Source organism: Podarcis vaucheri (genome assembly GCF_965113315.1).
Source record: "Podarcis vaucheri genome assembly, chromosome: 7".
Taxonomy (NCBI): Eukaryota; Metazoa; Chordata; class Lepidosauria; order Squamata; family Lacertidae; genus Podarcis; species Podarcis vaucheri.
The window spans coordinates 39,174,476-39,315,654 of NC_138765.1; the positions used below are offsets into that span (position 1 = coordinate 39,174,476).

A 141,179-nucleotide genomic window follows, 5' to 3' on the forward strand; every position below is an offset into this window, starting at 1 on the left:
TGGTCTGGTGGGGCTGGCTAGCTCTGGGAGGAGGTGTGTGATTCCTCAGCTGGAGTAGGCTCAGAACAGGTGAGGGTCACCTGCCTCATCAAGCCCATCAATATAAAAGGGCAGCAGAGCTGAGGTGCTATGTCTGCTCAGCTTTCCACATTAGTTGGGCCATGGTTTGGATGTTGCAGGGAGCTCTTCGGGACTGTGCTTGTGCAGGACTGACTCGCAGGTGTGCTGACCCCCCTGGAACAGCTGCAGAGGTGGGAACCTGGTCTGACTGGACTTTAGACCTGTTGGGGTGCATGCTAGCATCTGGTGTGGGACTGGAGAACTGCATTGCAAAAATGAGGAAAATGCACATTTGAAGGGTATTTGTGTTTCGATTTGCATGTTGTTTTGGAAGGTATAAATTTGGTAAGTGCACCTTTAATTGCGAACTTTCTCCATCCCTAGCAAATAAGGCAGGTACTTCCCTGTGAAAGATACAGGAATGCAACAACAAACTGCCTCACACTAACAACACAGCAGGCCCACAGTCAAACTGCCAAAGCTAGTTCACCTCTCGGAAAGCTGCCCAGGGGGGCTGGACTCCATAAATTTGCCCCTGGGGGAGGCAGGGGGCTAGGAAGGGGCTCAAGGTAGAAGTTTGTACAATTTTGCAGGTTGCAGAAAAAGTGGGCATGGAATTCTGCTCCCTGCCAGTAACAAATAGCAGCCTTTGCCAACTTGACGCAATCCAGACATTCTATACTACATTCCCTATCAGCCTTAGTCAGTATAGCAGTGCTGGTGGGGGCTGATGGGAACTGTAGTCCAAAATGTCTGGAGGGCAGCTACTCTGTCCTTCAGCTCTACAGTTGGCAACAACCCAATTGTTCATCTGGAGAAAGGCACTTGTGTTATCTTTTTGGCAGGTGAAAGCACTCAAGGTTTCCTAACAGCAGAAACCAATCAGCAGAACACTCCTGGAGCCCACAAGCACCATTTTGAACATGGCAAAGAGCCCCTCTTGTCAACCCCCCAGGTGACAAAGCAATCCTCTTTAAGTAAACCAGAGGGGAGCAGGAGGCAAGATTCGGTCATTTTTGCACATGTGAAGCAGAGGTTATCTTGGCAAATGCATGTTCCCAAACTCACATATGCCAAAGTAGTTGTTCTGGAGTTTGGGTTCAAAACCACGATGGATGCTCTGGACATTTCTAGTGGGCAGGAGGTCCCCTGAGATCTAAAACTTATCTCTGTCTTTGCTGAGCAATTAATCTTTAAACCTGAATGTGGAATATCAAAATACTACTCTTAAATGGAACAATCTACAGGTATTTTGGCAAGAAGCTGCATTATTTGTGTTTGGCCTTAGGGACAGCCGTGCTCATTTAGTTTTCTTCATTTGTTCTTGGGATATTTTTCCAATATATGGAAACTGAAATAGGAGCAAAGGTTATGTGCCCCTGTCCAGTGAGAGACATCTGTGGATGCCTGCAGTCTTCTGCTCCCATTGCCAACGCAGATGTGAATCAGGACACACACCTCCTTTACAAGATGAGTATCCAAGCCTATTTTGCTGGTTGGATGCATCTTTTGATTGTGATGGAGATGCCCAACCAAATTCAAAGCCACCAGTTGTTACTCATCACTATTTACCTGAATTGAGTCTATGCTTTTATTCATTTTTAATCCACATGATCCTGTGGCTCTGGAAATTTCATTCCACCAAGTATTTATGAATGGATGGATGAGCTGTCTTTGCTGGCAATTAGTTTGCATTTCAGAAAAAAAGTGAAATTGGAAATCTGTTATCAAATCTGGCACTTTGTCCTGGATTTTGTTTCTCCTGGATAACATATGTTTCCTCCTGCAATAGTATTTTCTCTCCAGTTCTATTTCTTGATTAGTGTTTTCTGTTTTGAATTTTGGAGACATTTTTTTGCCATGTTGTAATTGCACAAAATGACCTTCCCTTTGGGTTTTTGCATACTGGCTCTTGCTGCATGGTCTTTGATGACCAATGGCTACAAATTAGAATTCTTCTTTTTTTGGTGATCACTCATAGCCAAGTAAGATTGTCTTCCATAAACAGTTTTAACAGTGAGTCCATAAGTGACTGTGGAGGCCAATTCTGGATCCACACATCCTTCCACACTGGGGACATAGGTGTCTGGGTGGCAGTTGATTATGGTGAGGATCTGCCAAGGGTTCCTTCCTCTTAGCACATTTCTCCCTTTCATCCGGAGTTTGAGTGTCTTCAAAGCCCATGACACGTTTGAAAAAAGCTGTTCTCCAATTGGAGTGCTCTCAGGCCAGTGTTTCCCAATTGTCGGTGTTTATAATATATACCATATTTTTAGATTTGCCTTGAGAGAGTCTTTAAACCTCTTTTGTTGACCACCAGCATTACGCTTTCCATTTTTAAATTTGGAATAGAGTAGTTGCTTTGGAAGACTATAATAAGGCATCCAAACAACATGACCAGTCCAATGAAGTTGATGTTGAAGAATCATTCCTTCGACACTGGTGATCTTTGCTTCTTCCAGTACACTGGCATTAGTTCGCCTATAGACTCATAGAATCATAGAGTTGGAAGAGACCACAAGGGCCATCGAGTCCAACCCCCTGTCAAGCAGGAAACACCATCAGAGCACTCCTGACGTATGGTTGTCAAGCCTCTGCTTAAAGACCTCCAAAACAGGAGACTCCACCACACTCCTTGGCAGCAAATTCCACTGTCGAACAGCTCTTACTGTCAGGAAGTTCTTCCTAATGTTTAGGTGGAATCTTCTTTCTTGTAGTTTGGATCCATTGCTCCGTGTCCGCTTCTCTGGAGCAGCAGAAAACAACCTTTCTCCCTCCTCTATGTGACATCCTTTTATATATTTGAACATGGCTATCATATCACCCCTTAACCTCCTTTTCTCCAGGCTAAACATGCCCAGCTCCCTTAGCCGTTCCTCATAATGCATCGTTTCCAGGTCTTTGACCATTTTGGTTCCCCTCCTCTGGACACGCTCCAGTTTGTCAGTGTCCTTCTTGAACTGTGGTGCCCAGAACTGGACACAGTACTCCAGGTGAGGTCTGACCAGAGAAGAATACAGTGGCACTATTACTTCCCTTGATCTAGATGCTATACGCCTATTGATGCAGCCCAGAATTGCATTGGCTTTTTTAGCTGCCGCTGTCTTCCCAAGTGATGTGTAAAAAATTTCAGAGACACCATTGATGGAATCTTTTGAGGTGTTGGAGATGGCATTTATAAGTGGTCCATGTTTCACAAGCATAGTAAGGTTGGTAGTAGAATAGCTTTGCAAACAAGCATTTTGGTTTCACTGCGAAAGGATGGGATTTTGAAACTCTGTGCAACCCATACACGTGGGAACCTGAAAGGATAAATTGCAATTAATATAACCTCTCCCACCCATTAAAAACCATCCCACACTAGGAAAATAAGAAGATGCCTTATACCATTGGTCCATTTAGCTGAGCATTGTCAACACTGACTGGCAGTGGCTCTCCAGGGTTTCACAGAGGGGACAATTCCCAGCCCTACCTGAAAATGCCACCAGGGATTGAACTCTGTGTTACAGACCAGCGCTTGCCGCAGCAGATGGTGTAAAGGCTGCATGACCGATGCACTTAAGAATTCGTGGCCATGTGCTGGTGAGTAGTGGGCCAACCATGGTTTCCAGAGCAGCACTTAAGGAAGTGTAGCTGAGGCAAGAAGAGCCCTCTCTTGGCTCAATTTAAATAGAAGTAGGCTTAAAATAAGAACATAACTTAGCACTGCTGGACTGGAGGTGGCATTTCAGGCAGCTCAATGAAGTGTGAGTAGAGTACACTTGTGACAGTTGAAGGTCATGGGGGGGGGAGCTGGCATGAAAGAATTCCCTCCATAGACTTCTCAGGGGGGGAGGGGGAATGATGCAAAAGATTCCAAAATCAGCATTTTACCCAGACTGGCTGCTGGGAGGCTGCCTAATCGCAGGCTTCCCTTCCCAGCTTTAGGCGAGGAGAACTCAGGAAGCAGAAGCATGTCAGATAACATCAGGAGGCCAGTCTGTCAGATGGTCCAGTGCGGGGGTGCCTTGTGGTGCCTGCCCTCTGCTGCCTCCTGGGCATCGTACAGCTTGGGGAGGCTTCCGTTGACGCTTTGTCTGGCTGCTCTGCCCCAGCTTTCCTTCCAGGCCAGGCTTGTGTTCTGCTGACTCCAGCAAGGGCGTCAGGAAACACCTTTTGCCAACTGAGCTGCTGCAGAACAGGATGAACCCAGAGAAGCCCATCCTAAGTGCCCACGGCCAGAGAGGAAACTCGGGGGAGGCCGGCCGGAGGATTCGGTGGGAATGAATTGGAATCTGTTCCTTACCCCGTCACTGTGGGCTCAGTGTGGGCTGCGGAAAACAGTCTGTTACCAGCAAACAGACACGGGGGGAAGGAGGCAACGCCTCTGCCTAGGGGTGCCTTTAGTGTGCCTGGGGGCAGACAGGCTTTGGCTTCCAAGCCACCTCCTTCTCAGGGGCCCCAATGGAAAGACTAAAATCTCCAAGTTTGGGGCTAAAATCAAGGGGGGGTATAATAAGTTTGGGTTCAGTATCAAGGCATACAGGGGCAGGCCCAAGATCAACTTTACATACTATCTTACCAACAGAGGCCATTTCATGGTGATGGTAAAAGAGCCCCAGCTGGGCCAACCATTGACTCAGTCTCCACCGCACCCTGCCCTGTAAAATGGCAATGGGCTGCCATTTTAATTTCCCACAATGCCCATGACACAGTGGCGTAGCGTGGGGGTGCAGGGGGGGCCCGGGCGCACCGGGCGCAACATCTGGGGGGGGCGCACTCGCAGCTCTCTGCCCCTACCTGGCTCACTCACTCTCTCTCACTGCAGTGCTGGCTGTGCGAATCCGATCCGAGCCACTGGGTCGCCGCCCACTGTGGAGGGGGTGGGTGCCAGGCGTGCGGTGTGGAGAGAGAGCGAGGGACTATCTGGGGGAGGGACAGTGCAGCGGCCGCCCAGTGCAGCGCTGAGCGCGGGAGAGAGCCACACCAGACCAGACCAGGCAGCAGCAAGAAGAAGCTGGCAGCTGCGGCAGGTTAGGGGTCGCAAATTACTTGCCTTGCCCCGGGTTAGGGGGTGCAAATTACTTGCCTTGCCCCGGGTGCTGACAAGCCACGCTACGCCGCTGCCATGACATAGCATCACTTCAAGGCATTGTGGGGAATTCAGAAGGCAGCTCCCAAGCCAGTACTGGCACCCATTGGGACATTCAGGCCACCACCCACTGTTGCCATTGGTCATGCCAACACATGAAACTAACCTGTACAGAGTTAGCTCAAAAGTCCATCTAGTTCAGTATTGCCTCTGCTTTAAAAACTACCTTCTGAGGCAGGCTATTCCACTGTTGGACAGCTCTTACCAGCAGAAAGTCCTTCCTAATGTTTTAGTCAGAAACTCCTTTCTTGTCATTTGAACTTCTTGGTTCTGGAGAAGCAGAAAACAAGTTTGCTTGTGTTATGTATCCGCAGATGAAAGGGACTGAGATTTACTTTCTTTGAAGGAAAATAAACAAGAAACATAGAAAGTTGACAATTTGGGAAATTGCCTGTTAGATAAGACAGCCAGCCTCCACAGATCATTTCGATCAATAGGAATGGGCAAAATGTTATTCCGGGTAGCTAGGGAGCAGGGCAGCATTACTGATTTTCTCATTAAGTCTTGAAAAGTTTTGGGAAAGTGTGTCTTAATCACTGGAATTATACAAAGGCTAAAGTGCATATTTGGGAAAAACTTTACCAAAAGGACCTAAAAGTGGAAACTTTATAAATATTTCCATTTCTAAAATAATTTCCTTGTTCACTTTTCCAATCCAGTGATGATTACTCTTGTTCATTAAATTTTTAAAAATCTGTCTGTGATTGAAATTCTAATTCTTCTCCACGAAAAAAGAAATTCTGCAATCATTATATTTTAGCAAACCAACAGACAGGTGCAAATGCCTAAATTTGCTAATAATCTCAACCCACATGATTTACTCTAAACTTCTGGTTTGAATTTTTGTGGAATCTGGAATACTGTAACAGGAGCAGCAAGTTAAGAGATGTATAGGATTATGTGGCACAGTTAGTACAGTCTTTGAAGGCAAGGAAGCACTGGATGTGATGCAGTTTCATCATATAACACACCCTCCTTTAATCAAGCATTATTTCTGGGGAGATGTAGATGGCAATGGCCATACATTTCTTGTAATATGTATGAGTTTGGGTATCAGAGAGGGACAGGTAAACTATGCAAGCCATAGAGACACATCTCCATGAATCTTGAAGTCTTTGGCAAATGTTGCATCCATGATTCCAACCGTACACAATGAGAGCTAGAACCTTGTTTTTTTCCCTTAAATGAAGAGAATTAAGGTCAGCATTTCCAGGAATCTGGAGTTGCTGCCAAGTGCTGGATGCCACATGGGATTTGGTTTGGTTGCCTGGTTTCCAGCTCTGCCTTAGTTTATAACCTTTCTATCCTCTTAATATGGCCACCTTCCATATCCCTAATAATTATTCTCACTTTTCTCCTACTAGCAGGGACAACCCAAACATGTTGGCACCGGAAGCCAACCACAAAATGGGACTCCCCTCCCGCCAGGGAAAAGGGGTTAATGAAAAGCTCCATCAGGAACAAGGGGGTGGGGGAATAAATATCTACATTAGGATCTGCAGCCCCTGTGGATCAGGTGGATTTTGCCACCTGAGGTGGATGCCTCACCTTGCCTCATGGGTGAGCCGGCCCTGCCTAACATACCGCCTCACTTCTTTTGCTTTCCTCTAGAACCAGATCTTCACCTGCTGCAGGAGATTCATCCACACTCCTCTTGCTTCCAGGTTTCTAGAAGCTTCACTGGTGCCCCTCCAAGTATTTTTGCCCCCAGCCAAGTGCCTGGGTTCCCTATGCAATGGAGTCAGTCCAGTAAGAAACAAGGTCACGTTAGAGATCTGTGTGGGACTCTGCCATTTTGGTCTTCCTTTTTGCTTGTAACTCATCCTGTGCCTTTTATCCTGCATATTTGTACTGCACAAATCTAAGGCAAGACTTGTTGACCTGTTCTTCCTTCCAGTGCCTTTCTGCAAGATTTCTCTTTTGGTTTTTCAGATCATTAAGAGGGCTTCCTCCTGGATTACTGTAGGTATGGCCTGGAGGCTGCTAGAGAGCTGCAGTGCTAAGTCATCAAATACATTTCATTTCTCTTCACTGATGGGGTCATAGTGAGTGAGACAGACTGACAGAGAGAAGCATTTGTGCTCTTCTTCATAATTTCTGCCCTGTCTACCTCATTTTTACCTTCAAATTCAGGGAAAAGAGAGAATGTTTCTCCATCAGAAAAAAAAAAATCTGCATAGAAAACTAAGGGTTCCTCTATTTTTCAGAAGAGCTTCAAACACATATGGAAATTTAGGTTTGCACAATTTAAAATAATCAAAGCTTTCTCTGGTCCCAGCACAACAAATCCACTACACACACAGACACACACTGAAGTTTTGTGGTTTGGAAAGTGAGGATGGAATGCATTGAAAAGTGTGGGATGAATAAATGATTAATCGAAAGACTTGTAAAGCAAATCACGATGAATGTAGCATGAATGCTCATTGGAATATAACTCTGTAAACAAATCAGAATGAGAGTTCAATGAAGACTAACCACCGCATAATCTTTGTACAAGCAAATCAGGGTGAATGCTGAATAAACAGGTTGTCTAGAAGAGCCCTAGGTGTCAGAGAAACGTATTCTAGCCTTGCCTTCTCTGTGATATACAGTGACAGGGATTTTTTCCTATTGGATAGAAGAGCATTCAGTCATGTGAGCCTCCACCTGCTCTCTGAAGTGGTACAGACCAGCCATCTGTGCCTTAGACCCAACATGTTATCCGCGTGTGCTGGGAAGGCAGATGATTCAAGGGCACCACATTTCTCTAAGCGTATTTATTTCTATTTGGATCCCGAACGCCTTGCGAGGCGAATGTTTTGGCTCCTGAATGCCGCAAACCTGGAGGTGAGTGTTTCAGCGTGCGAACGTTCTTTGGAACCTGAACATTCGACACGGCTTCTGCGGTTTCCAACTGGCAGCAGGAGCTTCCTGCAGCCAATTGGAAGCCACACCTTGGTTTCCAAACGTTTTGGAAGTCAAACAGACTTCCGGGATGGATTCCATTTGACTTCCTTTTTTTTTTAAAAAAAGTTTTTTTTATTCAAAATTAAAACAAGACATATTATCCAAAAACATATCATCCTTATTCCCCCCCATTTTTCCTCCCTCCCCCCACCCTCCCACACAAAACCCCCACCCCCTGACTTCCCTCAGTTCCAGTCTTTGGTTTCTCTGAGACTGCTGTTTTCTGCATGTTACAAAGTTGTATAGATTCTCAGACTATTTAGCTGATTATTATCATAGAATCATAGAGTTGGAAGAGACCACAAGGGCCATCGAGTCCAACCCCCTGCCAAGCAGGAAACACCATCAGAGCACTCCTGACATATGGTTGTCAAGCCTCTGCTTAAAGACCTCCAAAGTAGGAGACTCCACCACACTCCTTGGCAGCAAATTCCACTGTCGAACAGCTCTCACTGTCAGGAAGTTCTTCCTAATGTTTAGGTGGAATCTTCTTTCTTGTAGTTTGGATCCATTGCTCCGTGTCCGCTTCTCTGGAGCAGCAGAAAACAACCTTTCTCCCTCCTCCATGTGACATCCTTTTATATATTTGAACATGGCTATCATATCACCCCTTAACCTCCTCTTCTCCAGGCTAAACATGCCCAGCTCCCTTAGCCGTTCCTCATAAGGCATCGTTTCCAGGCCTTTGACCATTTTGGTTGCCCTCCTCTGGACACGTTCCAGTTTGTCAGTGTCCTTCTTGAATTGTGGTGCCCAGAACTGGACACAGTACTCCAGGTGTGGTCTGACCAGAGCAGAATACAGTGGCACTATTACTTCCCTTGATCTAGATGCTATACTCCTATTGATGCAGCCCAGAATTGCATTGGCTTTTTTAGCTGCCGCGTCACACTGTTGGCTCATGTCAAGTTTGTGGTCAACCAAGACTCCTAGATCCTTTTCACATGTACTGCTCTCAAGCCAGGTGTCACCCATCTTGTATTTGTGCCTCTCATTTTTTTTGCCCAAGTGCAATACTTTACATTTCTCCCTGTTAAAATTCATCTTGTTTATTTTTGCCCAGTTCTCTAATCTGTCAAGGTCGTTTTGAAGTGTGATCCTGTCCTCTGGGGTGTTAGCCACCCCTCCCAGTTTGGTGTCATCTGCAAATTTGATCAGGATGCCCTTGAGTCCATCATCCAAGTCGTTGATAAAGATGTTGAATAAGACCGGGCCCAAGACAGAACCCTGTGGCACCCCACTAGTCACTCTTCTCCAGGATGAAGAGGAACCATTGATGAGCACCCTTTGGGTTCGGTCAGTCAGCCAGTTACAAATCCACTGAGTGGTAGCATAGTCAAGACCACATTTTACCAGCTTCTTTACAAGAATATCATGGGGCACCTTGTCAAATGCCTTGCTGAAATCAAGGTAGGCTACATCCACTGCGTTCCCTTCATCTACCAGGCTTGTAATTCTAAGGCTTGTAATTATCAATAAAAAGTTTGTGAATGTTTATTCAAAACCTGCCAAGGAGTCCAGTTCACTTTGTTGCATCTTCAGATACTTTGCAAAGGGTTCCCATTCATCTTTAAAGTCACAGTTATCCTTGTCCCGTAGCTTATATGTCGGTTTTGCCAGTTCTGCATAGTCCGTCAATTTTTCTTCCCTTGATTCTTTAGTTGGGGTTTCTTCAGTCTTCCATCCTTTTGCTACCAGAACTCTCACGGCCATTGTCGCTAACATGAAGATGTTTTTCAGCTTTTGGGGCAGGTCTTTCCCTACAATCCCCAACAAAAATGCCTTGGTTTTTTTTAACAAATGTTAAATGGAACATTTTCTTCAATTCATTGTATATCATTTCCCAAAATTTTTTAATTACATTCCAATCCCACCACATATGATAAAATGCCCTTTTCCTTAAACTTCCAACATATATTTGAACTAGTTTTGTACATTTTCCCTAACTGCACTGGTGTTGTGTACCATCTATACATCATCTTCATGTAATTCTCCTTCAATAGGGAACAATCTGTAAATTTTTATTCCATTTGACTTCCGACGTGCAAACCTTGTGAGTCTGCATCACTACCATGAATAGCTGTCCTGAGGACAAAAATGGCTGTGCAGAGGAATACAAAGGAATATGTTCTCCAAGATAACCTGGTCCCAAGTAGCTTAGGGCTTTATATGGCAAAAGGAGCTAGTGTAACTCTTTTGGTACAAGTGTTGTGTGCTGGCACCTGTCAGTGGTTGGGCAGCTGCTTCAGTAGCCTTGCTACTGCATTTGGCACTAGTTGCAGCTTCCACACCAACCTGTAGGGGAAGCCCGAGGTCAACCACATTGCAGTAACCCAATCTGGAGTTTCTCAGTGCCTAGACTACAGCACCTAAGCTATCCTAGAAGTCACAGAATCATAAAGTTGGGTCATCTAGTCCAACCTCCTGCAATGCAAGAATCCTGCCCACAGCTGTCCAGGAATAGCTGGAGCTGTTGTGTCATTTGAAACTGACAGAAGGCTTTTGTAGATCCAGAAGCCACTTGGGTCTCCAGTGATGGATGTTTCCAGGAGCACCCTCAAACTCATAGAATTATAGGACTGTAGAGTTGGAAGGGATGCCAAAGGTCATTTTGTCCAAACCCCTGTCGTGCAGGAATCGCAGCTAAAGCATCCCTGACAGATGACCATCCAACCTCTGTATAAAAACCTGCAATGTGTCTACTCCTTCAGAAGAAATACAACCCCACCCAGAACAAGCAACTGATGTCTTTAACGGACCTGGGAAGAACTGCTAGATCAGGGGTAAGCAACATAAGGTCCGTGGGCCGGATGTGGCCCAATTGCCTTCTCAATCCGGCCTGTGGACGGTTCGGGAATCAGCGTGTTTTTACATGAGTAGAATGTGTCCTTTTATTTAAAATGCATCTCTGGATTATTTGTGGGGCATAGGAATTGGTTCATATTTTTTTCCAAAATATAGTCTGGCCCACCACATGGTCTGAGAGACAGTGGGCCAGCTCCCTGCTGAAAAAGGTTGCTGACCCCTGTGCTAGATCCTATCCACGAGTTGCATAGAAAAGAGAATTTTGATAGGTGCAACTTCTTCCTGTATATCCTGCTGAAACTATCCTTTTTGCTGAGCCTCTGTTAGATCAGGGCAGCGACCTAATTGCAGAGAGAGTCCCTTAAGACAGACCCATAAAACATCTCCTTCCAAGAGACAAAGGCTCTCTCGGAGGACAACAGTGGACTCATCACTGTGATTGTCAACTTCACCATGGGATGCCTTCTATGGCAACAGTTGCCAGGGCAACCTATAGGCAGAGCTTCGCTCCCTGAAACAGTCCACCTATATAGATGCTAACAGAGGGCCAAATGGCTGTAGCCTTTCTGCAGTGTAGATGTGGCTTCAAATGAAACAGAGAAAGGACTAGCAGTGACTTTGTGAGCTCCTTCCCTGTCCCTTGGGGCTGCTGCTTGCATACTGCCATGGCAGTTTGCGTGTTTGCAAGATACTTGCAGAGCAAAGGCGATATTCAGGGATGCCTTTATTCCTCATGCCTGTGATGGCCTACTAAACAAGCACAGAATAAAGAACTGGGTGCTGATAGATTCTTAAGGCAAGCTTCTATCTGTGGTGCTAAATATAACCTCAAACATTTCCTGGTAAAACATCAGAAGCCACAGTGGAGTTGGGCGGTCCAATAGTGGTCAGGGTGGGGAGGGTGTTCACTACTCAGAGCTAATGTGGTCTAGTAGTTAAAGTGTTGGACCAGGACTTGGGAGAACAGAGTTCAATTCCCCACTTGGCCACAGAGCTCCTTCCGTGACCTTGGGCCAGTCACTGTCTCTTAGCCTCACCTATCTAGCCTGCATCCTTGAAGAGGGCCATATATATATATATATATATATATATATATATATATACACATACATTTTCAAAAATAATACAAAAGCACAAATACTTCTAATGTAAATCCCCCATATATGCTATGTGTGTACATTTTTAGATTGAGAGTGGAGAAATACATCAGACTTTTACCTTAACATCTCATTTAATAAGGCCCTGCATAATGCAATTTAATAAAAATTGACCTATATGATATGTGTTTCACAAGGCATCACTAAGCCAATTGATTATCTCTGTACGTGGGGGATGTTTTTGATGTCTATTAAAAAAACGAACTCATGGCTGACACCTTCCCACCAAATTTGATTTTATTTGGTACCGATTACATGAGAATACTTATTACTATTAGCTCTTTTTTGCCTTCACAAAATTAATATTTCCATTGTCTTGATTGATCTTGGTTAGCCTGGACTGACCTTTCTATGATTAACCTTTCTATTCCTGCACTGCAGGGGGCTGGACTAGATGAACCTTGGGGTTCCTTCCAACTCTACATTTCTATGATTCTCTGTTTCGAAGTAATGTCTAAGTCTGCATCATGGATCTGTAATGGTATGTTGCCTCTTAGCTCTTTGCTTTGTTGCATTGTATTAGGTTTTGATTACTCAATAAAGTCTTTTTAAAAAAGAAAAGAGAAAAGGTAAGCAATAGTGAGGTTCATGTGTTGGATTTTGGATAGTTGTGATGGTTGAGCATTGTTGTCTATTCCTATCTTAGCAAGTTGCTCCAGAGAGAACTCCGAGTTGCTGGTGGTTTTGTCACTGTACTGCCCCTTCTCATGTACTGAATAAACATATCCCATATTCTGCCAAAAATCCTATTTGTCTCTCATGCTTTGTAGAGCTCATGTAGGTAAGTATCAATAGGTGTGCTTGCCTTATATGTCCCTGCGCATGTCATAAGAACTTAAGGAGAGCCTGCTGGATCAGGCCAATGGCCCATCTCGCCAGCATCCTGTTCTCACAGTGGCTGACCAGATGCCAGTGGGCAACGCATCAGCAGGACCCAAGTGCCCGAGCACTCACCCCTCCCCCTTGTGGCTCCCCGCAACTGGTATTCAGAAGTATTGCTTCCTCTGACCAGGCAAAAAATCCCTTGATTTATGCTGCGCTCAAGTGGCACAATGGCCAGGCCATCTGGGTCAAACTGTTTCCTTTTGTGCAGCGAGTGCATGCCCTCCCTTTCAGCTCTCCATAGGGCAAATCTCTCTCCCATTAAGGTTTGCCAACCATGACTGATCTCCTCATTCAGGAACCTCCTAGCCGGCCTCTGACAAATGTTCCGTCACCCTCTGTGCGTGGATGGGCACATGTGACCATGCATGCTTGCTCCAGAGTCCAGGGTGTGGGTGCAGCAGGAGGCTGGGAGGATCAGGGCTGGGGCAGACTTGGCCTCGGTTTCCTGCATATGCTGCGACCCAGCAGAAGCCACTTGCCGGTGACAGCAGCCTCTGTGAGCAATGATTGGTGGGCAACAGATGGTCCATGAAACCATCCTCTGATTGTCCACAAATGAGGCTGGTTGCCATGTGGGAAGGGGTGGAGGAAAGGAAAGGCGAACAGATGGCTGAGCCAAGGGAGAGTGGGGGCAGAAGGCCATGTCCGTCATTCCATCAGTGTCGTGGCTTTCAGTGCGCTGCCCCCCCCCATTCCAGGGGAGAGGGCAGGAGAGGGAAGCAGGAATACTTTTGCTTGCAGGCAGATGGGCTGCGGTGGTCATGTGCCCTACTTTTCAGAGGACAATCCTCTACATGAGGAGGAAGGCAGTTCTGCCTGGGCTGCCTGGTTCAGCTCATAGATTTAAAGCATCATCAGACCACTTTAAACTGTCATGGCTTCCCCCAAAGAATTCTGGGAGCTGTCATTTGTTAAGGGTGCTACAAGTTGCTAGGAGACCCATATTCCTCTGAGTCGCAGACCATATCCTAGAATTCTATGATGAACATAGTGGCAGAGGAACAGGGTCAGAGGGGAAGGTGACAACTTTTTTCTGAAGTAATAGCTTCCAATGATGAGTGCAGCTTGACCTCATAATTGATTAAAGACCATGTTCACTGCCTAGACAGTGGCAAGCCCATCTACTGCATCCTCCAACATTGCTTGTGGCCTTCTTGAAAAGACCAAGCCATAACTCATAGTTTGCTTGGGAGACAATTCCCATCAGCCCCAGCCAGCGCAGCTAGAGGGCACCAAGCTGGGGATGTCTGGTCTACTGTTTCGCAGTTTAACAGGCGCACATGTACACGTGCATGCACACCCACCCTGCTTCCCATCCTGGTCTATTGCTCATTTCCTTTCAACATTCTTTACCGCTAGAATGAGGCTGACCAATGCCTAGTAACGAAATAATGTGATTTCCCAAATCTCGGGCACACGCGCTCCTGTTAGGACAACCTAAAATGGCCTTGGCTGTTTGTGCTACGCTGTCATGCTCCAGGCTCATGTTCTGCTTGTTGGCCTCGTTAAGCCTTAAATCCTGTTCAGGAATGCTACTGCCTAGTCATACATTTCCTGCATCATTGTATTGGAGCGCCTGCAACACTATTTACAGCTGCATTTTTGGGGGGTGAATCTAATTTGATGAATGTTATTTTTGTCATTGTTTGTTGGCGATACTGATGCGGTTGGAAACCACCATGATCACAACCACACCATACAATTAAAGCACCCTAATACTACTTAAACACCAGGTGCTATGGCACCTGCAAAGACCTTACTTGGTGCACACAGGCAAAGGCTCCACATTCTTTCTTCCCTTTTTTAAAGTAAATCTCTAGCCCTCCTGGAAAAATCTTATGAAGCAAATGTGTGGTTAACTGACCTGACTGCTCCTGCCTATCATGTGTGTTTAGCCAATGAGTGAATTCTGAGCTATGATTGATAAGTGAGTTGTTTGGACACCAGACAATCCCTGGGATCTTCAAGACTTATGTTTTCCTCTTCCTTTTAGTGCACTTTTCCTGCTTCTGTCATATTTTCTAGTTTTTTGATCCACCCATTTGCCACTTCATTTTGTTTTGTTTTGCTGCCTGCCTGCTAACTGGGGCAGTTGGCAGCCAGCTACTTGAGATTAAAAAAATATGTGGGCTGAAGTAGTCATGGCTTCCTCCAAAGAAACTTGGGAGTTGTAGTTTGTTAAGGGTGCTGAGACTTGTTTGGGAGACCCCCTATTCCCCTCCCAGAGCTATAATTTCCAGTGTTATCTAACCATCAATCCCTCTTTCCAAGGAACTCTGGGAATTGTAGCTCTGTGGAGAGTAATAGGGATATCCTAAGGAGTCTCAGCACCCATAACAAACTAAAGCTCCCAGGATTCTTTGGGGGAAGCCACAACGGTGTAAAGTGGTGTGATACTGCTTTAAATTGATAGTTCAAGATGGAGTTTGTGGGCATCTGGGGCAGGGTTCCTGTGGTGGTCCTCCCCTGCTCCAAGATATTCCACCACCCTCTCCACAAGTGGCAATATGTAGCCAGCCAGCCCTGCCACTACCACTATCTTCTGGCAAATCCATTGTCTAGATGTGCAGGACAAGTTTCCTGCATGCTTTTCCACAGTACTTGGTCTAGGCCTGCAAAGTGCATCTTTCAGGCCAGAAATGCTGAGAATATCTAAGGGAGAAAAGTGACCTTTGCTCTGTGAGGCAGCTCCTGCTAGAAAATGTCAGGGCTGCGCTTGTGAGCCAACAGTTCCCGCTCTGTCCTCGTACACGGGAAAACCAGAGGCCTGTTGACAGCTGTTCTCTATTAGAGCAGCAGAAGAGAAGTCAAAGGGATGGCAAACCTAGCCTGGCCCCAGAGAGGAATCCCCCCTGTCTGATGGTCAAGGGGTGGGGAGGTCAAGAGATCCTCACCTCCCTCAATCCGGCGCAAGTGACCAGTATTACAGTTGCAGTTTCTGGACACTCTTCAAATGCAGCTCCACATACAATGTGTCACAGCAGTCTAACCTCTAAGAGCATGGATCGTCGTGGCAAAGCTGTAGCTCTCTGAATGAGCTTTGTGCAAAATGTGTGGGTTGGGGCAGGTCCAGTAAGCTTGATCCTGAACCCCTCCTCTCAGTGTGTTCATTCTACACAACGTGTTTGCAGAGGGCTTCTGATTCTCCTGATAGAAAGCCAAGCTGGATGTGGCATTAGAGACATGTCTTTGGGTTGCCCCACCTTCTGAGACAAGGTGGGAACACCTCAACTGTGGAAATCCCTCCCTATGGCTATTCCTTTGGCACCTACTCTGCTAACCTTAGATACCAGGTAAAGCCCCTTCTTCTGTTCCAGACTTTGAGCAGGTCTTAATGTGACCAGCCTGGTCTTATATTTGATTGCCATCTTCAAAAGCCGCCTTGTGAATTGCATTTGAAATGTGGGATATAAATATTTCAAAGTAAACAAACAGCTGGTGTGAGCATATATGCACAGGGGCACCATGTATTTTGGAGGAGAAAAATCCATCAGAGGCTGCTGCAAGGACCGTAACACACACACCCCACCTGCTATATTTCACAGCTGAAGCAGACTTTTCTTCAGGGTTGCTTTCCACCACTCACAAATTCAAGGACTGAAATTTTGAAAGTGGATGATGGAAAAATGCAACCCTATTTTATAACTTCAGGACTGGCTGCACAGTGTGCAGGCACAAGTGTGGAGGGCTGTAGAGAGCATCCACTGCTGAGGAGCTGATTTTGGCATTCAGCATTGCAGAGCATTGGACTAGATGACCCTCGGAATCCTTTCCAACTCTACAATTCTATGATTATTGAACTTAATTTAAACAATTAGAATTGTAATCATAATTGCCAGTGCTTTATTTCCAAAATCCTGGCTACATTGTGACTTCATCCTATTCAATAACAGTTGAGATGGTATTTGAACTGATTTCTCCCAGGTTCAATATGCTCTCAAAATGATGACTTTTGAGTCATAATCCATTTTGTGCGTGTGCTTGCATGCTCTATCAATCTATCTCTTTTTATGAATCCTGTCCAAGCTGGGCCAACTATGCTGACCATACCTCTTGTTAGGCATATTGCTTGCTAATGGCCCAGGATGTTCAAAGAATGTCTCTTCATGGGAACTAATTGTCTGAAGATTCTTTGGAATGTGAAAACTTCCTCCCAGATGAAGGGAGGAGGAGGAGGCGGGGTGGGGAACAAGCTGTGTGTGTAAAAAGCAGCAATGGGGGAAACTGGCAGGATACAGAAAGAGAAGCAGACACACAGAGAGAGCGAGAGCGCTGAGGTGGGAACCTTTATGCTAAAACAGACCTCACCAATGTGTTGTCTTGTGGGTGTCTGCAACTCCAACTCCCATCATCACAAGCCAGGAGTTGTAGTTCAAAACATCTGGAAGGCACCAGGTTGACAAAGGCTGCACCAAATGCAGCTGAGCTGTGAATGTGCTGCCTTTGGAAGTGTTTAAACTTCTCAAATTGTAAATAAATCCAGCTCCTAATAAGCACCACCCCTGAAGCTTCAGACTGCTCAAGGAAGTGGGGATTGCACATGGCAACACACAAGCCTGCCCCCGCCCCAATGCTAATCTCCTCTGTGTTAAAAAGCTGTCCCATGTCTCTCTTCCAAGTGGTGAGATCCTCAAAGAACTTCTCTTGCAGACCTTTGACAGTTGGAGAATTTACAGCAGGGGTTTGAAAAGCTATTCCAGCCTGGCGGTCACATTCCCATCAGGGCAACCTTCTGTGGGCCACATGTCGGCTGGCTGGGGTAGGTGGGATATCGGGAGGCCATCAGGCTGGGAAAGGCTGGTTTGTGCACAGTACATGCGGAATGCGTACATGTCTTGCAACATCATCACCCATTCCACATAAGCTGGCAACGTCTACACAACCTAAGTCTCCGGGGAACTAGGCAAACAGCCAACTAGATGAATGCCAATGAGGACAGCAGCCTTCTCCATGTAGGGGACCCTCCTAATGTTTTGGACTACAAATCCCAGCAGCCCCGGTGCTGGTTGAGGCTGATGGGAACTGTAGTCCAAAGAACATGGAGGGCACCCCACATGGAGAAGCCTGCTGCAGAGAGACTGTTTAGCCTCCAGAGGAAGCCTTTCCTCTCAAGGAGGTAAGAAATGTCACACCAGGGTGGCAGGGACCAGCCTCAGTGGCGAGACTGTGTGGCTCGCTCTGCGCAGAAGTCTTTTGCTGAGGGAGAAAACAATACAGGGTTTGTTGGGGCCTGGGGCACTGCTGGAATTTTCTTGCTCCTCCCTCAGAAGGATGGGGCTCAGGAAACTGTGCAGGCCTGTATGTGCCATTGGGTTCCACTGAAGAGGCATTGTGCTCTCTGGAGAGGCGACGAAGGGGCAACACTTTAGAGGGACTGAGAGACTTTGCTGACAGTTGATGTAGCAACAGCAGACAAGCTACAGTAGATCAAAGCGGGGTGAGGCGAGAGCAGGACTCCCGGAAGAAGAGCTGGCGCAGGTGGCTGGAGCCCGGTCCCTTCCCAGTTTGCTCTCCACACCTGCTCCAGCCTCACCTGGGAAAAGTGCTGCAGCTGATTCAAATATATACTCCATCCCAAATCAAGGGCAGACACAGCTGTAATGTTTTAAACATGATGACAGCACAAAAAGCGCCATCGTAGCCCTAAACGCAAACATATTTTTAAAAAAAATTCTGGAGAAAGCTGCAGAACATGCCTTGAAATTTTACATTATTGTCTGAGCAGGACTGGTCCTGTGTTTGCAGCTTGCCAGAAGAAATTCAGCTGAAGCCTATTGGCTAGTACCTGTGCTATCAAGAACACCCGCTCCTCTTGAAGGCTGGAACAGTTTCGCAACAATCTGTAAGCGCTCACTGGTTTAAAAAAAGGCAAAGGATCAATGTATGCTTATCTAAGCCAGGGGTTGGGAACCTCAGGCTTGGGTCCAGATGTAGGCCTCCGGACCAAGCTGGCTGTCCAGGCCATATGCCTAACTGGCCTTGTTTCATACCCTCCCTGAGTGTTTCTGCCTGGCTGGGATATGCCCTTGAACTCTGATTGTGCCTCCTGCTTGTCTGGCTGGAGGATGTATGTATGTATGTATGTATGTATGTATGTATGTGTAGAAATTATCCCGATGTACAAAGGTGAAACTCACATACATTGCTCTGCTCACTTTTGCCTCAGGTCCTGCCTCCCACTGGCATGTGGCCCTCGGAACACTGCCCAGAAAGGATTGCGGCCCTTGGGCTTAAAAGCCCTGCTCTAAGACCTATGTTGTAGCTATTTTGAAATGTAATTGAAGCAAAATGGACAGCCTGCCTGAAACACAAAAAGGAGGGAGATTCAGCTTTGTAGGGAAAAGGGCAAGACTTCCTGGTGAAAAACCCATCACGGCCACTGTTACGAATATGACATTTGTCTTCCCTCTGACTGAAAGTGGATCCAGCCTCACTGTTGGGGAGGAGAAGCTATCATGGTTTGTTGGTTGGTTTGTTGTGGTGATCATGAATGTGATGCAGTTGTGGCTGAGCACCTGCTGGTTCAAGCCAGGGTTCATCCTTTCTCTAGATGTTCACAGAATCATAAAACTGTAGAGCTGGGGTGGGGGAACCTCAGGTCCTTGGGGCCAAATGTGCCCCTCTAAATCTCTCCATCTGGCCCTCAGGAGTCTCCCCATGTCATATCCCGCCCCAGCCATGCCCATTTTTCCCAGGACCATGCCATTTACCAATCCTACTTTGCATCTTTCTTGAGTGTTTTTGCCTCTCTTGAATTCTGATCATGCCTTATGCTTGCCTGGAGGACTAAGAATAGATAGAAACTAGCCTACCGTACAAAGGTAGAATTTGCATTAATTGCTCCGCCTAGTTTTGTATTTAGCTCCACCTACCACTGGCATGTGCTCCTCCCCCCCAAGGCTTCCCAGAATGCAATGCAGCCCTTGGGTTGAAAAAGGGCTCCCTGCATCTGGTGCAGAATGCAATGTCAACAGAAATTGTGATGAACAGTCAGCAGACCTTGATGTAAGGGGCATGAGAGGAGCTCAGAGAGGCTATTTAAGTCTCATGTGCAGAAACAACCTGCTCTGTGTGCCATTATCAGTTGCGGAGAAGTCAAGAATGTCCTGCCCTTCCTGAGTGGAGGCAGATATGCCCATGTTTTCTAGGCATTTGGGTTTACGAGACAAGGAAATGGCCGTGGCAGAACTGGGAGGACCTTCTGAGGTGCAGATGATAAAATGAGAGATTCTCACCCTGATGATGCTGGTACTGGAAAATGAAATCATGGAGCAAAATAAGCATAGGGACTTTTAAGAGGAAAGAAAAGAAAACCACCCTAACGGCGTTTCTACATGTGACATTAGGAGGGATTTCCCCCTCCCCATTTTCCAGGCCTGTAATTGCAATGTAAATCTTAGACTGGCTAAAATGTACAATCGAATTAGATGTGATACTCTTTCCACCTTTCTGTCCTGCATTGCCAGCATTCATGTCTGAACAAGTGTAAAAGATGCCCATGTCAGGGGATCAAATGCCGCTAAAGTCAAGAAGCTGAGGAGCTTTAAGCCAGGAGAGCTACTGGCCACACTGGCTGAGGCTGCTGGGAAAAGCAGTTTTAGAGCTTTGGTCCGTTATTGCTGGAAAAAACAATGTGTGGTATGAGAGGTGTTTGTGCCTGATGGGTTTTGGGCCGATTCCTCTCATGCACAACCTTCAACTACAGGTCCCAGAAGATGTTGGGAAGGGTCTCTAGGTGGGCTCCATAATCCTATACAGTGGAGCCCCGCAAAAAGAATGCCTCGCAAGACGAAAAACTCGCTAGACGAAAGGGTTTTTCGTTTTTTGAGCTGCTTCGCAAGACAATTTTCCCTATGGGCTTGCTTCGCAAGACGTAAACGTCTTGCAAGTTTGTTTCCTTTTTCTTAACACCGTTAATACAGTTGCGACTTGACTTCGAGGAGCAACTCATAGAACGTGGTGTGGTAGCCTTTTTTGAGGTTTTTAAAGACTTTGGTGATTTTTGAAGCTTTTCCAAAACTTTCCCGACACCGTGCTTCGCAAGACGAAAAAAATCGCAAGACAACAAAATTAATTTCGTCTTGCGAGGCACCACTGTGGCCTTTCAGATCTTGCTGGACTCCTATTCCTATCAGCACCAACCAACCCGGCCAATGGGCAGCGGCGATGGGACCTGCAGGCCACAGAATCCCAATCCCGCTGCTATAATGCACTGCGTCTGTCTGTCTTGAATTTCGCATACTCCATGATGCCAACATTCACTGCCCAGTGACACTGCGTTAATACATATAATTGATAACACAGAGTACACATGCTTAAGACTACACCATTTCACAGAAATGGGGAAATGCAAGCTCAGTCACCAGATCATGTGTCAAACTACCAGGGCTGGAATCCTAATGGACATATTACCAGCTTAAAACACAGGAAGTGTCTCCCCAGCCCTCAGTACACTTCACATCACATTTGCACCTCATGCAATTGGATGTCTTTCCAGGTCGCCACTGTTTGTCTTCTGAGGGTGGGAGTTGAAATTTTTTAATGGTTTTGTTTTCAATGCTATTTTTAATAGGGTTAACCATTTAATTACATTTTAAACATATTTATATTTTTTTAAGTGTGTATTTTTAGTTGTATTTGTTTTAATATATGCTGTGGGAGCCCTTGGGTCCTGCACTGGGAGAAAAGCAGGACATAAAATAAACGAAACTTATAATAAAACACAGTATTTCTCAAGAAACTACAGGACAGATGCGAGTTATGGATAATGTCACGAACCAGCGGCAGGAGTGAACTGGATGCAGAATAAACGGGAGTTGTGCACCCATGGATTTCAGGGGCAATACCTGGAATTATTATTTTTAAAAAGTCATTTCTCATGTTATATGATTCAGTAATTATTATTTTTTACTGCCTAAAGGTGTTGTTGGCTAATTAATAGCAGAAGTGCATTTGCCAACCTCGTTCCCTCCGGTTGCTTTGGCTGGCGATCCCCATCACAGTGGTGTCTGGAGTTGATGGGAGTTGCAGTCCAAAACATCTGGACAGCAACAGGTTGTCAAAGGCACAGCACATTTTAAGTGTCCCATAGTGCCTCACCTAATATGACATCACTAATCCTCACAACAACCCTGCTGGGTGGGCTATTAATCTCATCTCTGCTCTGCATCTGGGAGGGCTGAGCTTGAGAGACTGTCAGTTTATGTCTTGAGGTGAGATTTGAACCAGGGACTTCCTACCTCACAATTCCTCCTTTTAAGCGCTCTGCACGCAGCGCAGGGAAACGGGAATCGCTGCAAGGTTCCCGCCTGATTTCAGACGAAGGGGCCTAGAGCCCCGGGTCCCTCTGCGTATGCTCAGAGGCACGCTCGTTCTTCCTTTCCCCACACCTGCCCCTCCTTCCTTCTTCGGGCCGAGCGCCGGCATTTGGCGAACCCCAAGCCTCGCTCCGGCCTCCAGCTGCTGGGCCTGCCCGACCAAGGCGGGCGAGCGGCAAATCTGGGCACGCAGCGCCCCTTCCCTGGCGCGGCGGCGAGCTCAATGGAGCCGCTGTGCTCCGGGCGAGCGAGGGGAGGCGGCGGCGGCGGAGGCCCATCTGGAGTCAGACAATCCGCCTCTTTTTCTCCGCCCGCCGTCCCTGCGGACGGGGCCGCCGCCGCCGCCGTGCGTCCAGCCCCCTTTCGGTGCCAGGCGGAGGCAGCCTGGCCGTCCCGTTCCTGGCTCGGCAGCGCCGCCTCCTTTTCTCCCGGGCAACCAATGAAGGCGGCTTAGGGCGGCGGCAGGAACGGGAGGGGGGATCCGTCTTCCTCGCCCTCCCTCCTCCTTCCCAGGAGCTGGCTCTCTCGCTTCGCTTCTGCTCGCGCTCCGTCTCTGCTTAGCCGTCGGCCCGGCTGCGGGAGCGGGAAGCAGACGCCGCCAGTGCCGCAGCCAGCCAGCCGGCGGGATCATGCGTTAAGGCGCACGACCAGGGGGCACTGCGGCCGCGCCGGGAAGATGAACTACCTGGTAAGTGGGCGCCGTCGGGAGAGGCCGAGCGAGCCCTCAAGTCTGGCAGAGGGAGAGGAGAGACCCGGGGAGGGAACGAGGCTGGGCGGCGGGAGGGTGGGGGACCGACGGCTGACTTTCTCCGCCTGGGAGCAGGAGGCTGAGAGAGAGCCCCCTACTCGGAAAGCCACTTGGAGGCGAGTCTTGGCCGCGTCCGTGGTCGGCTGGGGGGACGCGCTTCCGACTCGAGCGCCGGGCTTTCGGCTGGCCGGCCCCTGTGGGAAGCGAGGCTCGGCTTGCGGCGGCCCCGGGACGGACGTGCCTTCCCGCCGGGGCTGCAGCCGGGAGCGCCCTGACGTGGCCGCCGAGCCCCGGCGCAGAAGCGCCTCTCCAGGCAACAGGCGGAGCGGGAGGAGCAGGAGGGCGCGGGCTGCCCCCTTTCCCTTCCCGCTTTTGGGGAGGGGGCAGAGAGAGAAAGAAAAGGCGGGAGTCCGGAGGGGGGGTGTCAGTGCTGCCCAACCCCCATGTTAGGAACCCAACCGGACACGAGAGGGCACTTGGTTTCTCTCCCCCGGTCCGGGAAAACCAAAGGCTGTTCTTACCCCCGCTCCCAAGGTCGGGGTCGGGATCAGGAAGGAAAGAGCAACATCTTTGGTATCCCCCGTCTTCTTCCCGGGGAAGTGAGGTGGGCGGGACGTTGCGGGGCCGTGGGCTCGGGGAGAGTAGCTTGCCCGAAGCCAGCCTCCCCCTGTCCGGTCCTTTCCGCCTTGGGCCTGCTGCGGCAGGTTTTCCAGCGGCCGGTGGGAACCGAGGATGACTTTGGACCGGGGGTCTAGTTTGAGACTAAAACTGAGCGCGGCTTCTCCCGGCTGAAGGGGACGCAGCGACGAAGAGCTCTGTGGCACCCGAAAGGCTGAAAATATCCCACCCCCAGCCTCTTCAGGGCAGCACCACGGACATGGCAAGGTTCCACTCTGCAGTGTATATTGACCCCCAGGTAATAACTATTCCCGGGGCCCCTTCATTTACTTACCCCAAGTGTGCAATGAATGGAAGGTAACCACTCACTCCTGAGCACCCCAAGAGCAGCAGACTGGTTCTAGAGCCAAGCCCCATGAAATGTGTGTTGTGGCAAATGCTGTTTAGGCCTGGCCTTGGGACAGGTAGGGTATTAGTGTACGCTGGCACTCCCAAAATGTCCCTGAATCCCATTGGTCTGGATCCAAACCAACATTTTGGGAAAAGTGGATTATTATCATTTAGAGAGAGTTGCAGTGATAACTGAAAGTAAATCTTGCTAGTTTCAAGGTGAGAGTTGGATAAACTTAGGAAGTGTGTGAAGCATGAATTTGTGGACTCTCCCTCCCCCAATGATTCTGGATGTTTCTGATTATATATATTCTGATTATATCCTCACAACAACCTGTGAGGTAGATTAAGTTGAAAGATAGGGACTGCCCCAAGGTCAGAGAATGAACCTCATGGCAGTGTAGGGATTTGAACTGAGATCTTTACAGTCCTAGCTAAATACTCTTAAGCACTACACCATGTTGGCTCCTTTGTCTTTAGGCATTATGATTCCCCAACTCCCTGACCTATAAAGGTAAAGGTACCCCTGCCCGAACGGGCCAGTCTTGACAGACTCTGGGGTTTGTGCGCCCATCTCACATCTATTGGCCGGGGGCCAGCGCTGTCCGGAGACACTTCCGGGTCACGTGGCCAGCGTGACAACGCTGCTCTGGCGAGCCAGAGCCGCACACGGAACGCCGTTTACCTTCCCGCTGGTAAGCGGTACCTATTTATCTACTTGCCCCCGGGGGTGCTTTCGAGCTGCTAGGTTGGCAGGCGCTGGGACCGAGCAGCGGGAGCGCACCCCGCCGCGGGGATTCGAACCGCCGACCTTTCGATCGGCAAGCCCTAGGCGCTGAGGCTTTAACCCGCAGCGCCACCCGCGTCCCTTCCCTGACCTATACATGTAGACATATCTGCCAATTGAGGGTAATGTTTCAAGCATCCAGTGAAAGAGACTATTGCCTGGGGAAGCCTTAATTATGCTGCAATGCTAAACATGCTTACTAGGGAATAAGCCCCATTAAAACACATGTAGGATAGTACTGTTAGTCTTGAAAGTGTGCAATTGTGTGTGTGTGCTGAATTTTTGCTCTAATACTCAAATGTGGTGAACCCTCCTGGAATTTACCATAACAGGTCAGGTGGGGTGAAATGACTCCTGAATAACATTTCCTGATGAGTGTTTTTTTGCTGTTGCTCAGAATCTGAGGTGTGTGTGTTCCCTCTTCTTCCTACTCACATTGGTCATTTGTAGCCTTCAGTTTTATTTTGCCATCCTCTGTAGAGCCTAGTTTGACTTGCTTTCTTGGCCCATCTCGCTGTGCAGGCACTTGCACTTGTTCTTTTGTTGGAATGCCAAGAGACTGCGGACTGGTGTGGGGTGAAAAGAGGTGATGGAGAGATGCTGGCTTCCCCTAGCCTGGTGCCTTCTAGATGTTTTGGACTACAACTCCCATCAGCCCCAGCATGGTCATCCCCAGCATGGTCAGGGATGATGGGAGTCCAGCAACCTCTGGAGGTCTACAGTTTGCCCACAGCCAGCCCCAATGGGAAAGATAGAAATGTGTGTAGAAACCTCCCACTGAACTAAATGAGATTTTTAAGTGCTTAAGTTCAGCTGCTTTGTTTATATGTTCTGACATCAGAGATGCCTGCAATGTTTTGTTCATGAATAAGAAGAGAGAAATCCTGTTCAAATGAGCCGTGATAATTGGCAATGCCAGGAAACAGCTCTGTTTTGACAGATTTCACTAGAGCCAAATCCTGGCGCTGGTCTGTGGCCGCTCGAATGCTACGAGCTGTAAAATTTCACAGTCCCTGATCCGTTGTAGGTTCACAGCCTGTATACTCTGGAGCAATCCCTACTGTGCTCATCTGGGTGTGTATTCTGGTACACATATGAAGCTTTCATTCGCCCTCTTCCTTGCTGGAGCTCCTGGTTATCTATATTTGGTGGGTGTCCAGACCTCCCGGCTGTTGTGCAAGATTTGCTGGAGGGGAGAAATGCTGTGATTTGTGCATTTGAAAAGCTCTGTCTTATGGAGGCAGCCAGTTGGAGATGGGAAGGCCTCCCCATGAGCTACGCATGTTTACATCTCTCTGCCTCTTGTGCCAGTTGTTGGTCCTGGCAAGGATTACACCCAAGGAGTCCCACGGCTGGCTGTTTCATCTCCAGCTCTGGGAGCCGTTGATCCCGCAAAGTAATAGAAATGGAGTGTGACTTTGTTCCAGGCAGAGCCTGATGGAGCCAGACCATGGGAATGCTTGAGGCCTGGTTAGCTGGCAGAACAGAATAAAGTTATGCCTGGTCAGAATGGAAACTTGGCGAGGCCTGAAATTAGGTGGTCAGCAGGAGGAAGCACAACTGCTGAAAATGTGTGCCTGTGTTTGATGCCCTGTGGCCAAACCATCCCTGAAATCATTTCTGTACTTTTCTGTGTGATTCAAAGCTTTGCTTGTTCTCTCTCTGTCACACACACACACCAGCTGAAGGTGGATATACGAAATCCTCCATCCTGTTTGATTCTTGTCACTAACTGAGACTGGGACTGATGGGAGTTGTAGTCCAGAACATCTGGATGTCACCAATTTGGTAAAGGCTGCTGTATGAGCAGCAGGCTGTGGACTGTGAGCGCTGCCTCTGGTGTCAGAGGCAGTGATGCTTCTGAATATCAGTTACTGGGAATCACAAGTGGGGAGAGCTCTGTGGCACTCAGCTCCTACTTGTGGGTTTCCCATTGGGGGCATCCAATTGGCCACTATGAGAACAGGATGATGGACCAAACAGGTCTTTGGCCTGATCCAGCAGCCAAGCTCTTCTTAGGTTGTCATGAAGACTGCCTTCTGGCTGCTTAGGAGTCCTTGTGAAATGAGTTTCAGGCTTGCCAATAACTCCCTTTTTGTTACCTGGAAGGCCTAGGAGCGCTCTGGTGGATACATCTTCCAGGTGCCGTTCTATAATCCTGAATGTGGTTGCCAGTATTCTCTGCTGAGTGCTCTGAATGGGGAGGGAATATTTGATGCCTCTGCTTCCCCCACCCCCATTTGTCCCACTTGCCCTTCCCCATCTGTTGTGCTGACCCACAAGGCTAGGAGAGTCCTTTACACCCAGATACAGAGTCTGGGTCTTTGTTCCATGTTTTCTGGCTTGGAAGTTGAATTCCTGAGTGGATGCCTGTGTCAAGAAAAGGCAGCTGGCCTTACCTTTGGCGAAGTGTAACCTGATGATGCCTGTGGGACAAGTGTGTTTGTGAGAGAAAGATGTTGGTTCTGGGGTGTCTCTGCAACTCCCCCCGCATCTGTGTGTCAGTCTGAACAGCCACCTTAAAAGACTGAAGTGCCCTCCCACTTGGACTCCTTTGTAGTGACTGGAAGGGACCCTGAAAGAATTTGTCATAGGGGATTCCCCTGTCTTGCTGTCTCCTGACTTTTGCACCGTTTCCATCCTTCAGTCTGCATTATTCACAACCTTATCCTTGCCTACTAGGAGTAGAGGCAGTATAACTCTGAGTATTGGTTGCTGGAGAGAGTGCTGCTGCTCTTGGGTCCTGCTTTTGGCTTTCCCATAATGGGCACCTGGTTGGCCACTGTGAGAACAGGATCCAGGGCTAGATGGACTTTGAGTCTGACCCAGCAGGCCTCTTCTCAACAGCCTTGGGAGGCAGGACACACTGTCGCTCCATTTTGTTACTTCAAAATGTTATTGCCTTGTCTAAAGGAGTCCCTCTGACACTCCAAAGGCTTGGGCAGGATTGTCAGCTTGGAGACAGGGTCCTTTAAGAGAGAGAAGGGGGGGCACTTCCTAATGTCTAATGGATGTCATAAGGGCTACCTTGATGGGATCACTCCAAGACCCTAGCGTCTCTGAGGCCAGCCAGCCGGCAGCAGATGCCTCTGGAAAGTTCATGGCCATCCCTTGCTTTTAAAAGCTCTAGCACATCTGATATTACAGTGGTACCTCGGATGAAGAACTTGATTCGTTCTGGAGGTCCGTTCTTAACCTGAGGAACCACTTTAGCTAATAAGGCCTCTCACTGCTGCCGTGCCACTGGTCAACGATTTCTGTTCTCATCCTGAACCCGAGGTACTATTTCTGGGTTAGCGGAGTCTGTAACCTAAAGCGTCTGTAACCCGAGGTACCAGTGTACGTGTCTGGTTGGGTAGGTCACTGCTTGGAATTGGGGGTGATGAAGCTGAGATTTGGGCTCCAAACTTCAGCAACACTTTAGTGGCTTGAGGCTCCATGTAAATGGGGAGTTGCCTGTACTTGATAGAAGGTGCTCCTGTGTAGGAGGAGTAAAGAGCATTTCCCTTGCTACAGAATCCTTGTGCTGGGAGGGGTTTGGGCTGTGGGGGCTTCCACGTCTGGAGGACCACATGTTTGCAGACTCCATGGAATTAAGTACAGAGGAGGAGCCTGGCCAGCTGTGTGTATGTGCGTGTGTCCATCTCCCTCCACCCCCCCCCCAGCCATCCTTATGGACTCCTTTGCCATTGGCTCTTCTGTCTCCCCTCCCCTCTCTTGGCACCAGCAGGCTGCGCTGGGTGAGTAATTGACTGGGCAGAGCCTGCCTTCTGGCAGCTGAACTCTGTGTGTGTGTGGCAGCTGCTGAACCCTGAGTTAATGATTCACCAACAAGTTGGAGGCAGTTAACTCCACTGACCAGGCTGGGGTGGTGGTGGCTTGGGCTGGGAGGCGCTCTCTACCTTTCTGCGAGCACCACGGTCGAAGAGGGATCCGTGTCAGGAAGCACCTGTCTGGCATGGGCCAAATGTTGCCCTGTGTGCAGAAAGAACTTGCTGGTTCTCTTTCCCACCTCTGCTAGAGCGTAATTTCTAAAGAGAAAAAGTAGGGCTTGAAATATCCGCATCCTCTTAAGCTGCGAAGACTCCCACATCCTAAACAAGGAGGTGTGGGATTGCTGGCTGCAGTCAGTGGTGAAGAATGGGTGTGCACTCTGCACATGCCCTAGTGTACACTTGTTTATTGCTGCTTTGCATGCTAGGCAATGAAAACAAGCCTGGTGGGCAGCTCAAGGGAGACCAGCTTGGGAGACTCCCCCCCCCCACTGCACTGGGGAATGGGTGAGGGCTAGATTTGCACCCTTTTCCCTCTCAAAGGAGACTTTCTGCATCTGGCAAACATTTTTTGGGGAGGGGAGTTGCACAGGTTCAGAGACCTGCCTAACTAACTTGACTGGGAGTGGCATTGGGACAAAATAAAAATGGGTGCACACTAGTCTTCCACAGCCTGGCACCCTCTGGATATTTCGGACTACAAATCCCATTAGGCTGTGCTTACTGGAGCTGATGGGAGTTGTAGTCTGAAGTATCCAGAGGACACCAGGTTGAAGATGGCTGAGATACACCGAGGGCAACAATGCCTCTCTCTAAACATTTTGAACCCCATTAGTAAGAACGCCTCCAACCAGTGATGTGGCATGGAAAATTTCCCAATGCTTTTATCTTTTATAATTTTCCATTGGCAAATACAGTATTAGGCCAGCTTGGCTCTTTTAAAGTTTTCAGCTTTGTTCAGCTAAATACAAGTAAGATAAACCTGGCAAATTAAACCAATCCCTTTGACATTGGAAAAGTATCTAATGCAAACAGAACATTTTCTGCTGAAAGTTAGCCTGACTTGCAAAGGAACATTTCCCAATTCCAAATTTTCTGGAAAGCCCACCTCACTCCAACCCCCAGTGGCTTTTTCCTTCTGCAGTCTGCAGATGCAAGATGCTTATGATGCAAGGACCCAAAAGGAGCCTGTTTGGGGCCAAGTGGTGGCCACTTTTGCTGCTTGAGTTGTTGTGGTTTCAGGCACCTGGGGCTCTCTGAAGGGGTGCGCTGGGTTTGGGAATCCCCAATTTTGCAAAGGAGGGTGCTGTGCAGAAGATTCACAGAAGCATCAAGAGAGGTTGTAGACATAACTCCTCCAAATTCCTGCCTCCCCACACTTTTCTGGCCCTTAATATGGATTTTTGTCAGGTCGTCTTTTCGGAGTATCACTGGAATAAGAAAATCCAGGCTGAGGTAGAGGGAAGGCAGCGATTTGAAGGAGAACAGTCATATGGACGATGGAGAATTTCTGGAGCTCGCTGTCCGCTTGGAACAACAATATGGGTGAACCCACAAAATTGCAGGATTCAGGCCAGATGTCCCTTTGGTGCCCTTCCAACTCTACCGTTCTATGAATCTGTCATTTCTGAGCATTCAAGGCTGCAAATTTCACTGGGGTCCTCTTGTTCCTTCTGTCTCCCTGCCCCACTTCCCCAAAATGCTTTGCTCTTCTGCCCATTGGTTGTATAAATGCTAAGTCAGGGAAGGTGTGAAGCAATGGCAGAATTGGGGCAGGGGAGGGGAGGAGACGGAGGGAGGAGGCAGTGCCTGAGGCTCACCAGGGACTGATGTCTGCGGCTGGTGCCTGCAGTTTTCATGACTACAGGCACAAAACACACAAGAAAAGTCTGTGTTAGTCTCCCAAGCAAGTCTTGACAGGAATAGAGCAGCACCAGCAGCAGGCGCTGGTTATAGATGGCGGTCATGTGCAGTGCAGGGCTGACTTGACCCCCATGCAAAGTACTACACGCAGCAAGTGCCCTTGACCAAAGCGGCAGGGGCCTCTCTGTGGTCTTATTAGCCGGCATTGCATGGAGTCCTGGCAATTGCAGGCCAAACTGGTAGCGTGCTGAGCCCTTGCTTGGAACAAACGTAGTTTCAGGGAGGGAGACCCATGCAGTGTTGCAGAACACCCTTGGCAGAATGCATTCAGACTGTGCACCACTGAGCACAGTTGGAAGGCCGCATCCTGGCATTCTCTGTGACCTCTTAGTGAATCACGGAGTGCAGGACTCTCAAAGTGACAGACACCCAGTGAAGCTGAATGTTGGGAGATTCAGGACAGATAAAAGGAAGCACTTCTTATTGCAGCACCCGTTAAACTATGGAACTCGCTGCTGCAGGAGGTGAGTGGTGGCCACTCACCTGGATGGCTTTAAAAGAGGATAAGGCAAATTCATGGAGGAGAAGGCTATCAATTGCTACTAGCAACGATGGCTATGCTTTGCCTCCACAGCTGGAGACCACAATGCTTCTGAATACCAGTTGCTGGAAATCACAGGATGGGAGAGGGCTCTTGTGATCAGGTCCTGCTTGCAGGTTCCCCATTAGGGCATCTGGTTGACTATTGTGAGGACCAGATACTGGCCTAGATGGGCCACTGGCCTGATCCAGAAGGCTGTCTTTGTGTTCATCTCTCTGGTTGCATAGGGCAGGTGAAACGTTATGGTTCATTGCTGCCAAAGTTTCCTTGGGGATGCTGTGAGCGTGGCCTGCCACCATCAGAGAGAGGAGCTGTTTGGGTCTGGCAAGCAGAATGGACCCAGCTGAATCCCACCCGCTTCCCTCTGGGGATCTGCTGCCCTCCCTTCCCCAAGCAGGAGCAGAATGAGTGCAGGCATGCCGCCCGGTGCAGTATTGCTAGCCTCCAGCTACAGGCTGGGCCTCAGGAATGGCTTACACAGCACGGCAGTCGTGTTTGGACAGGGTGTTGGGAAGTGAGTGGAGGAGGTTTTGATCAGCTGCCTTCCCAGCAGCTTTCCCATCACAGCGTCAGGCTCAGAATGGCCTTTGGAGCAAATGGTCACTTCTGGAATCGGGGCACGGCAGCCTCTCAAGGGTCTGCAGCCTTCAAGCAAGCTTCATACGTGTGGGAAGGGATGTGTGTTTGTGTGCTTGCTGTGTAAAAGGAGAGCAAGAGGGTGACCACAAGAGCCACAGTATATTTTTGTGCAGCCGCCACGTTTGCTGCTGCAGCACTAATGTTGCAGTGGTTACTCCTGTCCGAAGCATCTGGGGCCCTCTATATGCTCTGGGCTCAAGTTTTTATCAGTCCTAGCCAGCACATCCCCTACAGCACGTGCCTCATTCTTTGTTGAGGGATGCACCTCTGTCCATTGTTCCTTATGTAGAGTGCAAAGTGGTTCTGAGCGGGTCTCTATCTCTACCCCTCTGTCAATTCAATCCTGTCAAAGTCCTTTCCCATTGCTATTCTTGTACTGCTCCTTTCCACAAGTCCTGCACTCCTCTGTGTTACCAGTCTGTTTCCAGGCTTAATTCAAAGTGCTGGTTTTATACATTCAAAGCTGTAAGCCCTCTGGGTCTAAAAGCAGCTGCCGGTGGCCCTCCAGATGTTGCTTGGACTCCCAGCTTCCATCAGCCCCAGGGATGATGGGCATTTTGCACCAGCAACATCTGGAGGGCTCCAGATTTGCCTCCTTTATAGGAACCTGCCCGGTCTCTACGATCCACTTCTAAGGCCCTTCTCTGGACCCCACCCCCACCTCATTGGCTGAATAGTTGGTAGGTGCAAAAGACAGGGCCTTTGAGTGGTGGCACCTGGAACTTGGAAAAACAAGGCCAGGCTGTTTCTGTTGCATTAGATGCTTTCATTAAAGTTGTATATTTGTATATTTATTTATTCTGCTTTTTAAAAACCTGCCTTGATTTACCTTTCTTTTCAGTAGAAAAGTGGGGTGTAAATATTGGAAATAAGAATGGACATCTAAGCTTCTGGTCCTTAGTGTTCTTAAAGCTCTCGGTTCCTGTACTTCTGAGTGTATGCCTTTCTGCACATCGTCATCTAGTTCATATGATGCTGACATTAAAGCCTTAACACGGCTGCTTTCTGTGTGCACGAGGCATTGTCTTGCAAGCATGGCACGTACTTGAGCCATGGATTCTGTCCTGGCGGTCGAAGACTGCTGGTGTCAAAACCGGTGACCCAGTTTAAACGTGATGTAAACGAGAGTAACCCAGCACACACATATATATAGTTTACACCCCCAGCATTGCCTTCAAATAGGGCCTAGCCTGAGTAAAAATCCATTTCCAAATCGTGTGGGAGTGAGAAGTTAATTTCATTTTGCACTCTGGGTAGGAGCACTGCTTTTTGGCAATAGATTCAAGAAAGACGGCCGTCTTCATTTGATCCCACACAGCCCTAGCCCAGTTCTAGGTTGATATGAGAGGGAGGGGGGATTCTTCTGAATATTCTTCTTGGTGGCATTGCCTGGTCCTGCAGTTACTGTAGGGCAGCCTTTGCAAACCTAGTGCCCTCCAGATGTTTTGGAAGGCAACTCCAGCCAGCTCCGGCTGGGCCCTTTGGGAGTTGTAGCACCAGCCTGATGGGAGTTGTAGTGCTGACCCAGCAGGAGCTGTGCTCCGAAACATCTGAAGGCTGCCCCAGACCCAGGTTCTTCTCCTTCCCACCTCCCTCTGGGCGCCAGGTAGCTCTGTCTGATTTCTCTGGGAGGTGAGGGAATGCCCTGGTTTGCTGGCTCATTTTCTGGGTCACTGAGGCACAAGGGGGCGGGTGGGAGGTCTCTGCTTCAGGCTGCTTCCTGACTTCATTGTCAAGCGCTTGCCAAAACAGTTCACACCAATTGTTGGGCTCATCACATGGGAGAGAAGAGGAAATGAGTGGTCTTTCCTAGTTTTGGAGAAGAACCCAACTACCTTTGTGCAGCTGGCTATGCTCGACCAGGGGAAGGAGGGGGCAGAGTTCTGAGGTGGGAAAATGGACTGGGCCACTTCAGATATCCTGAACAGAATGACAATTTTGAATGCTCTCCCATGCCTAAAAAATAAGAAGCAAAAAATGCCTTGCATATACAGTATAGCATCAGTACTGCACCAAAGGGATGACAGAACCTTTCTCTGTGGCATGCTATCCCTCCCACTTTTGCAGATTTTTTTTTTGTTCCTCCATGAGGAACATTTTATTTACCATCCCCTAACCAGGGTTTTTTGCTTCTCTGGAATAAAGGCAGTCTGGGCAGAGATTTACTGGGATTCATGAGGTTTGGAACTCATAGAACCCATAGAACTGGGTTTGGGCAATCTGCCTTGGACACCTTGTGTGTTTTGGGGGGCAAACTGCTATCTCAAAAGCCTCATTCTGCTGTCAGTAAAAGAGAAACTTCCAGGGATGTTGTGGACTGAGAACTCAATGGGCCATTGCAAAAAGCAGTGGGATCTCCAAAATGAAGGAAGCCAAGTGCATTCTGGGAGAATCTCTGGCCAGGACATGCTTCATTTTATCAGAAGGACTCACAAAAATGTCTTCTTCTCTGCTGGATTTTAAGCTTGGCCTTGAAATTCACAGTAGATTTTTTTTTTAAAGGAATAATGTTGAGGATCTTGTTTTAATTAAAAACAAAGCAAGAATAGCACAGCAGTGCTGTAGGATTGGTAAGTCCTGGCACACACAAGCAGCTGACAGGCACACGACAACAGAGTTGCTATTGTCTGAGTGATGCCCTAATGATTTGTTGGTTTTCTTAAATGAGCATTTTGGAGAGCAGAATGCAAGCCGCAGCTCCAGGCCACAAGCTTGTCCGCAAAGCAAGTGCACCATCCTCCCTGAGGGAAGCATGGAAATCAGTTTAGACAATTAGCAGTGCTTTGGTGGCTAGTGGCCAATTTTCCACCACTCTAGAGCTGATGGGGACGGATCTGTGTGCGCGGGCAGAGTGGGGGAAGCTGTAATGTTTTAAACAGGGGCTGTAGAGCTGGGGTCTCCAACATAACCCGCGGGTGGGAGTCATGGTGCCCTCAGAGAGACACCCTGGTGCCTGGAAAGGTCCAAAAACTGAAGGGAACTAAGACCCAGGGGCCGGATTCGGCCCAATCGCCTTCTAAATCCGGCCCGCGGAAGGTCCGGGAATCAGTGTGTTTTTGCATGAGTAGAATGTTTCTTTTTATTTAAAATGCATCTCTGGGTTATTGTGGGGCCTGCCTGGTGTTTATAAATCAGTAGAATGTGTGCTTTTATTTAAAATGCATTTTTTGAGTTATTTGTGGGGCATAGGAATTCGTTCATTTTTTCCCCTTCAAAATATAGTCCGGACCCCCACAAGGTCTGAGGGACAGTGGACCAGCCCCCTGCTGAAAAAGTTTGCTGACCCCTGGGGTTATTGTTTTTGTTTGTGACTTTGTTATGTATTTTTCTGTTTTTTTATATTGTAAACCACAATGTGATCTTTGAATGAAGGGTGGTATAGAAATATTATAACAACAACAACAACACTGGCCTGCTTTTTTTGTCTGTACTGTATTTTATTTGTATGGGGGTACTGTGGCAGTTTTGCCTGCTCTTTTGGTGTGGGTGGGAAGATTCTGAGCATTGCCCATTTTTATTTTGTGAAATGATTGTTTTCCATTTTTAATGGTGCCTGTGGGTTTCTTTATTGCCCCAGATATGCCCCCAGGCCCAAAAAGGTTGGAAATCCCTGGTTTAGTAGGGCATTCTGCAAATGACATGAACAACCTAGTTGCCCTTGCAGTGGAATGCAGGACTTTAAGGAGACTTCATTCACTCATTTTCCCTCCTAGTTTCCTGTCTCCATCTTAGCCAAGGAATTAGCTAATGCACCATGGAGAGCCCTGGCTAACTGGATGGAGGGGTGTGTGTGTGTGTGTTAGAAACCCATGGACAAGTGGGGGTGTGTGTGCACAGATTTTGGCAAGAATGGGAGGGTGTCTTTGGCTAGACCCCAGATAAATTGTTCTTCAGTGTGCTGCTCTTCCACAACGGGGCTATTGAAGTAGGCATTGACTAGGTTTGATATTAAATTTGTGTGTCTTCCGGGGGGTGGTGCTTATTGTGGCTTGTGTTGTGCTTGGCAGACTCCTGGGTTTGTGGAGAAGCCATAACAGGAGTGCCAGCAACATGAACTTTGGGACTGCTGGGAACAGGCTTCCATATTTGAGAGCTGGAGCCCTGCATCAGCTTTGTGTACATAGGAAATTCTCTCAGTGAGTCAGAGCCATCTTATCAATGGCCCACCTGGCCTACTATTGCAGAGGGAACAGAAGTATCCAGGGACTTAGGCTGAGGTTCATCTCTCCCTGGAGATGCTTGGGGTTGTACCTGGGACCTTGGATGGGACACAAAGCTCATGGTCCACCACTGCACACACACCCCAGCATGAAACACATGCATGTGCAGCTGCCTTACCCAAAGCCTGGCTGTTGCTGCATTTCCGTGGCACCTGCCTAACAGTGCACCAGAGGTAGTTTACAGCCACAAACTTTACATCACCCTTCCTCAAATTGGTGCCCCCCAAATGTTTTTGACTGCAACTTGCATCATTCCCAGCCAGCACATCAGTCAGTTTTGAGAATTCTTGTGCAATTGCATATTCACAGGTATTTCGACATCTCCCTCTCCCTGCAGCGCCTTGTCCCTTGTATGGCTGGCTTCCTGGGACGATCCCATTGCAGCTTCGCATGCACAAAACCACTCATTGTTGCTCAGGTTCCCCTTGCAAGCTGGTGGGTGGATTGACTGCACCGCTGTCCGTGAGCAGCATTTGACTGGGGCTGAGTAACCACAGCTCTGTTCTAGCTTGCTGAGGAATGTGTGGTTGCGGGAGACAAAAGCAGCCTGTGGCTCCTACAGGAGGGCTGTTTTGACTTGGCTGCTCTGCTCAGATTTTGCATGGTGTTCTTTAAACTTCTGAGTCACGCCTTTTTTTGTTTTCTGCGACTGGAGGCGCACACCTCAGTCTCCCATGCCCAGCAAAGAGCTCCTCTGGGTAGTGCCTCCTCCCCACTTCTGGTGAGTCAATCTTCTGGGTGTGTTACCTGATTGGAAGGTGTTCAAAAATGCCTCTGAGGCTGAGGGTGTTCTGCTAGGTGCCTGCGTCCAATCCCAGAGGATGCAAATGCACTGGGAATTACTTTCCAGCAGCAACTCATCTGGAGGGATGCTTGGGGAAGTGCTCCAGCTCACTAGCAGCGCAGCCCCTGTTGTGCACCCAGAAGGTTCCAGCTAGGAAGAACAGTGTCTTGGCTTGGGATAGACCACTCTTTATGCCACTGCTCAACATCCTTTGAAGATGAGCACTCCAGGCAATTTGTGATTCGAGATTGGCTTCTGAAGTTTTCAAGGCTGATAAGGAATTTGAATCTGGCCCTCCTGTTCTCAAGTCCACCCATTTCTATCTCCTGCCCTACATGGACTCCCATTCCAGAATCCTTGGGTTGCCTAGAAGCTGAGGTTAGTGAGCAGCTCAGTAAGAGTGTTATAGAAGTGCAGCAAATAAATCAAGTGTGTCTAAAGTGGTGTCACAGGTGTGCATTTCACTGGGGGGAGCGCAGACTTCCTACAGCCAGTTCAAGGCCCTGTAGATTCACCTATACCTCCTGCCAGTGGTTCTCCAGGGTTTCAGAAAGTGTCTTTCTCAGCTCTGCCTCGGAATTGAACCTGGGACCTTCTGTGCAAGGCAGATACTCTCCCAGTGGACTAAGGCTGTCCACTGTAAATGGTTAAACAATTGCCTATCTACTTGGCATCCTCCTGTGATCTGCCAGTAGAACCCAGACTGCTTTTGGCCCACTCCTTTGCTGGAATGCTTCCAAAATCTTCTGCAACTCCCAAGGGTGCTGTGGCAGACGATGGGTGTGTGGGTGTTCTTAACAGAGAGGTTGATTTAGAAAGAGTTCCCTGAAGCAGGAAAAAAAGTTTGCAAACCTTGCCTTTTCCCATACCTTCCCTGCCTTTCCCCTCACTCTTGGTGCCCAGCTTGAAAAGGGTAAAATGTAGGTATTATCATGGTGCAACTGTTGCCCAGTTGGCATCACAGGTCATGGCTTCAACTTGGTTGAGTTGCAAGCATCTTCTCCCAGGCAAGCTGTGCTGCTCGTCATCATGGGCTGAGTTCCCCCAACACCCTCCACACTCCTCGGGGGTTTATGAGGTCAAGGGATGGGAACTGGAGTGGGGCCAAGTGCAACAATGACTCCCTGAAGTGCTCGTATCAATATTTGCAGCTTTTATCTCTGATGTACCCGAGTGGGCGGATTCCACAGCTACACAGCGACTCAACAGTAGCCTTTGAATCACTTGTGCTAGAGTCAGTGAGCGGTTGTGGTTGGCACGCCTCTGAAATTCCCAGTCTGTGCCAACAGGATTGGCTGTTTTCAAATAGCTGCCCTGAGGGTGGAACAGTGTCCTCTGCCTCTAGTTGGCCACAGAGGGTCACCAGTGGGTGGCCTGGGAGCCACAGGTGACCCTCTGACATCTTCACTGTGGCCTTCTCCAGGCCAGAATGAGAGGGGGGGAGGAAGGAAGGGGTACTCTCTCTCTCTCTCTCTCTGTGCATGTGTGTGTGTGTGTTTGCTGTAATCTGTGGGTCCGTGACCCATAGAAATGTGTTCCCATCCCATAACTCTGAAAAAGCTACCCCACTTCCTGCCCAAGCTTCTGCTTCTCTAGTGTAAAGTTTCAGGGGGTTGGGGGTTGACTTGCAGGGGGAAAATGGAAGGAACCCAGCTTTATCCTTTCTGCTGCAAGCTGCCCCCTTTCTTTGCTAGGGCTCTGGCCTAGCTGCAAACGTGGATCTGGGTCACTATCTGAGAGATGAGTGGCTATAAAGGAGAGTTGCTGGGCAGGGAAGGGGTTAACCCACCCCATGACCTCTGCAAGTTTCACCCTGCTCTGGGTGCTGTTTGCACAGGAAAAGCAGTGCCTGATATTTCAAAACACAACAGTAGTGGCTAGGTATATGGTTGGGTTTCTTGCAAAATGCAAGGCTCCCTAAGCAAGCTCTGATATGCCTCCTTAGCTGAAGGACCATCTATCCTGGGACCTCGGATGAAAGGATTTAAAAATGAAATGGCCTAGAAGTAGAATTTTTCATAGAATTGTAGAACCTGCACCCCAAGGGTCATCTAGTCCAACCCCTGCTGTGTGGGAATCTCAGCTAAAATATCCATGACGGATTCCCACCCAACCTCTGCTTAAAAACCTCCAGTGGAGGAGAGTCCACCACCTTCTTCTCCACTGTTGAACAGCTCTTACTGTCAGAAAGTTCTTCCTGATATTTAGTTAGAATCTCCTTTTTTGTAATTTGAATCTATTGGTGCAGGTTTTAGGGTCTCTTCAGAAAGGTGTTTGGCATTAGTGACAAACATCTTCACGTAGGATATCAATACACACACATTCGGGAACATCTGCCTCACTAATTGGTCCAGATATCAATGCCTCCTGGGGCCCTCCATATGCTTTGGTCTACAACTCCCACCAGTCATAGCCAGCATGGCCATATGGTGCTGGGGTGACAGAAGTGTGGCCACTGTGCTGACTGGGACTGATGGGAATTGTAGTCCAAAGCATCTGGAGGACCCAAGGTTAGAGAAGTCCACTCTAGGGAGTGGACATGCCTTCCCACCTGCCCTTTCTATTTGCCTCCTGGAACAGCACTTTAAACTATAGAGACAGTGTGGTGTAGTGCTTACAGTGTTAGACTGGGAGACCAGGATTCAAATCTCCACCTGGTCATGAAGCTCACCGGGTCACATTGGACCAGTCACTACCTTTCAGCCTAACCTGTCTCATGTGATTGTTGTGGGAGTAAATGAGGAGGCAGGGAACCATCCACCTTGAACTCATTGGAATAAAAGGTGAGATATACCGTATTTTTTGCTCTATAAGACTCACTTTTTCCCTCCTAAAAAGTATGGGGAAATGTGTGTGTGTCTTATGGAGCGAATGCAAGCTGTGCAGCTATCCCAGAAGCCAGAACAGCAAGAGGGATTGCTGCTTTCACTGCACAGCGATCCCTCTTGCTGTTCTGGCTTCTGAGATTCAGAATATTTTTTTTCTTGTTTTCCTCCTCCAAAAACTAGGTGCGTCTTGTGGTCTGGTGCGTCTTATAGAGCAAAAAATACGGTAGATACTCGAATCTTGCTTGTGGGTTTCCCACAGGCATCTGGTTGGCCGCTGTGAGAACAGGATGCCAGACTAGATGGGACATTTCCTCCACAAATCTGTGTAAAGCCACCCAAGCTGGTGGCCATTTTTGCATGAAGTAATGAGTTCATAGCCTTTGGGACGTTTGAACCAGGGACTGCATGCTCCATAACTTATCCTCTTTAAGACTTTGCAAAACACCAGCTTTTCAATTGTTTGCCTTTGCAGAGCGACTGGCACACATTTATTTGGCTGCTCGTGTGGTACAGTGCTTTATTGTCTGCTGTATGCATACTTCTGTTTTGCAATGGCCTGCAGCCAAGACAATAAACTGTCAACGACAATGTTGCAAGGACCAAGCGTTATTGCGTTGACGCTGTACCTGGAGCAGTCAGCTTTTGCCTGGAGAAGCAGCTGTCCTGAGCAAGTTTTAGTGGCCTGGGTGGAATGTGCATTTTGGCCCTTGGAGCAGAAGATAAATAATCCTTATCCTTTGTTCCTCTTTGGTTGGGAAGAGCTTGTGCATCCTAGTTTCTGCCTGCTATTTGTGGTGAATGGAGCTTTTTGGAGAGCCCACTTTACTTAATGCCAATTTCACTAGTTTCCTCGAAGATTATGTCGCGAGAACCACATTGTAAGTCCTGAAGGAAGGAAGATCCCAACATAAGGAGTAGAAACTGGCCTGTCATTAGCATCACCTTTCTTCCTGGGTCCTTTTGATTATAATATTGGGACTATGAATTTTCACTCTTAAAAGCCAACTGCTATTGTTGCATTAGTTTAGACTTCATGGGTAATTCTTAGGCAACCCACTCTCTCTAGCTTCCTTCTGCAAAGCAGACCTACCCTACAGCGCTGTTGTGGGGATTTCTGAGATGTTTGTGAAGGGCTTTTAACTTTGTCTGTGAAACAGTATTTTCTCAGTCTCATTAGAGCTGCAACCCCATGTTCACTTACTTTGGAGTAAATCCCACTGTATTGAATGGTTTAATTACAAGTAAAGATCCAGAGAGTCGTGTTGTAACGCTGCTGTTAGTTTTCTACCTTGCATTTGTAGTTTCAGTTTGGGCAGTCCTTTGTCTCTCTGTTTCTGAAAAGTTATCTGGGTGCTGGTTGGAAGGGGCAGATTGTTTCCCATCAAGATTGGACTAAGAATTGCCTGTGGCGCAGAGGGAGGGGAAACCTTTTTTTGACTGAGGGCTGTGTTTGATCATAGGGAACCTTCCTGGGGCCGCATGACAGTAGTTGGTGGGGCCAGATATGAAAGTGGGTGGAATATATAAATATACATTTAAAGTAGTATCATACCACTTTAAACAGTCATGGCTTTTACTTTTATGTGGCTGGAATGTAGCCTAGACCCTGTCTGCACTGTCTATTTAAAGCAGTATCATACCAATTTAAACAGGCATGGCTTCTCCCAAGGAAGTCTGAGAGTTGTAGTTTGTTTTAAGGGTGCTGAGAGGGGTACTCACAGAGGTACAATTCCCAGAGTTCCCTGGGAAGAGGGATTGACTCTGGTAACTGTAGCTCTTTCAGGGGAATAGGGGTGTCTTAATAACTCTCAGCACCCTTAGCAAGCGACAGCTCCCATAATTCTTTGGGGGAAGCCATGCCTGTTTAAAGTGGTATGAAACTGCTTTAAATGGACAGTGCAGACAGGATCTCGGCTACATTCCAGCCACATGTTTCTACACACATAAATGTACATCTAGGTAAGCATTATCACACTTCAAGGACACAATCCAACCAGGCAAAAGCAATCGAGGGGGCTCCGGAGCAGGGCTGGTGGGGTGTGTGGCCTGGGAAGCGGGAAATTTCAAGGACCAAATGGAGAGGCCTGGGTGGGGGCACCTCTGGCCCTCGGTCCTGAGGTTCCTCACCCCTAAAAAGAAGCATAATGTGAGGAATTGGGATTTCCTTGTATATACCTTGCCAGTCACATACTCTCCTGTCTTTCGTTGTTGTTGAAATCATGGGTTGAAATGTTAGTGAGCCCTCTCAGAGACCCTTCTGGAGTGACAACTCTTGGCCTCCTTTCAGCGAAACCAGTTGGTGGTGTGTGTGTGTCCCCCAAGACAGCACGTTTTTATTGACCTATAGGCCTGTGTCCCAAACCATAGGTGAGTGGGGCAGGCTAAGGTCTGGACTGGTTCAAGGGCTGGTCTTTTTTAGGAGAAGGCTCAGCCGGAAATGGGAGCCCTGCTTTAAAGGACTTTTTGATGGAAGTGAGTCATCTGCTTTCAGAGTAATTTCCCCTTCAGTGTATGAGCTCACAAGATGCCCATTTAGTAAGACTTTGCGTGAGCAATGAGCGTTATGTTGTAATCAAACTCCTATCTGAGCAACTGGGGCCCTTTGGACGGCTTCCTGCTGCCTTTTTTAAAAAGTATTTTTTTAAAAGCTACATTAATCATGCATTCCTCTGACTGGAGGAAAGGTGAGGTTTAACTCCTTCATCCCTGCAAAGTGTTTCCAGGGACAGCTGGAGAAGAAAAAGGGAAGGTCATGGCCTCCCAGCTTAATCTACCTTGCAAGATGTTGTGAGGATTAAATGAGAGGGAGAAAAAGGTGGGATATGAATACAATAAATAATTAGTCTTGTCTTCCACCTTTTTCATGACTTGTTTTCTACTGGGCATCTTCCACCAACTGGTGCCCTTCAGCTGCTTTGGACTACAATTCCTATCAGCACCTGGTTGGGCCTGATGGGAGTTGTAGTCTAAAACATCTGGAGGGCGTTGACATCTGAAGTTGGTGACAGCTGCTTTAGGGAGTGAGGTTGGTTGGGCACCATGGATAGCATGCCTGTTTTTCTGTTTTTATTTGTTTGAAATACAGTGATACCTCAGGTTACATACGCTTCAGGTTACATGCGCTTCAGGTTACACACTCCGCTAACGCAGAAATAGTGCTTCAGGTTAAGAACTTTGCTTCAGGATAAGAACAGAAATCTTGCTCCGGCGGCGCGGCGGCAGCAGGAGGCCCCATTAGCTAAAGTGGTGCTTCAGGTTAAGAACAGTTTCAGGACCTCCGGAATGAATTAAGTACTTAACCTGAAGCACCACTGTACATTTGAAATACATTTATTTGAACCTGTCTTTAAGGCAACGAACAAAAAACTCTTTTAAATGGATAGTTATCTGAATGCTTGGCCTCATTTAAAGCAGTATTGTACCACTTTAAACAGCCACATCTTCCCTCAAATAATTCTGGGACCTGTAGCTTCCTAAACTAAGGTTGGGGACATCCCTTGTTCAAAACCCAGAAGAGGTTCATAGCTCAGTGGCAGAGGCCCCCCCCCCCAAAAAAGCTTAGTGTTTTCTGTGGAAGTTTCGGAGTAAGGTTACTCTTTGTGGTGTGCATGGCAGGTCTTGTCCACCTAGATGTTGTTGTCTTGCATTCCTTTCCCCAGAGGCACATCTGACCTGGCATGCCTTGCTCTGTCCTTCCAGCCCAAGCAATAAACAGCCGGGGTGGGGGGGGCAGGATGCTTGCTCCAAGGTGCAAGGCTGCCCCCAAAGGGAAATTTCACTGAAGGGCTTGTTTCTGAGGAATGTTCTATTTTTTGTGATCTTTTTATTTGATTTTTCAAATAGACACATTTTCCAAACATATACAAATACATTTCCATATACAGAGATTTCTCTGAATCTCATAACTACCCCCCACCCCCTCAGTGGGTCCTAATGTCAATGTTTTCAACTGCATATTGTATTGTGATCTATGTTTTATATCTATATTATCCACCATATTTATTACACTACAAGTGTAATAATAATCCTGCTAATGTTTTCATCTGCTTACAGTGGTCTCCTAAATAAATTTTAATTTCCCTCCATTCTTTCCTGAAGTTTTTGTCTTCTTGGTTCCTGAGCTTCCCGGTCAGCTTTGCCATTTCAGCATAGTCCATCAGCTTAGTTTGCCATTCCTCTTTTGTAGGGACTCTTTCTTCTTTCCTCTGGGCCAGATTTCTGAGGAATTTTCTCCAATCAGCACAATAACAATATTCAGGAAAGCTCTTTTCCAATTCCCACACTTACGCTGGGATCTGTCATTGTGAAAGCAACATGACCTGCCTATTAATATAATATAATATTACTGTAAACTGCTTTGGGAACCACTGTGGTAAAAAAAAAAGGGTCCATTGTGCTGTTAGATGTAGTTCTGCACCAGAGGAACCCGTGTAACCCCAGTAGTGTGGAGAGTGTTTGTGTCATAGCCAGTATTTTTGTGGGGCTGCAACAGTGCCTGGCCAGATGCCCCACAGCTGCATTTAGGGCTGTTAACAGCAGCAACTCTTCCTTTTCTCTGCCTCTCCCCCCCCCCCAGCCTCTGCAACATATCTGTCCATTTGAGGCCCCGTTTCCATAGATGCCTTTTCCGCCTCTTTCCCTTGGGGAGGGTGGGAAGTCGAGCCTGTTGCTTACAATATCCTAGCTTTCGGATTCAGTCTCCTATTCCAGGAGGGCCTCTTCTGGTAAAGTTTGGGCAGGCCTGGAAAATATTTTGAATTCCTGGAAGGCAGCATCAAATTTGTAGGAGAAGCCCTACAGAGGGTTTCCCTCAGCCTATCCTAGCATGGCAGTCCCATGTCTTGCATAGTCACCCTGTGGTCAGTTTGGTGGTTGGAAGAGAAAAGGGGTGTGCCATGTATAAGCAATCAAATAATAGTCCCATTAAAGAGCACATATAGGGAGCAGCGCAAGGCCAGGCTGGCGGTTTTATCCACACTCCGAGAGATTTAACAGAACATCGTTTTTAGATCTGTGCTCTTTCTTCATCTCCATTCAACAATTGCAAAGGGAGAAGGGAAGGGTTAGGGGAAAGGGTAGAACTTCAATTAGGGAAAGAACATAAGAGACTGCTGGATCAGGCCAATGGCCCTTATAGTCTGGAATCCTGTTCTCACAGTGGCCAACCAGATGCCTTAATGGGAAACCTCACAAGCAGGATTCAAGCACAAGAGCCTTCTCCCCTCCTGTGGTTTCCAGCAACTGGCATTCAGATGCGTCCTGCTTCCCACCACAGAAGCAGAGCAGAGCCATGGTGGCTAGTAGCCATTGAAACCCTTGCCCTCCATGAATTCGTTCAGTTCTCTTTTAAAGCCATCCATGTCAGTGGCCATCATGGCCTCCGGCGTGAGTGCGTTCCAAAAGCAGCGACACGGGGAAATGTAAACATGTCTCACCATCATGCAAAGTGGCAACCGCACATCTACTTCACTATAAAGCAGGGATCGGAATCCACCTGCTGCCTTCTGGATGTTGTTGGACTACAACCGCCATACTTCCTGATAATTGATTGTGCTGGGTGAGGCTGATGGGAGTTGAAGACCCGACAGCCTCTGGGAGCCACAGGTTCCCCGTCCCTGGCATCAACCAACTGTATAGCCGAGTTGGTGACTGTCAGCACACCACATACCTGTGAATCTTCTTTCATTGACGGATAGTTGGATGGGAGGGGATCTGGCTTTTGGCCACAGCAAGAACCTGTAGAGTCCTCAGAACATAGGGAGCTGGTATATACAGAGTACACCAGCAAGTTTCAAGTTCTCTCACCCCAATGGAACACTTGGAAATTGCCGAGGGTCTGGGCAGATCATCTAATGATATTCCTCTGCCCATTCTTTAGCAATTGCAGTGCCCTGTGCTAGATGTTGTATGATCTTTAATTGCATTTCCCCCTCCCTTCTTTTATTTCTTAGGTAATTGTGTTTTATTGTATTCAAGTTGCAACACAATAAAACACAACGTGAGAAATAAAAGAAGCAATAAATTACAAGTAAAAGTTGGTACGAGTATTTAATGTGATGGGCATGCTTTCTCCCGTCTTCAGCCACAAATCCACAGAAGCACGGCGGACCACCTGGATGAAGCTGGTGGTCCTGTCCACTAATTGCAGTTTGGGAACCCCTGGTCTTCCACTGAGTGCCAAAAGCTCTCTTTTGAGATTTCAGATGGGTCTCTCCCAGCCGTACTTGGGGACCCTGCGTATTGAACCTGACACCTTCTCCTTACAAAGCTTGTGGTGTGCCACTCAGCTATCACCCTTCTTTTTCTCTTGTCCCGCAGACAGCTCCCCCTTCCCTGCCCTGTGTTTTCTGTGAACGCCCACTTGGGCTTTGAAAACCGTACAAAACATTTTCTTCTCATTCTTTGCTTAAGGGGCCTCAATCAGCCACTAGTTGTAAACAAAACAATCTTGCTGGGGGGAAATGTGCTTTCGGCCTCCTGGGAGGAAACACAGTACAGGAAGCATGAAGGAACTTAGAACTGAGAACGAGATGTAGAAGGGACCAAGAATTAGTAGGCAGAGCAGTTTGGTGAGATCTATAGATTGGCATCTCACTAAAGAATTAAGTACAGTGGTGCCCTGCAAGACGAATGCCTCGCAAGACGAAAAACTCACTAGACGAAAGGGTTTTGCAGTTTTTGAGCTGCTTCGCAAGACGAATTTCCCTATGGGCTTGCTTTGCAAGACGAAAACGTCTTGCGTTTTTTGCAAGTTTGTTTCCTTTTTCTTAACACCGTTAATACAGTTGCGACTTGACTTCGAGGAGCAACACATAGAACGCGGTCTGGTAGCCTTTTTTGAGGTTTTTGGTGATTTTTGAAGCTTTTTCAAAACTTTTCCGACACCGTGCTTCGCAAGACGAAAAATTCGCAAGACAAAAAAACTCACAGAACGAATTAATTTCGTCTTGCGAGGCACCACTGTATGGAGTTGAGTCACGGTAACTCACTCTGCAGAGTTAATGCTTGGCATGCCGTACTGAAGCTTAAACTTCCACAAAACAGTGATGTTCAGAAGCAGCAAATTTGATGTGTGATCCAGCACCAAAATGTGAAATGGAATATTTTTTTCCAAGCAACGGAGTAAGTATATTTTAAGGGTGGCCCTTTTGGGTTGGCACCTGGTAGCAATTGATAGACCGCAGTGAAAAAGCCTGTTATTTACCTTTTTATAAACAGGCATAGTTTGGAAGGTATGAAATCTTCCCCAATCTGATTGTTTTTAACTACAATTCTCATTAACTCCAGCCAGCACAGTTTGATGGCAGTCATGGTCCGAAACAGCTGTAGGACACTGGTTGGGAAAGACCAATGAGAGACTGGCATCAAGATTCAAAAGAGGCTGGATTCCCCCTTCCACCTACCTCCTTGGGGCTCCAGTAGAAACTTATGTTTGGAAGTAAATTCTGAATCTCTGCGTGTCCTGCTGCTGCGGGAGGGGTGGAGGGCAGCAGGACGCACAAAGGGAATTCTCTGGTTGACTCACAGCTCTGGCACTTCCTGCCCAGGAGAGGAGAAGTGGGGAGGAGAGACTTTGCTTGTGCTAGAAGGAGGGTCCCAGGCCCTAAGCTGGTCTGCCAGCCGGCCCATCTGATAAAATCCTCTGTTGTTGGGTTTGGAACACTTCGCAATTTGAAAGAACAAGAAACCGGCTAATGAACAGCAGCACTTGCTGCTCTTTATTTGCTTTGCATTCTTCAGACTTAAATAAGAGCAAATGATCACAGGAATTGCTTTATTCCCAGCCAGACCATTGGTCCATTGAGCTCAGTGTTGTCTGCACTGACTAGCAGTGACTCCACAGGACTTTTAACAGGATTCTCGCCCAGCCTTGCCTGGAACCTTGTAGATGCAAGGCAGACTCTGCCATTGAGCTTTAGTTCTTCCCCATAGCAGTGGGGCAAAGAAAGTTGGGGTAAAAGGAGAGAGCGGGGCATGCAGGAGGGAGAGGAGAAGGACAACCCTGAATGATTAGTTTGGTTTGAGCTGGAATCTGTAGCAGCCATTCCTCTGAGATAAGCCCCACTGAATCCAATGACACTTGCTTCCAGGTAGGCCTCTGTGTGTGCACTTACTTAGTCCTACTGAACTCGGTGGGACTTACTTCCGAGTAGACATGCATTGGAATTGCACCGTAAACTGGCCTTTCTTCTCAAAGCAGCTCCACTTTGCTTGTGTGTCTCCTGCTTTGTTCAAAATCACCCAGAATCTGTATCTTTTTTATTTTTCTTTTGCGTCCTTTTAAAATCTTACATCATTTCCATTGCTTTTGCTCTCTTTTAAAAGGCACAGATGTGTGTATATTCGTCTCAGCACAGGGTGTCTTTTCTGAAAGCTTCTAGTCTCTTGCTCAGCGGTTAGGCATGTCATTTTGTTTGCAAACAGCGCTTTTTATAAATAGGCCGACACAAGTCTCTAGCTCCAGGTTTGTTGTTTTTAACCCATTTCCCCCATGTGTATTCATGTTCTTTATTTGTGGGGAGGGGGAGACCCAACTAATTTCACCTGTAAAAGAGGGAGCCTTTCTTCTTACTAGGGCACCAGGCAAATTCTGTATACAGACCGGAGAGTCCTGCCTGGGACGTTCCACCCAGTGACCTTTGCTCATTGATAAATTACTTTCCTTTTCCACTTCAAAGGAGATCTTTGCATGAACTGGGCTGGGGCAGTCACATGGGCACCCTCACGTCCTTCTGAAGGCCAACCCTTTTTGGCTATAGCAGTGAAGGTGTCTCCTTAGTCTTAATTTAGAAAGAGGAGGTGCAATGGGCAGGGGGGTGGGTATATGTGGGGTGAGGAACCGCAAGACTGAGGGCCAGACGCAGCCCCCACACCCCAGCCTGTCAGTTTGGCTCCCGAGACTCCCCACTTCCCAGGCCACACACCCCACCAGCCCTGCTCCACAGCCCCCTCCAATGCTTTTGCCTGGCTGGAATGTGTCCTTGAAGTGCAGTTGTGCTTACCTAGATTTGTACGTGTGTAGAAACCATTTACTTTGATGTGGGTGAAATGTAGCTCAGGCCCTGTCTGCACTGTATATTTAAAGCAGTTTAAGACCCCTATTGCTCTGAAAGAGCCTCAGTTCCCAGAGTCAATCTCTCTTCCCAGGGAACTCTAGGAATTGTAGCTCTGCGAGGGGAATAAGGGCCTCCTAGCAACTCTCAGCACGCTTAAAACAAACTATAGCTCCCATAATTCTTAGGGAGAGGGAGAAACCATGTCTTGTTTAAAGTGGTATCATAGTGTTTTAAATTTATGGCGTGAGTACGGCTCCTCTGTGAACACTTCACACTGGTGATCCTTTTGAGCACGGTTTATGTGATGCTGACTGCAAATTGTACCTCTGGGAGCCATATTGTACAGCTTGGAGGGGGTGCGCCAGTTGCTGACCTCTCTCTACACTGTTCAGCCATTGGTGCCCTGCCATCCGCTGTCTTCCCACTTTCCCCCCATGCCCTCTCCTGCCCCCTGCTGGCCGCCCTAACTCCCCCCCTCTCTGCCTCTCTTGCAGAACGTGCTGGCCAAGGCGCTCTACGACAATGTGGCCGAGTCCCCGGACGAGCTCTCCTTCCGTAAGGGCGACATCATGACGGTGCTGGAGCGCAACACGCAAGGGCTGGATGGCTGGTGGCTCTGCTCCTTGCACGGGCGGCAGGGCATCGTCCCTGGCAACCGCCTCAAGATCCTGGTGGGCATGTACGACAAGAAGCAGCTGCCGCAGCAGACGCCACAGACACCACAGCAGACGCCGCAACCGACGGGGCAGACCCCCCTGGCCTACACTCACCAAGAGGGCTACACCACGTCCCCTGCCTCCCAGTACACCTCTATGCACCCCTCCTTCCTGCCCCAAGAGGACAATGTCTACCTGGTGCCGGCGCCAAACAAGGCCCCGGGGGCCCCCCTCCACCAGGGCACAGTGACCGCGGGCCAGTTCCAGTCGCCCCCGGGCAAGCAGGCCCCTGCCTATCCAAAGCAGAGCCCCTCTCAATGCCAGGAGGTGTACCAAGTACCAGCTGGACCGGCCAGCCCGCCCCAGGACATTTACCAGGTCCCTCCGGCTCCCGCAGGGCTGGGGCAGGACATCTACCAGGTGCCTCCTTCACTGGATGGACGGGGATGGGAAGCCCCAAAGACCCAAGGAAAGGTAAGCCTCTGAAGGGCACCTGTTCACTTGGCAAGTTTATGGTGTGGCCCCCCTTGGAGTACTGCGTACAGTTCTGATTGCCTCGCCTCGAAAAGGATATTGCAGAGTTGGGAAAGGTTCAGAAAAGGGCAAGCAGGACGATCAAGAAGATGGAGAGACTCCCCTTTAAAGGAAAGTTGTTGTGTTTGGGGTTTTTCAGTTTAGAGAAAAGGCAAGGAAGGGGAGACAAGATAGTTTATAAAATTATGCATGGCATGGAGGAAGTGGATGGGGGTAAGTTTTTCTCCCTGTCCCGTTGCTAGAACCGGTGGACATGCAGTAAAGCTGAATTTAGGAAGATTTGAGACAGGCAGCTAGGTAAACTATGGAACTCTCTCTCTCCCAGGAGGCAGTGATGGCTTTAAATGAGGATTAGGCAAATTCATAGAGGATATGGCTGTCAGTGGCTTCTACCCATGATGGCTATGCTCTGCCTCCACAGCTGGAGGCAGCAGTGATTCTGAACACCAGTTCCTGGAAGCCACAGGAAGGCTGCTCTTGAGTTTGTTTGTTTTTTTATAAGATATTTATTAAAAATTTCAAAGTATTACAAAATAAAAATAAAAAAGTAAGAAAATACAAAATAAAAATGGTTAAAAACAACTCATTCTTTCCATTATTTATTTTTCATTAGCTTATTTCCCGGACCTCCTCACGCCTCCCTTTTTTGTATTCCAGTTCAGTTTGTTGGTTCAGCAAATCCTTACCTTCTTTGTTTATCCTAGTCTTTAATCTTAAGCTATTGTAACGTTAAATTTTTACCTATTAATAATCCATTTTTCATATTCCCTTATAATATTACAGCTGAAAACCATTTAATTTCTATCCAGCATCATTCTAACATTCATTAATTTTACAATATTTCTGTAAATAGTCTTTAAATTTCTTCCAATCTTCTTCCACCGACTCTTCTCCCTGGTCTCGGATTCTGCCAGTCATTTCCGCCAATTCCATGTAGTCTATTAGTTGCGTCTGCCATTCTTCCAGAGTGGGTAGATCTTGTGTCTTCCAATACTTTGCAATAAGTATTCTTGCTGCTGTTGTAGCATACATAAAGAAAGTTCTGTCCTTCTTTGGCACCAATTGGCCGACTATGCCTAGGAGAAAGGGCTCTGGTTTCTTCAAGAAGGTATATTTAAATACCTTTTTCAATTCATTATATATCGTCTCCCAGAAAGCCTTAATCCTTGGGCACGTCCACCAAAAGTGAAAGAATGTACCTTCAGTTTCTTTACATTTCCAACATTTATTATCGGGCAAATGATAGATTTTTGCAAGCTTGACTGGGGTCATGTACCACCTGTATATCATTTTCATAATATTCTCTCTTAAGGGCTGCTCTTGAGTTTGAATCCTGCTTGCAGGCTTCCCAGAAGAGGCATCTGGCTGGCAACTGTGAGAACAGGATGCTGGACTAGATGGGCTGCTGACCTGATCCAGCAAGGTGTTCTTATGTTCTAATGTTCCTTCAGAGCACCAGTGTGGGGAGAAAGGGCAGCCAGCACAATCAGAGAGGTGGGAGTGCCTTCCCTATGAGGACAGCTTAAAGCAGCCTTCCCCAGAGTGGGGCTGGTGGGAGATGCAGTCCAAAACATCTGGAGGATGCCAGGCTGGTATAAAGAAAGGATACCCTGTCCGCATGCCAGCGGGTGATTGCTTGTACAGGCCAATGAGGACCAACTCTGCCTTGCTTAAGCCTGGGCAGCTTTGCAATGCATTTGACAGGCACACTGGCCAGCAAATCAAGCACAGATTCAGTATTCTGTCCTACTTCCCTTCACGCTGCAGGAGAGCTGTCTGATCTATTTTTAAATTGCCACTTGTGTGTTTATGCAAATGAAAGTAGATTATCTCTCCCCCCACCTTTTAATTTTAAGAAAAGCAGAATCAAGTCTTAAAATGTTGAAAAACCCCTTAGGAGGAAGAGCAGGAGGAGGGGGAAAGGAAAGGTGGGCTAAGTGATGCTGCCGGTTTCTTGCCCATCACTGGCTTCCGATGTGAATAGGCAGAGGCAGCTCTCCCCTCCCCTCCCCTCCCCACCCCACCCCACCCCCTTGGGGTTTCGCATGAGAGCAGAGAGTCAGGTGCAGGAACGATGCTCCCAGGAGAAATCTACCACTCTGCCGTCAAAGTGGGCAAGAGTGGCTTTTATTCCTGCAGTCAGATAGTGGTAGTAAAGTGGCTGTGAAGGCATTGTCTTGCGAGTTTTGGCACAGAGAAAGAGAAAGGGGCATAAATGGTTCTTGTTAGCAGTTGCTGAGCTGGGCGCTTTTCACGGCCGAGAGGAAAGTGCTTCTTCTGCACAAGGTCCATTATTATGAATTATCTGTACAGCCTCACACGCCAGGGGTGTCCAGCATGATGCCCTTCAGAGGTGGTTGTTGGACTCCAGCTCCCATCAACCCTGACCATTGGGCAGGCTGGCTGCAGAGGCAGACGGGAGCTGGGGGCCCCAGTGACATCTGGAGAGGGCTACATCAGCTGCCCCTCAGACACATGCAAGGAGAAACAGACGCAAAGAAGCTCCCTGTCCCATGGAGCTCATAGTCAAACGGTGCCCGTTGAGTTCAGGTGCATGGGCATAAATGTGGAATGGGGGGAGGCCGTTGAAAGAAGAACAGCGAGGAAACACATGCAGGTTGCTGTTGTTAGAACACTAATGAAAGCACTGCTGATGTGCATGGCATTCAAGACCACAGTCAGCTGCCCCAATGGGCTTACAAGGTATATTTTAATATAGGAGAGGCAAGAGGAGAAAGGTAAACGGGGGGAAGCAGAAGAAGCCATTCTTATGTTTAGCTAAAGTAGAGGTTGGGGAACAGGGAGTTGTAGCAAGGGGTGGTTGGTGGTCATCGAATTGTTGAGTTGGGAGGGACCTCAAGTGTCATCCAGCCCAACCCCCTGCAGTGCAGGAATCACAGCTAAGCAATGCAGTTAACTAATTTGTTTAAAATATTTTTATCCTGGCAGGTAAGCATGAATTGCTAAAACCGCAATAGAACACTCATACATAAAAGTCTTTCCGCTGAACATCAATAGTAACACCAGAGGAGCCAGCCTAAAGAGCACTGCCTTAAGCTGGCTCCTGCTGCACCCTGCTGGCTCTGCTGGCCTGGGGGTTCCTGCAGGGGGGAGAGAAATCCATTTGCAACACCAGCAGCCACGCTTCAGACTGCAAAGATGCCCTGGGATTTTTCAGCCCGCCTTGCTCATTGTGGGCAGGCAGCAGCTACCCCATTGTGGCAATCAACCTACTACTGTCTGCTTTTAAAAGCTCTTTGCTTCTCTGAACGGGGTCAGAGGCAGTTAGTGTTCCTGGACTGCTGGGGCTGGGTTGCCTTCCCCTACCCCCAAGTGCTGGTGCTTGCATTCCTTACTGGGAGCTTCCTGGAGATTTGCACCAAGGCTGCCTTGCCTCCTGCCTCCGCTGCCTCCCTCTGCAATGGAGGGTGGAGACAGGGGCGTGTGTGTGTGTGCTCCAGCATGGCTTTCCCCTGGGGAGGGGGGTTTGCAGCAGGCTGTGAGGAGCGGTTTCCTGTTTCTCCCTGGGAAAGGAAATGGCCTCCCTCTGGGTGGGAGGCCTCCTTATCCATCTCTGAGGCTCCCTCAACTCGGTTCCTGGGCAAGCCTGTTTCTGGATTGGAGATTGATAAGGCTCTTGCAAGGAGGCATGGCTGGGCAAGGCTGATGCCTTTGGTTTCTCCCAGAGTGCCATATCAAAATGTGGGGTCTTGCAGTGGCAAGGGGAGAGCAGAGGGTTGGAGCGTTTGGTTTGCCTGCAGAAGTTCCCAGATTCAGTCCCCGGTAGAGAACCTCTGCCTGAAACCCCAGAGAGAGCTGCTGTACATCAGAGTGGGCCATACTGAGCTAAGTGGACCAGTGGCCTGACTGAGACTGTATACATGTACTATCCCTGCCCCCCAAATCATGACAGTTGTTGTTATGCCTCGCAGAGCTACAGTTCCCAACGCTCTAAACAAACTATAGTTCCCAGGAATCTTTGGGCTGGGCAGGAGAAATGTGCTTTAAATAAATGGGGTATACACAGCCTCAGTGTAAGGCAGCTTCCTGTGTCATACCTGAACCCCAGTTTCATTCAGAACCTTGAGGACTGGAACCTTCGGACTGTATCCAGTGTTAGTATACACAGGTCCTACTTTACAAACACAAGGCGTCCTCCAGAAATCGTTCCTTAGGCGAGCGTTTGCATAACCTGTTGACGATTTCCATTGATTCCTATGAGGAAGTTTCCAATGCATTCCTGACCATGGAATTTTGACCCCCGAAAGCAAAAACCAACCAACCAACCAACCTGGGGAAACCCAGGGAAAATGCTCTCTGGTTAGTCTGTTTGCTCCCCTTGCCTTCCTCAGCCAACTAAAGGCAAACATGGACATGACAAACCTGGGTCTGTTAATTTCCGTGTGACTGCTCTGAGCCGAACGTAGTTAGATACAGTCCTTGTTTTATATTTAGGAGGTGGCTCACAGCTCACTGGCAGAGCTCATGCTTTGCATGCAGACAGTCCCTGGTTCAATCCCTGATGTCTCCAGGTAGTTGAGGCTCTAGCGGCCTGAATCTCTGGAAAGCCACTGCCAGTCCGTGCAGACAGTATTGGGCTGGGGAGACCGATAGTCCTGTGTGTTGGCAGTAGGCAAAGCACCCGGCATGCTTGTCCTCTTAAGTAGCCGCCGCCGCCGCCGCTGCTGCTGCTGCTGCTGCTGGCTGACCTTGAAGGAGATTCAGATGGAGCAGGCCTGGCAGAGCAGTAAATGATTCAGGAAAAAAGCTTCTCTCACTTGGCAGCCGGCCAGGCCTGCCTGCCTGCTAGGTCCCCACCCACGCCTCCTCCTCACCGGTGACCTTGTTGCTTTTTCCTGCCTTTGAGGGCAGGCCAAAGGGGTACCATGCAGGGTGTGTTTGTGTGTGTGTTTTTGGGGAGTGGCTCACGGTGGTGCTGTGCGAGTGGCACCACTCTGGGAAACCTGTGTTGCAGCATGTGGCTGCTTCTGTGCCATGGGAAGATCTCCATTTTTCAGGGCAGTGCCACGTTAACATATTGCATTTATATCCCACCTTTTCCTCTGAGGAGCTCCAGGTAGCATGCAGGGGGTCTTCTGCCCTTTTTAGGTTAGGCTATGGGGCAGTGCCTGGCCCCCAAGGTCATCAAGGGAAAGCTTCATGGCTAAGCCGGGATTTGAACCCTGGTCTCTCCCAGGTGCTAGTCGGTCACTCTAAACCAGTGTTTCTCAGACTTGGCTGTTGTTGGACTACAATTCCCATCCTCCCTAGCTAGCAGGACCAGGGATCAGGGGTGGTGGGAATTGTAGTCCAGTAACAGCTGGGGAATTTTGACCACTGACCATAAGTGAAGGTTCTCCTAAAGATACGAAGCGATGACATCAAGCACACCTCTGGTTCAATGGCTGCCATCCTGAGAATCACCACTTTCCCTTTTCCAAACAAAACAAGTTCCCACACCTTATGGCTGTGGTGTTTGGAATACGTGGGCTGTGCATGATGAAATCTTGAAGTCCTTGGCAGGCTCTGTTGGCTTGAAAAACCTGCAAAATGCGTATTCCCACCCTCATGAGCATCTTATTAACTTGCTAATTGTATGTTGGTTTTCCTGCTTCTTTTTATTTTTGTTACAAAGCATCAGATCTGTAGATACTAGCATCCCAAGTGTCTTGGGAGACTTTAGATCTGGGGCATTACATGGGAGAGGTTGCAAATTTGCTATGGAGGCAATTGGTGGTGGTGCCACCGCTGCCGCCAGCTCTTGCCTGGGGTCGTTTGTGGAGTTTGGGATTGGGGGTAAGCGGTTGAAATGTGACATAGTTGAACTATGGCACTCGCTCCCACAGGAGTGAATGATGACCACCAACCTAGACGGCTTTAAAAAAGGATTAGACAAATTCATGGAGGAGGATGAGAGGGCTTTCACTAATTTCTGTATACCAGACTTTGCAGACACCATGTTTTGCATCCATCCCCTCTCTGGCCCACCTGTCATTTCTGAGGTCCCCATTCCAGGAGTGCTGAGTCTTCATTAGTGGCTACTAGGCATGATGGCTCTGCTCTGCCTCCAAGGTCAGAAGCAGCAATGCTTCTGAATACCAGTTGCTGGAAACCGCAGGAGGGGAGAAACTGCCCTTGTGCTCAGGTCCAGCTTCCCTGAGGCACCTGGGTGGCCATGAGCCTGACCAATAGGCTCTTCTTGTGTTCTTACGGCATGCAGGGGCAAATTGCCTCCTCTCTGAGCTTCAGTGCTTTTGGCAGCTCTTTACCCTACCCCAGGCAGATCAGAAGCAGGATAAATAATGCAACCTGAGTGCATTGTTATAATTTAGTTAGCAAGAGCCTGCTTTTGCAAAGACTCATTCCTGCTTAACCTTGTAGCTGAATTCCACGTTTTCGTTGTATTGCACTCTGACTGTGCGCAAATGCGCGTGGAGACTCCTGCAGCCTCTGGCTTCCAATGCCTCTCTATGCATGCACTCCCCCCCCCCTGCAAACGAGCGGCAGCCGGGAAGGCGTCTGCGGCAGGGTCCCTTGCCTCCCCCCCCCCCCGCCTCCAGAAGCGGCCGCCCATGAGGGAATGAGCGCACATTGTGCTTCATCTCCAAGCCCTTCATTTGCTCAGAGCCAGAAATAGAACATGATGTCATCCCTGCCTCCCCTGGAGAAGGGGCTCCTGCTGCAAGGTGCCTGGAGGTTCCTTCCAGACGGGGGCTGCCTGTGGGCAGGCAGCACCCTCTGCTGGATGAAAGGACAAGCTGCATCCTATGTGACACACACAGAGGCTATTTAGGAGCATCTCTTAGGGAAGAGCTTGTTGGATCAGTGGTGTGTTCTCAGTACTGTTCGCCCCAGAGTGAAAAAGCTCTTCAGCAGCATTTGGGCACAAGGAAGCAGCCAAGAGGTCAGGGCACTGGATAGTGCATTGGACTTGGCTGAATGCTTGGAGGGGCACTGATGTCTCCCCACCCCTGGCTTTTCGGGGTGACTTTGAGCTAGTCTTTAGGGCATCTCTCAACCCCTCTAAAAGTGGGGGTGGGGAGGAAAGGATCCTTGGTGAGTGCCATAGATGAGCCTGAGATGTTGCGGTGTCTCAGACACATTGGGGGCCCCAGAGTTAGCCTCAGGCAAGTGGAGGTCAGACCTGTGACTTTCCCAGCCAGGCTCCCACCTGCCTAGCTCAGCAAACTTTGTCTCATCCACCCCCCCTTTTCCCCCCTGTGCAGGTTGTCGTCCCCACGCGTGTGGGTCAGGTCTACGTCTATGACTCCCCCAAAGGAGAGCAGGATGAGTATGACTTTCCCCGCCACCTCCAAGAGATCTACGACGTGCCCCCGACTCGGAGTCTACTGGGGAACCAAGGCAGCCAGGAGGTGAGTGATGCCCTGCCTTCTAGAAGTGGGGGGAGTCTGGTTGGCAAGGTGCCCACGCGGGTGGGTTGGTGGTGAAACCTCTGCTTCCAAATCACCAGCCCTCAATGGGTTTCAGACTCATTAGAAATTAACGTCTCTTGCTCTCCTTTGTTCCTTTTGCCAGGTATATGACACCCCCACCTTGGCAGTCAAGGGCCCCAACAGCAGGGATCTGGCTCATGCCCAGGATATTTATGATGTGCCCCCCAGTGTGGAAAAAGGCCTGCAGGTGGTGAGTATGGTATGCAGGGTTTCCGAGGTGTGGAAGTGGGGAGGGCCTCTAGCTTCAGTGGCAGGGGATGCGGTGGGGGGCTGCCCTAGTGCTTAGGAAGCCACTCTGACCCCAAGGCAGAGTAGAAGGCGATTGACCCGGAGGCAAAACAAAAATTGCCAAGAAACACCCACCCCACCAAGTACACTCTCCGAAGCATAGGATTGATTTGTTGTGTAACTTAAGAGAACCAGTTTTATGGCCACAGAAGTTAAGAAACAAAAAGCTGAATGCTAGACCCTGCCCCAGAGCCTCTTGAGGGCAGAGGAACTACCAAGAGGGGCACCCCTTGCCGATCTGGGCACCTTAGACAGTCTTTAGGGAAAATATCAGTCTTTGGGGCCCAAGTGAGCACCTTGAATGGGGCCCAGAAACGAACTAGCAGCATGTTACAAGCTGAGGGGGCTACAGATGTGCTGCTGGGTTAAACGCCAGCTTTAATACCCTCCTGCAGGTGTACGACATCCCCCCATCGGTCAGCAAAGACGTCCCCGATGGCCCTGCGCGGGAGGAGACCTACGACGTGCCCCCCGTCTTCTGCAAGGCCAAGCCGTTTGATCCCTTACGGCACCCACTCATCCTTGCCCAGCCCTCCGCGCCGGCGGCAGAGCCTTACCTGCCTGAGGATGTGTACGATGTACCTCCGGCCGCCAGCAAAGGGGTTCCCGAGGCCCAGGAGATCTACGACGTGCCGCCCGGCCTGAGGAAGCTGGCAAGCCAGGAGGTCTACGACGTGCCGCGGGAACTGCCGGTGGGCAGCAAAGACGGGGAGGGTGACTACATCTACGACGTGCCGCCCCAGGTGGACCGGGAGGGCAAGGCGGGCGACGGCAAGCGCCTCTCGGCCTCCAGCACGGGCAGCACCCGCAGCAACCACTCCAGCTCCTCCCTGGACATGGTGCCCGTCAAGGAGGCCCCTGACAGGGACTTGCACCTCGACCAGGACGTTGCCATGGAGACGCTGGCCCGGCTCCAGGGCAACGTGGGCACTGCCGTCTCCTACCTCATGTCCTTCATCAGCGGCAGCTGGCGCAGCCCCGAGCAGATGGAGGTGCAAGCGGCCCGCATCCAGGGGGCGGCTGAGAGCGTCCGGGGGGCGCTGCGGGAACTGCTGGAGTTTGCCCGTGCGGCCGTGAGCAGCGCCTCGCAGGCCTCGGACCGCTCCCTCTACGCCAAGCTGAGCAAGCAGGTGCAGAAGATGGAGGACGTGTACCAGGCTCTGCTGCGGCACAGCCAGGCTCTGGATGCCTGTGGCTGGGCCCCCGGCGCCCTGGTGGCTGGCAAGCCGGGGTCCCCGCCGGACGACCTGGAGCACCTGGTAATGTACTCGCGGGGGGTGCCAGACGACACCAAGCAGTTGGCCTCCTTCCTGCACGGGAACGCCTCCTTGCTCTTCCGGAGGACCAAGGTGCCCCCCACTTCCCTGGGAGGGGATGGCAGCCTCGCCCACGGCACCCCGGCTGACAAGGCAAGCAGCATCCAGTCCCGGCCCTTGCCCTCTCCGCCCAAGTTCCTGACCCAGGACTCGCCCGAGGGGCAGTATGAGAACAGCGAGGGCGGCTGGATGGAAGACTATGACTACGTCCACCTGCAGGTGGGGTTGGGCGGCGGGGAAGAGGAGGGGTGTGCTGTGGGGGGGGAGGGCAGAGTGCGCACACACACACATAACACAGACAGAGCCTCTGAAGGGGCAAGCCACCACCGGGGGAAGATGGACAGGTGGGGGGGGAGGCCTCGCTAGGTCCTCTGCGTCCGTTCCCAAAATCCCATCATCCTCAGGGGTCAAACCCCTTGCTAGGTTCCAGCCCCCAAGACATACTACTGGGAAATCCAACCAGAATATAATAGTTCTGTATTTTAAAAGCCTGGCACCAGGCGAAGTTTTCCATCGTTATCATCTTCTGTATATATCTTTCACCTTTCCATCGTTAAGCCATGCTCAAGCCAGCTTGCCACATGGAAAGGTTCACATCATTGCAAGAATATAGCGGTGAATGAAAACATAAAGTGTAAACAGCAAAATTAAATCTTCCTCACGTAATTCATAATAAGATCTAAAAACAAGGATACAATACGTCAATATCAACACCAGCAAAATTAAGACCTCCAAAATTGACTTTTTTACGATAAGGAGCTTTGTAGCCCAGGTGGCAGAAGCAGGAAGGCCCCCTCTTCTCTCTGCTCTTCACCCACTTTGCCTTAGGTTAAGTATTGCCATTAATATGCAAAGCCTCTGAAGATTTTTGGGCCCTGCACAAAAAAAAACAGGCCCTGCCTGCAAGTTTATAATCAAATAATCGGGTCCGGCCCTTTCATGAGACAGGGTGAGGCAGCTGCCCAAGGCAGATGTGCCCAGAGGCTTGCTGCCCTCGGGGGCTATAAAGGCTGCTGCCCCATTACCAGTGCTGAAGTATGTTCCAGCTGCTGGTCTAGTCAGTTTTGTATGTAGAATAGCAGGAGCTGCCATTGTCTTCTTTGCCTCAGACGATAAAATATCTTTCAGCTCAACCAACGAGTGTGCCTACCAGTCACGTCTTCTGCAAGACTCTTGTTTGGTTTTGCTGCAGCAAACTAACACTCTTACCCCACTGGAATTTGCACACAACCACCTCCAGTGCTGCCTCTGGTCCCTGCCAGGGAGAGGCTCTCAGGGCTGTGGTGGCCTTTTGCCAGGTCAGATCATGGGGCTGTCTTGCTCAGGGCTGTCTCTGTTGATGGGTGCTGGTGATCCAGACTCTCAAGGTAGCCTTCTGCTGGAGATGTCAAGGTTTGAACCTGGGGACTTTCCTCCTGCCAGGCAGATGCTTGAACCACTGGGGTATGGCCCTTCCCCAGCGGTGGAAAGCTGAAAAATGGGCAGGTAGGAAATGCCTTTTTGCACTCAAGTCACTGATCCAGGTAGCACAGTGTTGCCTACACCTGCCCTTACCAACCAGGTGTCCACCAGATGTGCTGACTGGGGTTGATTGAAATTGCAGCTCCAAAACATCTGGAGGGAGCCAGGTTGGTGAAGAGTCCTTTTTTGGATGCCTTGGCCAAGAACCTTTTCGAAGTGAAGGTGCCGGGGGCTGAACCTTCTGTATGCCAAGCAGAAGCTCTAGCACTGATGAACTGGGTTCCTTGTGCTGTGGGTCTGTCTCTCTGGTTTCACCCGTACTAACCTCCTTTTCGCCCCTTTAAAAAATAACTAGGGAAAGGAAGAGTTTGAGAAAACCCAGAAGGAGCTGCTTGAGAGGGGCAACATCATCCGGCAAGGGAAGGGGCACCTGGAGCAGCAACAGGTGAGTAGGGTGGGCTTCCTGGGTCCAGCCCCACCACTAAGGCTTTTGCCAGGCACATGTCAATGGCGCATGCACAACATGGTCATCGCCTGTAATGCTTTTGGCAGGGTATCAGGCACTGGGGATGAGTTCATGAAACAAATGGGACAGTGGCCCAAAAATGTTTGGTCGCCACTGATGGTGAAGGATGCCAGGGTAGCTTAAGCAGGGCAGGATATGTGGCACTCTCCACTCCTGCCTCTCCGCCTTCACCTCACGTTCACTGCTTTCAAAAGTCTGTTGTCCGAGGCTACATACTCACTCTGCCTAATGATAGGGCCGGGTTGTGTGGATCTGTGGCTCCCAGGATGCCACCACATCCCAGTGGCAAAGCCCAGGTCCCAGGTAGACCTGCGAGGAGGAAGCTGGCTCATTCTGCCGCAGGCTGGGGGGGGGGGAGCCGGTTGTCCTCGGCAGCCCACCCTTGCTTGACGGAGCACCCTGTGCTTTTTTCCCCCGTCCGCAGCTGAAGCAGTTTGAGCGCCTGGAGCAGGAGGTCACGCGGCCCATCGACAACGACCTGTCCAACTGGACGCCCCCGCAGCACTACGCCCACGTGCGGGCCGGGGACGGTGCCTCCCTCTGCCCCTCTGACCGGCAGCTGCTCCTCTTCTACCTGGAGCAGTGCGAGGCCAACCTCACCACCCTGACCAACGCCGTGGACGCCTTCTTCACCGCCGTCAGCACCAACCAGCCCCCCAAGATCTTCGTGGCGCACAGCAAGTTCGTCATCCTGAGCGCTCACAAGCTGGTCTTCATCGGGGACACTCTCTCACGCCAGGCCAAGGCCCAGGACGTGCGTCACAAGGTCACCCACTACAGCAACCTGCTTTGCGACATGCTCAAGGAGATTGTGGCCACCACCAAGGTGGCCGCGCTACAGTACCCCTCCCCCGCCGCTGCCCAGGACATGGTGGCACGGGTCCACGAGCTCGCCAACAGCACGCAGCAGTTCCGGATGGTGCTGGGGCAGCTCGCGGCCATGTGAAGCCCGCCCTTGGCTTCGTAGGGGCGGGGGGAGGCCTGCCGACGATCCACACCCACCCACCCAAACACTGCAAATGGGCTGTAAATACTTATCCAGACTCTCCTGGGTTGGTGGGCTGGCTGCTCCCTCCCCTCCCTCTATGCTCCACAGACAATGGACCTTCCTGCCAGTGGTTCCCATGTGCCTGATGTGGTTCACAAGGGAGGATCTTGATGGCCCTGATGGCAACCGGGGAGAAGGTGGTGGAAGGCAAATAGTTATCCTTCCCCCTCCCCCACATCCTGTTTGATTCTGAAATGGTTTGGCTAATGAGCACTATTTAAATCAAATAAAGAGACATAGAATCCAAGCAATTAGGGGGTATGGGAGAAAGAACGACGTGTGTGTTTCTCTTGCCATAGTTACATCAGTGCCCTTATCTGTGGAAGAGCCTTGGGATGCCAGCAAACGAATTTGCCCAGGTTGTTCAGCCGACACAGAAGGAAGGTGATCAATTCCACAAGCAGAGAGAGAATGTGTGTGTCTCATTAGGGTTGTCAACCAGGCAGCAATTTGGACTAAAACTTTGCATGTCCAAAACAGGGAAGAGCGTTGATCCGTTCCAGCTTCACTACCATGCCTGGACGAAATGTAAATTGCCACTGTCACAGTGCAAATACACAAAGCTATGGGCTGCGGCCGCATTTGGAATACTGTGTACGGTTCTGGTCGCCTCTGGATATTGTAGAGCTGAAGAAGGTTCAGAAAAGGGCGGCCAAAACAACCGACTCTCCTGTGAAAAAGGTCGCAGCGTTTGGACCTCTTTAGTTCAGAGATAAGGCTAGATAGAGGTGGTGTGATAGAAGTTTGTAAAATCATGTATGGCATGGAGAAATTGGAGACAGAAAAGTTTTCCCTCCCTCTCTCATGACGCCAGAACTCCAAGGAAGCTGGATGTTGGGAGTTTCAGGACAGATAAAAGAAAGTCCCTTTTCTCCCAGCTCAGAGTGAAACTTGGCTTTGCAAAGCTCCTTCTGTGGTGTTCATCCTTTCCTCTGCTCATTGCCATTTCCCTTTGCTCTCTTGAAGCATCTCAAGGTAGGGCCAGGAGTATCCCCTTGTCTCAAACCCCGGGGAGCTGCTGCAGGTCCCTGTAGATAAGACTGAGCCAGGTGGACCTGTGGTCTGATTTTGTATAAGGCACATTCTGTTAATCCTAGTTGCCCTGGGCTGGCACATGGAGAAGCTGCGCCTCCATAGAGAAACTGCCCCTTTTCAGTGTTTGGAATGATCACATCTTTATGCTAAGGCACTAACTCTGGGCAGTAACCACAGGGCCAGGAGTAATATCAATTTGCATTTGTAACATTGGCTGGCCTGGTACCTTCTGGGTAGGGACCTGCCCTTAAGATCCTGTTATTTTAACCTGTAAATTTAATCATGGTTAAAAAACAGCAACCCTGAACTTGGCTTCCTTGCTCCTTTCAAAGACCCAGGTTGACTCAATAGCTTGGCTGAGCCTGGCTGGAGAACAGGGTGGTGGGCAAATGTCTGGGCAATGGCAGCCTGGATGACTGACTGCCTAATCAGCAGCTAATTCTAACTCCTCCTGCTGCCCTTTCCCCTTCCAGAATCCCACTGACTTGAGTGGATAAGCCACTAAATGGCTGGGAAAACACTGTGGGCGTGGGTGTCTTTTTGCCATCAGTTAAAGAGCTAAACATGCTGTAGAGAAACTGGGGGGGGGGGCTCATACATCACCATTTACCCCCCCCCCATGTTTTGGAAGATATGTTCACATCTTAGCAAGGAAAGCTGGAAGTGGTTCTCTTCTCTGCTGTTCCTGAGTGGAGCAAAGGGGCCTGTGGAACCCAATGCAGGTTTACTCACAAGTAAGTTTCACTGACTTCAAGGGAGTTTACTCCCACAGGATTGCGGCTTGAGAGAACCTTCCACAGTCGCCGGCAGTAGCTCAGTGACGGAGCCCCTCCTTTGCATGCAAAAGGTCCTGTGTTCAATCCTGAGCACCTCCAGATTGGGCTGGGAGCCAACCCTGTCGCTGTCACTGAATGTAGATGAGAGCAATGGTCTTGACTCTATAAGGCTGCTTCCTATGTTTCTGGGTGGCACAGGTCTGGCTTGGGTTTTTGGATTGGTCAGCAGCCACCTCTGCCTGTGAATTCAGCCTCGGCACAAGTGTGACTTTCCCCCCAGGTTGCTGTCTAAGAATCTTACTGGAAATACGTAAACCCACTGACCACCATTAGTAAAAACCACTGTATTTCCATCTGACCACAGGACAGGAACTTAGCCCTTAAAACCAACCAACTAGAATAAGAAATTGCACAGCTGCCCATTCTCAGCATCCCTCTGGAGCACCCACAAGAACTGCCACTGGGGTGCAGTTCTGGGACTTGGATGGTAGAATCCCAGTATGCATGCAGAAGGCTCCAGGTTTAATCCCCAGGACTGAGAAACAGCCCTGTCTGCAACACTGAAGACCCACAACCAGAGATAGGGGGGAGCCCCCAATGGTCTTAAGTCCATGTAAGACAGCTTTCTGTGTTTCTGAATAGACTTGAGAGGGTGGTAGAACACCTGCACTGGACTGCGCTTCCCCTATATTTTAAGGCCACCCAAGTTGGTGGCCATCACTGCCTCCTGTGTAGAGGAGTTCCACAGTTTAACAATACACTGCATGAAGGACTTCCTTTCATCTGTCCTGAATTTTCCAACATTCAGCTTCATTCAGCATGAGACCTCTTCCTAAACGAGGCTCCACGCATAGCCTTGTATAGCCTTTTCTGGCTTGTCCAAACTCTTGATGGAGCTTTTCTGAGGCAGCTACAGGGCATTTGTAGGGCACGCAGATGGCAAAGCTTTTTCAGCTTGAGGGCCAGACTGAAGATTCGCCACCTCTGTGAGGGCCACATGCCAGCGTGTGCACACTCGCCCAGATGGACCCATCACAGAGCCTGCACGCTTATGTACACGCACAAACACATCAATTTTTCTCTCTAGGGCAACATTGGCATAGGAAGGTCTTGGCATCATATTCCACAGGGTAAGCCATGCTATTGAGCCACTGCTTGGGGCAGTGTGTGGATGCTGGCATGTGCAAATGGTGTGGCCGTGCCGGCCTGAGATTAGAATGTATTCTGTGCCAGGAGCAATGGAAGAACAGGACACGAGATGAGTCTCAAAAGAGGAACAGCCTTTATTGATCCCCCTCATCCCGTGACACCGGAAGCTCAGTTATTAGCCATGGTTTCGTCAGCCCAGGCACGGAGGCGGCTGACGCGGGCATACACAGCAGGGGTGGTGGTTGAGCAGCGGCTGCTGCCCCAAGACACAATGCCCACCAGCTTCCAGACATTGCCTTCCTGGCACACAAGGGGTCCGCCAGAATCACCCTGAAAACAGAAGACAGGCAGTTTAGACTTTGGGCAGGTGGGGTGGGGTGGGGAGGGTATCCTCGGCCTGCTGACATAATTCTCCCTCTAGCCCTTTCTTAAGGAACCAGGCAATCTTTTGGGATGTTCACCCCCCACATTCTCTAAATGTCTGTTTGCAGTTTTGTGTTCTCCCACACCCACCTATCACATGCCTTGGAGAAACTACAGATGGGTTGGCAAATATTCTTTTTCCTACCATGTATCCCTTCAGTTTGAGGGAATCTCTGGAATCACAATCCCCTGGGCACTCCCTTTGTTGATTTTCAGTATTTTCTGTGTCTTCCTCCTGCGGGTTCCTCCCCACACCCTGATTTCTGGCTATTCTTGTTTTTGCAATAAAAATAAATTGCCATGCCAACCAGTCCAATGTGAACCAGCAACGTGGTCCTGAAGCTTTTATAAGAGCTACTGCAATTTTAATTATCACATCCCTCCTTGCTACTTCTGCTCCTGCTCCCTGTTCAGTGGAGCTGAGAGATGAGTGACCATTTGCTCCTTAATTAATCGGCTTCCCCTCCCTGTGGTGCTTGGGGGTTTTGTGGGAGTGGGGAGAGGGTCAAGCAGCACTCACCATGCAGGAAGAAGATCCGGCTGCACCAGCGCAGATCATCAGGTCAGAGATGTTGCTGCCCCAGGACTTCTTGCACTCCTCATTGGACAGGAGGGGCAGGGCTGTTTGTTGCAGCTTGTTGGGGGTAGTGAAAGCTGCAGGAAAGAGGCTCAAGTCAGCAATTGCCACTGCTTTGCTGCACCCTGGTAGCTAAGACACCGTTTACTTATTTATTTAGATGCCAAAGTGGCTTCTAAGCACTTTAAAACTATAAAATCACTGAAAAACCCAAGTCCATGTTACCACAAGTCGATAATCAAAACTAACTGGGTACCATTAGCTGAGCACAGTGAAGAAGAAGATGGTTTTTCGGGTAACCTGGTCCAGAGTTATTTAGAGCTCTGTTTGTAAGCAGCTGCCTTGTCACTAACAGGGAAGCACACATTGGCAAGGAGCACTTTGTCAGTGAGGTACCCCCCAGAGGGATCATCCTTGCATGGCCTAAAACATCCAGCTCCAAACTGCCTCAGAAGTCTTTCTCCCTTCTAACAAGATAGAAAGGCAGGTTTGAAGTAAGCTTGGGTCAAGAACTGGATTTCCCACTGACGTTTGAAATGGCTGCTCACCTCACAGGCAGAGAACTGGCTGCCTTGGGGAGCTGCGCTCAAGCAGGTGTGGTGAGCTTTTGTCAGACAGATAGGGCCACGTTCCCTTCTGGGGGCCACATGATAGTGAAGGGGAGGGCCAAAGGCATATGTGGAAAAATCAAAGATATAACTTTTGTACAGTGGGCTAATTTACACACACACCTCTGCACTCTATCCAGGCAAGCAGGAGGCCCCCTATATATCCCTCCCTATGCCCTCAAGCACTTCCCCTGTGAGACCCCTGACAGGCCCACCATTGTAGCGTGTCTTTCCCCAGCCAGAGGTGGCACAAAGTTCTCCGCTCTTGAAGTGGTCAGCAGTGTCTGTCAGGCACACGGGGGACACAGTGTCGGTGATCTCAGCAGGGGTGGCCAGCTTGATGAGGGCAATGTCGTTGTTGATGGCAACGGGGTCCCACTCTGGGTGGGTGAAGACCTGGGGGGCGAGAGAGGCATTGTGGGTGCTGCAAGCAGGATACAGTGATGCATCTGACCAGAGACTAACAAACATATTGTGGTGTGTGCCTTTGTTGACTACAAGGCTAAACACACACATGGTTTGGGGAGAGGAGTTGTAAACAGTGAGGTCAGTGGAGGGTGACAGGCTGATAACGGCTGGCAGTGATAATTGTGTTAATTAATAAAAACAGTCGATGACACAGACATCCTGGAACTGGCAAGCCAGTTAACACACACACAAAGTGCTCAAATCATTTCACTCTATTTAGAGTGATAGCATTGAACCTCCTGATGTATTGTAACTGATGATTCTTTACGAACACCCAACCTCCAAGATGGGTAAGGAAAGAAGACAGACATGTCCACAGATTACTGCTTATGTCTTTCTAGCAGGGAGATGCGGAAATCTGGTAGTAACCATTTCCCCACTCCCCAAAAGGTGTAATTTTCCCTCTACCTGACAAACGTGGCTTCTGATTGGCAGGAGTCTGCCTGTTGAACCAATGAATAAGAAGCCCTTGAAGATGGGCTGCAGCCTTCAGGTTTGTTCCCCTTGAAACACACACACACACCCGCCACCAACCTGCAGCAGATGCCAGAAGGTTCCTCCTCCAGTGGTGACCACAGAGCGCCAATTTTCATTGTTAGTATTGGATTAAGTGGAGGATTAGTTGGACCAAGAATCTAGTATGGTGTTTTATTTCAAGTTTGAACTGCATTCTTGCTATTGTTCTCTCTCCCCTGCCACCCTCCTTCTTTCTTACAAGTAACTCCTTTTTCAATAAACTGCTTAACTGGATTTTTGGGCTGTACTGGTTTCTGAACACCCTCAAGGGCTGGTTAACGTTTACTTAAGTGCCTGAAAGACTGAACAAAGCCCGACCTCTGTCTAAACCTTGCGCAAGTAAATCTGGATGAATACCCAGTAAACATGCTATTTGGAGGAGCCCTGAAGAGGCCTTCCAGCTGCTTCACCCACCTTCTCGACAGCCAACTTCTGTATTTTCTCCGCAGAGGAGCTGCGGTCATGTTCCCCAAGCACCACGACGTTGGAGGTCCTGAGGAAAGCAAGCAAAAGCTGTCAGTTGGCCCCAGCTGAAGGAACGGAGGTTGCATGGCCATCTTGTCAGGGATTCTTGAGCTGCGTTTCCTGCATTGCAGGGGGTTGAACTAGATGACCCTTGGGGGTCCCTTCCAACTCTACAGTTCTATAGTTCTATGATTCTGTTGTAAACAAAATCTGCCCTTCTTCCCTTATGGGGTATCCAAGAGCCTGTATAGAGTCCTTAAGTGGGTTCCCTATCGGTAGGGGAAAATAACAGAGGCCAACCAGAGAATATTGAGAAGCAAAGCAGCGAATAAGCCTGATCTTTATTAAAGCTGTTGCAACAGGGTGCTCCCCTCACACGCAGGAGGACGGAGGAGGACCCAGAGCAAAGGTGTGTCTGCCCTTATCTTAGACATTTTAAATCCCATCCCTGGAGCTCAAGACCACCCCTCCATACATCATACATACATCACAGATAGGGTGTAACCCAAGACCACCCCCCACAAACATCATACCTACGTCACAGAAAAGGTGGTCTACAACAGAAATTTGAATGATGTTGTTTTTCCTGTCTGCCAGTTTATCTGATAATGCCTTATCTGATTGCCTTTCCTGGTAGTCTGGCCATTCCTTTGAAATGGTGATTACCCAATTCCTGAGACAACAGGAAGGTTCCCTCACCCCCTCCCTCCTTGCAGAGAAAACATTTGGTCAGTTTGGGAGTCAAAATGGTTTCAGGACAGTTTTCCTGTGCTGCTCCAGACATGTGGCCCACATATCTATGTACGTGCTTGGTTGGTACATTTATGAACATTTATTATATATATAAGACCTTAAATTACAATTCTCACATATATTTCAGCCCCTTGCTCTGACCACAGGTAGCTAACACATCTGCTAGCCTTTGTTGTGCATATCCTGACCCCGCAACCTCCAAGATTCCTGTTCATCTATTAAAAAAAATATCCCCACATGAAAAGGGAGGCAGGGTACTCACGTCACCCCACAGTGGGCAGCAGTCACCACCCAGCGCTCGCTGACGAGAGACCCACCACAGAAATGCCACCCGCTCTTCTCCTGCAAGGCAAGCCAAGGAAAGCAGGTGGTGAGAGACCCAACAGGAACAGAGCCAGGCAGCAGTGGCAATAGAAAGGGCCTTTGACCATTTTATTCTCAGTTCCAGTTAAGCACTGGTAGGGGAAGTGCAAACCAACAGAGGAAACGAACCAGACTCCCAAGACCTTCCCAAGCATTCTTACCTGCAGGGAGACCTGCCAGGGCCATGATCCGGGCACTGCCTCCTCCCCGTTGACAATGCGGGAGTAGCCAGTGAGGACGGGCTGGATTGAAGGGACGCCGCAACCTGGAAGCAAGGAAAGAGGTGAAGTGAGAGCTTTTCCATGTTCTGTGCTTTGTGCTCAGGACTTCAGGTAAGGACTTCTGGCAAGGAGGCTGAGGGACAGGGAATTGTTAAGGCAGAGACAGCCCAGGGGTCCATCTGTGCACATAACGTAGCGGAGACAAGCTCCTATGTGGTTGGTGTGCCGGTCCTTTGCTTGTCTGCATGTGTGCGGTGATGAGAGCCATCCAAAAGGGCGTACTTGGTGACTTCTCCTAAATGGGAGATGATGCTACATTGGGATTGACCAAGTCCCTGGCCTCCTTCATGGTTCTTTATCTTTAAGCTGGACTTGGACCAGACCATCCTTCAGATATGCTGGACTGTCCCCTGATAGCCCTTCAAACAGAGGACTGTCCTCTATAAACAAGGGGACCAGACCACCTGGTACATCTCCCTGGGCCTGTATCACTTCAAAAGGCACCTGAGGATGGCATCATCTAATGCTTCACGTAGTAGTCTGTGTGGTGCACTGGTTAGAGTGTTAGACTAGGACCTGGGAAATGAAGGTTTGAATCCCTGCTCAGCTGTAAAGCTTACTTCAGCCAGTCACCTACTCTCAGCCTAACCTACCTCACAGGTCTGCTCTGAGGAGAAAATAGGGATAAAGGTGTGGGTTATAAATGCAGTAAAAAAATGAGTAATTATTAAAAATGAATTCATCCCTACCTATAGAGAGTTAGCATGTTAGGAAGACATGTCAGGGACAGAGATCTGAACCCTCACCTTATCCCTTGTGTTTGTTTTTAAGTGTAGGGAGTTTTAATGTGGCATTCAAGCATTTTGTTCATCTACCTATATTCTGGAACAGTATAGTTTCAGGAGGGCTGTGCAATGTGCTGATTCCCCCATGACAGTCTAGCAGCCTTTCTCAACCTGTGGGTCCCCAGATGTTGTTGAACTACAACTCCCATCACCCCTAGCTAGCAAGGCCAGAGCTCAGGGATGATGGGAGTTGTAGTCCAACAACATCTGGGGACCCACTGGTTGAGAACCGCTGGTAGATGAAGACGATAACTTAACACTTTTAAAGTGCCTTAAACTCTATAAGTGCTATACGTATATTTAAAAAAACAAGGCTGTCCCTGACTGCATGCTTACAATCTAACAGCCATGATAGAAAAGGAAAAAGGAAGGAGGAGGGCAGAGGAAATGAAACACCAAAGCAAGTGCTCCTTCGCTGGCCTATGGATGGGGCCAGGTTGGGCTACCCCCTGAATCAGCTCTATTTTCTAGAGAGAAAAGAAAGATGATGATCTAAGCCTGCGTGACACAGAAATAGTTTGCTTCCCCACCCCACCCCACCCCAAGCGAGGCCCAAGACCACAAGCAGGTGAGTACTTACTCTGTGCGGCACTGACAAGTGCCAGGCAGGACAAAAACCACAAGGCTGCCATAATAAGCTGGTTCTGAGGACAATGGGAACAGCATGTAGCAGCTCAGCCATTTTTATACTGAACGCTCAGACCAAAGGTGGCTGGGAGCCAGCGGCTACGTGTGAACGAGCAAACCTGTCTGTTGATAAAAACGGTTGATGACTGGCAGGTGAAAGCACCCACTTTGGAAACAGTGGGTATTTTTAGGATATGGCAGCTGGAAGGTTTCTGAGGTGCTCTGTGGAAGGAAGAGGGCCCAGATGGTATCTTCTATTTTGCCCTGAGGCCTTGCTTCAAGGAGCAATTCTGTGTACAAGAAGCTGGCATAAAGCAAACTGGTGTAATTTAAGCTGGCACGAAGTTACACCGGCTCAAACTCCATTCAGGAGTGGAACTCCTGCTGTCTGAGCTGAGCTAAGCCTGGCAGAGCAAAAACAAGCCTTTAAATAGTGTTTGAGTTACCGTACACCTTTCTGCCGGCTGAATTTACACTGGGTTGCTAAATCGTTAGACTGAACTTGACAGGCTTAGGATTTAGCCAAAGTCCCCCTGATTCCAGCCATGGAACACAGCTTCCTGGGGGCTTATGATAACCTGAAATCTACCAGGTTTGGCTCAGCTGCAGTGGAGGGGATATGGTGGTGTACCTCTGGCTGAGCCAAAGATGAGGGCATTAATCCATCATAACCTGACTGTGCCAGGAAACAGCTAGAGGGCTTCTGGATTCTAAGACAATCACCCCAGTTTATGATTTATGTAAAAAATAATAATGCTTGATACTTGGTGTTGAGTTCTGTATATTGTTTTTTCTTTGTATTTAAAGCTTTAATAAATCTCTATCTCTCTCTCTACACACACACACACACACACACACACACACACAGAGGCAACTGCTTTACCTGTTGGCAGAACACAGGTATGGAACCTGCTGGATAGAGTTAGTTGAGGGCCTGTAACCCCACACAGCTGTGCCTCCTCCTCAATGTCATCCCTGCGACACACCTGGCTTCTGTCAGCTTTCCCAGGGAACACCTGGTGCCTGATGCAACTAGTTCTCCTGGCTATCAGACAAACCTGGCTGGAAACCTGGAGGGGCAGCAGCATGGAAACCCTCAGGCACATAGCCCAACAGAGTGATGCTCAGACAGTGTTTGGGTGGGCACTCCAGCATCACTAAAAATTGCACAGGTTAATTTAGACACATAGAAATAATTACTATCATTTAAACCAATATACAATAGTGGGGAAGACTTTGATCAGTCTGCTGTCCAGGTGCTGGCAGGCAACTTCCAAGACTCCTCCTTAGGCTTCTTTTTCTTTAAACTAGCCTTCAGCCAGATTGTGCTTCAAAGAGAGGACTGTCCTCCGACAGCTCTTCAGATAGAGGGAAGGCTGCCCTCTGTAAAACATGATACCCTAAAGCTCTGCTCCAAGGACCTTGGGATTCCTTGGAAGTGGACCAGAGTTTATCAGAAAAACAGTTATTCAGGGCTGTACCTGCAATGGGGCCTGGCCCCATACAGACATTTTACTCCCTGCCAAAATGTCATCCTTAACCCCCCCCCCCACTAAATTCAATCTCTTGACCTGTTGCTTGCTGAGATACAAAGAAAAACATTCAGGAAGAGATCTATCTAGTGGTTCACGATAATAAATACTTTTCTGCTGTCTTCTACTGTTTTGGCCAACAATTGCAAAGATGTTGAGATAACTGGCAGAGGCAGTCCTCTTTATTTTTCAAATAAATTATTTTTTAATTGGATTTCACGCAATTGCATATGTTTAGGTATATTAGGCTGCATGTCTTTATGTTTGGGGCTGTCCTGCAGTGATTTCTTGCTCCCATTACCCCCTTCACTGCAGCATTGCTGACTAACTTCCTGCATGAATAACAACCTTCATATCAATTTTCTTCCAGTGTGCTGGGAATGTTGGGTATATTCTGTGACGCCCACCTGTGTTCGTACTGGATACCCAGTTGGACTGACTTCTCTGTGTGTGTCAAGCTCTAGAATTATCTGCTGCAGCACCCACCAGAGGTTCCTCAGCAAATAAGAACATGAGAGCCCTCCTGGATCTGGCCAAAGGCCGATCTAGTCCAGCACCCTGCTCTCACAGTGGCCAACCAGGTTCCTGTGGGAAACTAGCAATGCTGAACTGAGCACAAGTACACCCTCCCCTCCTGTGGCTTCCAGCAACTGATAGTCAAAAGCACTGCTGTCTCCAGTGGTGGAGGCAGAGCATAGCCATTGTGGATAGTAGCTGTGGACAGCCTTCTCCTCCATGCAATTTGTCTAATCCTCTTTTAAAGCTGTCCAAGTTGGTGGCCATCATTGCCTCCTGTAGGAGTGAGTTCCACAGGTTAACCATGCACTGCAGGAAGACGACCAATCATGAGGTCTCCAGTCTCGGAGGAACTGCCTTCCCCTCAAACCCTTTTTACTCCACCTCCTCCTTGCCTCAGAGACCAGCTGGCACCTGTCACTGCCCTTGAGCCAGGTCACCTGGGCCTTTGCCCACAGCCTCCACCAGACCTATGCTTATCTTCAAGGTCCTACGATAACAGGAGGCTGGAAAACCAGCTTGGCTTTCACCTGTGCCAGCTACCTCACAACATATATAAGGATTTGCAGCCCTTGCTTCATTCCCAACTCTTTCAAGAAGCAAGATGGCTTCCGTCTGGTTCCTGTTCTGCCTGGCCTTCCTTGGTGCTGCCCATGGTGAGTGCCTTGTAAGAGGCCAAGCAGGAGGAGGAGGCAACTCCAACCCCCCTCCTTTGACATGCTGAGAGATCTGCTCCACAGCCCCCCTTTCCATACCTCTACAGGAAGTGCTGCCCGTGTGGCTCACAGCTTCAGGACAGGGTTTGGCGTCTGTGGGAGGGTCAAGGGATGCAGTTCATCATCCACAGGTCAACTTCACCGCTTCCCCAGCACCCATGGGAATGGATGCTGCACCTCCATCTCCAACCACAGAACCACAACTGAAGTTTCTAAAATGCTCAAGTCCTACCTGCCCATCATACACTCTAACTTGGCTGAAGTCCCCTGCCAATATTCTGTGGCAAGCAAGGACCACTCTCTCCTTGTCTTTTGTTACTTCACATGTTGCAGGACTGAGCTGTGATATTGAAAACACAGTGCAGGGGGCCAGTCCCTGGTGAAACCTGAACTCAGATGAAGCTGTGCACAGATTTAGTTTACATCTAGGGATAGGGAGTCTCTCCTGGGTTAAAAACAAACAAACAAACAAACCTGATTTCTTGCCAGGTTGTGGCACTCCAGCCATCCATCCGGTCTTGAGCGGCTATTCCCGAATTGTCAATGGAGAGGAGGCAGTGCCTGGATCGTGGCCCTGGCAGGTATCCTTGCAGGTAAGAAGAGCCCAGCACACTTTGCTTTGGCTGGAGACATGGAATAATAATAATAATAATAATAATAATAATAATAATAATAATAATATTTATACCCTGCCCATCTGTCTGGGTTTCTCCAGCCACTCTGTGTGAACTGAATGAGAAAGGTGGGGGCAACATAAAGTGCTTCTTCATGCAATGCACAATTAATTTGTGGCACTTTCTGCCACACTATGTGGTGATAGCCACTGGCTTAGTCCATGGGTGGGCTCCTCCAGATACAAGTCCAGCACCTGCTCTCTCCTTGTGGTACACCGGGGTGGTCAGCAACCTTTTTGGGGCTGAGGGCCACATTGACCCATGGTCAGCCCTCCAGGGGCTGCAAGTCAAAGTGGACATGACAAGCACTCTGGTCCTCAGGGTTACTTTCGAAAAGGCTTCCCCATCAGCTGTTCTGCACAATTTAAAATCAATTTTGAGGCACTCTTGGGAAAACCACAAAATGTATCTGATCATTACAGTAGGGAACACCTACAGGAGTAGTCAGTATGCTTAATTTTTGTAGAAAATAATAATTATTTTTTAATGGACCGTTTGGGGGAGGGAGTGGGGAGCCACCAAAAGCTTTCTGGCATTACAGCAATGAGCAGTTGGTAAAATAATTGAGACAACCCTGGTTAGTGGAACAGGGACAGAGAGAGTGTGTGTTCACATCAAGGGAAGTAAGAGTACTGCTCTATTCTGCCTTGGTGAGCCCCCTCACCTGTGGATCTGTGTCTAGTTCTGGGCAACAATTTAAGAAGGATATTGACAAGCTGTAACATGTATAGAGGAGGGCGACCAGGATTATCAAGGGCCTGGAAACCAAGCCTTTGAGGGGACGGAGTATGTTTAGTTTGGAGAAGAAAAGACTGAGAGGTCATATTGTAACCACCTTCAAATATCTGTCACATGGAAAATGCAGCAAGCTTGCTTCCTGTTTCTCTGGAGCAGGCTTCCTCAAACTCGGCCCTCCAGATGTTTTGAGACTACAATTCCCATCATCCCTGACCGCTGGTCCTGCTAGCTAGGGATCATGGGAGTTGTAGGCCAAAAACATCTGGAGGGCCAAGGTTGGGGAAGCCTGCTCTGGAGGGTGGAACCAATGGCTTCAAGTTACAAGAAAGGAGATTCCAACTACACATTAGGAAGAACTTTCTGAGAGTAAGAGCCGTTTGACAGTGAAACGGACTACCTTGGAAGATGGGAGACTCTCCTTACCTGGAGGATTTTAAGCAGAGGTTGGGTTGCCATCTGTCAGGGATTACTGAGCTGTGATTCCTGCACTGCATGTCCAAGCACTCGCTGGGTCCTTTCTATCTGCTCACATGTTCCCCTCAATCCCTCAGGACAACACTGGCTTCCATTTCTGTGGAGGTTCTCTGATCAGTGAGAACTGGGTGGTCACCGCAGCCCACTGCAACGTCAGGTAAGGAAGACTGTGTGTACAACCCACTTCTAAGAAGAAATGCTCTGGGGCTCAGGATAAAACCAGGAAGCCAGACTTGCTGAAGCCCTAGCCCTGTAATCCTAGAGGGATGTGTGCATGCCGGTGGTGAGCAAAGTGTACTCTGCACACGCTCAGAGGCACACTTTACTTTTCGTAGTGTTTCTCAGAGATTCCGAAGTCAAAATCTATTTCTAAATGCATTCCACCACAATTTTGTTCCGGTGCTCAAAGTGGGAGAAATAAAGAAAGCGGGATTGTCATATTTCCCAGGCAGGATTGCCAATTGACCGGCAGAGGTGGGCACAGACACCAACGCAGAATGCTGCTGTGTCCACAACAGCAGATGGATGTCCAGGAATCAGAAATGGAAGCTTTTCAAAGGAAGCCCATGATAGCAGCTGCTGTCCCTTGACATTGTGTGGCTCAGGTGTATTGCGGGATGTTTAAGTGGTAGATAGACCCAGCCAGTTATGAAAAAATATATATGAAAGGAGGGTCCAGTTGAGAACTATGAAGGTGCTGGTACAAATCTTACCTTTCCCAAAGGTAAGGGTCGCCTTAGGCAAGCAGTTCTCTCCCTGCTGCTGCTCACCCCCCCCCCTCCACACACCAGCAACTTGGGGATAACAGTACCTGCCTACCCCACAGGGCTGTTGTAGTGGTTGTTGAGATCGTGTATATGAAGCACTTTGGCTGTATTTCTCAGCACGGTTGACTAATGAATACTATCAACTGCTGCCCCTGCTGCAGGACAAGCCACCTGGTGGTTTTGGGTGAATTTGACCAACGCAATCCTGCTGAAGACGTTCAGGTCATAAAGATTGCTCAGGTAGGTAGCACAAGATTGACCTTCTCAGACCTCAGGTGCTCCTTGCTCTCTCTGTGTGTATCAAAATACCAGGCCAAAGTACTGCTAAAATGTGAGTGGATAGCAGTGGAGGTGTACACACGACGATCAGTCTTTAAAGCAGGCATCATTGGCTCAATTAAACTAAACAGTTTTAATTGGATTTTGTATAAACGTGCCATTAACCATTGCTGTTTTTTATTTTAATGTATTATCTTCCTTAAGATCTTCCTCTGCAAACCACTATTCTGAATAAAGCTTTTTATAGGGTGGCGTGGGGGACACTGGATATGAGTCTATGAAACAAAGGGAGCACTGCCCCCCCCCAAATTTGGGAACCACTGGCTTAAACTAAACTGCCTCCTTCTTTGACAGGTTTTCAAGAACCCCAAGTTCAACCTTTTCACAGTGAAGAACGACATCACCTTGTTGAAGCTGGCCACCCCAGTCCAGCTGACGGCTCGCGTGTCTCCCGTGTGTCTGCCTCAGGCCACAGATGACTTCCCCGGGGGCATGACCTGCGTCACCACTGGATGGGGCCTTACCAAGCACACTAGTAATTTTTATTTTTATTTATTTATTGTGGCATTTATATTCCACTTTTCCTCCAAGGATCTCAAGGTGGCATACGTACTTCTCCCTCTCTCCATTTTATCCTCACAACAATCCTGTGCGGTAAGGTTAGGCTGAGAGAGACAGTGACTGGTCCAAAGTCACCCAGTGGGCTAAATAGCTGAGAGGAGATTTGAACTGTGGTCTCCCAGGTCCTTGTCCACTACTCCACACTGGTAATATCGGGGTACTGCCTTTACAGTGGTACCTTGGTTCTCAAACTTAATCCGTTCTGGAAGTCTGTTCCCAAACCAAAGCATTCCAAAACCAAGGTGTGCTTTCCCATAGAAAGTAATGCAAAGTGGATTAATCCATTCCAGGCTTTAAAAACAACAACCCCTAAAACAGCAATTTAACATGAATTTTACTATCTAACGAGACCGTTGATCCATAAAATGAAAGCAATAAACAATGTACTGCAGTCACACAATCAATCAATCAATCAATCAATCAGTAGCTGAACTGGGTTCCACACAGTCACAAGAACAACAAAAAAGAAGAGCCACAAAAAGGCAAAATAAATAGCAAAAACAGAGACTTCAGCGTAACACTCAAAACGGAGCACGTTCAGCTTCCGAAAAAAGTTCACAAACTGGAACACTTACGTCCAGGTTTGCAGTGTTTGGGTTCCAAGTTGTTTGGGTACTAAGGCAGAAATAAATAATATAATATAATATAATATAATATAATATAATATAATATAATATAATATAATATAATTGTCCAGTAGCACCTTAGAGACCAACTAAGTTTGTTAGTGCACACGAAAGCTCATACCAAGAACAAACTTACTTGGTCTCTAAGGTGCTACTGGACTATATATATATATATATATATATATATATATATTCACCAGCCTGAAGATGACGAGTGAGACCTCGTCGAAACGTCGCACAGACACCCCGACTCTTACACGGGAAGACACCCGAAGACACCAAAACCTGCATATATATAATATTATATATTCTACTGCATCAGACCAACACGGCTACCTACCTGAATTGAGTACCAAGGCGACTGAGAACCAAGTTACCACTGTACTTGAAAATAGGCCATGATAACCATGAACCCAGGTTTTTATCACCCTGCCACATATCCCTTTTGTGGGAACTGGGTGATACAGAACAGGGGGTGGCTAATTTGTGGTCCTTCAGGTGCAGCTGGACTACTTCCATCATTCCTGGCCACTGGCTATGCTTGGCAGGCATACCCTCCAATGAAAATAGGGACGTCCAGTGCCATGTTTCTAGAAAAAGAGGTTCTGGAACTCACCATGAACACCTCCCTCATTCTCTTAGAATGGCAATGGTGCCCATCTGAGAGGTGCCGGAACTAATTTCCAGCGAGTTCTGCCTGAAACTGAAAAAAAGCCCTGGGGATGCCTATTCCATACTCTCCAACATTTCTCTGATAAAAATCGGGATGTCCTAAGGAAAAGTGAGACATTCCAGGATCAAATCAGAAACTGGGATGGCTTCTGTAAATCTGGGACTGTCCCTGGAAAATAGGGACATTTGGAGGGTCTGGGCAGGGCTGAACATATTTTATTTACTTACTTCCTTACAGTATTTTTAGCTTGCAATTCATTGAATATTTTCAATCTTGGAGTGAAAACAGAAAGAAACAGCAATATGCCAAAACTACAAAACTATTTTTATAATAGGTCCAATAACAACCAATTAAGCATTCTATCATAAGGCAAATAAGCAGAACAGCAATGAGGACAAAAAACCTGACATTTCCAATTTAACCAAATTCTGAAGTAAAAGGAAACACAGAACGGTCAAATACATAACAGTATTATTATTATTTTATTATTTATTTAATTTCTATACTTGAAGGTCTCAGAGCGGTTCACATAAAATATCAAATACATAAAATCAAAACAAAATCAACATCCCAATAACCCCCCCCCCAAGGAATTAGCACATTAACCAGGCAGGGGTCTTAGCAACAGTTCCCACCCTATTTTTCACTTGCTTACTCACCCCACCCCATTTCCCACACAAAAAGGGCTCCCCTCTGTGCCAACAGACTCTCGCTTTTGAGCAACCTAGCACCTCCCCCCCCCAAGCCATTTCATGTGCCCTGTTCTGTGGAATACTCTGTTGACAATAGATTCGGAGGGTGCCTTCTGTGCCAACTTTCAAACGCCTACTGAAAACTGTTCTATTCTGCACAGCCTACGCAGGCAGTTAAGAGTAACATCCTTGCACTGTGGTTAACCAGTGTCTGCTTTTTAACCTTTTTAATGTTTCTTGTTGTACGGTTTTATTTATAATTGTTGTAAACCACACTTGGTATTTTTAAAATGAATATCAGTATATAGATATTTGTATAAATAAACATGTAGATATGTATATGAAAACTAGGGTTGCCATATTTCAAAAAGTAAAAACAAGGACACCCTGAAAGTTGTTGAACTTTTTTTTTTTTTACAAAAACGCCCCCCAAACCACAACTTTTCGATTGACATGCCTAAGATCCAGGACAAAGTGCCACCTTTCAGAAATTCCCCCGGATGTCAATTCTGTCTTTTTTTTTTAAAAAATGAATTTTATTAGTATTTTCCACACAACAACAACAACAACAACACGAAAGATATCAAAAGATAACAATACACAACACACAGAAATCAACATTTGAAAACTAAAAAAGACAAAAACAAAAAACAAACAAATCCATATCTTACAAGTTAATATTATAAACACTAAAACAACAACAAGACGACATGTCAGTTCTGTCTTTCAAATCCAAGCAATGTCTAGGAAAATCCGGACATATGGCAGCCCTAATGAAAATTTATCCTCTCATTTGTTCTTTCCTAGACAAGGACACTCCGGATAAACTGCAGCAAGTGGCCCTCCCTCTGCTGACCAATGAGCAGTGCAAGAAATATTGGGGGGCTCGCATTGCTGACGTCATGATCTGTGCTGGTGCCGCAGGGGCTTCCTCTTGTATGGTACGTCCTCCCCTTCTACCTGAGCTGCCCTCCCACCACAAGGTACCCCCTCCCCAAAGCCCACCCACCTTCTCTCAGCCACCTCAGCAGTTCCTGTCTGAAATAAGGCACCTGCTACCTCCCCCTTGCATCTTGCTGGCCTCCTATTTCTGTTTTTTCCTGGCCATGGAAGACTGCTTCCACTTGCCCTGCCTGCCAGCACTTGATTTCTGAGAGGCAAGAATGACCAGAGGTCATTGCCATCTGCCCTGGAAATCCTGAATCCTGGGGCTCAGGTGGTGGCAGTTTCAGTGGCGAGGGGAAGGTGAGCGTTAAACTAGTATTCCCATTAAAAGGCAAACCCACCTAATTTCAGAAGCAATTTGTGTACCAAAAACACAGCCGTCCCCCACAGCCATTCGTGAACACACTCATCCAAATTTTGCTGTACCAAGTCAGGTGTACAAAAATGTATGTACTAAAAGCAAAGTGTGCCTCAGAATGCACATATTAGTGAAAACAGCATACACACCGAACCATTAGATCTGGGAAAATATAAACAGTAGGGGGCACAGGCTTTGCAAAAAAAAAAAAAAAAAGTGTGTATGAGGAGAAATCCCAACAAAAATACTGGTGGGGAATGTTCATGAGGACTTTAAAATAATTGCAAATGGATGTTGAAATGTGGAGAACTGAACTTAAGATTGGAAAACGTGAGAAACCAAAATGGACACATCTGCCCATCAAACCTCGCATGTCGCAGGAATGAGGCCTTTCCCCTTTACTCATCTCCTGACATGGAAGTTGCCAGCTTCCGCCTTCCTTTTCTACAGAACCTCTTTTGACACCCTGCTTTGGTTGTTCCCCTACAGGGTGACTCTGGTGGCCCCTTGGTGTGTCAGAAGGATGGCGCCTGGACCCTCGTCGGGATTGTCTCCTGGGGCAGCGGCACTTGCTCCCCATCCAGCCCAGGGGTCTATGCCCGAGTGACTGAGCTCCTTCCCTTTATTGAAGAAACGCTAGCTAAGAACTAATTTAACTCTCTTTGACTTCAGAACAATAAAACCAGCGTCTGACACCATTGTTTGTGTTTCTTCTATGCTGTTGCGCTCAGGTCCTGGTTGCAGGCTTCGCACAGACACCTGGTTGGCCACTGTGAGAATGGGATACTGGACTAGATGGGCCTTTGGCCTGACCCAGCAGGAAGGCTCTTACATGCTTGAGCTTTAATGCCACACATAGCATGAGGTGGTAGAATTCTGGCCTGTATCACATTAGCTGCAGGTGTGGCGTGACTCGTACACTGAATGCAAACCCATGCCAACAAACAAACCTCTTTGCATGTACAGTGGTACCTTGGGTTACAGACGCTTCAGGTTACAGACTCTGCTAACCCAGAAATAGTACCTGGGGTTAAGAACTTTGCTTCAGGATGAGAACAGAAATTGTGCTCCGGTGGTGCGGCGGCAGCAGGAGGCCCCATTAGCTAAAGTGGTGCTTCAGGTTAAGAACAGTTTCAGGTTAAGAACGAACCTCCAGAACGAATTAAGTTCTTAACCCGAGGTACCACTGTACGAATAACTTGAGGTTTTTATTTTTATAATATTTTATTAGGTTTTATCAATAAGGAGATTCAAAAGAATACAAAAACAAAAAGGATACAAAGTTACAAAATACAAAAATACAAACATTAAACATAAAAAGACAGGAAAAAAGGAAAAAAAGAAGCACATAAAAAAGAAGACAAAACTCCCTCTTTTTAAATTCCTCTTTAGTTAACTTATTTTCCTGACTTCCTCACGCCTCCCTTTTTTGTATCCCTTTTCTTAAAATTTAGTTCAGCAAATTCATATCCAGTTTAACTTATCTATTATCAATCCCATCTTACATTTTACCTTGGTGCTAGAACCCCATCTTCACTGGAGGTTTTTAAACGGATGTCAGAGGGCCCCCTTCTCAGGGATTCTTGAGCTGCGATTCCGGCATTGCAGGGGCTTGAACTAGTTGATCCTTGAGGGTCACTTCAAGCCTCACAATTCTATGATTCTACAGAGAATTCTACCATCTTATTTCACATAATGTGTAAACTAGTGGTTATAATTTATTTTACGGCAAGTGTGACACAGGGTAGTTAAGGGAGTTGTGCATCCCTCTTGCAGAGTATTGTTGCTCTGGTCACACCAATTAATTGATTAATTAATTAGTAAGTGCTGTACTTTACTTGCCCTTGGTTGTGTAACTCTTAATGATAACTGAAGTGAACTGGAGTGGCCGTTTCATCTGTTGACAACACACTCATAAGTGACTACTCAAAATCCAAGATTTCTACTCAATTTTACTTAAGCCTCAATCCTACACACGCTTACAACCCCAATGAGCTTAGTGGGGCTTATTTCTCCCCCTCCCCGCCAACCTGCAGCCCAGAAGGTAAAAACGACTCCAGTATAAACCTCTCCATGAACCGCTTCGTTTCGCTGAAATGCGTAAAAGTGGTCTAGGGGAGGTGCGAGGAGAAAAAGGGGCGTGCCGTTGAGCACGTGCAGAGTGCTCGCCTCCCATCCCGGGGGCGGAGGCGGCCTTGAGGCATCGCAGGCTGCGCCGCGACACCTCTCCTGCGAGCAGCGAAGTGGGCTAAGGAGGCGCGCTCCGGATCCGCCGCCGGTCCACCTTAAGCCACACCGAGGCTGCTCCGCCTCCCCTGCCTCCTTCGCCCGTCCTTCGCCATGGCTGCGCGGCGGACGCTGGGCTTCGCGGTCCGGAACTACTCGCAAGCAGCAGCCAAGGTAACCCGCCGACCTTTCGCCTTCGAGCCGCCCCGGAGCTCCCCTGGAAGTGCGCGCGCCCGTGTAACCCGGTGGCAGGCAGAGCCTTGCCTGGACTGTACCACTTCGGGCCGCGGGAGAGGAGAATTGGGGGTCTGGGGGCTTCTCCCCTCCCATGGGGCGGCGGGAGGGAGATTAATTTACTCCTTCCTACTTAATAGGGGGCCTATACGTATTCAAATAAAATAAATTGCGGGGGGGGGGGTAGCAAGACAGGGAGATAGTTGGCTGAACCATGATAATATTTTTTTTGCGGGGGGCGGGGTAAAGCTTAAAAAATATTCATAATGTATATAAAACAGAACAGTTATGACAGCTGATGGAAATTAAACGATGAAAAACAAAACTATAAAATAGGCACGGAGTACAGTTGCACATAGGTTAAAAGAAGGAAGTCCAAGTAAAGAATAGTTAGCCTTATTTGTTCATCAGGTCCAGTTCCTGATCCGCCAAGCTTGTGAGGAGGGTTGTCTTACAAATGCCAGTTCGTATAAAAGTTGTCTGAAGGTTCTAGTGCTGAACCAGGATAAGAAGCTACGCATATAGGTCTTCTCCCCGTAGGAGGAAGCTTGTCGAGTGAAGTGGCCAAAGTCCAGAAGGAACTTGGTCTGTTGATTCTGCAGCTGCACGTGTGAAATGGGTTTGTCTCCGTGAAAATTGCTGGTGGGTGAGATCAGGCGCAGCTCTCTAATAGCTGGAGCCTCAAAACAAGCTCAGGTTTGCTTCCCCCCCTTCCCTCTGAATCTTTCACAGTTGCCACAAGAGGCAGAAATTCAGCCAGTGAAAACTCTTTCTTGGCACAGAGAGGCAGTGGATGGGAGAGGAGGTTCACCTGTTGAATTTCTGCCCATTGAGCAACTGTTTCAACCTATTAATATTTGAGATAATGGTACAGAACTATAATAGCCATTAAGGTGTAGAGCAAGACAATCCCATGCACATTTACTCAGAAGCAAATATGTGTTCAGTGGGTCTTAATCCCAAATAAGGTCACATCCAACACCACACATTTAAAGCACATGGCTTCACCCAAAATATTCTGAGAACTGTAATATGTTAAGGGTGCTGATCATTGTAGCTCCAGGATTCTTTGAGTGAAGACCTGTGCTTTGACTGTGTGAGCAATCACCAACCTGTTGCCCTTGAGATGTTGGATTACAACTCCCATTAGTGCTGAGGCTGATGGGACTAGTAGTCCAAAAACATGTGGAGGGCAAAGGCTAATCTACAGTGGTACCTCGGGTTACATATGCTTCAGGTTACAGACTCCGCTAACCCAGAAATAGTACTTTGCTTCAGGATGAGAACAGGATGAGAACAGAAATCGTGCCCCAGTGGCGTGGCGGCAGCTGGAGGCCCCATTAGCTAAAGTGGTGCTTCAGGTTAAGAACGGACGTCCGGAACGAATTAAGTACTTAACCTGAGGTACCACTGTATATGGATTGGGGCATGTGGGAAGGAACCTATGGAAGGAGGTGGAGAGTCTTTAAGGTTCTATTATGAAATCCTTGTGTTTCTCTTGTTTCTTTATTCCTTGAGCACCCCAGGTCTGCATCCCTTGTTCACTCAGTACCAGTAACGACATCCACTTGCACCCTCTGTACTTCTGGCTGCCCATTTGTCTCTCCAGCTGTGCTTCCTTGCTTGTCTTGTCAACCCCCAGCCTTATATCTTTCCTGCAGGGCTGGCTGACAGAGGACTTCCTAGATTCCCTGAGAGCAGTGGTGGGGAGCACCAATGTGTCCACAGCCACCCCAGTTTGTGAGCAACATGGCCATGACGAGTCCATGCACAGGTATGCAGTGGGACTTCCCAGAATTCCTCTTCTGCACATTGACCTCGATTGATTGATGCATGGCCTTGGACTTCTCAGGTATAAATGATGACTCTGCACATACAGTACGCTGTGATGGAGAATGGACCATTTCTGGGGAAGGGCCGTAGAGCAGTCCCCAGCATCTCTAGGCTTGGTGAGCCTGTCAGTCAGTGCAGACAATACTGAGCTAGATGGACCAAGCTTCTGACTCAGCTTCCTGTGTTCCTACCAGCACTATATGCTTGCATGAGATGGCTGTCCTTGGCTCCTGGGTATTGACCAGAGAGCAGAAGAACAAGAGGAGGAAAGTCGACTGGTTGTGCTCAGGCAGAGGGAGAATGCAGGGCCTCCTAGACAGGCTGGTGCTGTGCTCACTAAAGCAGCTGTACCCCCAAGAGGTGTACCCCAACATCCTCTGAGAGATTGCAAAAGAGATTCCTGAGCAGGGTGTCTCCTCTTGCACTTCCACCACCTGAGGTGGGCACTTCACTCTCTCTGCCTCATGGACAGCTCTGTTTCAGGAGACAGCCAAAAACCTTCATTTCTAATCAGGCTTTTGGCTTTTAATTATCTGTGGCCTTTTAGAGTGGGTGGGATGTTTCAATTTATCTTTTCTTCCTGGTTTTAATGCAGGTTTTCCCCCCTAGGTTGCTTTGAGTTGCCATGGCAAATAAAGCGACGAATAAATTTAATAAATCATCAACAACACCATCATAGTTCTGAGTAAATGAAGACGCATAACTGGAAGGAGGGAACAGTGACATTTCCTCACAAAACCAACGAGGAGAATAGCGCTTACACATTTTACCTCGTTTCTCTCTACAAATACTAGAAATTAATTTTCCTTTTTTTTTTAAAGGAAAACTTTTTACTGTTTTTAGAGTTTGTTGAAATGGCTTTAACTTTTCTTTCTTCCACATCTTAATGTGCTATGCAGTCCACTGACAGCCTTGGCCAGTGAGGCGTTTATACATGTGCAAAATTGATGGATAAATTATGTTGTCCCACCACCGTCTCTTTAGGTGCCGCCCACCAGATGCCGTGGTCTGGCCCCAGAATGTGGAGCAGGTCAGCTTGCTGGCGAAGGCCTGTTACAGCCGTGGGGCTCCCATCATCCCTTTCGGGACAGGAACGGGCCTAGAAGGGGGCGTGAGTGCCGTGCAGGTAAGGAGGGGAATGGCAAGCGAAATGGGACCAGGGATTGGGGGCGGGGGAAAGGTAGGCCGGAGGAGTGAGTGGGGGTGTGGGGTATGATTTTGGGGGAGGACAGAGTGCCAAGTGAGGCCAGGCCTAAACAGAGGCCACATCCACACTGTACATTTAAAGCACTCTACTCTTGTGCCACTTTAAAGTGTCATCGCTTCCCCCAAAGGATCTTGGGAACTGTAGTTTGTTAAGGGTGCTGAGACCCCATTCTGCTCCCAGAGCTACAGTTCTCAGTGGTTTTATGATCAATCCCTCTTCCCAGGGAACTCTGGGAACTGCGGCTGCAGGAGGGGAATAGAGGTCTCCTTGTAACTCTCAGCACTCTTAGGAATTTATATGTTCCAGGATTCTTTTGTGGGTGTCGTGACTGCTTAAAGTGGTATGATACTGCTTTAAACAGATGGTGCCTTAGCTTTTGTGTGTGGCAATCGCTCCTTTTCTCCTGTCTGTTTTTGACTATTGTTCGATAAGCCATCACACCAGTAAATGAACAAATTGGCTGCTCTCCAGAGGCAAGGAGATGGATTTTAAAGGCTGGGGAATAGGTGGGACTCCTGCTCCTCCCTGCCCCCCATGCCAGACTCCTCCTCTTTGGGTTCCCTGTGTTCCCCTTTTGGTAATCCTGTGCTTGTCTCTTTCCATGGGACAGGGTGGTGTGTGCTTTAACCTGACCCAAATGGACCAGATCTCTGAGCTGAACGCAGAGGACTTCACTGTGGCTGTAGAACCAGGGGTGACCCGGAAGGCCCTGAACAGCTACCTACGGGGCAGTGGACTCTGGTTTCCTGTAGGTACGCTTGCCTTAAGTACAATTCTGGGAGGGGTGCAGTGGCGTTGCATTCTGGGAAATAAAGGAATGTGGTAGCGGACCAGCCTAGTGGCTGGCAAGCCATTGCTGCTTTGATCTTACCTGCATTAGGAGGGGGGTGGCCTGGTTTGCCATCACCTAACTGCTCCCCCGGCTGTGCCTTTTCCTTCTTCAGACCCTGGGGCTGATGCTTCTCTCTGCGGCATGGCGGCCACAAGTGCCTCAGGCACCAATGCTGTGCGCTATGGCACCATGCGCCAAAACGTGCTCAACCTGCAGGTGGTGCTTCCTGACGGGAGGGTGCTCCACACGGCCGGCCAGAGCCGGAGGCCCAGGTACCCAGCTAAGTCCCCCTTGCTGTCCTGAAGCTCCTTCTGTGCCTTCCCTCAAATCTTGGCTTTGGCCGCTTCCAGGCTGCCGCTCTTTTGGGATGGGGTTCAATCATAAGCCAGCAAGTTCAGCTTGCTCAGTTAAAATGGATTTGGTTGCTTCTCCAAAAGATTAAACGTTTTGCAAGAAGGGAAGTGAGGGGGAACACACCAGAAAGTATGGGATGATGTTGGTTTGATGCAACGTCATCTAACTCCCGCAGGAGTGAGATGGGCTTTAAAAGAGGATTAGACAAATCCATGGAGGAAATGGCAATCGATGGCTGTCAGCCATGATGGCTAATTTCTGCCTCCACTGTTGCTTCTGAGTCCCATTTGCTGTGTACCACAGGAGCAGAGAGTGCTGTTGTGCTCGGATCCTGCTTGTGGTTGGCCAATGTGAGAAGATGCTGGACTACATGGGCCATTGGCCTGATCCAGCAGGCTCTCCCTATGTTCTTATATTCTTAAGCTGCTAGCCCAACAGAAAAGCGACCATCCTGATGGTTGTGTGACCTTATACAGCATCGAATACATTGCATGTGCTCATTGGGAGGAGGAAGCTGACTGCTTACACCAGGGGAAGAGGCTGGTCAGTGCAGGGTCCAGCCTGGTCCCTTGAAACTCACAGGCTGCGTTTTGCTTGCAGGAAAAGCGCTGCTGGCTACCACCTAACAGGGCTCTTTGTCGGCTCCGAGGGGACGCTGGGCCTCATCACCCAGGCCACGCTGCGCCTGCACGGCACCCCAGAGGCCACCGTGGCAGCCGTCTGCGCCTTTCCCAGCGTGCAAGCAGCTGTGGACAGCACTGTGCAGGTTCTTCAAACTGGGATCCCCATCGCCCGTATTGGTAAGCAGGACTACAGGGCACCCCAGGTGGTTGGCGGATGGGGGACAAGGGAGAAGAACAGAAACAAAAGGCTTCCTTCCGGAGCCTGGAAGATCAGGCCTCGTAATGGTCTCGTCAGCCTGAATCTTCTCTGTGCAGTATATATAGGACTCCTCTCTGCTACTGGCTGAGTTGGGATGGCATGGAATGTTCACAAATGGTCTAACTGCTGGGGTGGGTGGGAAGGGGTTAGACATGGAATGCAAAGGTCAGTGCAGGTGCTGTGTAAGGGAAGGAATGGGACAGCTGGGTGGAAGAACCAGGACATAAGAGCAGGAAGAATGGGGAGTGAGGGCAGTTAGAGGGGAATTGGGAAGTAGAGGGGCTAATGGCTGGCATATGTGTGTGTGTGTTTGTGCGGGGGGTGGAAGTGAGATAAAGGAGCTTCATGCCATCTAGGAGCAAAAAGGCCAGAAGTAAAAGATGTCCATTTAATTGATTGATTGCATTTATACCCCACCCTTTTTTCCAAGCATCTCAAGGTGGCCTACATGGTTCTCCCCCTCCTCATTTAACCCCCACAACAGGCCTGTGAGGTAGGTTAGGCTGGGAAGAAGTGACTTCATGGCTGAGCAGGGATTTGAAGTGTGGCCTCTCTCAGGTCCTAGTCTGACAGTCTAACCATTACACCACCACTGGCTATCAAAATAAACAGTCAATTCTGTGACCCACAAGTGTTACGTTAAAAATTGGATCTCTTGTATTTTCTCCCACAAGGCAAGCCTTCCCTTTGAAACAAATAAATACATTCCACAGACACATATATTCAAGTAAGTTTGTGTTCACCTCCTTACATTGTCCAATACGCACACACACTTTTTCCTTCCTTTGCCTCAAAATTGCTCTGGCATGGAGGTGGTTTTGTGATGCTGCAGGAAGGCTGCTCCCATTGATTCGTACACTAATGATCTCACGTGAGTCTACTTTGAAGTAAGCGCCATGGCGTTCCAAGAGGCTTCCTCCCAGGTGTGTGTTACACTGCCCTCTAACCGTGCAGTCCTAATCATGTCAGCTCCTATTGGCTTCAATGGGGTGTAAGCTAGATGAGGATCACAGCTGAAGTGGCCTTGCTTGCTCTGGGTTTTCCCTTCTGTTCCTGTGATGTCCCCTTATGGCGAGTGCCCCTCTTCTCTTTGCCACCAGAGTTCCTGGATGATGTCATGGTGGCCGCCTGCAACCGCCACAGTGGCCTGAGCTACACAGAGCTGCCCACCCTCTTCCTGGAGTTCCATGGCACTGAAAACAGTGTGGAGGAGCAGGTCCAAGCAACAGGTAGGTTCTGCAGAAGCCGGGCCAAGCCTGGCAGCCAGACAAGCCTGGGAATAAGGCTGAGTCAGGATACGTTTGGCACAGCAGCCTGGCACTATGCTTTGGTGGTGGTAGTGCATAGTTAAACTATGGAGCTCTCTCCCACTGAAGGCAGTGATGGTCACCAACTTGGATGGCTTTAAAAAAGGATGGATTCATGGAGGAGGAGAAGGCGATCAATGGCTACTAGCTTTGATGGCTATGCTCTGCCTCCACAGCTGGTGGTAGCAATGCTTCTGAGCACCAGCTGCTGGAAACCACAGGAGGGGAGAGGGCTCTTGGGCTCTGCTCCTGCTCATGGGTTTCCCCACAGGCATCTGGTTGGTGGCTGTGAGAACAAGATGCTGGACTAGATAGGCTATTGGCCTGATGCAGAAGGCTCTTCTTATGGTTGGCAGCAGAGACGAAGAAGAGGAGGAGGAGTTTGGATTTGATATCCCGCTTTATCACTACCTGAAGGAGTCTCAAAGCGGCTAACATTCTCCTTTCCCTTCCTCCCCCACAACAAACACTCTGTGAGGTGAGTGGGGCTGAGAGACTTCAAAGAAGTGTGACTGGCCCAAGGTCACTGAGCAGCTGCATGTGGAGCAGCGGGGAAGCGAACCTGGTTCACCAGATTATTAGTGTACTGCTTTTCTCCACTACACCACGCTGGCTCACCAGAGGTGGTAGTGGTGGGGCTCTGACGCAAGGCTATCTCCGCAGGGGAGATTGTGCAGTCGAATGGGGGCTCGGACTTTGTGTGGGCACGGGAGCAGGAGGCTCGCAGTCAGCTGTGGGCCGCACGCCACAATGCCTGGTATGCTGCGCTGGCCCTTCGCCCAGGCCGGAAGGTGAGTCAGAAGGGGAGAGGAGCAAGCTCTGGTGGGTGGCTTAGCGCTTTAAAAAGAAAGAAAGAAATCTGATCTGCCTTGCAATTTGGCTCCTTTGCTTGAGTTACGAAGAACACTCTCCATTATGCTTCATTTTACCTCTCGCTTACCCTGTTCCGAACGCCACCTCCGTTTACGAGGATCGCAAGGTTGAGTTACAAGCAGGTTCCCAAGTTTGGCTGACTGGCTACCTTCTTTTCAAGGTTGCTTCTGAGAATGAGTTGTTGATAAAATAACTCTGTTGCATGTCTAGTGAAACTAGGGTTTGGTGCAACGTGACTGGGCTGCTGTGGAGCCACACAAGGGTAGACTGGAGGGTTGCAGAGACTGACTAATGTGGGGTGGTGTTGATGGAGGAGTTTGGCCTTTCCCACCTCTCTTCCATGGGCTGAAGGCTAGGCAAGGGCATTTTGAGGTCTGGTGGGTCTCAAAAAGATTTCAAAAGGATAGGAAGGGGAGAAAGTTATGCCTCCTCAAAAGCATCTTACTTGCCCCACCCTTTCCCTTCTCGCATCTGCATCTGCAGGGATACTCGACTGACGTCTGTGTTCCAATCTCCCGCCTCCCTGCAATCTTGCTGGAAACAAAGAAAGACCTACTGGAGTCCAAGCTCACAGGTGGGCAGAATATTGTTTGAGGAGCATTCCAGAAATGTCCACCACTGAAAAGGCCTGATTTTGTACTGCCACTTCTGAACCTCTAGTTCAGATGATGATGATGAACCTCTAGTTGGATGTTGAGCGTGTGGGGAGAGGTGGTCCTTGAGCTACTGGGGTCCTGAGCTGTTTTAGTCCAGTTGAAGGGCACCAGATTGAGGGAGGCTGACCTCATCTTCATCCTGTATCATGGCAAACAATGATCTCTTTACCACTGCCGGTTTTTCAGGCCCTATTGTCGGCCATGTTGGTGATGGGAATTTCCACTGCCTCTTGATTTTTGATCCGGAAGATGCCGAAGAAAGCAGGAGGGTGGCAGAGTTTTCTAAACGGCTGGTCAGGTAAGGATCTGACTGGTGATCAAGGGTCTGGAAACCAAGCCTTATGAGGAATGGTTGAGGGTTGTTCCAGAGAGAGGGGATATGAGAGCCATCTTCAAACATCGAAAAAGCTATTACATGGAAGATGGAGCAAACTTGTTTGCTACTACTTCAGGGGGGGGGGGCTGAACCAGTGGATTCCAATGACAAGAAAGGAGATTCCGACGAAACATTTGATAAAAACTTTCTGGCGGTAAGAGCTGTTTGACAGGGTAATGGACTACCTTGGAAGGTAGTCCACCACTCTCCTTCACTAGAGGTTTTTAAGCAGAGGTTGGATGGGCGTCTGTCAGAGATTCTGGAGCTGTCATTTCTTTAAACTAATGACACTTGGGGTCCCTTCCAACTCGTACTCTGTGATTCTATATTTTGTGGTATGCAGGAATCACTGCTGCTTAAGAGCCTCCAATGAATGAGATGATGGTGATAATAGAGTCTTTCTGCTTCCTAAGTTAACCTTTCAATATGTGGGGGGCTGTGCAAGCCAAGGGGTGAGGCAAAACTCACAGCCCCTTTGTATCCTTGCTGCCCCTTGTTTTTACAAGAGGACCAGAGGCAAATGCTGGCTGGCAAATGCTGGGAACAAGGTACCAGCATGGATGTGCTTATGTTTTGATCCAATGTTTGTGCTGTTATATTTTTTTTGCTCCAGGCGTGCATTGGCGATGGACGGCACCTGCACAGGGGAACATGGCATAGGCCTGGGCAAACGCCAGTTTTTGCGTGAGGAAGTAGACGAGGTGGCGCTGTCCACCATGCAGCAGATCAAGGCGGCGCTGGACCCTAAAAACCTCATGAACCCTGGAAAGGTGCTGTGAAAGCCTGAGATTGTCTGCACAGATGTAATAACAGTGCTTTGTAGTGGATTTACATGGAACCGTCCACACACATCAGTCCACTCTATGAATTGTTCTGTGATGGTTCCCCAGTGTTAATTGCATCACTGCCATCTGGAGGGGCATAGTATTGAAAGTGGGATTGTGTATATACTTTCCGCTACCATCATGAGCGCAAACCGTTATGGACACATGATAAGGACACTTGGAGTGTCCTCCCATGAGGCCCAGCATTTTTTCCCATACAGGGCGAAAGCTCCATCTTTGACTGGAAGCATCTGTTGCGGAGGCTGCACCACATACACCCTTCCAAAGGGGGCTTGCCAACCACCTCTGGCCCATTTGCACTGCAATCTTAAAAATTAAACCAGTTCAGTTCAACCTGCAGAGCTTACCATTCTCTCAAGGGATGCAGAGTACTGTAGTTATCCAAAGGGCAATCGGTATAGCGGAGAACTCTCTGCTTCACCCAGTGTGCCACTGCCAAGGTTCCTGATTGAAGCTTTGATTCTGAAGATGCTTTAAATGTGACGACCTTTTGTTAGGTAGGCATGACCTTGGCTGGAGGGGCAAGCTCATGTGACTCCACAGCCACCTCTGTCTGAATATGTATTACGTACCTGTTTTGCCAAGCGGAGCTGAAATGAGCCACAAATGTGCATTTGTGGAGCAGATGGAGCTGCAGGTGTTACAAAAGCACATGGGTAGAAGCTGGGATGGGATGTGGGCTCTGAAGAAATGCTTTTCCAGTGGAGAAAATCCTAAAGTTTTGTCCTTTGCCAAAGACCAGGCTTGCTGAATCTGCTTTGGGGTTTTTTTACTAGAGCCCCAAGATCTACCAACCAGAGCCAGCTGCAAAGGCACCCAGTTAAAATGAAAGAACAGGGTGGCTTCTAATCACATAAAATCATTTTCAGTACCTGTACTTGTTCTGTCTTTTCCCCACCAAGGCCCACTGCTGATCAGCTTTCTTCATTTCAGCAGCCTAATCTAGATGGGGGGATAGTCATTTTGTTGTGACATTTCTGAGTGTCAGAAACCCTTACTGATCTACTTCAAATCAAAGAGGTATCTACCTCTTACTCATCCTTCACTCTCTAGTTCCAGGAAGCAAAGTTGCAGTTGCATGATGCCTTCTCAATCCATTTTCCTACCTACACAGGTTGACAGCTGTATGCGTGTCTCTTTTGACTCCTCTCCTCTGCAAATCCTCTGGTATCTGCTTTTTCATTTCTTACTTTCCAATTCACTGGCAGAACTCATGATCAAGAACATGGGTCGGCAAACTAAGGCCCGGGGGCTGGATCTGGCCCAACTGCCTTCTGGATCTGGCCCGCGGATGGTCTGGGAATCGCCACGTGGATCAGATTCTGATCGTTCAGGCTGTGCCATTCCCCCCCCCACACACACACTGCGGCGGCGCCTCTTCCCTCCCTTCTCCTGGCTTCTCCCCGCCTTGCGGAGGAAGGGAGCTGGGATTTGATTGGTGCCAGCAGCAGCAGCGTGATCACTTGAGCAGCCGCCATTTAAAGCAGCCTCTCTCTGGAGCCCTTTTGCGCACCGCTCATTGTCCCACCACTGCCACCATCTGGCCCCCCACAAGGTCTGAGGGACAGTGGTTCGGCCCCCTGCTGAAAATTTTTGCTGACCCTTGATCAAGGACTTCAAGCTGCCCCCATTACCACCACTATTTAACCAAGATGAAGCAATAGTAAACTGCCTTCAGCACATGTCGGGAAAGTGTGTGTAGGCTTGCCAGTTGTATAAAACAGCTTTTTCCAGTCTATGGACCACCAGCTGTTGAGACTCCCACCTCCCATCAGCTCCTGCCAGCATGGCAAACGCTCAGGGCTGATGAGAGTTGGAATCTGGCAGCAACAGCAGGAGGGCACTGGTTGGGGAATGCTGGCCCAGGCGTCTTTTACACTACAGGAGAAGCAGTGAGGGTACGGGATCTGAACCTCACACACATGACAGATTTCATCTTCATGAGCCAACCCTGGAAATGGGAATTAGGCCTCCCAGCACCAAGGTCAGATTTTGCCTTTCCTGCAAGTGTCTCACAAAATGAAAAACACCCCCAATTATTAAGCTGGAAGAGAGGATGCCCAGCCAGAGAGCATCAAGAGGGCCTGATGGGATTGGAGGGTGGCTTTTCCTCCACCTTCTCTGGAGCTATGCAAAACCTGTGTGCTCTTAAGAGAAGACAAAAGCCATTAGAGAAGAGCTTGTACCATCTCTTGGCCTAATAGAACTCTTGTCACTGCATTTTATACCATTCGTTTCAGTATTTCAAAACTGTAATACAAATACAGATGCCTTGGCAGAAAGGTGGCATACAAAGGCAGTCCAATTAATGGCAGTGATTCATCAGTACCGGGGAAAGTGGAGGGGTGCGTCCAACACATCACTTTTGAAATTGAGGCTAGTGCTGTCGTCTTTCTGATCCTCCACTGTTTTCTAGAAGGCAGCGGGGGGGGGGGGAGAGTTTTGCTCCTGCTCTCAACCATGTCACAAGGTGCGGGCTCCTTTCTTTCATTCCATGGACCAAGAATGGGTGAACTTGCGGCTCTACCTGTGCTGTGTTGCTGGACTGCAGTTCCCATCATCCCTGACCACTGGTCAGGCAAGCTAGGGTTGCTGGGAGCTGGAGTACAACAACCGCTAAAGGGCCACAGGTTCCCCATTCCTGCTATCCAGAGAACCCAGCAGTAGATGGCACCAGAGCCAACAAGTTCTGGTTTTGTCCCCATCCTCCTACCTGTTGAGCTCTACAAGGGACAACACTGAGACAAGCAAGAGGGGGCCTCGGACTGCCTGTTACCTGCAATTCATTTTTACCTGAAGGAAACAAGATGCAGCCATTCCTAAGAAAAAGTCCCTTAACATTCAGCCTTTTTACTTGATACGCAATACCACAGCCCCAAGCAAAGATGTGCGTAGGTTGCAATTCTGTGCAGAAAACCTCAAGATTGTGGTTGCAGCTGCACAGCTCAGCTTCCTGAGATCCTCAGCTGTAGCTTAAAAGGAAACGCAACGTGGGTGCAGATGCCAGTGTGAAGATCTGCAGGTAACACCTAGTGAATCGCCAGAGGAACGGGGATTCATTGCCCCACATGCCCTTTTACCACCCCCAGCAGTATACACATCACGTAGGAGAATTCTTAACCAGTGTAAATATATGCAGGCTGTGGGAGCCAGGCTTTCCTAAAAATGAGAGAGGAGTCCCAAGTTAGGGGAATTGCAGGCCTGAGGCATTCAGCCACCCCAGCAGCTCCACCAATTGGCTACCGAAGCAGCACCAGTGGACATTACAAGACTGCAACCAAAGAACTGTTTTTTTAAAAAAACCCTAGCCCCTCCTGCACCACTTCTTGGCCCTTGTTGCCTTCTCCAGCTTGCCAGCCCACTATGCAGCAGTGACAGGTTTCTTATGCCCTTGGGCTCTTTTCCACCAACAATGAACAGCTCCTCCTGTTCCTGGGTCCTCTGCACAATCTCTGATTTGCAGGTAATGCTCAAAGATCTTTGCTCTGATTCTTCTAGTAGCCTTGCCCCTTGACAGGCTCCCCTGGCACTTTCTCCCACTTCCATTCCCTGGTCTGCTGCTCCTCCAGCTCCTAAGCATTCTGACATTTTTTTCAGAGCCTTCTCTGTACATATTCCCAGTTTCCTTCTATTCTGTCTCCTCTTCCTTCATCCACAAATTTCTTCTGTGCCTCGCTTATCCCGTGCCCTTCTTTTGGTTTTCTTCCTCCGAGCATCTTTTTCCCTGTTTCTCTTAAGTCAGGGCAACCTCTTTCCAGCCCTCAGCCACCCCGGGTGAAGTTTTAATCCCAGCCAAACTTTACAACTTTTTCATCCCTCATGGAACTTGGACAGCAAACTGCCTTGCTCTCTGGACTTCATAGTCCATACCATCAGAGCAATTTAGCCAATCAGTGACAGAAGCTTCCATGTCACACATTTACATACTGCAGTACAACTCACACTGACCCCATTTTACAGGTAATGCTAGGCCAACCGATAGTTTAGCAGCAACAAGCAATGAAACAATGGCTTAGCCCCACGTCACACAGCAGCAATGGCAGAAGAATACGGCAGCCACAATCTTTGTTCCGGGATCCCACATGTTGGCTTGTTCACACTAAGCCATGGTTTGGACCACTCGTTTCCATGAAGCCCCTTCCGATATTCTCACTCCAAGCGGTCACTTTGCCATTTGGGGATTTCTTACCTTGTAGTAGCATTTCTGGCTGAAACAAATGACCAAAAAGAGCTGCAGACTCAAAAGAATTGATAAAAGTGCACACCTACCATATCCCAAGCCCTTACACAACTAAGAATACAACTGAAATAAAATAACAGTGACTATTTTATTGAACATTATTTAATACCATATCAAAACACCTTGACTAATAGGGGAAGCTTCCCTTCCCAAGCTTTGAATATTTTTTTATTTTTTATTTTTTTACTATATAAATACAGATACCTTTTCCTGCTTGGATGGAGGTCACCGGGGCAGGGGCTTTTTTTCCCATGGCTGAGGCGGTCTCCGCTTCGTGCTCAAATGTGGATCAGGGAGGAGTGTGTGTGTGTCTGTGTGCGCGCATTTGTGTGTGTGTGTGTGTTTTAATAAAAATCAGTTGTTGTTTTTTTGTTTTCCACACAGGGCTGAGAAAGGTTCAGGCATCTTAGCAGGACACTTGTGAGTGGCAAACAGCCCTTCAGAATATGCCCCTGAAGGTGCCCCAGAGTCAGGAGTTCAAACCAAGACTTACTGAGAGGAGGGAGGGAAGGGAGGAAGGGGAAACCAGGGGACTTTTGGCAATGAAGGTGGGGGGTGTCCCTAGGTGAGGCAGGAGGGAGAAGAGAAGGGTCTCGGGAAATTTGGCTCCTCAACTGCCGGAGCGGCTCGAGCCAGGAGGCCAAGAGGACGCAGTCTTGTAAACATCACCAGGAACACACATCAGTTGACACGAAATGGCTGTTTTGTAAACACTTGAAAGACAAACCTACGACGCCTTCAAAAACGTGACAGAAAATGCCCTTTCCTCCGCAGGATGAGGGTAGGGGGCAGGCGTGGTGGGAGGGGGGGTCTGTTGTTTCCTCTTCCTTTTCCAAGGGGTGGAGGTGAAAAGGAGAAGGGGAGGGGGGCTGGGAAATCACCTTTTCAGTGCAAAAGTGTGACCCGCGTATGGCAGGAAGGGCCGAGTCCTTGTCAAATGGTGGGTGACTCTCTCATGCTCCGTTTGGCTAGCAACCAGGTCTGGCCCAAACATCATGGCGCCGCTGGGCGACGGCCGCCGGCTCTGGCACCGGGCACTCCTCTCGACCCAGGCTGGCGGCTGCCGAGGTGTAGCCCTGCAAGGGCAGCAGCTTCTCTTGGGGTGGGTTCTTGTCTGCCCTTTTAAGTTGAGAAGTTAACACAAGCCCCTCGCCCCCACTGTCGTCCCAGTGGGGTCCAGAGCCTGCTCAGAGGAGGTTGGGTGAGGGAGGGGAGATGGATGGCAGGACAACCTGTTGAGAGAAAAGACAGGATCAATGATTGCCACGTGCACAGAGAAGTGAGCTCAAGTCGAGGAAAGCAAGTTCTTGACAACACCAACCGAGAGGAAAAACACATTTAACCCCCACAGAATAAGGGGAGTTTAAACTTAACACAAAACCAGAGTATTCTTCTATATGAGATGAGAAATCCATTATGGGTATTCTTACAAATGCACCCCTTGTTCTGCAATGGGTAATATATCCTTTCAGTGAAAGAAAGAAAAAAAGGAAGCTTCCATACAGGAGCTTAATATCACAAATAGGTTGTTAGCAAAAAATTATTATTATTTTTTGCTTTATGGGATTTTTCCTGGAAATGAAAAATCTGGATTGAATTGAGGTTGCGGGGGATATAGGAGAAGCATCATGTAGATGCTATAAAAATATGCATGCAGAAGATGTGTTTTTAAACACAAAAGTAGTCTAGGAAAATTTGAGGGAACTGTTTCTGCGTGGCAAGGCTTTTTGTAAAATGTGGTTTGTCAACCCACCAAAGGATGTCACCTTAATTGGTAGACAGTACATCAACATGATACCCTGAGAACATCAAAGGCCCCTCCTCATGGCAAAGAAACACAACACATACTTGCTTGGGCTTTTTTTCCACATTAATGAAACTCTGGCTTATTGCAGAAGACCCAATGCTACTTCTAGAAATAATTCTTAAAAGTATACAGTCGACTACAGGTGTCTTGCTTTTTGTTAACTGTACCATAGGCTGACTTAACTAGTAAACAGCTTGCTGATGACATCCCTGAAAGGCTCAGTAGTTTGTAGAAATGTGTTCCATGTTTAAGTAGAGAAATTGACAGAGATTAACACATACAAGCAAATAAAAACCAGGGCATTTATGAGGGTTTGCAGCTTGTGCAGACAAGTCATATTCATCAACTGCAAAACTATTTCTGAATATCCTGGTTTTTACTCATCAATCAGATTTATCTTGTTGTTGGGCTGACACCTCTTTTAAGTTCTGTCAGCTTAATATGTTTTGGTTGTTTTAAAATTTCATCTATTGGGTAAAGAATGACTCAGGGGTTAGTTCTTATCTTTAAAATATAGTGTTGGATAAACTGATAGTGTTTGTTGATTGGTTGCCCTCTGCTTGTTTTTTGTAAACACTTCATGATAAAACTTGGCAATAAATAGAAGTGTGGGTGGTGTTTTAAGGCCTCCAGATGTTTCAAGAGAAGATTTCTGAGCAAAGCCTCACCTTGGGAGAGGTCAGCAAGCGTTGCCAGGGTCAATCCGAAGGGTGTTCTGGGCAGGATCTGTTCACTTCAAACCAGGAATCTATACAACTGAAGAAGAAAAGGTGGGTATTAGACCCCACAACAGGGGAATCCTTGGGGCCAAGTACTTGCCCTAACTCTACAGGGTGGTGGTGGTTGTGGATGAGGAGCAGCATGGCTACCTGTGCCCAGCAGAAGGGGCTTGAGGAGGAAGAAGCACCCAAGGAATTCTGCGGCCCATATGAAGGTGCCATGGGGCAGGTTTGGCCATTTGCGGGAGCCCTGCTGTCCCACAATGGAACTCCACGGGGAGAGATTGCAGAACTCAGGTCTTCTTCATACTCTACCTTTTATGGTAAATGCACAGGCAGGGCAGCCGGGCTATCGTGTCCCCCTGCAGGAGTTCCTCCAGGCAGATGACACACTCGCCTGCATCCTTTGTTAGGACATCATCTGCAGGGGGGAATGAAGGTCAGAGAAGGCGGTTGAGCAATGAGCACCAGGCAGAAATGGGTTCCTACCCTCCTGTGCCATCTTGGCAACCTTCCAGCCTCAAGAGGGAGATTGTAAGGGCCCATAACAGAGACAGAATTTCTCACTCCTGGATTTGTCCATGGGCTAATGCTACAAAGTCCCTCTTCTCATGCAACCTTGGTCTTGCAGAGAGCATGCCTTCCCCTACACTGCAGTTCCACGGGTAGTCATCTTGAGCCCAACAGTGGCCATATTGTAAACAGTCACTTGCTCGTTCATTTGAATCCTCTCCAAGCCACCAAGCAGGAGAGATCCCCCCTCTCTTTTAGGGCAACAAATGATTACCACCAGCACACCTAGATAGGTGAGCTGGGGACACGGGCTGGCTTCTTTGTACAGATCTTGAATGTGAGAGCCAACTAATTTGTTCCTGACCGCTCTCGAAGGGAGGACCTTCCAAAAAGGCAACGGGAGATCTGTCTAGAGACTTGGGACCTAGTCTTCATAGAGATGGTAAGCCTGTGTCTAGGTTCCACTAATTCAGACTACAGGCAGAGCTCATGTGGTGGACCATAAACACTTCCTTGAGAAAAAACATTCCTACCCACAGAGAGTTAGCACGTCAGGGGGCTTGCTTCTATTCTAGTTTTTATTACTACGTTGCTAGTCTCACAGACCAATCTTGCTCACGCTACACGAAGCATCCTGCTGAAAGGCAAAGAAAAGCAAAACAGAACTCAGAGGAACCAATGATCACGAAATGAGAAAAGGGAATAACCCAATTGCTACCTACAAAACAAACAATGATTGTGCTGTATGCTTTAGGAATAAGACATCCAAGCCAAAGGCAGTGACAGGCAAGTGCTAAGAGAAAAGCCCAAGCAATATTTTCACACTGATTATCATTTCAGCTTATTAGTCACTTTACCCATGTCTTAAAACATCTTGGAAATAGTAGTAAACAAAATAATTAAAAGCAAAACAAGGTTATTGTACTATGAAAAACAATCCCTCTGTCCAACCAACCACAGAGAGCATCCCCAAGGGGAGGAGACACCCATCAACTGCTGTCAAATGAAAAAAAAATAGCACTCAAATGCCTGGGAAATGTCTTCGCCTAGTGCTAAAAAGATATCAGTGTTGATGGCAGGAAAGTTTTCCAGAGAGAACATTCCATATAACCTGGTGGTGGGCGCTACTAAAAAGGCCCATTCCCTCCTCCTCATCACACTCTGGACAGCTTATTATATAGAGAAGTTGCACTGTCTTGAAAATCTGATTAAATGCAATTCAGATATCATGCCAAACCATTGTTATGGAAAACTAAGCATGGTTTAGTGTGATGTCTGAATTGGATATCACACTCCTACTGCAATCAGAACATAACATTACAAAGGAGTGTTTATTTTGCAGAACTCATTTTGATTATTCACTCCTCTTTTCAGGAACACTCACTCTGGGAGGCTGCTGCCATTATGCTCTCCAACCAGATAAGCTGACAAAAACTAAGAGGATCCAGAGCAAAAGCGGAAAAAATCACTGTCTGAAACATTAAGTGGTAACATTTCTCTCTCTTCTTATATGCAGAGTCTGCATGCTAAAATAGAAATTGCCACCTGCGCTTGCCATGCTAAAAGCACCTTTTGTGCCACTGCACTAGTTAAGTGTGCATAAATCTAATCATGTAATTCTTTAGCTCCTTGGAAGCCGGTGAAGATCATTACTCGGTTGACAGCCCTAACAAATAGTGCAATATTCTTCTCCTCTGGAAGCCTCTGAACTAAACGCAGGCCAGAGAGGCTGCTAGGTTGACACTGAGAGGCATCAAAGGAAAGCAGCATCCCACTGTCTGATGCCTGGAGGCAGTTCTGTGAAAGCCCTCCTTTGCTTCACAGCTCCAAAAATAGGCAACAAAGGTGAGGACAAAGGGGGGGCACTGGATGAGTTGCTAAGCACTGCAGTTCTGCTGTTTCCACAAATCCCCTGCCACTTTTCCCACCCCCATCCCGCTGCCTGACCTGACACAACCCTGCGTAAGAGCAGGCTGAATGCATGGTAAGGGCTCATTGGGGTAGTGGGGTGGGGTGCTGAAGAACAGGGATCCTCATGGTGGGGAGGGCAGCAGAGAAGGCAGCTCGGATTTAATCTTCCAGCACCACTGCGTAAGGTGCACCATCTCTGGCTATGCTCAATTTGGCAGGCTGAGAAATTTCTGCGTGGGGAGGGAGTGATGGAGCTGCCTTCCCTATCGCAGGCTGCTGTCAGGCAGGCTGGGGAAGGCCCAGCTGTGATGCAGAGCGACCAGCTCCTCCTCCTGACCTGATTTCTAGCTTGCAGCCTCAGGAGCTGCCTGGCGCCGTCTCTGCCAGCACAGCCTGGGCGGATCCTGTGTAGCGTCAGGGACACTGGGGGACTAATGCAGCCTGGCACCGACAGCTTGGAGCAGGTGCCGGTCAAGCCATTGCCCCCCCCCCACACCCCGGTTGCTGGGCAGGCCGGCTCATCACTCCTGGGGGGCGGGAGAGAGCAGCCAGCCCCCTTGCCATGCTGAGAGCCAGCTGAGCTGCAAAGCAGTGACTGCAGCAGCCCTGAGCAAAGCCTGCACTGCTCTCTGTGTGAGAAGCAGAAAGCAAGCGAGTGCCCTGAGTGAGGGAAGCGGGTCACTGGCTCTGCAAAGGAGGCCGAAGAAATCACCTGGGGTTCTTGGTCTATACCAACCATGCATGCACACTCACCCACCCAAGCGCTAGACTACTGCCTTTGCTCCAGCAGCAAAAGGGGGGCAGTGCATGCCCACCCCCCACAATGAGCTCACAATCAACACTATCTAAGAACAGGATTTGATATCCAGTACATAAAAGCCTTCTATTGTAGAGTTTCTAGTCCTTATGGCTGCAGAGTTAATTCAGAAGAATTTAAGCAGGTGGGGGGAAATCCCAGAAACTCAGTTTGCATCTTTTGAGAGTGCATTGCATAAAAAATGGCTTAGTACTTATTTTTCCAGGCAGCAGTTTTTAATACTTCTCTCTGTATTTTTAGCACATAAGCCAACACAGTTCTGAGGAGCACAGGTGACGCCACCAAAAGCCCAGGCTGGAAGAACGCAACATGGTGTATCAACGCTTGCTGCTGGACAGCTGACCTCAGGTCTGGGGAATCTGGTGCCTCCAGCTGCTGCTTGCCTACAACTCTGACCTTGCCTGACCATTGGAGCATGATGGCTCGGGTTGGTGGGAGCTGGAGTCCCAACCAAGTCTGGTTGTTCACCCTTGGGCTTGCATGAAAGATGCTGAGAAAGGTGAGCTGGTTAAGAACACAAGGTGGCAACAGGCAAGCCCCCACTTACCATTGTAGGAGAGACGGGGCTTGCTCAGACACATGATAAAGTGCATTTCCATTTCGTCGGAAGCCACGGATTTGGAACAGATGGGGCACTTGAAACCTACAAAGGAGCAAAAGAGAAGGACATGTGGATTAGAGAGGGATGCTGACTCTGACACCATCTTAGGAACACAGGAACCCACCTCCTGCCAAGTCAGACCTGACATGAAGTTAAAATCTCCCTGAGGTCACATGTACTAAATGTCAGGCAACCCTGTAAGGGAAGGTGCAGCTGAAAGAGTGCCAGATTTGATTTCCATAACCAAACCAAACCCTTTCTCAGCCCTATCTGGACACATCAAGAGTGACCCTGGGACCTTCTGCATACGAGCAACTGCTCTGTAATCATTTTCTTTGTGGATGACTTTGTAACTGTATTCCTAACATGCTCAAAAACGTCTCATGGGCCAGGCCCTCTCCAGCCTGGCATCTTTCTACCACAGAGGGAAAGAACGTGCACCTCCCAAGAAATGCCTCTGCGCTGCCCTTCGGCCGTGTGAGACAGACAGCTGCAGTCAGAGAGGGCACAGGAAGGACAGGACAGGACACGGAAGGAGAGAACTCTGGAATATGCCACAAGGCTTTCCTGAAAAACAAGAAGCAAGCAAGCGCAATCTTTTCATGCTCACGTATGAGCAAAGGCAGCACCTGATCCTGGATGGCCCCTATGAATGTTTCCAGAGAATTAGCCTAAGCTAAGGGGTTGCAGCAAAACTAGAGTCTTGAAGCATTTTAAAGACAAACAAGTTTATTGCAGCATTGTATTTAAGGGGTGACAAGATGCTCTGTTGTTTTCTCCCTGAAGAACCAGGACATATGGCTGGCCTTTGCCCATGAAAGAAGTTTAGTGCTCTTAGGAGGAATATTAGCAAGACAGGTAGAAAATAAAGTCACATTACGAGTCTTACAAATAGCTCTATTTCTTACCATGAACATATATACCATAAATCTATATCAGGCCTACACAATTGGTGACGCACCAAGCAATTCCCAGCTTATCAGGGGACCTACAAATCTCCATTGTTTGCTGTTTTCCTGGACTAGGATCACAGAATAGTTGCCAAATACCTGGTGGGCCACAATACATGACTGATAGGTTGTGTCTGTCTTTATGGGTCGTGCAAACTGTGGAGGCATATTTTTCCCTTTAAGTTTCCCTTAATAAAAATATTTTTGAAAACTCAAATTCATTTCACATAAACCTACAAAAGAGACATGAACTAGAAACACACAAAATAAAACAAAAAGTAAACCTGTAGTGCAGTACTCATTTTTATTGTGAATGCCTCACTTGAGCTGGGTCTAGAGATGAACATTCTTAGTCCAGTCAGAAGCAAAATTAAATGTGCACTTCCAAGAAAACAACAGCAACCCCCTGCATACAGTTGGCTACAGAAATTTTATGCTTTTCTCTCAAACATGGAACATAGTAGTGCAATGGGTCCAAAAGTTTGCCTCTTGGACACACATCTCTCTCCAAGTGAAAAAAAAAAAAGCTTCAGCCTGTCAAGTCCCCAGGCTAAGAAAGAAATTGCTGGACAGGCTCCCAAATGGGAACTTACTCCTAGTACGGGACCAGAGGAACAAGAGTAGAAAGAGCCAGGGCAGGTTAAGGTTAACACCAAGGACTGTCAATCAACGCAGTACAGTACAGTGGTACCTTGGGTTACATACACTTCAGGTTACAGACGCCGCTAACCCAGAAATAGTACCTCAGGTTAAGAACTTTGCTTCAGGATGAGAACAGAAATTGTGCTCTGGCAGCGCAGCGGCAGCAGGAGGCCCCATTAGCTAAAGTGGTGCTTCAGGTTAAGAACAGTTTCAGGTTAAGAACGGACCTCCGGAACGAATTAAGTACTTAACCCGAGGTACCACTGTACGAATAATGGTTTCTGATGCCAGGTGCCCTGAGTGAGCACAGCAGGAACTGCTCACCTTTATGCCATCTTATGCCTGTCACAAACTGCCAAGGAAACAACTCCCTGCTCCCTTCACCCATGCTCCCCAAGGAAGTGTTCTGCATGGCATAAGCCTTTGGAGGCAATGGCTAATGTCACCTGGGAACCTTCAGAGATAACACCCAGCCTCAGCCTCAGCTGGATACCCTCAAGAGCCTTAGAGCTGCAACTCCCATCATGGCCTCAACTGGAGGGCACCAGGTTGGGGAAGGCCACTCTAAATAATGCTAATCCATAAAGCTACCCCTTTCTGCAGCTATGTAGCAAACATGGACCCTCCCCATCAGGAACTTCAGTTTTCAGGAATTCAGAAATGTGGGGCAAGAAAGTGGGGATTTCTACAAACTGAGCCATGGGAGGCTGTTTAAATATATTTGTTACAATTTTGCAAGATCAATAGTTCCTCTAGCTGTGGGATAATGAGGAAGGTCTGTTCCCGTTTTAAAAGCCCTCATTAGGATGTGTGGAAATAAGAGCTGCTAGCCAATTAAAGACTTTTCAGAAGATTAAATGCTCTGTTAAAAAGCAGACAATAACTTTGATTAGAATAATTCTGCATATCATAAAAGCTTTTGCATATTACAAAAGACTATGTTTATAACAGTTGAAAGTGTTTTAAGCTGTAAAAAAACCTTTTAAAGCTTTTAGTTTCTGTACACTTCTCGCAATATCTTTCCCACTCTTTTTCATTTCACTAATACAGCAAGTTTAAAGTAGTTCCAACAAATAAGCAAACTAGTTGCTTGCAGCTCTATTTATTACAATCTGCACTCCCCAATCAATTAAATCTCTAGTAACTTATCAATTAAAGGGATATGAAAATGAGCCTGATCTAGAATTTTCCATATGATAGTTCCAAGCCCGTGTGTGTGTGTGTGTGTGTTTGTGTGTGTAAATGCAGAGTTCCCTGCACCCCTTAAAATCCACATTTCAGGATATGAATCTTGCAACAACTGTATGGTATACAGCTGTGGTTGGCAGACCTGCAGCATCAACTGTACTGCACTGTGCTTGATGCGGTATGATTTTTTATGGTATATTTGCAGACATGATAGGGACCACCTGAGCAAAGTTCATGGATCACTCGCAGACCACAGACCACAGTTGCACAAAAAAAGAGGTGAGCTCAAAAGGTGGTGAAGCTGAAGCTACACAGTTTTAATTCTTGAAGAAGCATTATTGGTGAAATACAGCTAACCCAGAAGTTACAACATGGACACCTAAGAGATGCTGAACACTTTCATGGCTGACATTCTAGACACCTAAGTGTCACACTGTACAGACCATTTTGACATGTTAGTGTTGCTGTTGGGGAGATCATTTTCAGGGATGCCACAGCATCACTTGCAGCTACTCTAAAGGAGGCAAACATTTTGTTCCCGGTTCTCACACAGACTTGGAACATCAACAAGCCGGTGTGCCTCGAGACACAAAGTATTTCCATACCCTTTTAGAAGCAGGTTGCAGTCCAGGCTGATGCACACATTATGCCAGCCACGTAGCAACGAAAATGCCATTGAAAACAAACCCAAGCTGACGAGGAAGAGACAACTAACACGTGATATTGGCTTTCACCTGGGCAACCAGGAGCGGCTCGTTTCTGTCACCCAGCAACCATCCTCTATTTTTATAGCTCTGAAGCCTATCTTTTTCCTCCCAGATCCAAATGCAGATGTACACAGCCCTGAAAGCAACACACTTGCCTCAGTCCTTTTATTAATCAAGAAATCAACCAGTATGCAGACATGCAATCTTTTGGCACAAAGGTGGCTGGAGACAGATGGTGGCTGCCTCTGCCCTCAATGTCCCTGCTGCCCAGGCCCGCCAACTCTATGGTGCTGAGGCCTCTATAGCTCCCCCCCCCCAAATGTCTGCTGGGATGGGACTCAGCCCCCCGCTCCCAATCTTAGAGGCCAGAGGAGGCTTGGTGGGATGTCACCCCCAATGTTGGGTGCAACTTGGTGCCTGTGCTACTGCCATCTTGCTTAAAGTTCTGGTAAGGATGGCACTAGCAGCATAGACTTGGAAAGGCAAAATACTTGCTTTGACTTGATGGGCCTACTGGCGAGTCTAATTGCTGACTCAGCCTTATGCTACACTTGTGTGTATTATTAGGGCTTGCCAATAGGCGGCCGTGCATACCATACCACTCTTGACATCCTCAAGGCCTCTGAGTCCCTACAAACTCACTGCCCCCTGAGTCATGAGGTGTGTAAGAATGGCTACCCCTTTGTCCCCTGAGAAGTACAAAGATGCTGAAGGAGCAACTTGGAAGATTGACCCTCTTTCCCACTTCAGCTCTATCTGCTTTTCAAGAAACAGATTAATTCTTCTGGTTCCAACTTTTATCCAGATCAATTGGAAAAGTAAAGTCTGTCTCTCGGTGGTGGGCTGATCTGGGATTTTATTTTGATTTTTGGGTGGGGCAAGGAGGGAGAGACATGATCAGAGGGTGGTAGCCACAGCACCTGCAACAAAAATCCAAATTTATATTATCCAACTCCTGGTGTACATGCATATTTTGCTAACTGTGCATTAATTGTGCCCTCAAGCCCTCAACATCCTCAAACGCAGTCTCCAGCCCCTTTTTTGTCTCAGGATTGTTGCTGGACTAATTGCAGAAGTGAAACAGCCGTTGCCAACAAGGTCTGTGAGTTTCAGTTCCCATAGCATAACCAAGTGCAGCTGGAGAATCGGATCTGTGAGAGTGATTTTGGGGTGAGCATGCAGAGTGCACGGCTAACTACCCACCACCACCATTTACCTGTACATTTTATTTCAGGATAAGCTACCTTGACTTGTCAGACTATGACTCCCAACTCCTGCTTCCTTGGAACACGCCAAGAGGTGTGAGCAGTCCAAGAGCAGGAAAGGAGATTCCCCTCAAAATGGGAGGGAAAGAGCATCCAAGAGGGGAAAGCTCAGCGCTGCTTTCGCCTGAAGTGCAAGTTCAAACAAAGGCTGCTCATTCTGCCACAAACTGGGATCGGGACATAGGATAAAAATAAGGACGCACATACTCTTTTAAAAAAAGCCAACAGCCCATGTCAACAGCATGCTATATTCCCCTAAGGGCAGGGCTAGGACGCTGCTTTGACTGACACCCCCAGGTGATGAGCACAGGCTGGAATGCTGGCCAGCAGCCCAGGGACAAGGTCTTGGCATGCCCAGGCAGAGTTTATTTAGGTTTTGCACAGTGGTGCCATCACAGCCACCACCACGTGCATACAGCCCACAGCAATGCTGACCTTTCTTTGGCCTCTGAGCAGGAAAAAGCCATGGTGCCGTGATATGATGGTAAAGGAGTCATCTGCTAAAGGAGTCATCTGGAGATCTCCATGATGGTCTGCACACCATACATTTCTTAAGGGATAATTTAAAAAGCCCCCCTGGATCAGACCAATGGCTTGGCGAGTCCAGCATCCGGTTTCCTACAACGGCCGACCAGATGCCTATGGGAAACCCACAAGCAGGATTAATCATGCTTGTTGACAACCAGATGCACAACGCTGGATGGCAGACTTACATTCCAACAAATCATCCCTTTGGCAGTACGTCCCTTGTCACGCTTAGGGACACTTCTGATCATCCTATCTATTGTCAGCCCTTTACAGCAGAAATACACACACAACCCAGTAGGTACCTTTCTGACTTAGGTAAACAACTACAGGCGAGACCCTGTGTCACAGCTCAGTGTCAAGAGCATACTGTTGTGTCGCAGGAGTGGGTAGAAGATAGATTTGGTTCTGCTATATATTTAATAGATTTATTTCCTGCTTCTCAGCTACAGCCCTCAAAGCAGCTACCAGTATTTACAACTGGCCCACTCCCTGTTGAACGTTCGGTGTCTTACTGATTTTTTTTTATTATTATTCCAGCAGGCATTTTAACTGAAATCTGATTTTAATGTTTTAACTGATTTTTACCTTTTCCATACTGTATTCGTTGTACACTGCTTAGAGACAATTGCAGTTAAGCAATATAAAAATCGCTTAAATAAATTAAGGAAAAATCCTTATCCAATATACTAAGAACCACATGCTCATCACTGAAGCAGAAGCCGGCCTCTGACATTCTTTCCCACAAAACTCACAGGGAAGTCACTCTTTCTCAGCCTAACCTAATTCATAGGGTTGTTGTGAGGCTAAAACGGAGAGAGGGAGAACTATGCATGCCACTCTGAATGCCTTGGAAGAATGAGATATAATAATAATCATAAATAATCGTGATGATCTGCCCTCCCCTGCTCTATAGCAGACACAACAAATGGATGCAAATGTCAGTGATTGTTGCTTTATTTTTTTTGTTTTTATGTAAATGGCTTATAAAACACTCATTTTAAAGTTATAATTGTATAAAGTGACCTCCAACTAAATAATGATAATTATATGTACTGTATATATCTTCCTATATACATAAAAATGTAAGGTGCTGTCACATTCCATCAATAGGTGGCTATTTTAACTGCAGCATGAAGATTATTATTAAAATGTGTATACTGCCCTGGACCCGCAGGTCTCATGGCGGTTCCCAAGATAATAACACAATATGAAAACACAAAATTAATAATCAAAACAAAAACAAAAACAACCCAATAACACACACACCCTATGCTGAATGTGTGCAGCAACATTACAGCATCACCCATAAGAATTGCAGGCTCAGGCTAACCAGATGCCTGTGTGACAGGGGCTGTGCGCAGACAGGTAATCTGTGATGCAATAAGTGATCAGCTTGTTGGGAAAGAGCAGGCAAAAGAAAGCATTTTCCAAAGATGTGATGGTGATTAAAGCGGGCCATTTTCTCCACCAACGGGATCTGATTTATGAGCGAGAGATCTGAGGGAGCTTACGAAGCTCACAATTGTTTTGTTGCTCTGGGACTCCCTGCCTGGGCAGGAGATCTGTGTTGATATTGCAGTGGAAAGCCAGTAAGATCTGTGTGTACTAAAAGGCTTTTGACCTTTTAAAAGCTTGACTGTACTACATAGGCCTTTTTACATCAGTATCACTCCCACAGATCAAATTTACATTTTTTATGCTGGTATTTGGTGGTTTTTAACCTGCTGGCTCCTTATTCTTATTAGTTTTCTTGCATTCTGTGCGTCTCACGTTAACCACCTTGGATTGTAAAAGGAAAAGAACAACAAACAGGGCTGCTGCAACAAGGCACTGAATCTCACCCCATGCCCCTGCTTGCAGTAACTTAAGTCTCATGCCCTTTATGCCCCAGCCCTTCGCCAACACCTTTCTCTCATTCAGTACTAAATCTGGCTGCAAGTCCTTCCGGGTCAGAGATTCATATTGCCTAACAGACCCAGATCTTGTTACAGGCCACTGTCAGCCCATTAGGGACAAAGGTAATTCGGGAAATTATGGACCTGTTCATCTTCTGTAACAAGGAAAATACTAAGCACACAGCAGAGAACAAGTAATTTGTAAATGAGGGGGTTGGGGGTATACTGAGCAATCGGCTTCATTTTTTAAAAGATTATGTTTATTTTACAAGAGGTAACTTGATTGACTAAGAAAGGACAAAATATACACAATAATTAACATATTAAAAGAAAGAGGATCTAAGAGGATTGGTGTGGATTTTGTTATTTTTAAGCATAATATTCTGAGTAAGCAATGGGGAGAGGGAGGGCAGAGAAAAGAAGCACCAGCACCCTGTAAAAATAGAATTTATTGATATGCCAGACAGCTCAAGTTCAATTTCAAAGCAAACTGGTTTCCTAGAAGCCTTCATTTCCTGGATTCCCAATTCAAGGCTACAATAACTTTGTCATCAACTTATGGATGTCCCAACACCACCCATCCATCACAATCTTGCCTCCAGATGTTTTGGACTACAACTCCCACTTGTCCCATATGAAGCTTGATCCATACACAGGAAACCTAACCCGATTTCCTGCTGGGGGCTGGCTTTCCTCACCTTCTGCAAGCTCTGTGTAATCCTAGCAAGCTGCTTTTTAAAAGCTGCCGGAGTGTTGGACTAGAACTTGGGAGACCAGGGGACTTCACTGGGTGACCTTGGGCAAGTCACTGCCTCTCAGCCTAACCTGCCTCACAGGGCTGTTGTGGGGATTAAATGAGGAAGGGGAGAACCATGTATGTCACCTTGAGATCCTTGGAGGAAAAGGTGGGATATCTGTGCAGTAAATAAACAGTATGTTAGGATACCTTGCACTCTAAGCACTAAGCAAGGTGGGTCCCCTTGACTCAGGAACACAGCAGTGGTGATGCCCACATCTTTCCCAGAACTTCTCCGCTCCTCCTTACTTCCAAACCAAGCCAAACCTGCATGGACCCCTGCCTCTGTGTGGAGAGGATCACACCTCCAAAAATAGCCAGAACAGCAGGGATCAGCTGTGTTATGCGGGCAGCATATAATTTACTTCTCCATGGAATTCTTCAGTGCTAAACTGGAATCTTAAGCATGGATTTTTTGTAAAGGCCCTCCTTAGTGTGCAAAAGTGATCCAATGTCATCTGATACATACACACTGGCCATAGCAGATCCATTCATGCACTTTGCATTACCTACACTTGCCCTCAAAACCGCAATGCAAGTTGTGAACACAGTTCAGTGTGGAATGAGGGTTGGCCAACCAGCACATGTGTTTACAACAGCACAGCAATGCAGACAGGAAGTGACCTGTATTTTGTAGGTCCCTAAGTGGCTGACTTCCCAGCCTCCAGGTGCTAAACCAAGCAGCCAAAGCTGTCCATTATAGGCAACCTGAGGCCTGCTGCTCTAAACCACTCTAGCAGGACACAGAAACAAGCCAAACATGAAATTGCTTTATCTATTTCAAACTGACAGCTTATGGTACTCTTTCTCTATGAAGCAAGCAGATAGGGGAGCTCACAATAATAAAATTACATTAAAAGAATTTAAAAAGGGGTCTACGCTTTATTTATTATTACATTTTAATCTCACCTTTCCTCCAAGGACCTCAAGGTGGTTGTACATAATTCTCCCCCCTTCCCTTTATCTTCACAACAACCTTGTGAGGAAAGTCAGGCTTAGGGGATAGGGACAGGCGCAAAGTCATGGCTGAGTGGGGATTTGAACTCGGGACTCCTGGGTCCTAGTCCAACACTCTAACTACTATGCCACACTGGTTCTGCCAGTACAATGTGTTTGAAGGAAGCAGTATCACACCAGGGAAGGGAGGGGAAAGAAAGGTAAGCAAATGAAGGGCATGTCTGGCTGGTGCTCAATAACATTGAGAAATGCACCTGCAAGGTTGTTGGCATTTTGTGGTGGGCGAAGAATGGTTCTTTCAACCTTGTTAAAAGGTTCAAAGCAGCGGCTTGATGGCCAAGGAAAAAGAAGATGCAGAATCTTTATCTCCAAAATAAATAAATGCTCCTAGAGAGTCAGGGGATATTTCTCCTCTCATGAAGGAAATGTTCAGCCAGCAGTGATGTGGCAGAAAGGCCACCACTGCCACAATTGTACTCAGGAAGCTCTCTTATATATTTTGCTTCTCATTCCTTTCAAACACTCCCCAGAAATCCCTCTGTGCACCATTAAGGTTTCAAATTCGCCTGGTGGGTAGAATCTCCCAGCTGCTGCAAATGCATCAACTACTTACAGAACTCTCATTCCTGAGACAAGAATAAAATGGCATCTGCTCAGCTGCCACCTGCTGAAAAAAGGTCCAAGGAGCTGCTCCACAAGAACTGAAAGGCATCCAGGCCATATTCGCACCACATATTTACAGGACTGCCGTATCACTTTAAACTGTTATGGCGTCCCTCAAAGAATTATGGGAGGTGTAGTTTGTTAAAGGCATTGATAATTGCTCAGTTCTCAGAATGGTTTAACAATCCATCCCTCTTCAAAAGGAACACAAAAGCACACACAGGGCAAACTAAGGAGGAAATTGCTGAGGTAAAAAATAAAATACACCCAATACAACCAAAACTGTAGTAACACCAATTGCGCAGAGGGGGAAGAACAGTAAAAATTGCCAACTCACAAAATGCACAGTAGGAAAGGCACATGGCCAAGAAAAGACAAGGCCACATCCACACCTCTAAACCGCTGAGCCTCTCAGGCTTGCCAATCAGGTCGGCGTTTCGATTCCCCACGACGGGGTGAGCTCCCGTTGCTCGGTCCCTGCTCCTGCCAACCTAGCAGTTCGAAAGCACCCCAAAAAGTGCAAGTAGATAAATAGGTACTGCTTCGGCGGGAAGGTGCGCTGCTCTGGTGTCGGTGTTCCGTTGTGCCAGAAGCGGCTTAGTCATGCTGGCCAGATGACCCAGAACAACTGTCTGTGGAGCAGACAAACGCCAGCTCACTCAGCCTTTAAAGCGAGATGAGCGCCGCAACCCCAGAGTTGTTCGCGACTGGACTTAACTGTTAGTGGTCCTTTACCTTTACCTTTAATACCACTTTAAACAGTCATGGCTCCCCCCCCCCGGAATTCTGGGAACTGTAGTTTGTTAAGGGCGCTGAGAGTTGTTAGGAGACCCCATTTGCTGCACAGAACTACAATTCCCGGAGTTCCCTGAAAGCGGGATTGATTGTTAAACTACTCTGCGAATTGTATCTCTGTGAGGGGTCTCCCAATGTGCTCATTTGATTGATGCTGTGCTATACTCAGCCCATGCAGGGTTCGGGCCTAAATGTTTTACAGCTGTACATTCAAACTGAAAGCTGTACATTTGGATGGAACCAGGCAGCAGTCTTCAATCTTGGTTCAACATTATCTTAGAAAGATGCATCATTTGCAAAGCAGCGGTGCCTGTTTGGAGACATGCATGATGTCGTATTCTGCCCAAATGCAACTTGCCCTCTCGAGGGCAGAAGCTGAACAAACTTCCTGAAGGTTTGCAGCAAAGGTGAGCTGCCGCCAAAACCACTTCAACAGCTACCACTCATGATACCAAGGCCTCTCCGTTGCCAGCTTTTTGTATGAGCATGTTGCTTTCTGCAAGGCAAGCAGCCCACCTGAAGGTTAGGGAGAAGTGTAGCAAGATTGCCATTAGGCGTGACAGAATGAATGTATTGTCCCACACATAGCAAAGCTGGGCTTTCACTGCAGGAGTCATGTCCCCCTTCCATATTATGTCTACCTTCAGCCTGAAGAGTCCTTGGCCAGAAATGATGTGAGTCATAGTCCCATCTGGAGGGCCAGAGATTCCCCAGCCTTGCTTCATAGGAAGAGCCCCGTCTTAAGATGAGGGTTGTGACTCTCTAAATGAGGCAAATTTCAGAAACGGTGGTATCTGGCACACCAGGTGCAGCCAGTGAGTTCACAACAAACAGGTAATGATCAGCTTGGAGCTTCTCTTGGCAGGCTGTTCATTTCCTTTCCCATAGGAAGTATTAAGCCGCACACACAAGCCGCTGCTTCCTGCAGAGCACAGATGCTGAAAACAGAAACCCCAGAAACGGCCTTGCTATGTGAAAGTAGACGACTCCTGTCTCCTTTCTTTTTCTGCCAAGGACACTCCTGCTGCCTCCTGCTCCACATGCAACCCCTTCTTCCAAGCAAGGAAATGCACAGCTATGCCAATGGTATACCCATGTTTCACATCTAGTTCACAAAGCCTTTATATTTATTTATTTATCCATCCATCTGATTTCTATCCCACCTTTCCTCCAAGGAGCTCAAACTGGCATGCCTTCGTTCCCCCACCCCCACCCCATCCCAACAACCCCTGGTAGATAGGTTAGGCTATGAGACGGTGACTGGTCCAAGGTCACCCAGTGAGCTTCACGGTTGAATGGGGATTTGAACCCAGGGCCTAGTCAAACACTCCAGCACTATGCTACACCAGCTTAACACTCTTAAATGTGCTTTTGATGGCTGGCTGCGTGTGTGTAGCTGAGAGGTTGGACACCCCGTATAAAGTTAGAATTCTGCACGTTATCTTGATGAAATCTATAACTTGATTATGCACCAGCAACCGAATCCATTCTCTAAATACCTATCAGGAAGGTATTTACCTCCTTCCTTTCTTCTATAGAACTCAAGGCAAACTACCCAAGGGTTTTCTAGCAGAGGGAATTATAGGGTAGAGCACCATGCTGCAGAGGGTGCCAAAACAATGCTGTAGAATGGACCACTAGACGTGGGGGATGCTGAATTTTAGCAGCACCCAGGGTGACACTGGAATTTGAGAGCCCAAAGTCCACCACTGTTTCCAAGCAATCACCCATCCCAGAAGCTGACCAGACCTGGCCTACAGTTGCTGCATCACGGGTCTTCAGATCATGCCCTGAATCTATAAGGAAGTTGGCACACTGTACATAAACAGTGGTAACTATAAACAATAATAACAGTGCCCTTTTCACATCCAAACCCAAGGCCAACCCTCTCTCCCGAGACCCATATCCATTCACATCTCCAATAACACCACCAGCCTTGGTAGTTACACAATAAGAACACATTTTTAAACAAAGATAACAGCTTGGATCCAAAGGTGCCCTTCCATTAACCAAGAGAGCCTCTTCTACTCACAGAAGGGCTGTTTCCAACTTTGCGAAAGGCTGAGAAGAGCCACTGCAAGTCCAGGGAAGTTATTCTCTGCCTGTGCGCTCCAGCCTTTGCTGTGCTGACTGGGGATGATGGGAATTGTGGTGCAGAACAGCTGGATGACGGCGGGTTGGCGAAGGCTGGTGGAAGGTCTTGCTTGAGAGAAGACTCCATACAAGTTATTTTTTAAAAGACCTATTTATGGCTCACTAGTGTGCATATGCGGTTTCTTGTACTGTAAAGCAATCCCCAGTACACCACAGGGACACACTGCAGAAGGCTAGGTTGGCAAGTGTTTCTTCCACTTGTCCAACAGCTCAGCACAAGGAACCACCAAACGGGACTGCCTCAATGGTGATCACAAGGCACTTGCGGGTCTACGACTGGTTTTGCGCACTCAAACCTCCAATGCAAGGTAAGCAGAGCTTCCATCAGAGCAATGCTAGGATCTGGAGCGACACTGCTCTACACCCATAAGCTTTCAGTTACAATGGAAGTTCAGGCCTTGCTATATCTCTGTGCAATGAACCTGCATGGAAGCAAGGCATCTCTCTTGGAGGTGGTGCTAGCAGCTCCCCACCTCCACTCCTAGATGCAAGAGGTCAAGCTGTGGCTGCTTCATTCCTGCACTGCAGGGAGTTGGACTAAATGACCCTTGGGTGTCCCTTCCAAATCCACCATTTTATGGTACTTAGTGGTGAGGAAAACAAACTCTCCACATGGCTCAAAAGCACCACCTCCTCTTGCAAAGTATTGGAAGACACAAGATCTACCCACTCTGGAAGAATGGCAGATGAAGGTGATTGACTACATGGAATTGGCAGAAATGACTGGCAGAATCCGAGACCAGGGAGAAGAGTCGGTGAAAGAAGACTGGAAGAAATTCAAAGACTACTTACAGAAATATTGTAAAATTAATGAATGTTAGAAGGATGTTGGATAGAAACTAAGCGGTTTCCAGCTATAATGCTTTAAGAGATATGAAAAAAAGATGTTTCACAAATGGGTAAAAGTTTAATGGTAAGGATTAGCTGAACTAACAAATCAAACTGGAATACAAAGAAGGGAGGTATGAGGAGGTCCGAGGAAATAAGTGTATGGAAGTTATGTTATTGAAAATTAATGTGTGTTTTTTAACTGTTTTTTATTTTGTATGTTTATTTTTCTTTTTTCTTGTTATATCTTAAAAACTTTTAATAAATATCTTTTAAAAAAACCAAAAACAAAAGCACCACCTCCTCTATCAATTGTGTGGCTAAGCTCACAGGATGAAGCCCTGAAGGCAAGGTTGACCCAACTTCCGTTGCATACCACAGTAAATGGTATGCCTCAAACACACTGGCTCAACAGGTCAGATAATTAGTGTTTGTGTGTGCAGACTGTTCTTTTTCTTAAAAAAAAGAGAGAGAGACTTCCCTTGTCATACTACTCACTGGGAAGAAATGGCCATAACCGCTTGTCTGACAGCCCTCAAACTCACCCATATGGATCCACTACAACGCCTACTGTGACTAATTAAAAAACAGGAATGCTGCACTTTTGGAGGTCTGCTGTCTTATTAGCTAGATGTTCACCTCTGCCCCATTTCTGCTGCCACAGACATCTAAAGAAAAGGTTAGTTGGCTCTGAGCAAACAGATGTTGACCCAGCTCTAACAGCTGCTCAAGGAAGCCCCACCTAGAGACAGTCAACAATTGTCAAGTGACTTTTCTCATAAGAGAAGTGCTAGATTGAGGACTTGGCCCCAAACACTGAGGCTAAGCCCTTGCAAAAGGCAAGCCAAAAGCCGAGATGGGCTATGCTGTGCCTACCCAGCAGGAGGCAGCAATGCTTCTGAATACCAGATGCTGGAAACTGAAAGAGAGGGGCTCTTGTACTGGGGTCCTGCTTATGGGTTTTCTATAGGCGTCTTGCTGACCACAGCACAAACAGGATGCAAAACCACATGGGCCCCCTTTGGTCTGATCCAGCAGGCTCTTCTTATGTTCTTATGTTTAGGGAGGGCAATTGAGCAAGAGAAACCACCCTTGAAAAGTTGCTTGAATCCAGCTCTCTGCAAGGTCCATTTTAGCAATGAAGCCTCCTTTCAGGGAGGGGCTACCAGCTGTTTGGCTTATAAATAGCCACTTGCCTGGAAACCTGTAGTAAGCAACACACTTCCCTGGAAACGCCGGACCCTCCACCTGTCTTTTAGGTCACAAGTGGCTAAACTTGGGCATGTGCAGGCAGGTGAACTACTAGTTTGCAGGCTGTTCTCTTTTGTCAATTTATTGACAAGGCTGAGTTTGGGGAGTCCACCAAAGTGACTGATAAAGATGCTTGAAATGGGGGACTGGGAGTTAGTCTCCCAGGCAAAGAATCAAGGAGTAGTAACTAACTCAGGCTTTCAGGAGCTTGATGCAGCAGCCTTGCTGAAGCCAAACTGGTCTGGGGCTGGTCAGCACCTAGATGGGGAACCCTGGGGAACCCAGGCATGCCACTTTCAGTAAATGGGGAAGAGCTGTAGCTCAGAGGTAGACCATCCGCTTTGCACATGAAAGGTCCCAGCTTCAATCTGTAGCATCAGCAGGTAGGACTGGGAATGCATGTTCCCCATCTGAAACCCTGGAAAGCTGCTGCCGGTCAGTGTCGCCAATACTGATGGATCAACAGTCTGTCTGAGCTGATGTAAGGCAGCTTTTCATGAGTTTTCCAGAGTAAATTAATAAATAAAATAAAATAAATACCCAGGGAGGTTATAATTGAATTCAAGAGCCAGCTTTCTGAATGCTACACAAGGCAGTGCTGCAATTACATCACAAAGGAACTAAGGTTTTGTGGGAGCTGTCCACTGCTCTTTATCCAAGAACTTACAGCCATGAACACAGATATCTTCTGTCAGAGATGTAAAGGCAGCCAGTGAAGTGGAGATGAGTCCCGTGCGCTGTGACCTTCACAGTGCTCCCGCTCCCGCTCCCCCCTTGGAAGAAAAGCTTCCCCCTCCAGCAATAGAGTATCAAGAATATTGCAACACAGATACAGCCAAGCAGAAAAGCCCCCTGCTGTTCAGGGAAATATCAAGGTGATGGAAAGCATTAATTGGAAGATTAACCTAATTATCTGGACACAGAATACATGGGTTTTAAATAATTTCTCTCTGAGCTGCACTCTGTGAAGAAGACATCGCGGCTGTAAACAATCTATGCACTCCACTTGGTCCAGGCAATTATTTTCCAAACAATACATGATTTGTCTGTGCCAGCTGGTCCACAGAAAATTAGCATCAACTAACCACAAATCTGTACTGGCAGTATAATATTTTGGTTCTGTGCATTTCTTGGTAGCCATACTGCTCTTGCAGAGGTGCAAAACACACAGACCAACTGAGACAACATGAATGGAGCAATATTAGAAATGGTAAAGATTCTCAGTTACATGGAGCTCTTCTTCTGTAAAAACAGAAATATAGTATTGCTGCTCTTAAGACAGGTCATAAGGTTTGGAGAGGAACTACATTAACTATGAAGGAATTTGATTGGCAAGGGTGACAATTGCTTGTATCATTTAGCTTAATTGATATTTTAATCAATTAGGCAGGCAACAGATAGATGACTAAAATATCTCCCAAGATGAAAGGGACTTCCTCCACCTCCTGACAGAACCTGGTTGCAAATTGCCTTGCTAGGAGACACTGCTTAATCTTTACATCACTTGTTCCCTGCAGCACAGTGGAAGGGAAACTATGAACACACACATCAGAGTTTACCCCATGGAACCTACCAGGACTTGCCTCCAAGTTCACATGTAGAAGACAGGACCGTAAATCTCTGTACTCTCCATCCCAGATAATTTCTTTTCTCAGCTTCCCCTTAAAATGGCCTTCGCTAACCTGGTGCCTCCCCAGTTGTTTGGGGTGCTCACCTATCTACCAGAATTCTACCAGATGAGTTATCAAATATGTGTTCTACACACCTCTGAGGGCAGTAGGCCCAAATACCACTTTTCAAGGCCCCACAGATCTTATCTTCATTCTCTATGTCTTGCATACTAACAACAGGTGTCCAGGCTCAGGTAATTTGGTAAGGAACAAAGAGTGAGATTTGAAAACTAAAATCACCCTCAGTTACTTACCATAACTTCTTAACAGCCTATAGAGGCCATACATTCCTGCAACTCTAAAATCTGTTCCAATTAAACACAGCCCTAAGTTAACATGCTCCACAAAAAATCTGTTGGATCAGACCAAAGGCCCATTTAAGTCCAGTATCCTGCACATAATGGGTCATCAAGATGCCTGAAGGGAGCCAACAAGCTGCAATTCATTTCTTATATTGGTGAGAAAGCAAGTTACTACATTCCCCTTCTAGCTTTAATCCAAGATAGAGGGTGAGGTGGAGTGGGGGAAGATACAATGAAAGCCTGCTCTTTTCCCAAGAGCAAAAGAAAAATACTGTCCATTAATCAAGAGAACCATCATTTTTATCTTGTGAACTGCCCTGAGATCTTTGGATGAAGGGCAGTATATAAATTTAATAACTAATAATAATAACATGGTCTGTTGGGCAGCTTTCTTTTGCACTGATAGGTGATGTGCCAAAGCCTCAGACCATACTGCAAAACTGCCACAGGCAGCCATCCGTAAGAAAGAACAGGTCGTTATCTTAGTCTCTCCACACCCCAATAATCACTTCCTCAGCTGCCACACCAGACAAGTCACAATGTCAATTCAACAAAAGCTGGAGTGGAGTTCAACAGTTGAAGCACTACTGTTATTCTATAGTTGGGGTTAAATTATTGTTTGACAATTCTATTTGTACAGTTTTTATTAGCTTCCCTGGGCTCCTATGGGGGGAAAGGAAAGAAACACCACTTAAATAGTGGTGCATCTTCTTGTATGTCTAAAGCAGGCCCCACCCCAACCCTAAACAGAAACAAACAAACAAACAAACAAACAGGTGGGCACTCCAAAGTGCTGCCTGGGCACAAACTGACCCTAAATCACTGCTGCGCCTGTCAAAAGGCTTATTCGCTGGTATAAACTTTTCAAAGATGAGCCAGTCATTTTATGAACCTATAGTGTCAAGGGAAGTACTGTAACAGTACGGCTCTATTCTGCCTTGGTTAGACCTCACCTGGAGTTCTGTCTCCAGTTCTGGGCACCACAATTTATTAAGAATATTGACAAGCTAGAACATGTACAGAATAGGATGACCAGGATTTTTAAAGGCCTGGAAACCGAGCCTTATGAGTGGTTGTGTTGGGAGTTGGGCATGTTTAGTCTGGAGAAGAAAAGATCAGAGAGGTGATCTGAAAGCCATCTTCAAATATTTGAAAAGCGGAAGACAAAGCAAGCTTGTTTTCTGCTGCTTCAGAGAGCAGGGACCCAAACCAACTGATTTAAATAACCAGGAAGGAGATTCTGACTAAACATTAGAAATAACTTTATCATGATCAACAATGGAACAGACTCCCTTGGAAGCTGATGGGAGTCTCCTTCACTGGAGGTTTTTAAAGATAGGTTGAATGGCTATCTGTCAGGGATTCTTGAGCTGTGATTCCTGCATTGCAGGAGATTGGACTGGATGACTCTTTGGATCCCTTACCATTCTATGATTGTATATTGTTTTTATGGTATTTAATGCTTTTTGGGACTTGTAAATGTGGTTGTATGCTGCATTGATATTTTACATACCGTTTATAAGTACTTTCATAAAGTACATAAACAAATGAAACCTACTTGCCAGGCCTTGAGCACAGGCATGCTTCTAAACATGCTCACAGTAAACCTTTCCCTCACCACCACCAAGCAAGGACAACAGCCACCCTCACCTTCTTTAAAACAAAGGACTCTGAATATCCAGTCAAGGGCTTCAAGTGTCAGCAAACCTGACCCCCAGAACCTCCAAGCACAAGACAAGTTCACCACAGATAAGCCTGCATCTTTGCTGCCTGCCTAATGGGACCCTGGCCTTGTGTTTGGGGCAGGAGGGAAGAAGGATGCATTTGGGTCCCCCTCAAAAAATAAATAAATGATGCTATAGATATGTTGCAGGGTGGTATTTCTTGCACAGTTTCCCCTTCTCGTTTTATGAAGAGCCTTGGGGTTCCCCATGACTGTCTGAAAGGAGGCCCGGAAACAAGGCCGCGGGGACGAGCACACTCACCGCTGTGCGAGCTGAACCACCGGGGTCCGATGTGCAGAGGCAGCGCATCAGCCAGCGAGGCCCTGGACCCCAGGTAGAGCATCCCGTCTCTGTGGTGACCGCCTCCCGTCTCCTGGAAACCGTTGCCATGGGCGTAAGGGGTAGAGTCCGCGCCCGACCCGCCGCCGGGACCCCGCTCCGAGTCTGCTCCCGCCGCGGCTGTCGTCGTCGTTGTGGCCCCCGCTGCAGCCGCCGCCGTGTAGAGGCCGAAGGGGACGCTGCCGGCCGCGGCGGGCTCCATGCCCAGCCCTACGCCCACGCCGGCCACGGAGCTGACGGAGCGGCTGCGCAAGCCCATGGCGGGCCCTCCGCCGCCGCCCGCGCCCCGGTAGTGCCCGAAGTGGGGGGCTCCCCCGGGCGGCGGCACCGCGCTGTCGTCGCTCGACACGCCGGCCAAGGGCCCGCCCCGGGAGCGCCCCGTGGCCGTTGCGCCCGCCGTGCTCTGCTTGCCGCCCATGCCGCTGGCGGCGGCGGCAGCAGCGCCGTGGACGGGGAGGTCGAGCAGGGGCACCCGCGCCGGGGACTAGGAGCTAAAGCGGCCCCCGGAGCCGGGCATCTTCTCCCGGCCGTCGTCGCCGCTCCGGCCGCCGCCGCTCCTCCTTCGCTCCGAGCGCAAGCAGCAACAGCCCCAGCAGCCGTCCGACGCCGCGCCCCACCGGGCGGCCCGCTGCTCCTCCCGGGCTCATCCACGGCGACAAGGCAGCAGGGCCAGCGCTGCCCCGCCTCCGGGGCCCGCCCTACGGAAGAAAGACGCCGCCGCCGCTGGGGCCCCGGCCTCTGTGCGCGGGTCCTCTGGCGCTGGCGCTCCGCATCCAGGCGAAGCGCGGGGAAGGCGAGGCCGGCCTCTCGCAGGAGGAACAGCAGCCCCGCCTGCGACGGGCTCCGTCAAGGCGCGCCCCGGCCAGCCATGGAGCGAGCGAGAGAGCAAGCGAGCGCAGGCCCTCCCTTGGCTCTCCTCGCCGCCCTGCCCGCCCGAGGGCTGCCTCGGCGCGGCCTTGCCGGCGTCCCCGTCGCTCCTCGGCCAGGCGCCGCTTTCCGTCGGGGGCGGGAGCGTCCTCGCTGGCGGGCTCCCTCCCGCCTGTTCCTCCGTCCGTCCGGCTAGCCAGCCCTCCTGACGGCTGCCGGAGGAGAGACAATAGAGGCGCGCAGGACGCCTGCGCCGGAGCTTCTCTCCGCCCCCGCCACGGGGTTGCGTCAAGGGCTGGGCGGGCGAGCGGTGGGCGCGTGGACGGGGCGGGCCGCCAGGATTCCCTCCCCACCTCGCGTGAAACTGTCGGGGGAGTCGGGCCCCGTGAAAAGCAGCGGGGCGGGATCCCCCGGTAAACGCGCGCGGGGTTGCGCTGCACGGCAGCCGTCGTCCTAGTGGGCGCACTTACTTTCCCGGGGCTTGCTGCTGGGAAAACTGTGCGCAAGGTCGGACTGCAGCCCAACCGCCACCCCCCCTCCCCGCACGTTTACTCGGGAGTAATTAGCACAAAGGCCACTGGGACTAGCTCCTAGGTAAGTGGGGTTTCTGGGAACCATAGGAGAAGAGAATGCTCTCGTTCTCCGTTCCTGCTTACTGGTTTCCCCCAGGCATCTGTTTGGCCAGTGTGAGAATAGGATGCTGGTCTAGATGCTGCTCCAGTTCCAGGGGTGTTGGGTATGGGGAGCCACTGTTTGGGTGCGGTGCAGGGTGCTGACCACTATGGGGGGGTGTGGCATAGGTGTTTCGTCTCTATTCCTTGTTCCGGCCTCTCTCTCTTGCATTACAGAGACTTGAGTGAGTGAGCTGGATGGACCTAACCTGACCTACATATACCCACCTGGGTTTTTGGTATTTCACCAGGTTAGACTAAGGGGTCAAGGCGAGGATGTTGCTATTGTCTATAGGAGCACCATCTCCTTCACCAGGAAGCCTCTTGACCTTGGGATGCGCTTACACTGTCTGCACCTGGTGTTGGGCCAGAAAGACAGATCAGGGATGCTGCTGGTTAACTGACTGCCCTATTACCCAGCAGCAACCCTGATCTAGCTGGCTGAGGTGTTCCTGGAGGATGCTACAACTTCAGTATCCACACAGGCTGCTGTTGGACAAGCTTGAGACCCATGACAACTGTGGGTCTCTCTCAAAGGGTCAACAGCCTAGGGTCAACACACCAGGCAGGACTCACCTTGATATGATCTTTGCCCTTAGTGATATGTGGGATGGACTGAAGATAGGAGAAATGCAATGTACACCTTTGTCATGGTCAGCCCATTATCTGGTTATGCTTGGACTGACAACAGCAGTTCCTCCTTGTAAGTGTGGTGGGCCCATTAGGACATCCCACACTCAGAGACTGGTGGAACCTGATGTGTTCCTGAATGCTCTGGGGAATTTTCCAGTGGCGAAAGCTGGCGGTCCTGGTGAAACCCTGGTCTTGCGATGGAATAGCAAGCTGAAATGGGTGGCTGACACAATCGTTCTTGAGCATCCTCTCTGACATTTTGGAGTCTGAGCAACTAGCCCCTTGGTATTCTGAGGAGCTCTGGACTTTGAAACAGGCTGGATAAAGACTGGAACACAAGTGGCACAAGTCTCTCTTGTGCCTAACCTTGTGCCTACCATGTGGTAGTGCGGGCTGCAAAGAATTTTCATTTTGCAGCTTGCATTGTGTCTTCTAGTAGCTGTCCAGCGGAGTTATTTCAGATGTTCCAGAGGTTACTGACTCCTATAGTGGGGGAGGGACATTTTTCTTGACTTGATTCTTTTATCTTTTTGTAAACAACTTTGAAGTTTTTTACTATCAAGCAATGTAAAATTTTTATGAAATAAATAAATAAAATGATTGAAGTCATAAGGAACAAGAGGAGCAGGTTCTCAGATATTAAGTGATGTTGTTTGATTTGAAGCTATACTGCATTCCATCATACAGCTCCCAGTTACACTCTTATGGGGCCCTAAGAGGGTTTTGATTTTATGATACTTTCTACATTTATTTTCCACCTTTCTTTCATCAAGGAGCCCAAAGAAGCATACCTGTTATCACCCATCCAGGTACCAAACAGGCCCAAACCAGCTTAGCTTCAGGAACTATGGTGGTTTTCTGTGCCATCTGACTACATCCTAGGTCCTGCCATGGGGAGGGGGGTTGATACACACCAAGGGTCCCAGGACTGCTTTGGGTTTCTTTTTCAAAGATGGCTACAAAATAATTTGGTACTCTATTTGAAACTGCAGTGAGACTTACTTTCAAGCAAATGTGTGCTTCATTGTGTTACACAAACATTTGTTGGGGAGACTTTTTAAAAAATCAAATAATAAATAGGAATTTTATAAGCACAAGTATAAAACAGTCAGGTTTTTGGAAATGCATATTTAGTGCAGATGGGAATTTGATATTTAATAAGAATAGCGAAAAATAGCAGAGCTAAGTAGTTGACCAGCTATTATAGGTGCTCCTGAGTTTTAGGCTGCAATTCTATACCCTCTTACTAGGAAGTCAATCCCTTTGTTCTTAATGGGAGTTTTTGTGTAGACTTGTATAGGATTGCACTATTGATCATGTGTGGTGTGAAACACTGGGTGCGAACAAGGACAGAAGACAGCCCTCTTGGCCTTTGAAAATGGAGTTCATACATATCTCTCACATCTCTTGAACACTTTCTTATTTTCTAGTACTAACATACACACACAAGTACACAGAATCAATTATTATTTATATAGCACCACCATCCTCCCCCCCCAGAAGATTATATTCTTAAGATGAAGCCACAGATGCATAACCTATCCTGTTCTACCCCCATATTTTTTGCACTTCATTTTGTATTGTGCTCCTTGTATATATTCTCAAATTTCATCTAGCATTGCTCCGCAGTCCTGTAGCAAGGACACAGCCATTCTTTCCAGTGTTTTAGGGGAGTCTCATAAAAGTGCAAGGTAAGTGCACTCTTCACACTGACAATTATGCTAAAACATGGCTAGGCAGACTTCCAGCTTGCAAATTCTACATCATTTTTCACTATAACCTCAAGTGACCTTCAGATGCTGCTGGACTACAACTCCCATCATCCGTGACCATTGACTATGCTGGCTAGAGCTAATGAGAGAAATCCAACAAGATGTAAGGACCATATTCACTTCCCCTGACTTACAATTTGTGCCCAGGAACTAGGGTATCATAACTGAATTAAGTGTCTTTCCACATATCTGACGCCCCCCGAGGTCATTTTGGGGCTGTTAAGAGTCGGAATCCTTGCTGATCTACTGCAAATCTACCTTCTGCCTAGTCGTGCCCAAGTCAACCATGATGGCCAGTCTCCTAGATTTGTTTAGTAGACCCCAGAACTTTAGGGCCAGAGTGTGAATGAATAAAGGACCAAATTCTGTCCAGCAAATTCACAGTGAGTTGCATAAAGCGCTCTGTACAGAAGGTAAGAAAGGGATTCTGCTAAAGCTGTGCCTAACAGTGCTGATGGCAGAGAGGAAACCCACCTTTTGTCTGTTTTCCCAATGATCTTATTCCAGGCTCACTTCTATGCCCAAGAGGGCTCTAAAAATAGCCACTGACACATATAACAGAAAAGCTAGAGAGCTCATCTAGCTGGTTGGGAAGCTCACCTGAGGCAAAGGAAGCGAGCTTGAACCTGTATCTATATTCAGGCCGATAGCCTTGCAGCCCAACATCCAATGATAGGGTTACTCTTTGGAATACACCTAGTTGTAGAAAGTTGAGGAAATAGATTGTCCTTGTCCACAACTGCCATCTGCGTGCAGAACCTCATTTTCTTTTTATAGGGCATTCCCCAGTCTGTCACTTCTTTTTAGTGGGATTCCGTCACATACTGGCAAATTCAGGCAATACAATTACAGTTGGTTGGGAGGTCTTGTGCAAGAAACATGCTTCCCTCAAAAGACCAGACTTTTTGAGTTAAGGAAAGTGATGGGGAAAATCTCTGGAAAGTGCAGGCTAACGTTTGCTTGACGCAATTTTGGCCATGTACACACCATACATTTAGCACACAGTTAAAGCACATTACTTGCTCCAAAGAATTCTGAGGAAACTTATTTGTTCAGGGTGCTGAGAAGTGTAGCTCTGCAGAGGGCAGACTATAGTTCCCAAGATTATTTGAGCGAAGCCATGTGCTTTAAATGTATGGTGTGTACACAGCCACTGCCTAGCACCCCCCCCCCAATGGCTGATTGCTCAGTAAATGACCAACGTCATCTGGCCTCCTTTGCAAACAAATCAGGATGGATCCTCAATGAACAGGATGTCTGGAACACCCATAATCAGCTTGTGGAATTCATTGATCAAAGTAAAGATTCACTGGTTTTTAACACAGTGACCATGTGCAGCAGTAAGCCAGTGTTGGGGGGACAACAACATTGAACATTAGCACATAACACTTTAAATCCCTCTTCTCCAGTGTGAACCATAACCAGGGGTGTACTTAGGGGGTGGCCCAATGGATCTCAACCCTAGATCTTTTGCTGCTCAATAGTCTCATTTGCCTGCTTTTGAAACTTAATTCTTTTGCTTATAGAGCAGCTGTGCCCACTCCAAAGCCGCCTACTACCTTAACGTCTCAGAGGCATCTACAGGGTGGAGCTCCTCTGAGCAATTTTTATTCTTAATACTCTAATATTAAGCCCAATTTCAGGTTTTCTTTGCGAGGGGAGGGGGACACTGCTGCGACATAAAACAGCTCTTCTATTGGAGTTTTGTTACTGTAGATAGCAGGTGCATCTCAGAACCCTTCATCATGGATGGGAACTGAATGCCCCCCAGGGCTTAACATTTGTACCAGGGGGCACTAGACAGCAGAGCTTGTTTTCAACTGTTAGGAGAAATCAATGTAAAATAAGCCTGCTCCAGTGTAATATGAACATACTTTTACTGCATCTTTCTGTGCTGGAGGGACATAAGAACATAAGAAAGGCATGCTGCGCACCAGGCAAGTGGCCCATCTTGTCCAACATCCTGTTCTCACAGTGGCCGACATGCCAACCAGATTTGAACCCGAGGGCACTCTCTCCTGCTGCAATCCCCAGCAACTGGTTTTCAAGACACAGTGGCTTCAGCAGTGTAGGCAGAGCATAGCCATTGTGGCTTGTAGCCATTAGTAGCCTTATCCCACATGAATTTGTTCAGTTCTCTTTTAAAGCCTTCCACTGTTCCACATCCCCGAGTTCACGTAAGACCAAATATCTGAAACTGCATAACGCAGCTTCCAACGAACCTGGGGAATCGTGTTGGGCTTCTCACCCCTCCCTCCCCCGTGTGATATTGTTTTATTGCCTAGAAATCATGCTGTTTAATTGGCTTCTTTATTGGTTGTCCAGTTTATTGTTCAGCCATTGTGGGGTATTAAAATGTTGCAAGCCGCTTTGGATGAGCTGGACCAGGAAAGTGGCTTTAAGAGACCAATTAACAATTTAATAAATATGAGGAAACGAGCTTCTGAGCATGCCGCAAGTACACCCCACTCCCAATCAACCCCAGCACATCTGGCTTCCACAAGATGTGACTTCCTTAGCCCTTGCAATTTAAGAAACTGAATATTGGCTCCACGTATTTTTAAACCCCACCCAGTCCCAAAACGAAAAGCAAGGGGCAGCTGTATTTTATTTTATTTTATTGGAGGAGACGGTGCAGGTGAGGCGGGGCGCCGGAGCGTATAAAACGCTACAGGCGAGTCATACGCTCTTCCTCAGGCTTCCTTAAGGCTGGACTACATTTCCCGGCAGGCCTCGCGCGCGACGCGCGTTGCGTCACGCCCGCCTGCGGCGTCCCTTGCTCCAGCTGCTTCCTGGGCAGTCCAAGATGGCGGCGCGCTGGAGTAGCGAGAATGTTGTGGTGGAGTTTCGGGACTCGCAGGTAACCGGGTCTCCTCGGCTTGCGCCGAAGCGGGATGGCCGGCGGGGCTTTTGTTTTGCAGTCTCTTCCTTCCCATACAAGTTTCTTCCCTGGGAGGGGGAGGGCAGCAGCTGTCTCCCCCTCTGTTCCTTCCTACCTACCACCCATGGGTGGGGTGCACCCATGTCCCTTGACGCGTCACACGGGGTGGGGGGCGTCCTCTGGTGTAGTTGGGGCGCCTCTCCTTCCTTCGTGGTTTGCTGAAGAGGGCTGGCTTCACCTTAACTGAAAACTTCCAAATCCAGTTTTGGGCAACACCTTTCTTTGTCAGGCCAACCAAAACGCTGCCCAAAAATTCGAGTTCTGCAGAACTCTTCACCAGACCTGATGGCAAGCCCAAGTGTATGTGTGTGTGTGTGTGTGTGTGTAGGGAGTTTTTAAGAACATAATTTCTCAAGCGTGGCTGTTTTAAGACTGCTGTAGTCAAGGTCTAAGAGTCCTGTGGTCACTGTACAGGCCCATTTATTTACAGTAGTTATATACCACTTTTTAGATAGACCTCGCAAAGCTCTCAACATAAGATTGTTACAGCAAGCATTTTTTGAAGGTACAGTGGTACCTCGCATTAAGTACTTAATTCGTTCTGGACGTCTGTTCTTAACCTGAAACTGTTCTTAACTTGAAGCACCACTTTAGCTAACGGGGCCTCCCACTGCTGCTGCGCCGCCGGAGAACGATTTCTGTTCTCATCCTGAAGCAAAGTTTTTAACCTGAAGCACTATTTCTGGGTCAGCGGAGTCTGTAACCTGAAGCGTATGTAACCCGAGGTACCACTGTACATTAGAATGGAAAGGGTAACTTGTTTAGAAAAAGAGCAATATGAGGGGTTTTCAAATGGTAGTGTGACCTTAGTTTGTATTTAGTGTTTTTTTATACTGTGTGTTGCTTTTAGATGCTTTTCTACAAGGTCATGAATAAGTTTAATAATAACCTTTTTTTCCTGATGATGGATACCAGGTCTAATTTTTCTGAAAGTATTTGCCAGCTTAAGGGGCATTCAGGGCCCATGGTTTTCATAATAACATCAGGTCAAAGGCCAAACTAGTCTAGCATCTTGTTCTCCTAGTGGTCAATGTGATGCCTCAAAGGGAAGCCTGAAAGCAGGACCTGAGTGCAACAGCAACTCTTCTCACTTGGGATTCCCAGCAGCTGACATTGAACAGTGGAGGTAGAACAAGTGAAAGAACTAACTTCAGAATTATGCAACAAATAAGGTGCTGATTTTCATGATGGTGCTGGTATTGAAGAAAAAGTGTTTTTGTTTTTATTCACTCATCTCCCTAGAAAGGCTCAATTGTGGTTATTAAAACATTATATATTTCGATTTGTAGAACAGCAGCAAAAAAGATTATTAAGCGATCTGACCAAAAACCTCAGCAATTTTCAGGTGGTCCACCAAAAAATCATTGTATTGCAGCATAAGCTTTTGTGGACTTAAGCCCACTTTTCAGGAAACTTACGCCATAGTAAATAATTTTGTTAGTGCTACAGGACCCACCTGTCTCCTTCTCCCCACAAGAAACACCCCGGTGTATCATGCAAATGGTTCATCTAGGCAAGCATCCTCACAATAGCCAACCTGCAGTCTCTGGGATTAATTAGGCCTGGCCCAAGTCTCAGGCTGGTCTGTGAAACCATTCCCTGCAAAGCATGCTGATCATCATGTGCAGGCACTGGGGGAGATATTTCCTGCATTGTTACCAAAAAAAATTCCTCAGGAAAGAGAAACAAGCCTCCCTCTCCCTGCCTCTGGAACAGTAGGTGCTTCCAGTGGTTCCGGCCATTGACAGCATGTGATTCTTGACTCTGTGTTTCTTTGAAAAGTGGCGGGGGAAAGGACAGGTGTTTTTCAGAGTCCTCTAAGTCAGGGATAGGGAGCATGTGGCTCTCTAGATGTTGGACTTGGATTCCTACTGGTCCCAGCCAGCATGTCCTGTGGTCATGGCTGATGATGTTAGTTCATAGAATCATAGAATTGTAAGGTTGGAAGGGACCCTGAGGATCGTTTAGTCCAACCCCTGTTATGCAGGAATCTCAGCTAAAGCATCCATGGCAGATGGCCATCCAACCTCCTCTTAAAAACCTCCGGTGAAGGAGAGTCCACCACTTTCCAAGCGAGACTGTTCCACCATCAAACAGCTCTTGCTGTCAGAGAGCTCTTCCTGATGCTTAGTCAGAATCTCCTTTCTTCTTGTTGTTGGCATCTGTCTCAAGACAAGAGACAATGGAAGAGTGTGCCATTGGGGGTGAAGTCAAACTGTTGCATAGTTATTTCCTGTGGCTGTAGAGGCCAATACAGGAGATACATGCTTTATTGCTGCTGGGGCAGATGAATGTATCCAGTTTCACTGTTACAAATGCACCATGGTGTTTCTTCTCTCTACTCCTCCCAGTGGTCATTTCTCTTCTGGTCACTGCTGTGGATATGTGACCTGACTCCAGGCACTGTGGTGGTCTACAAGGAATTTCCACATAGCGGGGTTAACATCTGCCTTCATGTAGTGTTGTTTCTTGTTGTAGTCCAACAACATCTGGAGAGCCACAGGCTCTCCATCCTTGCTGTATGGAGTCTATCAGATGTTCCTGTGGTACCACTCAGGATGCTACTTCTTTGGGCAGATAGTATCACTTACTTCCAGCCCCGAGACCTCTTAAGCCAGGGACAGTAACTGTTGAAAGTTTATTCAGTGGTGAATAATGTGCCCTTGTCTACTCCTCTTATTGGTGTTGTTGCCAAGGGGGAATAGCTCCCCCATCTCCCAACAGGATACTGGGCTTCTGCTTATAGCTAGATGGATGGGTGTCTATTTTGGGTGGAGGGTAAAGAAGCTTCCTTTTTCCAATAGTGGTAGTTTTTATTAATTCATTTCTGAAGCTGTTATTATAGAGCTGCAATAATAGTTTTGCAGCTAAAATGAGACCCTTTACCAGTGTGTTATCTCTGTACCACCTGAAAATTCTGTTTGTAATGTGCTCAACTTGTACAGCATCCTTGTACAGTAAGTTGCCGTCGTTTCCATCTTGTAGATGGTGAACTGATTGTGGTCTGCTGTTCAGTTTCAAAAAATCGAAAGCTTGTCATGTGAGAACTGAATTTACACAAAGATACAGCGATCTGTCGTACTGATTGGTTTAAAAATAGTTTGAGGAAATTTAACATTTGTAGTTAATGCTTCCTGAATATTGCATTGGGGTATGCCGTAGGCAGTTTCTATGAATATAGCTTGTTTGTGCTAATTTATTCTATACAACTGTTGGGGAGTGCCACTTCTAAAGTAATGTAAAATAAGTGTACTTGTGTTTCTTATAAAGAGATTGAAGGCATGCTGCACTTAACCAGTGCCTACTTTCAAAGCTGACTGGTGGAAACAGAATCTTCGTCGACATCTAGCATGCAACCTTCTTGGCAGCTGTGTCATATCTCATGTTCCATTGTGACTGCTGTTGGAGTCAGTTTATCTTTCTATACCATTTACTGGGACCCAAGTGGAAGCAGTGCTGTTGCTATTGGGTTTTGCTTATGGGCTATCTGATTGACCTCTGTGAGAACAGGATGCTAAACTAGATGGGCCTTTGGTCTGTTCCAACAGGGCCTTTTCTTACATACTTTAAAAGTTACAGATAGGTAGCCGTGTTGGTCTGCCATAGTCAAAATAAAAAAATTCCTTCCAGTAGCACCTTAAAGACCAACTAAGTTAGTTCTTGGTATGAGCTTTCATGTGCATGCACACTTCTTCAGATACACTGAAACAGAAGTTGCCAGATCCTTCTATATAGTGAGAAGGTGGGGAGGGGTATTACTCAGAAGGGTGGTGGGAATGGGAGATTGGCAGATAGCTGAGATGAGCCTGTTGACGACTCTTAACGACTGTAATAGGTCTTACAGGAAAAGGCAAGGGGTGAGAAGGTGAGAAATGGCTTAGTCATGTATAATGAGATAAGAATCCAATGTCTCTGTTCAGACCAGGTCTCTCCATGGTTTTAAGCTTCTCTTTCCAGTCTATTTCTGAAATTCCTAACCCAGATGCCAACTTTGCTGCCACATACACCCGGACAACACCATTACTGGCCCCAACAACATCACACATACCATCTCGGGACTATTTAATTGCTCATCGTCTAACATTGTGTATGCCATCAAATGCCAACAGTGTCCTTCAGCTCTCTGTATTGGACAAACAGGCCAAACCTTACGCCAAAAATAAACGGACATAAATCTGACATCAAGAATCACAAAACAGAGAAACCAGTAGGAGAACACTTCAATCTCCCAGGACATTCTATACAAGATCTCAAAGTAGCTGTTTTACTACAAAGGACTTTCAGAAATAGACTGGAAAGAGAAGCTGCTGAATTGCAACTCATTACCAAACTTAAAACCATGGAGAGACCTGGTCTGAACAGAGACATTGGATTCTTATCTCATTATACATGACTAAGCCATTTCTCACCTTCTCACCCCTTGCCTTTTCCTGTAAGACCTATTACAGTCGTTAAGAGTCGTCAACAGGCTCATCTCAGCTATCTGCCAATCTCCCATTCCCACCACCCTTCTGAGTAATACCCCTCCCCACCTTCTCACTATATAGAAGGATCTGGCAACTTCTGTTTCAGTGTATCTGAAGAAGTGTGCATGTACACGAAAGCTCATACCAAGAACTAACTTAGTTGGTCTTTAAGGTGCTACTGGAAGGAATTTTTTTATTTTATACTTTAAAAGGTTACATTTAGTGTTGGAAGAAGCACAGACTAAACATGCCGTTTCATCATTTAGCACTTCAGCACTATTGTATCTGACTGCAGCAGACAGTACTTGACAGGAATTTTGGACAACTCTGTTTAACCTGTCCAGGCTCAGATGAGACCCATGCAGGATGTGTGCTCTTTGCAGAATGGTTCAGGGTATGGGAACTTCTCCTGTCATCTTGTTCTACTTGAAATGAGGCTTAAGTATGCAACTAGGAGCATGAGAAGAGGCAAGTATAAATAAAAAAAAATAAAATATCTCTCCTCCACATCCTAGAAAACTCTTGAATACGTGTGAATGCTCCCTTTGTGGAAGCCCCTCCTTCCAGAATATTACTGTTGTGGGAACAAATTCATTACATAGAATAATGGATATATCTACTGAGGGGTATCTGTGCAGTATGTTATGGAATAAGACAGGCAAACTCTCCTGAAAGGCTTTTCAAGTGCAGCATCCCCAATACATAAGTTACAATGCTTTTCTGCACATAAACTGGAGGGGGTATGGAAGTAGTTAAACTTCATGGAAATATGTGTGCAGATGGTGTACTAATAATTATTTTTACTAGGATTAGGATGGTGGTCAGTTGACTATCTATTATTTGTCAATATTTGATTGCAGCAAAGTATGCAATGAAGCCTTTTTAATTGCATCATGATGACATCTGATAGTATAGACCAGAATGTGGGATCCTTGCTTGTTGAATCCTAGTCTTCCAAGACTCTAGGAGTAAATGCATACACATTTATGCTATTGAGAAACAAATACCCTGAGGACCCTTCAATCAAAAGGTGGGGTACATAAACATTCAAAAGAGATAACAATCTCAATCAGGAAAGACCTTGCAGAAATCAGAGCGATAACAGCAATTGGATCTCTGCTTTCCAAAAACTTAGATCATGGAGCCTAGCTGGGCTCTAGGAACAGAGATGTGTGAATCTTTTGAGAAAAATTGTTACCGAGCTGCTGGAGTCCTGTAGTGGCTCCAGATTCCTTGCAAGCTTTGCAGCTGCTTCAGTGCAAGCCTGCTAGCAGGTATTTCTATAATGGGAGCAATTATGGATGCCCCAAGGACCCACTTGAAGGAGATTCTGCTGTTGTTTGGCTCTGGGCAGACTTTCAGAGGTCATGAAGAAATCTTTCCCAGAAGGCCAAGCCCTTTAGGCATTTTCTGATGCTGGAATTTCTCCTTCCAGAACTGAGCTCATCTTTCTCTCCATTCCTCCCAACAGCTGTTGTGTTTACCTACTGACCTAGTCTGTCACATTGACAGTGTAGAAGCACAGCAAAGAGAGGCTGGAAAGGCAGGCATTTCATCTGCTTCTAATCACTGGCTGCCTTTCATGGTGTTTCTCTTTCATTTCAAGGTAGTCTATTTCAAGGTAGTCTCTTTCATTTCAAGGTAGATTGCTATCGAGCAGTGCAATATGCTTGCAGATCAAGTGCTTTTATTAAAACAAGTTTACTGAGTTTGCATTGCAGGCTTATTCCATTTGTCTATGCCTTTCTGGGAAGAGTACTACCAAGACTGTAGTAGCTGCTCTTTACCTGCCTTGATTCACTGCCAATTTGCAGCAAAGCAGCTGGGGTGCAGGATGTGATGCTTGTTAGGTAGATACCGAGTTATGCCACTGATACATTTAGCATAGTATTGTCTACATTGACTGACAGTGGTTCTCCAATCTGAGATGGGTCTTTATGCAGCACTGCCTGGACACAGCAGGGACTGAACCTGGGACCTACTGCATGCTTTACCACAGAGCTACTATCCTAGGTCTTACTGGTGGACTCAGAACTTGGACCTCCAGTATTGACTTGCTTGTTGGATTAAAACCTTTATGCTAAATTTCACTACAGCACCCAAACAGAAGTTGGGTTACTGGTTTGAAGACAAGGTAGCACAGCAGAGCTCTAGCTTTAAGCTAAAGTGTTGACCAAATGATTGACACCCCCCAAATCACTTTTTGAAGAGCAGGCCAGGTATTTTGGATTAGCTGTAGTTGCTGAACAGTCTTCAAGGGGAGCACATTGCAGCAATCCTGCCTTGAATAACTGGATAACTGGCAAGGCTATCTCCTGGGGAAGGGGGTGGACACAGTGTATTATGCTCAGTTTTAGAAGGTCATTCCTGCTACTCAGGTTGTTTGAGTTTCAAGGGATAACAGCAAATCAAATAGCATTCCCAGGCTGCATACCAAAGCCTTTAGCGATTTTAGGTTTTATGATACGTCTTGTCTACTACAGGTTCTTATCACAAGCTTTTCCATTGTGCTTGTGTGTGTATTTTGGTTTGCAAATGTGCTTGTTTTTCCCCAGTGCTCCTGAAAAAGGTTGTTTTCAACCAAAATGTCGTAATCCTTTTTAGTTTTTCATGATAACTATTCATGATAACTAGTAACAACTAGTACCATTTTACTGCCCTTCCCTTTTCTTTGCTTCCATTTCTTATGTGGAACTTGCAAAACAGGGACAAAAAACCCCCCTTGGCATGAAGAGGGGCTGCAGCCCTTTAAATTGGGTATGCTTGGATTTAAGCATATTGAGTATATATATTTAAATCTCAGTATCTTTGGAACATGTGATTTGTGCATTTGCAGACAAGAGCTCACTTGCCTCCCCCTCTGCTCTAAATTGAATTTCTTTCCTTAGAGTGCAACCCTACTCATGCCCACGTGAAGGTAAATCCTGTTGTTGTCAGTGGGACTTACTCTCTAGTAAGTGTGTGTAGCTCTCCTTCCTAATTGTGTGTTTAATCAGGTTTATTTCATCCCTATCAGGTTGACTCTAGTGATCTCTTTTCCCCACCACCAAATTTTCCAACCTAACATTTTCTTCTTTTTCCTAAGCAATGAATGTATCGACAAGCTAAGCTAATGTGAGGGACCTTATTTCTTTCTCTCTCCTATTTTGCAGGCAACTGCAATGTCCGTGGACTGTCTTGGGCAGCATGCAGTGCTTTCTGGGTGAGTGCCAACACCTTTGGGATAGAATTCCAGTTAGCCCTAGCAGCTGCTTGAAGGTGGACGTGGAGGGAAGATGGACACATCTTCTTGGGTTGATGTTCTTCCTCTTCCTAGTGCTTCACATTCTCAGTGGGGCAGAAGAGAGGAGATTGATAGCATAAGTTCAAGTGCCAAAAGCATAAAAGACCCCTCCTGGATCTGACTCTAGGATCTGTTCAGTCTAATGTCCTGTTTTCATGACTGGCCATTCAAAAGCCTCTTTTGGGAAACAAAGCATGAAGGCAACCCCCACCCCACCCCACTGATTGCTGTCAGGATGTCCTATTTAGAAGCACAATGTCTCTCAAGGTGGAAGCTCCATTTAGTTGTTGTGGCCTAATAGCCTTTGATAAGACCTAACCTCCTTGAATTTGTACATACCAGCCTTTCCCAGTCTAGCCCCTTCCAAAGGATTTGGGCTACAGTTCCCATCAGCCCCAGCATCAATACTCCCATGATAGCTTGGGACTATGAGAGCTGTAGTCTGAAACTTCGAGGTGGGGGAGGCGGTTGTAAACTTTTAAAAAATCAGTATGTTACTAACGTTTTCTACACCTTGTAGCATTGAATTCCATATGTCAATTATATGTTGTATGAAGAAAGACTTTGTTCATGCTGAGTCTATGCTATATTTTCCCTCACAGCAGATTTTTTTTAATGAGATGCAATTCATTTTGGCAAAGTCTTAAAAAAACATATTGAGGCACAGGTCACTGCTCAGATCCAAAATCATGAGGCCTTGACTTCTGAGTCTTACACTTTGCCTCTCCCCACACTGCTTCTTTTCCATGTTGCTGATGTTTGAAGCCTTGTTCAGTCTTATCCCTAATCCCATCTTGCATGTATTCAGCTCTGTTCAGTGACCTTCAACTTCTGCTGATTTGATTATCTGATGTCCTCCTGCTTGTGTGTTTGCCAAAGTCTAACCTTCATGCTTCTTTTCATCCTTGTATGCTGTTTCTTTCCCTAATGCCCTATGCAGACATTAGTTCTCTACATGTAGATGTGGATTGATTGCACTTGCACCAACCCTGTCCCTCCTGCCCCCTCCATGCCAGGTCAGGGCATCAAAAAAATTGAAATTAGCATGGGGACAAACAAAAGGATTCCTTCACTCTAGTGTGGCTGCCCTTTATTTCATACACAGCTCAACAAGATACCAACATAAATCCTCCAACAGCATAGAATCCCCTTACACCCACCCACACACCCCTCACTTCAATCAATTGAATGCAACCAGCCATGCCCTGGGCTCCCCAATCTCTCCCACTACCAACAAAAATTAATAAACAAATAGATGCAGAACCTATCCACATGACAGTGACACAAAAACCATGCACATACACTATGCAAAAGAAGAAAAAAGCATTACCCCCTTCTTTCTCCCACCTCTCTCCCCCCACCTCTTTCTCCCTCCCCCCAATCCTCACAATGCCTATGATAGCATTATCTCACACCAAATGTAGATAGGACTCCATGAACTGAAAATGTAGTCACTATATGTACCTTTGCTATCGATGAAAATCTTTCAATAAAAACAGTAAGGAAAAAGAACTGAGAGTGTACTGGCAGAGTATCTGAACAAAGTTGGTGCAGCTTTGCACCCAGCCATTCCCCAGGTTGTTTCTAAGTCTCTGGACATTTACTTTGCATGGGGGTTCATGCCTGTTCCTTCTTCCCTTCCCAGAGTGATATTTCATAACTCTCATTTTATATTTTGATGTGACAACATTATCCTTGTGGTAAATATTCTATTCAAATGTGCCTGCCCCTGATAGAATGCAGTGCTTATCATCTGGACACAAGCTTATTTTCAGTGAATATACCATAGGTGGTGAATGCCAGCTTTTGCCACATGACAGCGCGTTCAAATTAATTTTTTATTAGGTAAAGGCTGGCATGATAGAATCATCTTGTGGTCAAAAATCTGTGATTGATTTCAGCCTCTCAAGCCAGGCAAGCATCTAAATTGTGACCTAGTTCTTGCAATCCACAGACGAGGCAGTAAATCTGTTTCAGGATGACTGGTATGAGTTCATCTAACTGGAAGGCTGCTTCTTCCATACAGGGTTTTTTGTTTCTCCAAAAGCCCCATGCATAGAATTGGTTGGGATCATTTGCCTTGACTTACTCGTATGCATGGAAAGAGCATTCAGTCATGTGAGCTCCACCTGTAGTCTGAAGTGATACACACCAGACGCATGTTTACACTCCCTTCCGTTCTTTGCAGAAACTAGGCCGCCATCCTGACTGAGAAAGGAATGTTGGACATAGTTGTCTCTGTATCATATTCTGTGATATTTTTAAGCCTCTTGGGAGGCATTCCTTGGTGGTGGATCTAGCTGCCCTCCCTGTCAGTCTCTCACTGGCGCAATGTCACACACCGTGTAGGACTTTGTTTTTAAGCCGTCTGACCGTGTAGCCTTACATTGCTGTCAGCCAGCGCCTCCGTCAGTCCCTTGGAGGAACCAGGCCAGCCACAAGCCTGGTGTCCAACCAAGGCAGTTTGCATTAGCCTGGCCTGGCCTGGAATATGTCATATAGGATTTTGCTGTTGTGAAGTTCTGCAGCAGCAAAGTTAATGTCCTCTTGTTCACGGCTGTCTTTAATTTGCATCTCTTTCATTTTAACGTTTCATGATTTATGTCGCAGAGCCAGTGTAGGGTTGTGGTAGGAGTGCTGAGCAAGGAGGTCCAGATTCAAATCTTTGGTCATGGCTGTGAAGCTTAACAAGAGATGCTGCATGGTTCTCGCTCAACCTCATGGACCTTACAGAGGTTCCCAATACTCTGGTGTGACTGAATAGCAGAATCCCATCAAGTTTAGCTTGTTTACCATGGGCTGGGGTCATTGGGAAGAAAGTTTATCTCCAGCCTCAGAACCATCCTTGAATTAAGTGGCTGCCACCCATTGCTTTCAGGTAAAGTCTGAGCTGTTCATGGGAGCAAAATCTGCCCTCCACTCATGATGGAGTGTAGCTTAGCCCATTTTGACCAGCATTGATAAATATCCACCCCCACCAAGCAGTTTCAGAAACAAGATGGAGTTTGTAGGTGGTCGACTGTGCTCTATTCTTCTGGTGCTTTGGAAATCATAGGTGCAGCAACTCACAGGCTGGTTCCAGTGTGATGCTGCTGATGTCTTCTCTGTGTGTGTCTGTCTCTTGCAGGCGCCGCTTCCTCTACATTGTTAACTTAGATTCACCTTCTGATGGCCACCGCAAGATCTCGCGCCAGAGCAAGTGGGACATAGGAGCTGTGCAGTGGAACCCGCATGACAGTCACTCACACTACTTTGCTGCATCGGTATGCTCCATGCTGGCCCTGATCCTGTGATTACATTTCCTCCCAACTGGATCCCAGGAGTGCAACAAATCTGTCCCAACTAGCTTGTGGGAACGGGGCTATGCTAGTGTTCAGAGTCCCACCTTTCCGTACGTGGTACCCTAAACGGAAATAACAATAGCAACAATCATGTTTATTCCACACACCCCTTTACTCTGCAATCAACCTGTAATAATCAGCCCCTTTCAGTTCTTGGGACAGGCTGCTTGAATTCCACAGAACTTCTTGGAAGCTTGCCCACATCTGGCCCTTTTCAGTGTTACACATAAAAACACATATTCAGCTCTCTTCCAGCCACCTCCCTCCAAGCATTTTAAACATTTGGTGAGGGAAATGTAACATTGGACATGATCCCAAGTCATGTGTGTGTGTGTGTGTGTGTGTGGCCAGGACATCTTCATTCATGGACAGGGATTGGAGGCAGCACAGTTAATGGCTCTATATTGCCCCTTTTATCCTGTCAATCAGGATGCTTCAAGGGTTTGCAGTGGAGTAGTTGCATTGGGTGTTCTTACAAATGCTAACTTTTCTTGGTTGTGTGAAAAGTTAAACATGTTTTCTGGTGGGAAAGGGTACTCCTCTTTCCCAAAATGGTCATCTAGAAGATTTGCAGTCATAAGAACATAAGAAAAGAATAAGCCTCAGAAGGGAAACAAACCATAAGTCCAGTTTTGAGCAGGAAATGAGTGGAGCAAAAGCTTTTCAGCAGTTCACATGCTACTTGTTCATATTAAACCGTAGGTTTTTTTAAAACGATGGTTTCATGTGATGTGTGAACCAAAGCACAATTTGTTTATGTTAAACTTTATTTGATGATCAAGGCAACTAACAAACTTCAGAATCAGTAAAGCGTTCTGAGGATCAAAACGAACCAGCAAGCCATTAAAAACAGGTGAGGTGGTGTAAATAAAGGAGAACTTAAAGCAGCCAAATCAATTCTCGTAAGTTGTCTTGCATCATTTAGGAAAAATTAAATGGGTGGTGCATTGATGCATCTCTGTGGGGATTTCATTTCAGACTCTTGGGGGTGGTGTGGCTGGGAGGGAGGGAGGAAGAGCTGTTGTAGCAAAGATGCTGGCAAGCTAGTTTCTCTTGTTGACATGCTCCAGAGCAGGGCCTTTCCTGCTGATTTTAAACGGTGGTGGAGTGTTCCAATGCTAGGGAGCACTTTTGTAGCTACATAGTACTCTGCTGCCCGTGTTGTGGCTTCTCATGTCTTCTGTTTAATTTCAGAGCAACCAACGAGTTGACCTGTATAAATGGAAAGATGGTAATGGGGAAGTTGGCACTTCCTTGCAAGGGCACACACGTGTGATCAGGTACGGCCCTGGGGAGCCCTAGCGCACTCCATTGTCATGCGGGCCAGTGAGCCTTGCACACTGGCTCATGGTGTTGGGAATTTCAGTCCTGATGTGATGAGCTTGATGCTTGGACCCCCCCCCCCTTCCCCCTCTGAAGGCCTCCTTTTGGCCCTCCCTGCTTGGAGTGCATGAAGTGCATCAGTCACTGCTGCAGTAACTTTGGGCTCATAGAATCAGAGTTGAAAAGGACCCTGATGATTATCTAGTCCAACCCCCTGCAGTGCTGGACTATGGAGCTGTCCCTTATTGGGATCAAACTTGCAACCTTGGCGTTATCAGCACCACAGTCTAACCAACTGTCTGCGGACATGTCCAGATATTCCAGCTTAGTAAATCCTGAGTTTGTCTGGACATATTTTCAATATTCATGCAGTGAATTAGAGGGAGAAGAAGATTAAGCATCCCCCTCTCATCCTGATTAAATGATGGTCTCAGCAGCAACAGGGTGTTTTTCTCTGGTGGGCTGGAACTCCCCTACTCCCCAGAGCTGTGCTTTTCAAACTTTCTACCTCTTTGCATGCCAGTTTGTTTTCTGTGAAACTGCTTTGCATTATGGAGGATTCAGAAGAATATTCCAGGACACAAATTCTGTTGGGAGCTGGGGTAGCCTAAGGGCTAAGGGCTACAGGTCCTGAAGTCTCCATTTTGAATCTCACCTCTGCCAT

General features: G+C 47.8%; 6 protein-coding genes across 9 annotated transcripts in view; 4 read left to right on the forward strand and 2 right to left on the reverse strand.

Moving 5' to 3' along the window:
- The first annotated feature begins 22,842 nt into the window (after window positions 1-22,842).
- BCAR1 (BCAR1 scaffold protein, Cas family member) lies at window positions 22,843-62,141 on the forward strand. The gene is made up of 7 exons (XM_082233466.1): window positions 22,843-22,992; window positions 49,106-49,741; window positions 57,028-57,174; window positions 57,338-57,445; window positions 57,939-59,078; window positions 60,676-60,765; window positions 61,271-62,141. Exons 1-7 carry the CDS (start codon window positions 22,981-22,983, stop codon window positions 61,790-61,792), a joined length of 2,655 nt encoding a protein of 884 aa, XP_082089592.1. The 5' UTR covers window positions 22,843-22,980; the 3' UTR covers window positions 61,793-62,141.
- A 2,527-nt stretch (window positions 62,142-64,668) lies between these two features.
- LOC309538194 (chymotrypsin B-like) lies at window positions 64,669-70,762 on the reverse strand. Its single transcript, XM_082233528.1, has 7 exons — window positions 70,674-70,762; window positions 69,189-69,292; window positions 68,927-69,006; window positions 67,861-67,939; window positions 66,678-66,858; window positions 65,798-65,931; window positions 64,669-65,184 (listed from the first exon to the last, which is right to left on the reverse strand). The coding sequence occupies exons 1-7, from the start codon at window positions 70,723-70,725 to the stop codon at window positions 65,023-65,025; spliced, it is 792 nt and encodes a 263-aa protein (XP_082089654.1). The 5' UTR covers window positions 70,726-70,762; the 3' UTR covers window positions 64,669-65,022.
- A 2,608-nt stretch (window positions 70,763-73,370) lies between these two features.
- On the forward strand, window positions 73,371-81,026 carry LOC309536676 (chymotrypsinogen 2-like). The gene is made up of 7 exons (XM_082230850.1): window positions 73,371-73,424; window positions 73,974-74,077; window positions 75,448-75,527; window positions 76,299-76,377; window positions 76,771-76,951; window positions 79,836-79,969; window positions 80,821-81,026. The coding sequence occupies exons 1-7, from the start codon at window positions 73,373-73,375 to the stop codon at window positions 80,980-80,982; spliced, it is 792 nt and encodes a 263-aa protein (XP_082086976.1). The 5' UTR covers window positions 73,371-73,372; the 3' UTR covers window positions 80,983-81,026.
- A 1,525-nt stretch (window positions 81,027-82,551) lies between these two features.
- Window positions 82,552-92,289, forward strand: LDHD (lactate dehydrogenase D). 2 transcript variants are annotated; one of them, XM_082229160.1, is made up of 11 exons: window positions 82,552-82,731; window positions 84,453-84,565; window positions 85,609-85,750; window positions 86,442-86,583; window positions 86,776-86,935; window positions 87,618-87,817; window positions 89,000-89,128; window positions 89,870-89,997; window positions 90,563-90,653; window positions 90,922-91,033; window positions 91,725-92,289. In XM_082229160.1, exons 1-11 carry the CDS (start codon window positions 82,672-82,674, stop codon window positions 91,888-91,890), a joined length of 1,443 nt encoding a protein of 480 aa, XP_082085286.1. In that variant the 5' UTR covers window positions 82,552-82,671; the 3' UTR covers window positions 91,891-92,289. The 2 variants fall into 2 exon arrangements, with proteins under 2 accessions (XP_082085286.1, XP_082085287.1); XM_082229161.1 differs by lacking the exon at window positions 82,552-82,731 and adding an exon at window positions 83,101-83,487.
- A 3,976-nt stretch (window positions 92,290-96,265) lies between these two features.
- ZNRF1 (zinc and ring finger 1) lies at window positions 96,266-121,736 on the reverse strand. Its single transcript, XM_082229162.1, has 5 exons — window positions 121,141-121,736; window positions 102,511-102,606; window positions 99,038-99,143; window positions 98,672-98,759; window positions 96,266-97,428 (listed from the first exon to the last, which is right to left on the reverse strand). Exons 1-4 carry the CDS (start codon window positions 121,634-121,636, stop codon window positions 98,702-98,704), a joined length of 756 nt encoding a protein of 251 aa, XP_082085288.1. The 5' UTR covers window positions 121,637-121,736; the 3' UTR covers window positions 96,266-97,428; window positions 98,672-98,701.
- Window positions 121,737-127,942: 6,206 nt separating this feature from the next.
- Window positions 127,943-141,179, forward strand: part of WDR59 (WD repeat domain 59) — a 43,116-nt gene continuing 29,879 nt past the window's right edge. For 2 of the 3 annotated variants that reach the window (XM_082233463.1, XM_082233464.1), the window contains exons 1-4: window positions 127,943-128,021; window positions 135,721-135,770; window positions 138,979-139,114; window positions 140,387-140,472. In XM_082233463.1, coding sequence (XP_082089589.1) covers window positions 127,968-128,021; window positions 135,721-135,770; window positions 138,979-139,114; window positions 140,387-140,472 — 326 coding nt within the window. In that variant the 5' untranslated portion in view covers window positions 127,943-127,967. Of the gene's footprint in view, window positions 128,022-135,720; window positions 135,771-138,978; window positions 139,115-140,386; window positions 140,473-141,179 lie in introns of those variants that run through there. The other variant, XM_082233465.1, reaches the window with a different exon arrangement.

Coding starts and splice junctions, on each gene's coding strand:
- BCAR1 (XM_082233466.1), top strand. Junction 57,175..57,337: donor GGAACCAAGGCAGCCAGGAG/GTGAGTGATGCC, acceptor TCCTTTTGCCAG/GTATATGACACCCCCACCTT. Junction 59,079..60,675: donor ATGACTACGTCCACCTGCAG/GTGGGGTTGGGC, acceptor AAAAATAACTAG/GGAAAGGAAGAGTTTGAGAA.
- LOC309538194 (XM_082233528.1), bottom strand. CDS start 70,725: ATGGCAGCCTTGTGGTTTTTGTCCTGCCTGGCACTTGTCAGTGCCGCA. Junction 69,007..69,188: donor CCTGGCAGGTCTCCCTGCAG/GTAAGAATGCTT, acceptor CTTGCCTTGCAG/GAGAAGAGCGGGTGGCATTT. Junction 66,859..67,860: donor AGAAGTTGGCTGTCGAGAAG/GTGGGTGAAGCA, acceptor CTCGCCCCCCAG/GTCTTCACCCACCCAGAGTG.
- LOC309536676 (XM_082230850.1), top strand. CDS start 73,373: ATGGCTTCCGTCTGGTTCCTGTTCTGCCTGGCCTTCCTTGGTGCTGCC. Junction 76,378..76,770: donor AGGTCATAAAGATTGCTCAG/GTAGGTAGCACA, acceptor CTTCTTTGACAG/GTTTTCAAGAACCCCAAGTT. Junction 76,952..79,835: donor GGGCCTTACCAAGCACACTA/GTAATTTTTATT, acceptor GTTCTTTCCTAG/ACAAGGACACTCCGGATAAA.
- LDHD (XM_082229160.1), top strand. CDS start 82,672: ATGGCTGCGCGGCGGACGCTGGGCTTCGCGGTCCGGAACTACTCGCAA. Junction 87,818..88,999: donor GATCCCCATCGCCCGTATTG/GTAAGCAGGACT, acceptor CTTTGCCACCAG/AGTTCCTGGATGATGTCATG. Junction 89,129..89,869: donor GGAGCAGGTCCAAGCAACAG/GTAGGTTCTGCA, acceptor CTATCTCCGCAG/GGGAGATTGTGCAGTCGAAT.
- ZNRF1 (XM_082229162.1), bottom strand. CDS start 121,636: ATGGGCGGCAAGCAGAGCACGGCGGGCGCAACGGCCACGGGGCGCTCC. Junction 102,607..121,140: donor GTGGTTCAGCTCGCACAGCG/GTGAGTGTGCTC, acceptor GCTCCTTTGTAG/GTTTCAAGTGCCCCATCTGT. Junction 98,760..99,037: donor CTGTGCATTTACCATAAAAG/GTAGAGTATGAA, acceptor TTTCTTCTTCAG/TTGTATAGATTCCTGGTTTG.